Source organism: Chanos chanos, chromosome 6, assembly GCF_902362185.1.
Source record: "Chanos chanos chromosome 6, fChaCha1.1, whole genome shotgun sequence".
Classification (NCBI taxonomy): Eukaryota; Metazoa; Chordata; class Actinopteri; order Gonorynchiformes; family Chanidae; genus Chanos; species Chanos chanos.
This window is the reverse complement of record NC_044500.1, coordinates 28,731,575-28,854,557: the sequence shown is the minus strand read 5'-3', so window position 1 is coordinate 28,854,557 and position 122,983 is coordinate 28,731,575. Positions and strand designations below refer to the sequence as shown.

The 122,983-nt window shown below is 39.1% G+C and overlaps 7 protein-coding genes across 10 annotated transcripts; 3 read left to right on the top strand and 4 right to left on the bottom strand.

Moving 5' to 3' along the window:
• Positions 1-13,736: 13,736 nt before the first annotated feature.
• LOC115815638 (nck-associated protein 5-like) lies at positions 13,737-39,443 on the top strand. The gene is made up of 11 exons (XM_030778606.1): positions 13,737-13,886; positions 19,163-19,231; positions 19,344-19,382; positions 19,879-19,998; positions 23,946-24,038; positions 27,631-30,827; positions 30,995-31,130; positions 31,751-31,829; positions 32,843-33,124; positions 33,901-34,049; positions 39,186-39,443. Exons 1-11 carry the CDS (start codon positions 13,737-13,739, stop codon positions 39,441-39,443), a joined length of 4,572 nt encoding a protein of 1,523 aa, XP_030634466.1.
• Positions 39,444-43,921: 4,478 nt separating this feature from the next.
• On the top strand, positions 43,922-47,471 carry LOC115815705 (ly6/PLAUR domain-containing protein 1-like). The gene is made up of 3 exons (XM_030778696.1): positions 43,922-43,973; positions 46,535-46,672; positions 47,227-47,471. The coding sequence occupies exons 1-3, from the start codon at positions 43,922-43,924 to the stop codon at positions 47,469-47,471; spliced, it is 435 nt and encodes a 144-aa protein (XP_030634556.1).
• A 2,708-nt stretch (positions 47,472-50,179) lies between these two features.
• tmbim6 (transmembrane BAX inhibitor motif containing 6) lies at positions 50,180-58,799 on the bottom strand. Its single transcript, XM_030776123.1, has 10 exons — positions 58,679-58,799; positions 56,991-57,090; positions 56,478-56,586; positions 56,244-56,364; positions 55,240-55,288; positions 54,864-54,961; positions 54,530-54,609; positions 54,051-54,151; positions 53,524-53,599; positions 50,180-52,838 (listed from the first exon to the last, which is right to left on the bottom strand). Exons 2-10 carry the CDS (start codon positions 57,044-57,046, stop codon positions 52,815-52,817), a joined length of 714 nt encoding a protein of 237 aa, XP_030631983.1. The 5' UTR covers positions 57,047-57,090; positions 58,679-58,799; the 3' UTR covers positions 50,180-52,814.
• Positions 58,800-59,914: 1,115 nt separating this feature from the next.
• avil (advillin) lies at positions 59,915-69,179 on the bottom strand. Its single transcript, XM_030776658.1, has 19 exons — positions 69,120-69,179; positions 68,854-68,928; positions 68,185-68,381; positions 67,234-67,342; positions 66,816-66,926; positions 66,077-66,282; positions 65,660-65,738; positions 65,095-65,193; positions 64,712-64,865; positions 64,426-64,526; positions 63,950-64,087; positions 63,348-63,506; positions 62,918-63,097; positions 62,238-62,383; positions 61,870-62,014; positions 61,205-61,393; positions 60,681-60,749; positions 60,429-60,548; positions 59,915-60,028 (listed from the first exon to the last, which is right to left on the bottom strand). Exons 1-19 carry the CDS (start codon positions 69,177-69,179, stop codon positions 59,915-59,917), a joined length of 2,451 nt encoding a protein of 816 aa, XP_030632518.1.
• Positions 69,180-75,316: 6,137 nt separating this feature from the next.
• On the bottom strand, positions 75,317-86,853 carry ctdsp2 (CTD (carboxy-terminal domain, RNA polymerase II, polypeptide A) small phosphatase 2). Of its 2 annotated transcripts, XM_030777789.1 has the most exons (8): positions 86,594-86,853; positions 81,415-81,566; positions 80,021-80,056; positions 79,433-79,534; positions 78,863-78,919; positions 77,891-77,983; positions 77,507-77,692; positions 75,317-76,458 (listed from the first exon to the last, which is right to left on the bottom strand). In XM_030777789.1, the coding sequence occupies exons 1-8, from the start codon at positions 86,652-86,654 to the stop codon at positions 76,333-76,335; spliced, it is 813 nt and encodes a 270-aa protein (XP_030633649.1). In that variant the 5' UTR covers positions 86,655-86,853; the 3' UTR covers positions 75,317-76,332. The 2 variants fall into 2 exon arrangements, with proteins under 2 accessions (XP_030633649.1, XP_030633650.1); XM_030777790.1 differs by lacking the exon at positions 80,021-80,056.
• Positions 86,854-93,317: 6,464 nt separating this feature from the next.
• Positions 93,318-97,725, top strand: LOC115814234 (HIG1 domain family member 1A, mitochondrial-like). The gene is made up of 4 exons (XM_030776988.1): positions 93,318-93,433; positions 93,939-94,031; positions 94,282-94,416; positions 96,258-97,725. The coding sequence occupies exons 2-4, from the start codon at positions 93,944-93,946 to the stop codon at positions 96,320-96,322; spliced, it is 288 nt and encodes a 95-aa protein (XP_030632848.1). The 5' UTR covers positions 93,318-93,433; positions 93,939-93,943; the 3' UTR covers positions 96,323-97,725.
• Positions 97,726-100,101: 2,376 nt separating this feature from the next.
• slc11a2 (solute carrier family 11 member 2) lies at positions 100,102-118,098 on the bottom strand. Of its 3 annotated transcripts, XM_030778742.1 has the most exons (17): positions 117,984-118,098; positions 113,720-113,795; positions 111,139-111,284; positions 110,609-110,728; positions 110,369-110,488; positions 109,960-110,066; positions 109,645-109,715; positions 109,478-109,545; positions 108,912-109,067; positions 108,635-108,793; positions 108,404-108,490; positions 108,069-108,188; positions 107,764-107,913; positions 106,212-106,285; positions 105,758-105,911; positions 105,367-105,420; positions 100,102-100,747 (listed from the first exon to the last, which is right to left on the bottom strand). In XM_030778742.1, exons 2-17 carry the CDS (start codon positions 113,751-113,753, stop codon positions 100,670-100,672), a joined length of 1,698 nt encoding a protein of 565 aa, XP_030634602.1. In that variant the 5' UTR covers positions 113,754-113,795; positions 117,984-118,098; the 3' UTR covers positions 100,102-100,669. The 3 variants fall into 3 exon arrangements, with proteins under 3 accessions (XP_030634602.1, XP_030634601.1, XP_030634603.1); XM_030778741.1 differs by lacking the exons at positions 113,720-113,795; positions 117,984-118,098 and adding an exon at positions 113,036-113,089; XM_030778743.1 differs by lacking the exons at positions 100,102-100,747; positions 105,367-105,420; positions 105,758-105,911; positions 113,720-113,795; positions 117,984-118,098 and adding an exon at positions 113,036-113,089 and having other exon boundaries at positions 106,208-106,285.
• Positions 118,099-122,983: the final 4,885 nt, after the last annotated feature.

Sequence of the window (122,983 nt, the reverse complement as noted above, 5' to 3'; positions counted from 1 at the left end):
TGTTGTTTTTGGCTGAGAGGTATGGGGGGCTGTTGTTTGTATAAATCCAATAGAGGGCTCTATTTCCTCTCCTCTGTCCAAATGTGCATGCAGTCACATCACTGTAACATTCCAACACCAGCTGAAACTCTTAAACCTTTGTTTTATGACATACAAAAGGCTCTGGCGTTGACAGAAATGCTCTAATGGTTGTACTGAAATGTCACACCTCTGTGCTTCACCTTGTATTTATTTTAAGCAGAACCTTTTTTTTATGTGTAATGGTTTTTCTATTGCAGCGAGTCAAGTACTTGCGCGTCACTGATTTTAGGTCAGTTGTTTATGCGTTCTGTTTATCAGCTATTGTATTTGTTAAGGCATTTCTATGGTGTTTATTTTTTACCCTAGTTTTTGGTGGAATATTAATAGTGTGAAATGTCAACCCCGGACAAAACTAATAACGTAAGATGGATCTTTAATTTGTGTTACAGTATTTTAGCAAGTGGTTTAAAGACATGGCCATGTGATGGGGGGGGGGGGGGCGCAAAAACCCCCCAGAAAACCTGATTGTCGCCAAAATCACTGTAAAAGCGGAATCCTCCTGTCCCACATTTGAACCAAAAAACTGGGCTATTCGTTAAGGCCACATGTAGAAGTGGAGCATGGTGTCATTTTTGGCCATGAACTGTTTCATCTCCTGTTTGTGTAAAACGAAACAGAGCTGATTCAGTATAGCGGAGAGTTGTCTTGTTATTACAGGTTGACCCAAAACACTGCAGACGCTGTTATCAGTTCTCATACCCAGCAGCCACTGGGATTGGCAGTAGACTATACCATAAAAGGAAGCCAATGTTTTAACCCATGAAGATTAGATTCTACCAGGAGCTGTATTCAGGACAGGAATCTTTCTGTCTGGGAACGGCTGTTGCAGTGGAAATTCATTGCTCGCCAGTTTCAGTGTAGCGCATATTCCGCACTAGTCTGCACTCTCTTTGTTTTTTATTATCTTTTGTCCTTCCACATATGTTACAATTTATTCTTCTACTAGAGAAAGTATGGTGTGAAATATGATAAAGACTGAAAAAGGAAAACCCCAGACTTTCTCAAATGGCTTTGAAGATACAAAATGGCATTACAACACAGACCCTAAACCATAAGCGATGACAAGTGCCACATTTTTGGAACAATGGTCCAGGGAAAGTCTTTGTGTCAGAAAATAGAGTGTGGAATTTAGAAGTCAGGAAATTTTCAAGCCATATGTGAAGAATAGTTAGGGAGTGAGAAGATGTGTGTGTGTGTGTGTGTGTGTGTGTGTATGTGTTCATCCATGTGTCTGTGTGCTGGTGTTGAAAACATTATGCTGAAACTTATTTATGCACCTTGTTACCACTCTCTGATTGGCTTTTACTCAAATTTACTCAATTTACTCAAAACAGTGCTCTCAAGAATCAAAATTCTTCACTCACACACACACACACCACACACGTTCACTCACACACACACACCACACGTTCACACACACACACACACACACACTCTAAAAACGCAGACTATGCAAATGACAAACGGCTTTTATTTCGACTCCAGTCATGATCTTTTGCATTTCTCAAGTAATACATGTCACCCTCTTAAAATTCGACGTTAAATTTATAATCACACCCTCCATATGTCTAAACAGCATAAGTATTGTTGAATGAGACTGAGGAAAGTTTTATAATTTCATAATGCCTGAGGTTACAGAGGTCAGTCTTGTGGTGTTGTAAACAGTGTAGTGTAGTGTAGTAGTGTAGTCCTTTTGCAAAGACAGAATAATAAAGTGAATGAAGCTGACTAGAACATTAGGGGAACGTAACGTGTAAAATTCATTTTCATTCATTGCCAAGTCCCTTGAAAGTAGTGTATTAATTGTAAATTTATTGGTTCTTCCATCTGGGTTTGTTTGTAAGTTGATTTGTGCCAGTATCACCACTATGTTATCTTTCTGGTCAACCCATATTTTTTGAGATAAGAGTCAAAATAAGAATAAAAGATAAGAATAAATATGTTTTTTTTTTTATTCTTTAGTTCACCTCAGAAGAACTTGGCTTTGCAAAACGAGGTCACAAGGAGTGGAAATGTTTCCTTTTCGAAGTGTCTAAGCTAAACCAGCAACAGACCTAATCTCAAAATGTTTTGTAACAAATATAGCAGAACTGTCGAACAAAGATCAATCCATATCCAAAGTTATAGTTACTTTTGTAAGAGGTTGTTTGTGAGTGTTGTATTACTGTTTTCTGAAGGACAGCACTGTTTTCCGTAGAGGTAGCGTTTTCTTCTTATCATCTTGTTTTCATTTTCCCAGTCTTCATACTTTCTTGTTTCATGTTTAATTAAATTCAGAATGAAAATCTTGTTGAACATAAGACGTGTATGTTTGTGTTTACTATACTTACAATTTGCCCAAAAATGAGACTTTTTAAAAAAAAATTATTACATTCTCTCAACAGTTTCCTCTGTCTCATTATGAAGCCATCAAGAAGCAGATACTCCACTCACATGTTACCAGTGTTACTATAGCTCTGACTACTTCCATGCAGTCTGTGCATTTGAACATAATATGGGCTGAAGTATGAGATTTCACTTCATTTTAAATGTGACCTGATTTTCATTTCCACACATCGGCTGGAGTAATTCTATCGTTCCCCTTCCTGGAGCTGATGAAATTAGAGCAACGAAGACACATGACATTTCTTAATCTGCCGTTTACTGAAGACTCCCCTTTCCCACCTACACACCAATCTTTCTTGTTTCTTTTTCATTTTATTTTTTCCTTCCCACTATGAAAGAAAACACATTATCCATTATCAGTTCTGGCATTCTGATTGCTCCAGTTCCCTGTTTGCCAAAGGATCACTATTGTCTGTCAGTGTATTAAATACACAGCCTGCCTTTTAGAGGATAGAAATCCTCTTATCAGGGTGTACGCCCCCATTTCCCTGACTTTCAAAAAGAGAGGGGGAAAAAATCAAAGCCTGAATGGCTTGTGTTATGAAGAGGCTTTTTTTTTTTTGGATGTCCTTCCCCCACCCCTACAACCATTTTTAGGCTTTTCTTTCAGCCTGGTTAAAAACCATTAACCCTCTCTTTTTTGTTTGTTTACCCCCTCTTCTGTCGTATTCCTGATTCTGTTTGGTTTACTGGCAGTTTTGGGGTTAATGCTAAGCAACAACAGTAAAAAAAATAAAAATAAAAAAAGGAAAAAAAAGAGGAGGAGCTATCGGGGGCTCGTCCACACAGCTGTTGTACTAGCGCTGGCTCTGACAGCGACGACAGAGCCACCCCCCCATCTCCAACCCCCTTCGCTTACTGACTCTCACTACTGCCTCCGGAACAATGGCAGACACGGAAGCCGCTGCAGACGAATGGGATGCACAGACACACACGCGCGCATACACACACACACACACACACACACACACACACACACAATCCACAGCCATCCTCATTGCTGCTGTTGCAACTGCGCAGGCTGGTCTAGAGTGTGAGCAGTGACACACACACACTTACGCACATATACACACACACATTCTCAAACACGCACACTCTCAGCCTGAGCGTTCGAGAAGGATTAGGATCTTCAGCACTCATACACATTCATACACACACGCACACACACACAGACACACAAACACACACACAGTGTGTTTCTGGGTTATGGGCATTTCCTCCTGCTCTGCTTTGGCGTACAGTGTTCAGTGTTTATTTATCCTGGTCAGTGTCGGGGGGAGGAATTGGAGCTCCGGACCTCTGAGGATGCTGTGAGTGCAGGGGAAGACATGGAAGAGCTTAGAGGAGTGATCCGAATAGAAGAGGGGTAGTTTAGCATTTCACTGAGAATTTCACATTTCTGGCTGAAGGATCCTGCTGATGCAGAGAGAAACAGAGATAAGGTGGGCTAGTGCACAGTTCTTTGTGTGTGAGAGCGCATTTGTGTATATATACCCAAACTGTGAGTCTGAATGTGTGTGTATTTTCTATGCCTTTAGTTTTAACTTCAGTAACTTTTTGGTATGTGAAAGTACATGTGTTAATGAATGTGTGGAATTTCATCAATGAGTATCTTTTGAGTTCTTGTGTGTGTATGTGTGTATGTGTGTGTGTGTGTGTGTGTGTGTGAGTGTGCGTGTGTGCACCTCAGACTTTCTCTTTTTAATGACTATTTCTAGACAAGACAAGTAATAATCAATACCATAATTCTTAAAATATTGTAATTTACACACATGCGTGCACACACACACACACACACACACACACATATATATACAAGACATATGTAATGCGTATAATGTTATTCTATTATGTGTTTGATAATGTATTTATTACACATTGTATTTATACACAGTGTATTTATTACACATTGGAAGACATATAAAATGTTTAGTGGAACGGGTATAGAGCAATTTAACTTAACAGTGCTTTAAATGACTCTTTTATGACATAGTTTGCCTGTAAGGAGAACTTTGTGAAGTCCCACAAATACCTCCTCTTGGACCCTTCAGTTTTCCCTTTGATTATGACCTATATAATCGTTTTGCTTTGTTTGAATCAATACTCAGTACCCTAGCTATTGCTGTTTAAGAACTGTATATTATCTTAACTTTTCTAAGTGTTTCTTAAATGCACTGGGTTATGTGCTTTAAGCTGCATTATTTGTTCAACTGGGTGGGCCTTCCTCACTGTATTTTGCCACCAGCACAGAATGTTGATGTTAGGCTTTCACAGATAGAGGAGGGCTCTGTGTGTGTGTGTGTGTTTGGGTGGGGGTGTCTATGAGTTCCGTGGGTGTTCTAAGTCTTTTGACCCTGTGTGTGTGTGTGTAGGCCTGTACAGCTTTATTGATTTGGATATTGATTACACCCAAAGGAATAGGCTTACTTGAAAATGAACAGGGTCTGTCCCTCTTGGTTTCTATTAAATCTACTTAATAATAGGTTCAATTAAAACACAAATGACATCTTTTATTGGTTACACAAAAACACAGGCCGTGAAGCAATTACAATGCAACAACTTAGCTTGGTCTTTCCAAAAACTTCTGCGCAGAGCCTTTGTGAATGTAGCCATTCATTCTGACTAAGCGTTTTGGATAATCGTCGAGCTAATTTAGCTGACCGTTCACTTTGAAAATCCGTCGTAGATTTCCCTGTTCAAAAGCTCACTTTTATTGACATATTTGACCTACCAAGGGAACAATACTTTCTTGTTCAGCTACTTTTCATTAATCTAAATGATTGGTTTAAGTGAAAGCATATCTACACAGGGCTTCAGTGTCGGGCTCAGGAGCCAGGGGCTGGAAACCCAGCAAAAACCTTTAATCACTTTTTCCTGTTTGCTTATTATGATTAAGGCAAGTTCTTGTTTGAGGAACCTGATCTGAGATCAGTGCTTAATGGCAACTTCCTCTCAGAGTTTGAAACACTGGCTTGGTTGTTAGGAAGAGTGAAAGACGCTAAGCCAGACAGTGGGGCGTTGAAGCCCAGGTGCTGAGGGAGTTGTGGAATGTGCTCCTTGCTTTAGGTCAGAATGGGGAGAGTCAAACCACATATTATGACTCGGACTTTGATTCATGTCTGTGGCTTTGACTCGCGCACAAAGCTCCCTCAGCTGTTTTGACACTTGTGAAAATATGCTTTTCATATTTTTCATCGCTAGGTTTCACATACAGAAACACAGAGTTCATCTGCTCACCACATATGCTCCAATGCGTAAAATGAAGGTCAAATGTAATTTAAGAAAATGAAAGAAGTTTAAACATAGTTAAACTCAGTTAAAATGGTTAAAAATTTGTTTTTCTGTTTGATTAGCTGTGATGTATTTGGAACAGACTAACATAAATCATGAAAAAAAAAAAAATTACAAAAGAAGGTTACCGTATTAGCCGTTCATTATAGGAATAGGTTGTCATTAAACTCATCATTTGGTAATTTTCTCAGCTCTAACTGAACTCTCTGCCCCAACAGCCAAGTCATGTTCATAACAACATAATGACTGACAGTCATCAAACGTGTTCAGGATAATTCATGTGCACCCTGAATACCTGTGAAGCATTAAATGTCATCGAAACTTTGTTATCCTTTCAGTCATTAAAAAAAAAAAAAAAAAAAACTGTCTTAAGTCCTTAATGAGGGTGAACATGTTAATCAGAGTTGTGTGCTTCAGGGCTTCTCCCTGTTGGCTTTGCTGACTATCACAGTGTCACTGTGCATCCTCGCAGCAAAAGCAATGAGCTAGCAGCACGCTAAGAAAGCAAAGACATGACTCAAAGCAATGACCTCTGTCTCTAGTAGCTCGTGAGAAAACAAAAGGGTTAGTTTTGAGGTCAGAGGAAGGTTGTTTTGACCTCTTTTTCTCATTTATACTTATGTTTATAATCCTGAAGAGTTCTTAGTAGACATTTATGTATGAATGTTAATACGATGTGTGTAGAATTTTTTTTTTTTTTTCAGTACAGACAAAATACTCTGAACATGAAACATCTGTCACCCACTAGAGGTCCTGCTATGTTTCTTCTACTTCTTAACCTGACGAGAGGCTTTGAGTTGTTGAGAGGACTGTTGGCAGTGCATACAGTGATCATATTGACATATCGCTATCCACGATGTTTTGGATTTTGCTTACTCTCTTACCGTTGGCTGTTTCCATGGAAGATGTCAGCAAAATCAAATGGTAGTTGACAAAAACTTGGTAAAATATTGCAGGAAACAGAATATTTAACGAAATCATGAAACCTTATTGAAATAACAGGGTTTCTCTCTCTCTCTCTCTCTCTCTCTCTCTCTCTCTTTTGACCCTGCTATGGTGATATACCATAATGGACAATCAATATCACATTGGGGAGGGGCTTGAAAATTCCCTGCTACCTTTGTGTTTGATGGGGGGTAATTCCGGGAACCTTTGGAATTGATTTTTATCGACCTTGATAAGTGTTCTTCCTATAGACATGGCCCTTGCATTAGCCTTTTGAAGTTTGCTTTTAATTGTTTTATTAATGCAAATCATTCAACAGCTATTGTTTTTAAAAGGCCACAACATCAGAACAGCTTTCTTTGTGCGTTTGCGTGTGTTTTTTTGTTGTATTGATTTGATTCTGGTCTAATGTTTCATGTTGTCCAAAATCTAATCCCTGTCATTGAGGAGCATCTTATGCAGATACTCTCCCCCCACCCATCCCCTCCTTTGCTTTCAGTAATTAATGTGTGCATATATTTGAGTTTTGGATTAGCTAATTATGAGCATAGTGAAACATGCATGAGAGTAGTGGTTTGATATGCATGTATCTGTGACTGCAGCCAAACTCAGTCCTTTGGGGAAATGAGTGTTCGCTGTACAATGCCGGGGGGCTGGTAGAGGATTGGGGGGGGCAGAGAGGGGGGGTCTGTGGCAAGGATATGGATGGGTGTTCTTAGTGAGGGGCTTAGAAACATCCCCAGGGTAGAATACTATTTGATTAGATTCAGGCGAGTTACAAAGAAATCTACCCCCCCCCCAGCCGCCAAACACACATACACACACACACACATACAAAAAACCCTCATACACAGATACACAGACACACACATACACCAACATACATCCACAGCTCTCTTTCTCTGTCTCTGTCTGTCTCTTAATCAGTCTGTCTCTCTGAATCTGGGTATATACTGGCCCCTTGGTCTGTGTCTTTGTCAGTTGGTGTGTGTCTGCATGCACTGCCAACTGCCAGTCTCTGTCTGTCTCCGTATCTCTGGTCTAGATTCATTCACTGCTGACTCAGTGTCTCTGTGTCTGTGAGAGTGGCTATATTTGTAGGGCTACTTATTTCTGTCTCCCTCTCTGATCTTTTTCCATATTTCTCTAAGTAGTTATCTCTGTTCCCTGCTCTGTGGTCTTGGCATCCATCCGTGTCTGTCTATCTCCAATTATCTATTCATGCTTTTTCTTTCCCTCTCTACTCTCTACTCTCTCTCTCTGTTTCTCTCTCTCTCTCTTTGTTTCTGTCTCTGTCTGTCTGTCTGTCTGTTTGACTGTCTGTCTCTCTCTCTTGCACTCTCTCTCTCTCTTGCTCTCTCTTTCTCAGCATCCATTCACTGTTTATATACTGTTTTCCCACTAGACTTTCTATCTGTCTGTCTCTCCCTCTATCTCACACTTTCCCCTGCTTTGTTTCTGTCATCTTCCTGCATCTCACAGCTTTTTTTTTTCCTTTTTGTGATCGTGACTGCCCCCCCCCCCCCCCCCCCCCCCCCCATTCCTCTTATCTGTTTCACTCTCATTGTTTCCATCAGACAGACCCATTTGTTAGGTAACCAAACCACTATGATTTCATCAGACATGCTTAGTCACAAGCATGCAGAAACAATACCTGGCTATCTACATCCTTAATATATCTCCAGGTACTTTACTCGCTCCAAAAAGATGATCATAGGGCGTGGATTCAGTAGGGTAGGGCAATGCATTTGCATGTGTTTTCTCTGCTGTTTCTCCAGAGGGCAGTTTTGTCTGATTCACACATTACGCTCGAATGGAATCACACCTTTTTACATGCCTCAAGGTTTTGTTATGTTTGTGTGATGGTTTAAGCACAGCAAACTGTCGAAGAACAAAATTCACTTGTATATTAGAGATAACTAACCCTAACCCACGTGTTTTTTTTAAACAATGAAAAGACAGCATAGTGATAGTGAAAGAGAATGTAAATATGTAAATATATCACATTAGTTGACTGTTAAAGTGATTGCTTAGCTCGCACAGTCATGGCAGTCAATCAGTATAATCTCTTTAATGGTTCATCTGTGAATAATTATCATTCACAAATCCTGTATTTTAATTTATCCGGGTAAGTTTTTAAGCGTTGTGTCATGCTGTAATTTAAGTTTATATATACACACACATTCACATGAAGACACTGCTGTGTGAGGGAGGCGTAGGTCATGTCCCAAACGGTCTGTCTGCCACATGCAGTAATTGCAGAGCTAGTCATCAGCTCAGACCCAAACATGTCAGTGCCACTGCCCCTCTCTGTCTGGGTTTCTCCAAATGACGGCTGTCTAACAAGGCCACGGCAGCTGATTAAGAGAGAGAAACAGGTTGTTGGTCGTAGTCGCCAGCCCCACCCCTCCCCACCCAACCCACACCCGTCTTGGAGCACCTGTTTTTTCGGGGGGGGGGGGGTCAAAACTCCCACCTGGCAACTCCCCCTCTCTGGGGAGAAACCCTGGGTGGAGGGGCAGATGCTCCTTGATGCTGATGTAATTGGGGGGTATGACTCAAACTAACAGGATTAAGTGTTTCCCCTGAAGGAGTAGCCGGGGACACGGGAAAGCCAGGCAGTCTTGGGCTCCTCGTCAGCAGGGATCTAGGATGGGTGGAATGAGGGAGTGTAGAGAGAAAGAAAAATGAGTGAAGAGTGGAGAGAACATTAATTGTGTTCTTTTGAGGTTCCATCCTGTAACATTTGCAGTTTAGATTTTGACTGGTAATGAACAATTCTCACATACACATAAATTACTTTTTGCCTTCTCAGTGACATTCTGGATTTCAAGTGAAACCTAATAACAGTAATTACAAATGTCCTCTCAGAAATCTGAGCTAAAGAACACACATTTGACTGGTTCTTATTTCAAAGTAATCATTCGCTGTCAATCAACTAGCTCTCAAAACTGAAACTTTAATGCTGTTTATTGCTTGTTTTTGCAGATTTTAGAATTTAATTTTTTTTTTGTAAACAATACATTTAGTTTCCCAACACACAGACACACACACACACACACACACACACACACACATCTGTACAGATACCTATACACACCCAGCAGTGTCTCGGTTATAATAATTTTGAAGGTTGATTTTCATCATCTGTAGCTGGACTTGCCTTTTTTGGTCACAGGCTATGAGAGGACATTCCTGACACATTAATGATAAGCATTCCTCATAGCGAACGCACACATATCTCTCTGAGAAAAACTGTAACCACAACTGCATGTGTAAAAAGAGTCAGCGAAGAGTCAGCGTCACCATGGGAACATTTTTCTCCGTTCACTTAAAGTTAAATTCTCAGATGTTCTACTGTGGGATCACTGAATACATTTCAAATACTTTCTGAAGTCCTCACAGATTTGTTTGTGTGAAAACTGACTAAGGACTGGTGTACGCAGGACAATAAAATTACTCAGAGTTGGAAAGTGGGATTATACAGATTTAAGATTATATAGATTGTAGATTAGAATTTAACAGTCTCTTAATGATTCATTTGTTATCAGTGCTACAGGAACCAACACGTTTATTTTCCTGTAAAGTCTGTGTAATCTGTTTATAGAAAGAACTTTTAACCCTAATAAGGTGTTTTTGTGCTTTTGTTTGTGTTTAGGTAAATTGCAAAGCAAGAGGGAACTAAAAGGCGTCATCACTGACCTTTGACCTTTTGCGCATTGGAGAGCTGGCCTCGAAGGTAGGACACGTTTCCTTTTTAAACACAGTAACACAAAACAAGCACAACACAACTACTGTATCCTGTCCATCAATTAGTTGCTATACATATATATGCTGTCAATAAATCCATTGGTGGGCTCAGTGTCATGTGATTGGTCATGAAGACCAAATACCTTTTGCACATTTGCACACTACAGTATGTGCAAGTCATTTCAGAGACCTTACAAAAATTAAACAAAGCTGACAGAAAAAACCCGCAGATGAAAAGTGAATTAGTGAATGAATAATACAAGAGTAGTAGAGAGATATAACAATCAACAGCACCCAGAAAAACAACTCTAATCCTCTAACTCTAATCCTGCCCGCTCGTATATATGGTATACTTGTGCGTGTGTGTGTGTGTGTGTGTGTGTGTGTGTGTGTGTGTGTGTGCGCGTGTGTGTGGGGGTTGGCTTTTGTGGGTGGGTGGGTTATTCAAGACCCTCTAAATAGAAGAAGCCATAAAACTGCTTTAAGGTCTAATTGGCTTTACCATGTGTCTAGCTCTTGTATTGTGGTAGAGAATTAGAGACTGAAGAAAACCAGCAGAATGATGCTGGTCTTCTGTTTGCAGACCAATAAAGTGTTTAATGCAGAATTTAAACAAGTGATTGAATTGCTGTGTTCACTTCATTTTTATTCATATTAGTTTTGCCTTAGCTGCTTCAGAGAGATGGGATTCAGTGTGGAGAAAGACAGAGAGAGAGAGAGAGAGAGAAAGAGAGAGTGAGAGTGAGTAAGAGAAAGAGGAGATGGAGAGAGAAGGGATGGAGGGTAAGAGAGAGAGAGAGAGAGGGGGAAGAGAAGAGGAGGATATGAAGCAGTGGGGGTTTATTGATCACAGAGGGCATGTTGCAGTCTTCTTAAGGCCATGAATGCCTTTCTGTCTCAGCCAATCTGACCTCTCTGTCTGGCAGTGACATGAAGCCCCGCCCCTCTCAGCTCCTCATGGCCAGAGCTGGCTCTCAGACTGAATGTGTTATACACTCACAGCTCAGCCCTGAACTACACATGCCACTACACATGTCACTTTCTGTGACATTTATCTCAGTATTGGCTTATTAAACTGTGTGTGCCTGGCTCCTTGTACCTGTTCAGGATATGTATCAAATCACTGGCACTCTCCTGGATCCCTTTAGTTTTGTTTTGTTTTTTTTTCCTTTGAGAACATTATGACTAACTGAAAAATCTAGACAGTCTGGGTTTTTTTTTTGGTTTGTTTGTTTGTTTCTGTAAATAAAATCAAGGCTTTCTAGTTTTCGTCTTAAATGAAAGCGTATTTAGGATACTTCATTTTGGAGAATTACGTGGGGGGAAAAAAGGCTTGTGCATGTTGTGAAGAGACTCCCACAGATTCAGTGTTGGCCCATTTACGGAAATGTCTGAGTAGTTGTGTATGTTTTTGTTTATTTGTGTGTGTGTGTGTGTGTGTGTGTGTGTGTGTGTGTGTGTGTGTGTATCTGTGTGTTGGGGGAAAGTGGAGTGCTGTACTCATGTTTATGTGTGTGTCTATATATGAATGTGTGTGCATTCAAATAGATACAAGTAACTATGTCTGGAGGGGGACAGACACCCCCCCCTCCCTCTCTCCCTCTCTCCCTAAGAGGAGTTAACAGCTATATTATAATTGTACAGAGGAGAAAGAGAGGTGGAAAGAGAGAAAGAGAGATGGGAAGAAATCAGCAGCAAATGTGCTTAAGTTAACCGTCCTGTTCCAGAGGCTTTCATCTGGAGACAATATAGGGAATGCTTTATATCCTACGGCACAGGCTTCTGATCCAGGAGGAGTAGAGACTCAGGAAGGAAGGGAGAACAGAGAGGCAGCGAGAAGAAAAGACGGTGTGCTCCTATTTTTAACAGCAAAGTGCTGTTGAAGGTTAAAGATAGGCGAGTGGAAAAGTCTGGTACTCACTGAAGGCCACTCTGTATGCTCTATTAATGGACTTTAATGGATCTTTGGATGTCACTATGGTCTGTTTTAGAGGCAGCTTTATTAAATGACATTTAATACTGAAAATGTGTTTGTAATAGGATTTTTTCTCTGTCATTTACAGTATATGTATCAGTAAATAATCAGTGTCAAAGGTGATAGGATTCTACATGTGTTATATTTCTCACATCTGTCTATAATAACCTGTTCCTTTATTTTCTGTGATTTTACATTTATGTTCTGACTTAAAGCAGTAAATTGTTGTTCAGCATGCAGAAGAGAGAATTATTTTGTTTTTGAGTAACAGATCGTCCATTGTTTTCTATGTTATTGACGCTCAGGGTTTCTCAACATAGTCAGCAGCAGATGCTGCATATGGGAGCGAAAAGAAGCCAACTGGGTCATATCTGTGAAATTAAAAATGTGGTTCGATACCTTGGGTATGTTTATGCCTTCACATGCTGCGTATGACAGTAGAGATGATAGGTGGACAACAGCTAAGCCAGAGGCAGTTTTCTGTTATTTTCTCTCTACACCCTCTCCACTGCTGTGTTTTGTGATTAAATTGTTTTTTTTTTTTGTGAAAATAACTTTCCTGTGATGAATGCATTAAAAAAATTGTAATTTTATCAAATGTAAGAAAACACAAACACCAAGCTATCATATAAATCATTTTCAAATGCCTCGTCATATTCTCAATGAAGCGGCAAATCCTCTGAAAAGCACTTTTGTCTGACGAATGATAAATAGGTCATCAAACAATTGCTAATGTCAGTATCATAGCAAATGAGAACATCACATTGATAATCAGGTGATCTGACAACCCAGCTGAAGGGCGTGGGGCTTTTGAACCTGTTTATGTGGTAATTAAATGTCAGATGTGCCTTATGTCTTGACTCACAAACTTGTCACGTTTGTAATGAGAAAATTTGGAGCTTGGGAAACACACTTGAATATCAAAGGTCAAACCACTAGGCTGGAATTCTTTTGACTGTTCCCTTCATTCAGAGTGACACTGAGAGAATATAATTATCGTAGCACTGTCACGGTAAAGATTTGACGTGATTTTTTTTTTTTGGCTTGATGATTGTAGTCCTGTTAAATAAAGCCCATAATTTTTTTTTTCATATTTTAACTCTGTCTTCGTGTGTGTTTGTGTATGTGTGTCTGTGTCTTTGTGTGTGTGTTTGTATGTGTGTGTGTGTGTGTGTGTGTGTGTGTGTGCATGTGCGTGTGTGTGGTGTGTGTGTGTGCATGTGTGTGTGCATGTGTGTGCGTGTGTGTGCATGTGCATGTGTGTGGTGTGTGTGTATGTGCGTGTTTGTGTTCTGTTATTCAGGTGGTGATGTCTGAGGGGGCTGAGCTCAGAGAGTGCGATGAGGCCTTTGAGTCAGAAGAGGGCGATGTCGACCCATTTCTGGAGGAGGAAGAGGAGGAGGAGGAGGAGGAAACGGAGAGCAGTCGGGAGCTGCTGGAGCGGCTGAGGGAGCTGGAGGTGAGCTCCTACTTAAAAGACTTCTTCCTTCCCTACTCTTAAGTCTACCCTTATCTGGGGGATCAGCTTACGTCTCACAATTAAACGACACTTTGCAATATTATCGGATATTCTCGCTTTGTAAGAACATTAAAAGTGGCTTTAAAGCTTAGTTTACATCCACAGGTATGGCTGACTGACTGCGGTTTTCATTTCTGAACATTTTTTTTTCATGTCAGCAGACTACAAATAAAGTTTTCATTATTCTAAAGGGGGAACATCCACCCACATACGGCTCTACATCTTCAGGCTGTGTTTTGTGTACGCAAGGGGACAATTTAACAAGAGAGTCAGGGGGTTTAATTTGATGTGATGACTCACTGACGTAAGGGACCAGGCTTTATAATTTAACATTCTGCTCATTATCTGAAAACAATGTTTATGATAAGTCTTTGTCCAGGCTTAGAACTCCATTTCTTGAACATCCACATTGTCCTGAGCAGGTTATTGTTGTGTGGTTTAATCTGTAAACATAATTGTATAGTATCGTATGACTCTGGAGCTGGTTTGGTCACACTGGCGGTGCTCTGTTATCAGCCCTTTTACAGAAGAACAGGTTAATACTCTGTGTTCTCCAGTGTTTTGTTATGTATCATTTAAATGAGAGATTTTAGGTGGTTATTTAGGAGACAGAGAGCGCCATGGCCCATTTTCTACCACTCTAATACACTTACAAAAAAATTACCCCTCCATTCTTTCCTGTTTTTTTTTTTTTTTTTAAAGACAGTCATTACACACTGCGTACATAAGAGCAATTTAGCCTTCACACAGACTGAGTAATCACTCTCACAATAAGACTTTTTTTTTTTTAGTCTTAACATCAGCCTATCCAGGCATTAAGTCAAAATCATTTCTAGATCAGTAACAGGTCAACTTCTGCTTAAATTGCGCCCCATTGTCAAACTGAATCAGATTATCGTAGGCAGGCTGATTTAGCACAGCCTAATCGCTCTGCACCCTAGATAACACCCATTACAAGTTAAAAGGTACAACTCGCACGATAACCAAGCTAGTGGTCAATTTCCGGAGACAATAAATGGTATGGAGAGATCCTTAAAGGTTTGCAACCAAGCAATTCATTCCTTGTTTTCACTGCCTGGGTGGTTATACGTCCAGGCGCTGATGAGCCAAGCTTTCCAGTCAAGTGTAATCAGAATGAACAGAATAACAACAAAAGTGCGAGGACCATAAATTATGCATTAAAGAAGCATTCGAATGCATTCAGAGCTCATCAAGAAAACGTTTCAAAAAGCAAAGAACCATTACAGTGTCGAGTGGTACGATGCAAAGCACAAGAAGAGTGCTAAGTGATGCCGATACAATATGCATTGTTCAGTAAGAAACAATGTAATGGCCCACTGCATTATATAGAGGTACATTTGGTATTTTAACTGGTTTGCATCTTGAAAATATATACAGATACATATTAAAAGGGGGGATTTTTTTTTTTAAAGGAGTCACTTCATATATCTCCACAAGAGGTCTCCCTCCTCATTTGAATGTTCACACTAACAAAGATTTCACAGAACTCCGCAAGCTGCTTCTACTGGGAACTGTTCTGAACTCTGCAACATAATGAGGTCAATCGTTGTCTCTCCTCCTTGAATTGAAAGCAATTGATCCGCGGTTTCGCTCTTGTTTTTGCGTGGAGAAATAATGCATAGACATTGTGATTCTGGAGCTTGTAACTTTCCGTCCTCGCCGCTGCCCTTTGCTGATGAAGTTGTTCCCGCTGTGTTTGATGCTGACATCACATTTCAACGTTGTTTACTCGTGAAACGTTAGCTGTTTGAGATGTCTTTGTCACAGCAGTTCCCGCCAAACATTCACACAGTCAGTGGTCCTGTTTCAATGTCACTGAGGTGTCCCCTTAACAGGGGTCTCAGATGGTCCTATTTACTGGCTGTTCTGTCTGGTTTAGACTTTACTCGTTTAATATATGGCTGTAGCCTCCATCAAGCCTGATGTCCGTTTATCTGGACCTTTTTTTTTTTTGTGAAGAACATGATTACAAACACAATGTTTTTTCTTGGCTGTGACTTAAAAAAAAGGAGTATGTAGTCAGTGATATACTAGATCCAGTGTGTTTGGGTAAGGACCAAAAGCAGGTCTTTGAAACATTATTCCAGAGAGGGAGAGAGAGAGAGAGAGTGTGTTTGTGTGTGTGCGTGTGTGTGTGTTTGTGTTTCTGTACCCCTTTCTTCACTCATATACGTGATGCATGTACATTACGCATTAGTGTACACGCCGCCTCATTGAAACAGATATCAGCCTGCAGCCAATTCTAATCTGTCTTCCTTTACATCCCTCCTGCCTCCTGCCAAACAATTGTCGCAATCTGCCTTTAAGTGGCTCTGTTAAACCTTTAGCGTCCTCCATCAAACCCAGAGCCGCACTTGAGAAAGTTTTCAAATGCGCCTTCAGCTCTCTAAGCGACCGTCTCATGTGGTCCACCACAGGAAAAAACAGCAGCTTTCTGCCACTCAGCACCTCTTCAGTGTCTTTTATATTCAGGCTGGTGTAATTTGTTCAGCTACTCAATAAATCTCTGGTAACTGTGTGTGCAACATTATAGGAAAATGTAGGAGAATGAGGGGATGAGGTGAGTGGTGGTGGAGAGGGGGGGGCTCTCCTCACACACTTTTAAATATTATCGTGCCAGTTGTAAGAGCGCGATAAAAACACATTTCGCATCTCAGGCAGCTCCAGTTGGGCGTGAGAGGCGAGGGGGTTTTTTGTATTCTTTTACAGCGAGTGACTGCAGAGTGACTGAGAGTACACTCACCCACAGTCACACACACTGACTCAGAAACACTTCACCTCCACTCATTCACACCCATGCCAGAACAGTGCGCTGGCCTCACATGCACACACACACACACACACACACCAGACACACACACACACACACACACACACACCAGACACACACACACACACACACACACAAACACAGTCAGTGCTCTTCTCTTTTCATACAAACATATTCACAGTACTCAAATGTTCACATCATTTCTCTCTCTCTCTCTCTCTCTCTCTGCCACCTCCACTCTCACTGATGTTTCAACACCTACATCTTGAGTGTCTTGGATACACACAAATGCCAAAGAGACACACATACACACTTGGCACAGCACAATATCGATGTGTTAATCAGACACATCTGTGGGCAGTAACAAGATCGTTATGGTCACAGTGATCACTCATCAGTTGCCAAATTTTCATCTGCTGCACCAACACACTGTCGATTAGATCATAGAGGCAAGTGTTTATTGGCCCTTAATGATTAGCTATTAGAAATGTTCTCTCTGAGTATAGGCTGAAGTTGGTTTAAAAAGATGTTAATGTAATGGTACACATAAACACACACACACACACACACACACACACACACACACTTGCACACACACTTGCATTCGTCATGTTTACCATGATGAATTGTTTCATATTTAACTGTTTCTGTATTCAGATGTAGCGAGTGTGAATCCAACATTATCTTATGTGACTTCAGTACTAAAGCTCATGGTTTAAATTGTATGGTCCTTAAACTCTGTCTATTCACACATTATTCCATACACTCAACATTGATGAATCTATCCATCCAATGACATTCATTGATCCATGGCAGTCTGTGGAAAATGATTGTTCGTAAACATCATTCATGACATGAGACGTACATGTGTGTACTGATTCTAATGGATTGCAACACCCACACGGCTTAGTGACTTTTTACTTATTTATTTATTTATTTTTGTGTTCCTTTGCGAGGAACGATCCGTGAGCGACTGCAGCTGGTGACTGTTTGATTTTCCCCTCTTCTTTCTGTTCTACTTAAAACCCATTCAGACAAACCAATCCAGAGTTATGTGTGCTCCCTGCTCAATTAAGACTCAGATTGATCCAAAAGAGAAGACGCTTTCCTTTCCTTTTGCTTTGTGACAGCAGACAGTCATGGAAACTAAACAAGGAGCATGCTTGTTCGTTCAAATCAAATGTCATCACTGGATGTTAGAAGGAAATGTGCAAATATTAGATTAGTGATATGTCTACTGTAAGTGTAAGTGCAGTGATGCCGTGCTCCGCAGGGTCTGTGTTTGTCTTCTCAAAGTTTTCCTCATTGTTTAGACACCATTCCTCTCCTCCTCTCTCTCTCTCTCTCTCTCTCTGTCTCTCTCTCTCTCTCTCTGTCTCTCTCTCTCTCTCTGTCTCTCAGCAAGACTTGTTACTTTAAAGCCTACAAGGAAAAGCGTGGTCGTTTACAAGCTGAGTAAATGCAAGAGTAGCTGTGGAACACACTTTTTATGGGGGAAAACTTATTAAATGAAATAGAGTTTGAATGAGGTAATTTGTGTAGCAAATGACAAGAGATCTTTAGTGTACTTGGTAAAACCGCATCATTTACTTTGAGGCTGGATTTAATGTCTTTACATGGAATCTCCCATGATATTTGTCAAGTATGAGATATTTATCTATTTATTCATTTAAGATTAAGATTTTCGTTTGATTTTTTTCAGTGATTTAAATATATTCTCTGTCTCTCTCTCTCTCTCTCTCTCTCTCTCTCTCCCCCTCTCTCTCTCTCTCTCTCTCTCTCTCTCTCTCTCTCTCTCTCCCTCTCTCCCTCTCTCTATCTCTCCCTCTCTCTTTCTCTTTTCTTTCTCTATTCATTTGAGATTAAGATTTTCGTTTGATTTTTTTCAGTGATTTAAATATATTCTCTGTCTGTCTCCCTCTCTCTCTCTCTCTCTCTCTCTCTCTCTCTCTCCCTCTCTCTCTCTCTCTCTCTCTCTCTCTCTCTCTCTCTCTCTCTCTCTCTCTCTCTCTCTCTCTCTCTCTCTGGTTGTATTGTTATGGTGACAAACCTTTTTGATCATCTTGAACAGAGGCTATATTCTCTTTGAGGAATCACTCACTCATCAGAGGAGAAAAAAAAGAAGAATAACAGAAATTCCAAATCCTAGGAGTAAAAAACGGTTTACTCGTGTAAAACATCTATAGACAGCTGCCTCATGTCTTGGCTTTTGCTTCAATTCTCCATGAAATTGAGGCGAGTGTGCAGTTGGGAAGCGTTTTATAAAATAATTAATTTTTTTTATAGACCTACTCCAGTCCTCAAAAGGATCAACACCTAAGTGCGAACCCTGTGATGAGAAACAGAACAATGGCGTGTTCTCTGAAGTTTGCTTTCAATGTCTTTATTTTTACTTTTTTCATTACTTTCTACCTTTGCTTCACAGGCAGAGAATTCCGCTCTCGCTCTCGCCAATGAATCCCAGAGAGAAGCCTATGAGAGATGTTTGGACGAGGTACGTTTCTGTGTGAAATGTAAAGTAAATGTATGGGTTTAAACATGTTTGAAGTTACAAAAAATTGACAGTTTTCAGAACTGGGTAGACTGTATGTTGTTTTTGTTGTTAGGTGGCCAACCATGTGGTTCAGGCCCTACTCAACCAGAAGGTAAGGCCTATTACCATAATCATCGTGTCTGTTGATAAATGTTTTGATAAATATTACATTCAAAAGTCCTTTTGTGTGTTCTTGAATTATGTACAAAGTACAGCTAAAGATGCAGGCAAAATACACCAAATTAGATCTTCAACACAAAATGACTTACTTTTTCTTTAGATGTTGGGATCATGAAAGAGTTTTATAAAGTAATAGTTCGAATAGTTCGCAATACGAAGGAGTAAATTGACACTCAGTCTTTTTAGCGATGTCTGCTTATGAGGTATTAGGAATCCGACTGATGCACTGATTGTAAGTCGCTTTGGCTAAAAGCGTCTGCTAAATGCTAAATTGTAAATTGTACTTCTGTCAATATGTGGACTTCTTTCCATTTGTGTATATGTGTGTATGTGTGTATTTTTGTGTGTGCGTGTATGTGTGCGTGTACGTGTGCGTGTACGTGTGCATGTGCGTGCGTGCGTGCGTGCGCGCGCGTGTGTGTGTGTAGGACCTGCGGGAGGAGTGTATTAAGTTAAAGATGCGTGTGTTTGACTTGGAGAGACAAAACAGAACACTGACCGAGCTCTTCACCCAGAAGCTCCACACACAAGTCAACCCTTCACAGCAGGTATGATGGACACACACACATACACATACATACATACATACACACATACACACACAAAAAGCACACACACACCGGACCACACCACACCACACCGCACCACACACACACTCACAAACACACACACACACTAATCCATATAAACTGAGTCTAGCTGAACCTATTCTACCTGAAGCAGCAAGCTGAACATTTTTTCACCAAGTGTTTTAGATGGTACAAAAGATGTTTTGATCTAGAACTTCTCTATATAAAAGCTTTTACACAGCCTCTCTCTCTCTCTCTCTCTCTCTCTCTCTCTCTTTCTCTCTCTGTCTGTCTTCTTCTCTCTCTGACACACACACAGACACACAAGAGGGTAGATATACCATGTAAGAGTGTGAAGTCAAGTATATCCTTGATGAACTCACTCCAGTGTGTGTCAGCCTACTAATGAGAAAACGACTGGGCCGAGGCATTCATTTTTCTAGCATTATTTTGTATTTTCAAAGCACCCCAGACGCCTCGTCTGACTGGCAAATCAGTGCCGCCAAAACGCGACCCCTGGAGAAAAGTACTTCAATCTAGCCTCTGTTAGAACTCAGCAGTGACGTGTGGGTGTGTGTGTGCGTGTGTGCGTGTGTGTGTGTGTGTGTGTGCACATGTGTGGGTGTGTGATACGTATCGAACTGTTAGGGGGGTGGCAGTGGATGAGAGGACAGAATCTCCCTTTCTGTTTGCTTTTTTTATAGGCTATTTCATAAATATTTTACGGTCGTGTTGCAGGGGGAAAATTGGACATAAGCCTCTGTTACACACCATGTCAGAGTTTGTAGCTACCACATCTAGCTGCTTTACTCATCTCATTTAAAGAGTACAGCAAGCAAACAAAGAAACAAACAAGTTCTTAAAAGAAAAAAACAACAACAAAAAGACAAAGACAAAAACAACATAAGTAATGGTGGCTGTAAAAAAAAGTTGATGTGTATGTCAAAAATCATGACTGACCTATATAAAGTTGTTTGTCAATGCAGAGTAACAGAAACTGCTCTAGGCATGTCTGTCAAATAATACCAACATTACTGTGCTATAAACAGCCAACAAACTGGAAAAAAAAAAAAAACAAGACAAGCAAAAAAAGTGGTGTATCCATCAACAAAACTGATTAATCAATTCACTAACACTTTGATTGCAGACTAATTTAGCTACTAAATATTGCCCTTTCTCAAGGAACTTGTATACCTGTTTTGAATTCAAATTGAATTTAGGCAAGACTGTTTAGGTAGAATCAACGCCAGTACACTAATTTTAGAAGCGAGTGAGCAGGTCTAATTGTTAAATTAAATACACCAACTGTGAATGTGCAGAATTAACAATAATGAATAATGAACATGCACTGCTTACAAATCATGTTTGGCTTCTAACATAGAGGTGACCTTTATGTGTTCTATGGGTAGTGTGTCAAACATAGTAATGTATATATATAAATGTGTGTGTGTGTGTGTGTGTGTGCACGCGCGCTTTGTATCAATTCTGTAATATAACATTGTCCAGTCAAGCACAATATGTTTTTCTCTATCATCACAGTTTAATGGACTTAAGTGCTTTAATGGTCTGTCCCCAGAAATAAGTTTTTTTGTTGTTGTTTTTGTTGTTTTTTACAAAAATGTTGCATATTTAACTAAATGCATATTTAACTAAATTGTCCTGAAAAATTTCCCTTTAAATTTCACCCTGGCCTGTCTGCTCCTGATTTACAGTAACATATCAAAAACAACAGCAGCGGCAGTGTAATGGCACATATTTCTGTGAATATCAACTATTTATTAAAATAAGGAAAGAAAACTAAAGCATCCAGGCTTTCTGGGAGCAGCACGTGTTAGGATGTGCTTAGGGATATGGACATGGTACTGTAATGTTTACGATGAACTTCACTGTGAACGATTTGAGACAGTCTGTTGCAATCTGACATTGTGCTAGATTATGGCCATTCAGTTGCTTTGGTGATTGTTGTCATGGAGAAACTGAAAAACTGTTGCATAGTTATTCACTCTGGGTATATATATATATATATATATTACTCATGTCTGAGTGTATAGTATTGGAGAAGAAATTACATGGTTTGTTTGAGCTTTTGAAGGAGCCCTCAGCTAAGCTCTCATTGTAAACTGCCGTGTTCCACCATGTGATTATCAAATTTGACATCTGTATTCAGAGCGTTGACATGTTTGCCTTTTGTATCACTGTATCTGATGCTGGTTTTATATCTTGGCACCTGTAACACCATAAAAGATTTCTCATTTTTAAAAAAATGATGCCAGCCACATTATAATTAGCAGAGGTCTGAAGGCTTTCATTTGGACAGCTGGAACTATTGGATTTGTCACTTTGAAATGACCTCCATCAATTAATCAGACTTTTAGGGAGTCATTTCCCCCCCAATTCTATTCTTTTCTTCTCTTCCAATTTCCCCTATTGTGCTAGTAAGTGCTTTTAAAATAAAGCACTTATAGATGGTGACTGGGAATCTATTAAAAATATTGAATGCATACAAGATCTGGTCAATTGATCTGTCTTTTTAAACTCTGTGGTTGAAGGTTTCTTATTCTAAGACTGACATGGTTTCATAATGATGGAGTCTGAAAAACACAGACGGAGATTGTGGGTGAATGTCTCTTTTTTGATTTGCCACAGAGTGACCTGAGCCTTTGTGCTCAGTTCTTTGAAGTGTGTCACATAAGTCATTGTATTCTTGCTTGTTCCTCTGTCTCCCCTCTTTCACCAACCTCCCCCTCTCTCCTCCCTCACCCCCTTCTCTCCGCCTTTCGTACTCTTACCTCTCTCTCTCTCATTCTCTCTCTCTCTCTCTCTCTGCTCTTTCTCTCCATTAGATCTTTGCTCGCTGTTCTCCTTCTCACTTCCTATTCGTTTCAAGACTGCATTTCCTCTTCTCCACACCATTACTTTACTCTTTCAATTTTCCTTTTTCTCTTTCCTGTTTCTTTTTCCTTTGCATGCCTTTGTGATCAAAGTATAGCAGTTTTTTTTTTCTTACTCCCTTTCTCTGCTCCCCTTTTCTCTTATCTGTATATGTGGGTGTGGGTGTGGGTGTGTATTTATATCTGTTTAATTTGAGTCTCTATCTTGCTGTCATCTCTACTATTAGTATTCTGGTAACTCCATGAGAGAGAGAGAGAGAGAGAGAGAGAGAGAGAGGAAGAAAGAAAGAGAGGGAAAGGTGGAGTGAGGGTGGGGAAAAAAGGAGACAATCTTCCAATGAAATCTAAATCCTGTTTTTTAATCTAAACAAATTCTAGCGGTTATTGTTGGAAGGGTAAAATGGCACATTCTATCAGTGTGAATGAAGACTGAGACGGTCCCAGACGCCCCTGCACCACTCAGACTGTGTCATTCACTCAGAGTCTGGCCGCTTCTTTTACCTGTGATAAAAAGGCCCCTCTCCCCCTGCAGAGGCAAAGTCACTCTTCTGGGCTGCTGCCTGGCCGATTGTGGAGCCACGTAATAAGAATAAGGAAATCTGATGCTATCTTTTCTGCAAATGCAATCTAATTACTCAGAGCGGGTGCTGGACTGAAAGAGACTGCTGTGCCAAGCTAATGGCAGTTTCTATTAGCTATTGTATAGAAATGCAATTTTTTTTCTTTTTTTAAGGAAGTAGTATAAGGTTTATGAAGAAGCGATGGGAAGAATTGTAATGGCCCTTTTTTAGATTGTGTGAGTGCAGTTTTATTCTGAATGAGTGAGTGAGTGAGTGAGTAAGTGAGTGTGTGCACAGGTGTGTGTATATATGCATACATCCAGCTCTAATTACACTTATTCAACAGGTCATATGTTGAACAAGATTCATGTGGGTTTCATTCTGTTTGAAAACACCTCGCCTGTACATTTCTCAGATGACTGAACACACCAGAAATTCCATATTGCTGACAAAACACTCTTCTTTTCCTGCTCAGTTGCCAACAGCATCCTGTCCAGAGCACAACTCAGAGTCCTTGGTGACTAGCACAGAACAGTTTCAGGTGTCCCATTCACTGGGGGAAGCCAAGGTAAGGAACTTTTCTCAAAAGTCCAACTGTTATGAGTGTCAGATGTTAATAATATCTGTGTATGTCTCTCTCTCTCTCTCTCTCTCTCTCTCTATATATATATATATGTATGCGTGCGTGTGTGTGTGTGTGTCTTTATACCTCTTTATACCTCTGTTTCTCTCTCTCCCTCCTCTCTCTCGCTCTCTCTCTCATTCACTCACTCACACACACATATACATATATGTTTGTGTGTGTGTGTGTATTTTAATATGTGAATATTAATCTTGCACCTTAATCTATGACTCTGTTCTTAAATTACAATCTTGCATCACAAAGTCTAACAATATAACTTATAATCGTTGTTTTATGAGCTGAAACATAACCCAGTGGCTGACATTGCCTCTGTAAGTTAAGAAATAACCTGTGGCTTTCTCCCAGTAATCACCTGGAGACAAAAGAGAGTAAAACAGAGAGAGAGAGTGACTTGATTGCCCAAAAACCCTGAAGCATTTGAATCAGTACATGACACAGACATGATTAGATTCAGTATATTCCAGTTTTCACCATCAACTTGAATAAAATGAATTTATAATTTACAACATGAAAAACCCCAAAACAAAACAGAACAGAAGAAAACTCTCAATAACACTCCAGAATATCAACCTGGGGGGAACCCACTTGTACACTACACACATAGAGTGTCACATAGGAAAGGAAGTTTTATATATATATATAAGAGAAAGATCAACAAATCAACAAATGAAATTGTGATTTATGATGTTTGGTGTAACAGAGCCTTTGCCGTGAGGCAAAATGCTCCTGCTGATCCTGTTCCCCTTTGACTCTGTTCGAGCATAGCTACAGTTCATTTATTCTGATTATGGCAGATTATTGTTCCCGGAGGGCAACATCCAGGCGTCTTAATCGAAATTCTCGACCGATGCAGCCTTAGATCTCCTCAACTGAAGGACTGGTCTGATTGAACTGTTTTTTTTTTTGTTTTTTTTTCTTTTTTCTTTTTTCTAACCACGTCATTTTTGAGTTTAAAATTGCGCTGCTCTTCAGTAGCTCCCCTAAGTATCGCCTACAGCTCACCGTCAAGCCCTCTCTTTATTGTTTTTTTTTCCCGCCTTTAAATGGCCAAACTGCCGAGCAACCCCAAGGAGGAACTGCAGCCTCCTGCTGACAAATGTCCTTTAAAGGAGAGAGAGACACACACACCCAATCATTTCAACCCCAAAGTCCACTGATTGCTTTTCTCTGAGTGGCATGAGGGGACAGAGGTGTCCAATTGAATATAGATTTTTTTTTTTTTTGTTCTTTCCAACACACACACACACACACACGCACACACACCATCCCTTCTGTCTTCTCTCCTGCTCTTTTTATTCCTTTGCCCAGTGTCTTTACGGCCCATCTCTTTATCTGTCTCTCTGTTTATTTGTTTTACCTTCTCTCTTTCATTCTCTCTCAGTCTTTTAGCAACAGGGGCCTTTTTCATCTGTGTTACCATAAGGTCCTAAGTCAGTTAAACTGTATCCATGGCATTTGTGACAAACGCATCTGCTGTGCCTGTCTGAGTGACTCAGTAACGTGACAGAAGAAAACATAGTGATTTTTTGGCCTTTTATCTTGCAGTTATGTACAAATTGCATTCTGTCCTCACGATGTTTCTACACACTGAGTAAGGGTGTTTGTGACTCATAAAGGCCATCTGGAATATGACAATTACCAAACAGCCAGATTCACACTGCTAAAATATGATCTTTTTCATTTGTGCCTCTTGCACACTCGGTCGTTCCTCTGGCTATTTTCTAACTGTTCTGAAGAAATTGCTTTAGAAGGGTGTATTGTGGGCACAGTAATCATGAAGTGATGTTTCAAAAAATTGTGGGATTCCCAGCAGACAGTCCCAAGATGCAGAAAGACATCTACAGGCAGAACTGTCTACAGGCAGGATTTCCAATCGACCTATAAAGTCTCACTGTGTAATCATAGCAATAATCTTCATGAATGGAGTTACAAACAGAAGTATGGATTTACGTTTGGCTGTGTGAACCAGATCAAAATTCAAAATTGATCTGGTGTGGTTTCACAGCTGCATTCCTTGTATACAAGAGTTTCTGTTACTCTCCTCCCATTATCCAAAGCAGAGCTTGACTTTTGTTCTATTGATACCCAGTTCAGAAGAAATAAATGCAACGAATTGAGTTTCATTTCACATGGGTGCCTATGTGCTCTTTCTGCAGCTCTCTGATCCGTCTCTGCCTACACTTAAAGCAAGGCTGCTGCACAGTGGCTATGAGTTACACAAACACACTGAATATTTATGGGATCATCAGCAGTCTCAGGTGTGGAGCAGACTGACTGCTTCAGGAGGTCAAATTGGATCTTCAGTATGCACTAAAGCCGCCTAAACAAAATCCACAAACCTGCTTGAATAGGACTTGTCACAGTGGGCCTCAATTTTGTGAATAATGAAGTTAATACTGGGCCCACTTTCATACAAGTCTTGTATTAGAATGACTTCGGATTCCAAAATTTGACAAATTGACGTCTCATTGACTTTTGGGAACACTGCAGGTAGAGAGTAGACACCGAAACCAAACAAAAGAAGTGGCCTCAGTACCTCATATCTTTTCTCTCTCCCTCATTCTCTTTCTCCCCCTCACTCTTTGTTTCCCTCCTCCCTTTCTTCCCTCCCTTCACCCCCCAGTTTTTTTTTTGTCTTAATTTAATAATCCCCAGAGGGCCCCCTAATGCAGGTGACTGCTTGTATTTAACAGATTGTCTCTTTCATTCTGAAGGAGCAGAGACAAGGAAAAGGAGGGAGGGGTATTTGAGAGAAGAGGCACGTTTTTTTTTTTTAACTGATTACAAAATTAATTGCTTCTTTAATTAAAGATAAAGCCAGCTCCTCTGGGTAGACCAGCCATGTGTAACCAAAGTAGCTTCCCGCACTTTTCCCCTCTCCCTCTCCCCACTCAATCATTCATTTATTCCTCCCCTGGTAGAGACAAGACGCTGTCCTTATCTCTGTGTCAGTCATTTGTGACTCTGCTTGAGTGCAGTGCAGAGGATTAACTGTCCATAGGCCTCAGAGGACAGTCTTATCAATTTTGATACATATTCCAAGTGGCATTGCAGTCTTTGCTACTTCTGCTGTGTTGGTAAGAGTTTTTTTTTTTTTTTGGAACGCATTACAATCACACAAGTAACGTTGCTTATGTTTGTTATTTGTGATAGTCAGTCATATGAATAAATTAGATGTTCTTTTGGTAAAAACAGCAGGGAAGAGAGCAAAAGGCCAATCAGCACTGGTTATGTAACACTCCCCCTTGCAATGATCTGTATATGGAATAAAACGGACCTCAAACCCACAGGGAGAGATCTTTGGCTGCTTGATGTAAATATCTCAAGGAGGCAGAATCTCTACAGAGTTCTTATCTTTTTTTTTTAATCTCATGTTTGAGTAAAATGTTCTATATGTGCAGATGTGACTTACAAAGCAAAATTGAGAAAATAACCACTCCTGTTTGCTTTGTGTTTCATATTAGCTAAGAAATTATCATTTGAAAAGTTGCTAAGATCCATGCATTCGGTGTTTCAGAATAATGGTGATCGCACACAGATTGACTTGGCTGGCCCCACTCGAGCTCCTGCCTCGTCCATGGAGGCACTGTCCCCTTTCTTTAAAAAGAAAGCACACATCCTGGAGGTCCTTCGTAAGCTGGAGGAATCTGACCCACTTAAGTTTCATCCATCCTCATGCCTCTCCTACCACAGCCAGGCGTTGCTGTCAGGAGAGATGGGATCCATGGCAACATCATCCCAACGTCAGCCCCACTGCCGGCATTCCAGCTCTGACTCGGATATTCATGAGTATGCCAATGGGGAGGGCATGCTGCAGGACAATCGTGTCCCTTCTAGGCATGGGGGTTGTCCATCTTGTAGAATTCTATCTCAGAAAAACAGCCTGGACAGGCTGCTGAAGGGCAGCCATGGACCTGGTTTGACGCAGTCTGGTAGAGAGGAGAATATGAACAGCCAAAGGTGGTCAGAGGAGCAGGGAGCGTCAGCCCAGAGCACAGACCAGCAAGTGAAAGTCTCAATTGTGGGTGACACAAATCATACCTTCTTGCACAGCACAAAGTCAGACCACTTGGAGCACAGGGGAGCCAAAGCAGCTCATCTTTCAGACCCAAATGCCATAGCCTCTGGTTTGTATCACTCTGCACTGGCTGAAGGTTCTGAACCAAACACAGACCCTGGAAGTGCACCACGGAACATGCACCCCCTTAAAGAAAGGGCTCCTGACAAGAGTTCACATGTGAAACCTCTGTCAGAGGGATTAGACGATACTTCATTTGATGTAGACCACACAGAGACTGCCCTACCATCAAATCAGGATTCAGCCATCAGACCTGACGATGAGCGGTGTTACTTGGAGGTGGTTACAGATACAGTCACAGAAGTTAAACGTGTTAGTGAGTCTACTGAACAGGTTTGCAATGGGGTCTACTTTTCAACCAATGAGACCTCGGTCTCCAAAAAAGTAGCAGTGGAGTCATATTCCCCAACTCCTGTACCCGAGAGAACCAGTTCAGCATCTCATCAGCCGCAAGCTGCTGGAAAAAGTAAATTTGCACACAGTCCAACTTCTCCTTCCTCATGCCTTAGTGAAGCAAAGCCTTCCCCCATCTCCTCTCCATCCAAGCTGCTTAAGTTTCTTAAAATACCATCAATTGGGGACCGGGCACAAACAGCAAATGCCTTGCGACTCAGTCCTCAGTTAACCCGCAGCTCGAAAATCCCTTGCAGGAATAATAACTATGAAGTATACCACTCACCTATTCTGTCTCGCAAGGCTACAACCACAGAGAGAGATAGACAGTCGGTGCCCTCGTCCAAAACAGACACTTATCCTGGTACACATTCTGCTCCCACTTCCCCACCAAAGCCTGAGGACAATTGTCCATCAATTCCCATCAAGGAAACGGGTTACCATAGCCACTCAGCTCCAAAGCCAAGTCGTAGCTCCTTAGGAGCACCTCAATCCTCCTTACAGTCACAAAGAGGCTCCCAGAAGGTTCCACACTATGAGAACATCTCAGATACCCCTGACTCTTGTCCCGTAAATGGTTTGAGCCAGTTCCACCCATATTCTCAGAGAGAAGTAACACCTGCTGATAAGCAGCAGATAAACTTGAAAGAAGAGAAGCTCTGCAGTCCACCTTCTAAGAACTCAGATTCATCTGGAACCACGGGTGAATCTCCCTCGGACCCTTCGGATGAAGATACTGACACGGAGAGCCCTGTTTGGCAAAAGCCTCAGCAGCACTTCAGTCTGCCAACATCGTCCTCGGCGTCCAACAAAGCACAGAGGACCAGTTATTCCAGTATGAAGGAGAGGCACCATGAGAGAGTGCCTCAAGATCCAGTTTCTGTCCATACACGAGATCCGTCATTGTTAGCCCAGGCCAACACCAAAAAAAGTGATAGGCAGCCATCGCTGCCAAAAAGAACAGTCTCTAACAAACCACAAAGTGATTCAAGTCATCATCCATTCAAAGAACGTCTGGCAGCTCTTGGCAAACTGAAAAGCTCAGAGGATTTGCAACAGCCCTTGGAGAAGAAGGAAGGACAGAGCAACATAAGCAGAGCTGTTGTGTCCACAGGCAACAGCGAAAAAAGCAAAACTGCAGAGAGACAAGGTGAACGCAGCACAGTTGAGCCCAGGCACACAAAATACACTGACTCGCTTGATGGGAAACCATATCCCAAAACTAGCCTGGGCAGTTATGCCAAGGTCCCTGGCCCTCCTTTTCTTGAACAAAGCAACAAGTCAATGGCTACACCCTCTACGTCAGTCAACAAGGGAGAACTAGAAACATTGTCCCAGAGAGTATATGTAGCGAAAGTAGATGGCCCAAAGATCAAAATGGGGATGTCTTCCACCACATCCACTGAGACTCCTGTGGTGATGCGGAATTATGGGAAATTCCCTAATCCTCATACCCACCACAGCAAAACTGTTCCAAGTCCTCAAAGCAGCCCCACCAAGGTTCCTTCCAAATCCCCATCCAAGGCTGGCCAAGCCTCGTCATACCCACGAGGGGTGAAACCTGTTCAGGACGAGCGTTCACATCCTCAGAGGCAACTGTCCCGCACAGAGGACAAATCAAAACTCACAGCTGGTAAAAAGAAGACCTCCATTCATACTGAGAGCTTCCCTCCTCCACCTCCACCAAGACCCCCAATGGAATCTGCAGCTCATGCCAATGTGACGGAGGAGAAGAAGCCTTTAGTAGCTGCCCCTGGTCCCCAGTCATCCATTGAGCAGAAGGTCATGCGTGGCATTGAGGAAAATGTCCTTAAACTGCAGGAGCAGGACAGAGGGCAGGGTGCTGAGACCAAGCAGAAAGCATCCAATGGCATCGCAAGCTGGTTTGGGCTGAAGAAGAGCAAACTTCCCGCCCTTAGTCGAAAACCAGAGGTGTCAAAGCTAAAGATCAACATGTCGTCATCATCTTCATCCTCAGGGACCAAGGACCCCAAACCAGGCCCCAGGAAGGTTGTGGAAAGTTTAAACATCTCCAAGTTGATGGAGAAAGCGGAAGACTTGAGGAAAGCCTTGGAGGAAGAGAGAGCCTTTGTAAATGGAGTTGGTGTTGGAATGGGTGTTGCACTTGACCGTCCTGGAAGGGGACATTCATGTGAAGTGGTGATGGACCAGGCACAAGGACAGCTGTCCCTCATGTACAGAGGGGTGACAGCTGATAACTTCATGCAACAACTGCTGAACAGGTAATGTTTGTTGTTCATGGATGTTATCCTTCATGTGCGATTTTGTTTGAATTTTATCCTTGAATGCAATTGCTCAAAATCAGACACATTTTCTGATATTTGACCAGATATACCATCAAGGTAACAGATAGAGTTAAAGCTGAGATGTACTTGATGTGTTTCAACAGGGTTGATGAAAAAGGAGCTGCCAGTTTTGGAATGGCACACAGAAGACTTTCCTTTGACTCAAAGAGGTCACGTCCTGTCTTCGCCCACCAGAGGAATGGTATAAGCCACAACAAGAGCAGGGAGGAGATGGACAAAGTAAGCCAGAGTTATTTTAAGCATCCTATCTATTGGATGCAGTGGTCAAAGGTTTTACAACATACCCTCAAGCTTTTAGGAACCATGCTAATCCAGATCTCATGGTGCCAGTAAACTGTCTCAAGTTAAATATAAATACAGAAATAAGATGTTCCATTAACTTATGAATTGTGATATTTAAAAAATTAAAACATTTAAATATTTAAAAGTCAGTATCACTTACACACATTGTACAGTGTTCTGTACTAAATGTATAAATTTGAGATTGTGGCGCTATTTTAATGTGTTAGGTACGGGGGGCACAACTGGTGAAATAAATCAGTTGGGTTTGTTTGTAATTATCCCCTTCAGCAATTGCACATCTTACTATTTTTCAGAAATTCACCTGTCTAGTTTTGACGTATTCCACCTTCATCTAAAGAATGGGCAGAATAACTACCACCTCAGGGATCCTTAGATGTGCTTATGTACATATTCATCCATTTTGTTCCAGTGTGCAATTGTGCTGGTTTATGAGTTCCCTACACCTCTTTCTCCATGTTTGATGAACTATTCCTTGATTTTCAGCTCACTTTTTACATACAACTTTGTTATCCCTGTTTCTTGTCTCCTTGCCTCAGGGTTCAGACATGGTCAGCCGCGATGAGGTCACGTCAGATGAGAGTCTGGCGGAGTCAATCAGCTCACAACACTTCACTGGTAGGTAGCTAATTAAGCAAGTCCCATTCACCCACACTCAAACCTCTATGTCTCCAGCTTTCCTCTAGCTGTGGCGTAACTTGACTATAACCCTTGGCTGACAACCCATCACAGTCAGCATCCCTCCTTAGCTTCTGACACAAATTGTAATTGCGTCCTCATCTGATTGATCTGATCCCCGAGGGTTTAAACGCTTTCCCAAGAAGGATTGAACAAGAAGTGGTAGCACCTCTGTATGGATGTATTGTGTGGTCTGTCAGTTAATTCACACCTCAGGGGACAAGAAACTGATGAGTGCACAAACCACTGCAGCAGGAGATGTAATTTATTACTTTGAGATAAAAGAAAAAAGAGGCTGAATGTAAAATGATCTGCACTCTGCTGTTAAGTGTTATGATAAAGTCCAGGATTTCATTACTGAAGTGTTCTCTCTCTCTCTCTCTCTCTCTCTCTCTCTCTCTCTCTCTCTTTCTCCCTCTCTCTCTCTTTCTTTCTTTCTTTCATTCAGTTCTGACTTTCTTAATTTTTATTCCTTTGATGCAATACGAAAACACAATGATTTTATTCTTGTATCATCAATGGCTTGCAAAGCACAGCAAAGTAGGACACGTTTCCTTTTCAAAGCCTGTTTTGAAATCTTAACATTGCTGTCAGAATGCCTGTATAATACCCTCAGAAGTAGGAGTTAATAACAGTCATAACAGTTTGCAGTAACAGATTACTCGTACATAAATGTCACAGTGATAGGTCTGAAAGATATTACAGAACCATGCAAAAACACAACCCGAGGATTGCATAGTTATAATATAATAACTGAAATGTCTAGGGCCACAAATAATGTTTTGTTTTCATAAATTCTGTCATTTTTATATGTCAAGCATAGTGTTTTATAAGTTTAAAATTGCATAGCTAGTGTAATAGCCACAGTAAACGTTTGACCAGACAAGGACCCTCCTATCCATTTTTTTTTCTTATGGTAAAAAAATATATATATATTCTTTTGTTTTGCTCAGGTTCAGGTGCTTCCATGCGTACTCTTGACAGTGGGATTGGTACCTTCCCTCTGCCTGACTATGCCAGCAGTGCGGCCGGGAAGAGCATCCCCAAACCCCAGGGAGAGCAAGGCTTCACAGCCCCTCAGGGAAAACATGGGGGCCTGATGAAGATACCACGCAAGGCTCGTACCCTGGAGAGAGAGCTCTCATCTCTGGAGGAGGTAAACCCTGCCATCCTGTACGGCTCTCCCATGGAAGACAAAGGACCCAGCATGCACCTGTCTAGCACTATCCATGAGGGTATGAAAACATTGAGTTTATATGACTTACCTTTTTTTTTCTTAAACAAGAATGTGTTTGGAACAGCGATGGAGACGGAGCTGTTGGGAAAAAAAAACATTATTGTGAAAATTGGTTTGGATGAAGAGCGGGGTAATGCTTCCAGAAATGAGGGGACTGTATGTTTATGTATAAACACAGTGTTTTTTTAATGGGGCATTGCAAATGTTTGTCTTTGTGCGGCTTGACTGATCAGTTCTGTAAGCCACTTGTGTCTCGGCTGGACCCCTTTGCCTTCTCTCTCTTTGGCCATCTCAGTTAATAGCAGGGCCTGTGTCAGTTTGCCATGGCAACAGCAGTCTTTCTGTGGTACACCCTCAGGGGTATCTCAATACCATGCACAATACTGAGTAAATAAAAAAAAGGAAAAAAATAAGGTTAAAGGAGACAAGACACATGGAGGAAAAGCACAATTTAAAAGCATAAAACAGACAGATTATTCCTTTCTATAAGTAAATGAGATTACAGCAGTACAAAAGGCTTACTTTTCATGTTGATTTCGACATGAGCATAAACAGTCCGCCACTGAATAATGTGATACGTTTGTCATATGGACTAAGTAAAATAAACTGCTTATAGCTCAAGCATGCTATCACTTACATTCATACCACTAACTGTCAACCATTCATGTTGTTTTTAAATAATTTTCTCAATAACTACCACCCCCCTTTGAGCTGAACTCATTCATATTGTCTGCCTTCTTTGTGTCTGATGCTCATACTTTGGTTTCTCTGCAGACATTGATGCTTATGGAGCCCGTACACAGACACCGCCCGCCAAGAATTGGACATGTCCCAATCTGAAGGGTTCAGCAGGATCCACTGATGTGTACCTGGGGATGCCAGTGGAGGTGGAGCCGTCTGGCCAGGGAACTCCATCTAGACGGGTGAGTCAGGCAGCTTACGTCCATAAAAATAAAAAGTGCTCTCTTATGTGCCATTGAGAAGATATATATGGAAAATGTTCTGCAGAGGTTGCTCAGGCGTGTTGTCTGTGTCATATCCTGTTATGGTATCTAAAGGAAAAAAAAGAAGAAGAAAAGAAAGAAAGTATGAAATGATAAGAGTATTGTCATTGTATTATTATATTATATTATATTATATTATATTATATTATATTATATTAGTAGTATGTTATGGTTCTGACAGTATCATTTTACCTATAAAACTCTTCAACTTTAACTGGATAAATGTAATTAAGAATATTAAGTAACTCACTAACTGAAGCATATTTCACTTCTCAAAGTCATAAAAACATGCTACTTTTTAATGACATTTTGGAATCTATAAAATGCACCCCTCAGCTTATATGCTTGTCTTAAAAAGAAGTGTCACAATTTTATTTTACAATTATTACAAAGTTTAACTGCTCTTGCTCTCAGGACGTCCTCCTCTGTCATCTCTAATAAGACTATTTGTTGTATTCTGTGGTCTGTTGTGGAACACTATGGCGCAGTCTCTTAACCATTGTTGCCTTCCCAATCTTTTAAAGTCTTTTAAAATATTCAGTCTCAAATCCGTTTGATCTGTACCTCTGGACTGTTCTCTTCATTTTTTTAACATCACCTTACCTGAGCATCACCTTGTTTGATCTCTCTCATTTTATCATCAGTTATTAATTTTATTGTTGTTGTTTTTGTTCCCGATTCAGCCTCTGGGCAGAATGTCCCAGTTTATTTATCTATTTATTTATTTATTTATTTATTTTAAGTGAAATATTTTTGTAATGCTGGGGGGTGATGATTGTGTTGACCTTAACAGGGGTCACAGGAGCAGTACATCCCAAACAAACCCACTGCATGAAAGGTCCACTGTGTTTAACTTTATGAGCCTTTTCTCAACATCCATTTTTCATAGGTCAGTTCCTGAGCACTAAACCCAGGCTGGTATACTGCCAGCTGTAAAGCTTAATTTTCACCTCATCTGTCCATAACATCTGCTTCCAATCAAATGTCCAAAGACAATTAGCTAACTGCAGATGCTTATTCCTGCTAATTGACCTTAGTAAAGAGTTCTCTGTTACTATCTCCAGGTTTGTGAAGAACATTAAAGTTGTCGTCTTCTTTATTGAAAGGTTATGTTTTTCTATTTCTCCACTGAGATGAAAGACAAAGCTTTTTCCACAGGAAGCCATGTTACATTATAGAGGATTTTAATTTTATGAAGGTGAACTTTCACAAAAGAGAGATACTAATGTAGATGTTTTATTGCTAAATTTGATCAATTTCAGTTTTATATGTTAACTCTAAATCTGCACTCCTTGAGCAATTGTATTAATTTATGTAGTTTATTTAATTCATTGAGTTTATCCAGTAGAGCTCTATGTGTTTTTTTTGGGGGGTGGGGGGTATGCTAAATGAAGGACACTTCGGACTTCAGTCTGCGCAGTGTTCCTCTAATCTCCTCTATTCTCTCCCTCTCTCTCTCTCTCTCTCTCTCTCTCTCTCTCTCTCTCTCCCTCTCTCTCTCTCCCTCTCTGTCTCTCCCCGACACGCTGTCTTGCCTGTGTAGATATGCAGCTGCTTTAATGCGCTGTGAGTGTGATGAAAGTCCTGCTCAGCATATATTATTTAAAGGAGGCCTCCAGTGAAAGGACAGCAGGGTCCTTGATCATTCCCTGCAGTGTACTTAAGAGCCCGGTTCTGTGTTCCTCTACTGGGCTGTCACCACTACAGAGGCTTTATACATGCAGAGGGAGAATCAACATTAGGTCATGTGTTATGACACTGGATCTGAGAATGAGACACGTTGACATATGCCCTCATATCGAAGAGTATACAGTTATACCGTTTACAGCCACTTGCACTGGCACACACACTCACACACGCACACATTTCTATTCACTATTCATGCAGAGGGGAGATTATGCTGAATGAGCAAATATAGTCTTATGCACACGCACACACACACGCGCGCTTTGTCTTTTACTTTTTCACTCACTTAGTAAGGATTTAGTAGAGCTGCTGAATTTAGAAAAGTCTTTTATGTCTATATGACATAGAGCTTAGAGCTCAAGGCTCATGAGTTTTCTCAGTATAGTTGTTACACGACAGAGATTTAAAGAGATTGACAGATAAACAGATAAGGGAAGAGAGGGATGAGGGACTGAAAAATCAGGAAGGAGAGAGGTGAGAGAGCAGTGCTCTGGGCTGTCTATCGAAATACAGATGATTAACTTGTGCTACTTCCTGAGTTTGCCACCCGTGGTTGCTATGGAAACCATCAGAGCGAGGGTAGGTTGACCTGATGTGGAATCGTTAGTACCAGCTGGTGCTTCACTCTCCCTGAAAATGGACTCTATTAGTTCCATGAAGGGTGAAAAAATGTCCAGGTCGCTTTTAGTATGGCAGGGTTTTGCAATTCTTGACCTGTCATTATTTGCACCTTTTGAAATGAAAATCTCTGGTTCTTTATTCACTGGTCATTAGAGAATGAGAGACAAGGAGAGATTCTACTTGAGAGAGAAAGAGAGAGATGGAAGGTTTCTAGTTAAAAGAAATTTTAGTTCAGAGAATGCGAGTTGAAAGAAAGTTGAAAAAGAGAGAGAACAATGAAAGTACCTGAGTCTATAATAGGCATTTTGGGTTATCTGTTACAAAATCAAATATGAAGTTTTAAAGAGGTGACAGAATGATGCAGTCAAAGCTAATGAAAGGTAGTAGAAAGAGAGTAACCACCAAAACAAATAATAAAAAAAAAAACATAAAACATGTTAATAGGGCCTAGGGCAACCACAACCCATTAGAGGCGCTCCACTGAACCCTTGCATAGAATCAGCAAGCGTCTATGGGTTTATTCCTCCAAAAAAAAAAAACCCAAACAAAAAAAACCCCTCCATCATTTCGTGTTTATTTTTTGTTTGTTTGTTTTTGGTTCTTTTGATGGTGGTGGAAAGGGATATTTCAGGCGACCATCCAAAGCCTCACAGAAGTGTTTGATTTGACAGAGATGTGGTGATGGCAATGGCCTTGGCATATGGGTTATATTGCTTTCGTGCTCATCAAAGCGTTGAGCGACCACTTGTGCCCTGCAGATGGGGGCATTGTCATCACAGAAAACACAGAGCTCTCATCGGGATAGAAATACTGCACCGTAGCATTGATGTGATCATTTAGAATTGCTCATATTTATTGGCATGTAGCTTTGCCCTCTGCACAGTTGAGTGGAACTAAAACCATGTCAGAAAAACACCTCCCATGCGGTAATAGAGCTGTCAGAATAGGTTTTTTCCCCAGGTTAAACAAGCACTCAGGCCCTATGGGGTTTTTTTTGGTTTAAACCAGACAGGCACCCATCTGATTGTTGAGAACGGGGGTTGAGGGAGGCCATACAACCTTTTTTTTTTTTTCCCTACTGTATAGTAGATCCCCGCCTTAGTATTCTCTACCACTTTACTCACAAATCTGTAGGGTTTGTGCTGTGCACCCTGACAGAAGTAGATTTGGTTTGACTTTTTGTGATGAAACTGCCAGTTGGTATGACAGATTGGTATTTGCAGTTAACTGGTTCAGAGGTCTTTGTCTTTTTTCTGAGCTTCTCAAACCAGGACATGGCAGTCACAGTCAAGGAACTGGTGCTTCTGACCACAGCTGAACTTTAGCAGATCATTAATTTCTTTCAGACTACCAAAATCACCGTAGCAACCGTTGCTCATGAAACATAAGTATGTTTAGTGGTCTGCATCACTGAAGAACCCGCCGCACTTGCTCCAACAGTCACTCTCCTTTAAAAGTCACTGAAATCTCCTCCTCCATCCATGGTAGCCAAAATAATAGGCAAACTGTGCCCAGTAAAGTGTTTTCATACATGGCCTCAGAATAACTGGCTATTAATTGTATTTGTTTTGCTGAGGGCTGTTAACAGGCTATTAATATCATTTGTTTTGTTTTCCTACAAAACTAAAGTGGATATGAATGTCATCCTAAGACAATGACAATATGTAATGTTTTGTGTTTGGTTAATAAGACCTAGTGGATGCTTTATGCTTTCTGTTTTCTGTTTGAGGACAGTTTCCTTTGGGATGGTGGTGAATACATACATAGTGACTAAGAATTGATTGTAATTCTTAATGGTACACAAACTCATATTTGTAGTCTGAGCCTGGCTATTCCCTTAAGAAAAGCCATTCAAAAAAGATATTAATGAAACACGCATTGGTTTCAAACCTAATCAAATCACTTAGTCTTACACAGAGCTCTCAGGCAATATGAAAATTTCAGAAAATTACTTTAGGACTTGTAATATCAGTAAATTAAATTAAATGTCAGAGGTGTTTTTATTTGTTTTATTATTTTCAGAACATTTAGTCAAAAGCATAAATATATTTTGTGTTCTGGATATAAATTTTAACCATTAACCCACCTTCAGATCCTTAACCTCTGTCAGCTTTTACTTAAACAAATGATCCCATAAACAAACTGTAATTGTGTGAGGCCTGAGTTCAACTCATATCCCAACACATATGAAATTGCACTCGTATCTGATGTCGCTTGTACAGTAGCCCCTTTCTCGTTATCTCTGTTCTTTATGGAGCACACACTGATTTAACACAGAGCGGTGATAACAGGAATATTTTGCCAGCATCTGATTATATCCAGAGAACCGGAGCTATGTCCTGCAGCTGGGATTTATGGGTATGGATCCAGGCCATTCTACACATTTGCTCTCAGTGGTCATTCGCTCACTGTGTGTCTGGGTCCCAGGGAATGCAATGCGCCCTGTTCAGTCGAATGAGAGCTGGTTTATGCCAAGGTTCCTCCTCTGGGTTTCGTACAGTGCTTTGTCAGTTAAGACACTCATAGAGTTGCTGGCAGAACTAAGCAAATAGCCCTCTCTCCATTAAGTGTATCATATCTCGCCTTGGCTGACGTGCTTGTCGCCCTCAGAGAGAGAGAGAGAGAGAGAGAGACTTATGAGCATGGGTAACTGGGCATTTCAAATAGGCAGGGAAATGGGAAAATGGTGAAGAAACATAAAATTAGATTGGATTTTAATGCCTCTTATTTTCTCTCCTCCCTCTCTAGAGTCTGATGAAGTGTGCTCCTCAGGGTACTCGCGAGACTGACCCTGGCAGTCTACCCCTGCCCCCACAGATGGGCTTGAGTCGCCGTGCAAAAGGACGGACGCCGGGTCCAGATATGCCCAAAGAAGGCGGTCTGGAGTTGGTCAAGGAGCGGCCAGATGACATCCTGTCCCCTAGTCGTCCCCAGGCCTTGGAGACACCCGAGTCCCTGAGTGACTCTTTGTATGACAGCCTCTCCTCCTGTGGCAGCCAGGGCTGAGGGACCAAGACAGAGCAGGGTCACCCAGATACCAAGCTGATTTAGGATCAGTCTCACCCTTTTGTTTATCATGGGGATTATAATGAAAGATTTGGATGAGAACAGCTGATCCTAGGTCAGCGCTCTCTGAGTGAACTGCTGATGAACTGATCGAGGTTAGGCTTTTTTGGCCTGCAATGTATTATTAGGAAACCCTGGGGGTCTGACAAACCTGGTTCTACGTCAGCACACAGGAGGCAACATCTCCTCAGAGAACTGAAGGGACCAGATGCGGTGACGGGTGATGCTTTGACCTTGACCTTGACCTTGACTCTAGGCAGTTCCTTAGGCTGCATGACCCTCTGGTCTTTTTTGGAAAAGACCACCACTTACCTTTGATCCTGATCCTTCATCTCTGACTGTCATCCCTGCCTCCAGTAAATCCTGACTGTAGTGACGTATAGTGGCGTGTGTGAGTAAACTGTTGGAGGGAGGTGCTGGGTGACCTATTCTCATGTTTTCTCTCTTTCAGCTGTTTGACAAGGCCCTCTGTCTTACTAAAGAACTTATAATGAGACTCCCTGAAAGAGTCAGACTCTCTTTCACACATACCTCAGGATAACTGATGGACTAGGATGTACAAACACACACACACCAGAGTCACAAACTTATGGGTGGACTCTCTTACCATCTCAAACTTTCTTAGAAATACAGACTTTCATTTAAAAAAGTATCTTGCACCGTCAAAGACACATTCTCACTCATATACGCTCGCTACAAGATGAATGGATAAATGTCACATCTGCAGGAAAACTTCACATATTCTCAGAGATTTCAAGCACTTCTTAGTGGTATGGTCAACTTTTGTGAATTCCAGAAAAAAAAACAAGAGTCTTGTCCTGCTATCTTTAATCCTTAAACAACAGACTGAATAATGGGTTGATTGTGGTTATCTTGCGGTAAGGAGGATTTTTTGGGTTCATTTCTGTCTGTGGGCTGCTGATAGCTTTCGCTTTAGCCAGTTAATCTTGGTTTTCCATTTCCAACAACGTCAACATAATTTTGTTACAATGATAATGATTTAATTTGAGTTGAAACTTGTGTGTTCTTACATATACAGCTGTCTCCTCAGTGGATCAGTAATTACTGCAAAAGAGAGGTACAACTGAAAACTCATACATTTGCTTTAAAGAATGTGATAAATTAGATTTGTAAAAATAAAAAAAAAGGCCTGGTCTAAACAAGACATATTCAAAACCCACATATTCAGAATTTTCGAGAGAGTGCACAGTATGGGAGAGGATTCATATTACAGAACTAAAAATAATGTCACAGCATATCTTAACATACACCACAAACCTCCAAATACAAAAGCCTCCAAGGCTAGATTTACACAGTTTAACAGCATACAAACAGCATGTTTTTTGATAACATTTCTAACCTTATAATCATAACACGAACCATATCACAAAAGACTCATTACAAATTTCACATACCGGCCAACCTTTGTTTATAACGTGCATCAGGATGTTGCTATGTCAGACATAGCATGTACATCATTAATTATTACTGTTACACCAGGATCATTTTAGCTGGATGAAATATTACTGTGTCATACCACACTATTGTTGAGTGTCATGGGGTGACATGTAGCTGTTGTAACTGTTTGTGACCTCTTTAATTACAGCATCCTTACCTTGTCTAATTTTTAATATTGTTATTTTTATGGATGGTTCATGTTAAGTGTTTACTTAATCATCTGCTGAAGTACTGCTTACCACAGAGTCCATAGAGAATACATCAGTTGAGCCAAGAAAGATGCAAGATGTAATAAACATTAGCCTGGAAAATAATTGAAACTGTAAAAAGAAAACACATACACAAACACAAACAAACAACACACTGATGAGCAATACTGTTTGTACAAATACACCAGTATTTTGATGGGTAGGGAATATTGTATCAGCTGTATTACCTATACAGAGTGAAGATGACCGACGGTTAGTCCTCTAACTGTCAAAATCTGCCCAGAGTCATCACGTCTGGCTCTGCTCCTTTATAATTCTGAATAAAACCTGTGAATTGATGCTCCTGATAGATATGAGCAGCGATATCACATCCTTGTGCTTCCAATGTTTTCATTTCCTCTGAGCTGTCACAAAAAAAAAAAAACTTGATTCATGAAGGAGGGTCATAGATCTATTGATGTCGTAGCACATTCTCTGAACCGTTTGAACCCTCTCTCTCTCTAGCTCTTCTGATTTTATATTGAGATAACGATAGCTGTCTAATACAAAAGGAAATTGCAATTCGACTGTTAGTGGAGACTTGTGTGAGAAGTACGAGATTCTTGAGTGATAGTCTTCCAGTATTCCTCTACTTTTTTTTCAAAGTCCATCTAAGAGTGAGAGAGGAGGACCGGTTTTCATGGCAACGAATTTGTAATCCACCTGACCACTTCTCTGCGCCACTTCCTCACATTGTTAAGATATGATTCTTCTGTACTACACTGTTTAAATCATAGTCCAAACCAAAAAGAAAAAAATAGATACAAATGAAAAGAAAAGAAGAGGCCGTTAGTAGTTCCATTTTTGTGTTGTAGACATGCCAATCACCACTTAGTTATTGGACGATTATGCAGCTTCTTTCATAATCTTTCTCAGTAGCTTCAGTAGAACTTTGTGTTGTTCCTAGCACACGTCTGTTATCACTTTCCTATAGCCCTCGTAAACTGTATGAGCCTTCATAAACCTGTCTTTTACACATCATTTTTTCTGGCCAATCCTGTGATCCAAATCCAGTTAGAGACTGTGTCTCCACAAAGCCATGTTATCTTTAGAGAATTCACCAGGACTGCATGGTGTAGCTGCCATTTTGCTCAGACTCGTGTGTATTTTTTCATATTTTTGTGATTCCTTACACTTCCTTACGAAGAGATTGTTGCAACTCTCAACTATTTTTTTTTTTAAATATTTATTTGACTTATTTATTTTTGGCTGAATTATTAGGATAAAGCTGTTTCGTTGTTGATGTTGTTGCTGTTCTCGTTAACATTGTTACTGTTATTGCTATCTTAATTCTTATCTCTTACTTTTGTATTTTTCTGTTGCATTGGAATCTTCATTCTATTGAATGAATGTTTTCTCCCCCATGAGTTCTGTATTTTCGTGTCGCAGTTTGATCAGGTATACTCTCATGTTTTATTTGATTTTCTTCTTGTAAATAGTATTTCAAGGTGCTGTGTACATAGCATTTCCACCAGAACTCCAAACAAAGCCATAAACAATGACGTATTTTACCAAGGCCGTGATACAATTATAATAATGTTAATTTATGGCTCAGCTAAAAAGCAAGAACCCAAGAAATAAATCCTTTCTCTCAACATGATTCCTTTTGTAGTCCGTTTCTTTCTCAACAAAAATCATGGGCCCCACCCTGGCCCATCACATTGTGTGAACTATATAAACTTATGCTACTAAAATATCTATACAGCATATAAATAGCACAGAAATACACTTTTACTCACTCAGGACACCTACTACTCTAAAAACGATGTCCTTCTTGGAATTCTTGTCTATTCTTGTGCTATTTGTTGTCATTACCCCATACAGGTAGCATAGAGGATTCTTATAACCATAACACTTGTAATCGTCCAAAGTTCAGAAATCCTAAAGCTAAACACAGTTATCTAAGTTAAAAAAAGTTATGTGGTGATTTATCATTCACCATGGCAAAACGGCCCATCTGTCTGACCTCCTTTCTCTTATCCTATTTGTTTTGCCAACCATCTTTGCTTGTACTTCGCGCCATCACTGTTTACAAAAGTAGGTTCAAATCGATTCGAATAACATGTTACTCAAAGTCACAACTGATTATGCAAATTGCTTCCATTTGTTAGTTCAGAATGAAGTATGACCATCTCATGATAATCGATCTTTCCTAAGTTAGAAGGTATTTTACAGGCATTGGATCACTTCAGCATTTGTCGCTTTTAAGACGATGTCCTGACGCCGGTACCAGCTCCCGTTTACATCACATATAAGGGGTCTGAGCACCGGCAGTAAATGTACTTTATTAAATTCTGTCATCATAATTATTATTTTTCCATACAGAACGAAGCACAATGAAGCTCTGACATGTAAACGCCATGTTTATATTAGCAAAACCGGTAAGGAAAGGACCTAAAGCATACCGTCACTAAGGTACCTTTATAGCTACTTTGAGACAGCGAATTGGTCTCGTCTCGGATGTTAAGGTTGTGCACTACGTAACCGCAATTACAGACTCAGTACGTGGTGCACCTATATCATTGACTCAGTAGTGATACCAACTAGTGCGGCATGTTCACATCGTCTTTGCTTTCCCAGAAAGAGTATTACTTTTTTGACTTTCGACAGGCTACGTTATCGTTTTTTTAACGTGCATTCTACATGGATAAATACAAACCAATGTTTCTTTGAAAAGGTGGAATAAACAGCTGTTGATGGAGTTGAAGGAAAATGCGATCGTTTGTTCTCTTCGCTTCTCTTTGTGGAATCGTCTTAAGCTCAGGTAAAGCAGGATTCATTCCTGCATATTCTGGCTATAACAAAGCACACACATATGGACCATTCAACAAAGAAATAACAGGCATTTTTGGTTTTGGTTTTCACTCGAAACACGGGCGTCACAAACTTATCTGAATACGTCAAGATTACTCAAAGTGAACGTTAGTCATTTGTCGATGCATTTAAATTTTTCGATTATCCTTGCAGTGCTGTAGTTTTTGGAACGCGCTGTCACTTTGTTTTATTTGTGTGTATTTATTATGTTCCGTGCAATTATTTAATCGTGCGTAATTACGCGCACCGTCTTTGAATCTGCGACGAATACTCTAGATGTTTGACCATTTTCTCTTTGCATTGGCATTGTAGATATTTTTAATCTTGTCCTCTTCCTTCTCATTGTACTCTTACTTGCCTCAGTAATCTAGATTGTGTTCTTTGATAAGCATTTCTTTGTACCAAACTATCATGGTGGGACTTGCTTAAACGATGTCTCACGCCTACGTATCAAGAGGAACCCGATTTGCTAATCTTACAACTGTGAGAAATAAGATTAATCTCTGACCAGCGACACGTCTTGTGTGTACTTCATTTATTTATTTATTTGTTTGTTTGTTTGTTTATTCTTACAGTTCTGCTGAAAATTAAAATGAATTGGCTTCCACTTAGGTGAATATCATATAATTCCTTTGATGTCCCAAGTAACAGAATTTCATCTAAATTTTGCGAGGAAATGGCTTGAGAACTTTCTCAGATGAGTAGCTTGAAGTGGTGAACTATATCGTGAATAAACACATTAAAATATACAAAAAGACCTTTTATAGAGGGCCAAAGTTCCAGTGATAATAATTCTACAACTCTAAGTGTAAACTGAGCACTGCACTCTTGATAGGATGTCATTTATTCCCTGAAATCCTTAAGACTTCTTCAATGTAAATACTCACCATAGCACAACAGGTCAAACTGTGCATCAGTCCTGTATAAGTTGTTGTTGTAACTGTTTCTCTTCACAAAACCTTAATGAGCTTCAGGTCAACAAAAGTACCTAAGAAAATCATTGCAACAGAGTGCAGTGATAAATACCACTGCTGGCTATCGATCCATCAGCTTTGTAATCCAAAATATCCATTGTGCTTGCTTACTGTCACTCCGCTCCGGGGTCAGTGATTACCGATAGGACAGAGTGCTGGTGTAGGCTTTAGCTATCTCAAACAATCCCAGCACCAATGCTCAAGTGTCTCTGTTTTCTGTAGTCAGGCTTCTCTCTCTCTCTCTCTCTCTCTCTCTCTCTCTCTCTCTCTGGAAGAGTTGATGTGCGGGCAGTTTTTGAGTGTGAGCTGAACAAAGAACAGGAGGCCAGTTTTAAGACGAAAAAGAGAATTTTGTCCTTCACTGATAAGTTGATATATATTTTCCTGCCTTGTATTTGGGTAAGATATGACTTCACACAATAACATAAAGCTGTACAGACTGAATTGGCTAAATCAGTCTAGCAGCAATGGGCAGAACCAGCTAAGGACCGGTTCATAGGACAGCACCTCAGACTCAGAGAAGCACATCAGAAAGGAAGAGATGGACAGAGAGAAGAGGCATTTAAATAGCAGGTCTTTGAGTATCAACACAAGTTGAAACCAACTTTTCCGCAGAAGATCCATCTTATGTCATTACCATCTGGTACTAGATATTTAAACACTGGCAGCCTCTCTTAGTTGTGCTCCTAACAACTGTATGTATGTGTGTTTCCTGAACGCAAAGAGTAAGAGTTTTGTTTAAGGGATAGGTCTTGGGGGGGGGGGGGGATTAATTGAACAACATGAAGAAAGATGTTCTTTCTTCCATTCATGTTGAAGTCTGTCTGCAACTGCTGAGTAACAGTAGTAGTGAAGACCTGGGGTGTCTGTAATGTGTAAAAATGAAAATAGCTCCTCCTTGTGGAACACTGATATAAAGAGTCGATTTCTGCCTTAATTTGTGTCTCATCAGGACAGCAACCTTTATCGAACTCTGGGCATAATGATGTGTTTGTGTTTGTTCTTTCTGAGGGATATGGGCTTATAATCAAAGGTCCATGCTTTCACTGAACATCAAAAAGGTTGCTTTTTAATGTCAAGCTATTAATATTCACTAAAAGTGCTTTAATGACAAGCATTTCATTAAAGGTGCACTCCAAGACTTTTTTTTTTTTTAAATTTCGGATCAACGTTTTCTGCATGTAGTAATCTGCACACACAAAAAGAGCCTCCGCCTTTGTTGTGTAAGCATTTTACATCGACCCTCAGATGAATTGTGCATCATTGGTTCTGCTCTCACTTGTGTAGGAGTTTAGAAAGACAGCAGAGCCAATGACGAGGCAATATGCTTTTCCTTTGGGCTGATGACAAATAACACATTTGTTTACACCAAAAGGGACAACTTTCATCTTATCAGATGCACCGTTAATGTAACTGCGGACGTCAAGTGGAGAGACTCTTGTGAATGTGCTCCTGTACTGATAAGGAATGGCATTGCTTCTGCCTGTTTTCATTGTCTTCGTCACAGTTTGTATGTGTGTGCGTGCCTGCATTTCAGTGTGGCCTCTTCAGATGCAGTGTTACCACTGTGAGGAGACCCTGCTGAACAATGACTGCTCAGCCCCCAAGTTCATCGTCAACTGCACAGCCAATATCCAGGATGCCTGCCAGAAAGAGGTGATGGTAGGACCACATGGTAAGTCTACTCAATTACCTCCTTTACCGATGACAAGAGGAACTTATTGGAGATTCAGCTTGCCTTTTATGCCTGCCCGTGTAAGTAATCATGAGCGGAGTCTCTCAATGCCCTACAGCCGATTGAGGTCTGAATATATATCACTCATTAATAGCATTTCTGCATATGAATGTCTTCTGCAGTTTCCTGAGACGGGTGGCAATTTTGATTGCTAACCATCGTTTGGATAAACTGATTCTGTTAGCTGCTAGTTGTTGAGCAGCTGAAATGTATTCAGATTGTCTTTTATCTCTGACAATATTTATGGACAATGTCTAAAAATTTATGAAATTACAATTCATTAAAAAAACAGTCTTCAAGCAATGAATATATGAATTATGAATGCAGTGCTATTGCTTTTGAACTTGGGACAAATGGAAAGTTTTAGGTATATGAATGTATCGTTTCAGCATACTGGTCTTAAAATCACCGCAGTAATGATGATATCCAGCTGCAGAATCAGGTTTTTAGCGCTATGACATGTGAGAGAAACAGTGGTTCCCTTTCTCTGTCAGGTGTGTCCTACCGAAAAGCTTGTGCCTCTTACACCACATGCCTAATTGCTTCCGCGGGCTACCAGCCTTTCTGCTCCCCTGGCAGAGTGGGCTCCGTCTGCATCAGCTGCTGTAACACACCTCTGTGCAACGGGCCACGCCCACCCCGCACCTCCCGGGCACACGCTCCCAGCCCACTCAACCCCACACACCTGCTGGTCCTCGCCGTTACCGTGGGAACGCTGCCGCCTGCCATCTTGCTGTGATTGTGTGATCGATGACAGCGCCGAGAAATGAAGCCAAAAGATGACACACTCAGTTGGCTGTTTTTTTTAACCCCCTTTCAGACATTTTCAGTGCAAAATGCCTGCTTGTCAAAAGAGTGGTTGACACACGCACAGGTTTGGATGGTGGGATAGATGAATCCATGGTGTTTCTTTTGAAGATTGGAGAAATCCAAAATATTCTCACCGTCATCTTACCTAGAGATTTAGGTCTCTTTCAAGACACCTGCTGGTTTTGTTTGGCAGGAATTTCGCATTTTGGTTTTCATTCAAATGCTCTTTAAAATGGATGTGTGAGACATGCGAGTTTGTTAGTAGCTCATTATTCTAAAGAACAATGCAATGCAGCTGTCATTTCATCTGGTCTGAACTGCTGTTGTACAGAGATTTAGACATCAAAACAAAATGTTCTCTGCTTTGAGTCAAATAGACATTATACAAAGATTTGGAGCAAAGTTTTTCAGATGTTGCTTAATATTCAGATCATTTATATCGAATAATGTTTATGAAGATTTGAGAAGATACAGAATCTGCATAGCTTTTGTCGTTTTTTTTGTTGTTGTTGTTGTTTGTTTGTTTAATTGTATTTTTTTTTTATTGGAAACATAAAAATTAAGCTTAGATGTAGTTCATTATAAGACAGTAGATATCTCTTTAAGAGAAAGCAGACTCACATGATAAAAATGGAGGAAATATATTGCAGCTTAAAGCAATGAACAGTGCTAAACGTAAATTCTTAAACGATGTGGATATGATCGTTTGTTTCCTTTTTCTGCCAATAACAAAAAAAAACACGGAATGGTTGGACTGAATATTGAACTCTGAAGTGTATGTTGGAAGATATGACAACACGGATGCCAGGGGTTTATAACGGATATTAAATGTCAAATGAAATCTGATTTGACATTCACAATGCGAATGAAAATGCTTTCTAATTTTCACAAGGGAGGTAGCTCATTACCACTCTCAACATCAAATCATTGAGCAGTAAACAGTTGCTTTAGTAGCAGTTATTTGCACAGGAATGTGCTTGATTTTTCCATGAACTAGAGATGTGTTGAGATAAAAGAGTACAAGGACAGTGAAGCAACACAAATACAAGGACACAATGCCTAATTCACTGCAATGAAATTTATAAGGCAGCAGCTGAGTTAAACAGACAGCTTACTGAATACAGTCAGAGGGTTATGTAAGGCCCACTGACTAAATTAAAAGGGCACATTAAATTTGACAATAACTACATTAGAGTTTTTAAAACATATTTAAAAACACAAAGGTCACATTTGACCAGTCTTAAGAGCACAGATTTTACCCACAGTAAATGGTTTGTTTAATTAACATTCTGCTCAACTGTGTTGCCATTCAATAGCATGTAGACTACTGTAAAGAACTCTTTAATTACAAATGTTTTCAAAACGCTGAACCAGAGACACTTGGAACTTAGGACCTTAACAGCAAATCAATTTGGCTTGAACGATTTTGGTCAGAGATACTGAGACAGATCATTGACAACAAAAATATTTCAGTTATGTGCTTCAGAGCAAAATAATGCATTTGACTAAATAACTGTTGACTGATTACAAGGATGAGAATCCTGAGCGTTGATCCTGAGAAGTAAAATTTTTAAGACAGTGGTCAAAAATTTTATACAGAAGCATATGAATGTGAATTTCAATGTCCAACCTTGGAGTGCAGCAGAGTATAAAACAGAAATGAAATAGTAATGTGCAAAATCTTTGGAACAGCGATTGGAAAAATAATAATTGTCATGTTATTAACAGACCGCTATTTCATGATTGTGTTGATACGAATGGTGAATTTAAGAGACATAATAAAGAGTCGCACTGTGGTGTGAATTGTGGTAGTTTTAGAGTGTGAAGTGATGTTATGTTTTGAAGAGAATGAATGAGCATGTCTTTTATTATCATGTATTATGTGAGGTGGTGTGTGTGCATGTGCTTGTGCGTGCGTGTGGGGGGGAGAGAGAGAGAGAGAGAGAGGTCCAGCCATATTGAAATCTGCCAGTCCCTGCTAAAATTGCCTTTTTATACTCCAAGTGTGAATGTTGGCAATTATAACTACACTGGCATGGGCTTGTCCTTAAAAGCTAATGCAGTCAATTTTTGCAGGATGGAAAAATATTGAATGGTCTTTTGCTACTTTTTCTCTTCCATTCAAACTTTAGTTAACATATGTGTTTTAAAAGACATAAACCTCCCCACAATTAATATCCTCTGTAAATTCAACTTGCTTTTCTGCAGAGATCAGGAACATGTACTTTGCATCTTGTAAACTACCCAGCAGTTCCATGAAATGCCCTTTATTATATTCCTAAGATAAACCACTAACTTTTGTGGAGGGTGAGGATAGTTTTTTTGTAAATCATCATTATATATAACACTCAATACCAGTTAAAAAAAAAGATATCTGTATTCCTGTGTGAACTGTGTGTCAGCACTTCAATATTTAAAGGAAATTCAGTTGAATCCAGTCTTGCAGTTTAATTAGGGTTATGGGCAGATAAGAGATGGCTAAATTTAAATGTCAGCAGTATAGCAGTAGAGTCAGAAACAGATGCTGCATATTTTCACAGATATAACGTCAGAGCAGAGACTCCCAAGCATATCAGACTAAGATACATATCTGTCAAGCATGAAAATAAAAGTTATATACATGAACTGAGCAGGTTTTGGTTTCATCAAAGTTTATTTGAACAAATTTCTGATAATAATTATGTACAATGACAATAACAGTCCAGGAGAAAAGAGGATGGAGAAAAATCGGAAATAATCTCTTAAAATGATAGGAACTGCTCATAAAAAGGTCAGATGTAGACTTATTTGCTGATGGTTTGGTAAACTTCTGTCAAAAGGGGCCCTTCTACAAGATAATGCCTTCAAAATCAGAGACCACATTCTAATTCAAAGTAATCCACAGCAAGTGTATGCTCCCAGGTATTACAAGAGACAATCAAGAAAAAAAAGAAAAAAAAATAGTAGACTGAATTTGAAGGAATTACAGAGTTAAGCTTATCTAAAACCTCAAGTATTTCTCTCACTCCAGAAACCTAATCACGTTTGTAAAATTCTAAAAAGACTTCAGATATCAGGTTTGGTTATCTCTGGGAACAAATCTTGACCATGGCACTTAAATCCATGTATGATAAATATGGGAAATATCAACAGAGTAGTTTAGTACCAGTAATCTCTAAACCAAGCCAACACCGACTATAAATCAAATGCTTAGTCATGTTTAAGAACAAAAAAATATCCTTTACTTTGGGGTAATTGAGTGCCAAAGTAAAGAGTCTCTTTTTTATTATTCATTCAGTTCACAAAGATTCTAGAAATAATTGAAAATTCTTTGCTATAGTGTATCATGGCACAGTGTCGCAGCTTGTATATCTCTGTCTGGATGACTGTACCAGACCATTAAAACTTTGTATTACAGTGTTGATAATTAGTCAGTTTCTATTTGTGCTTTCATGTCTGTCAGATGAGGATAAGTTATCCTGGGTGATGTTTAATACTTACTTAATGAACTCCTTAATGTACTTCACCACTTTGATAATCAATATGACAATTTAAAATACCATAATAGTCCTTTTTGTTGTTTAATTTAAACTGAAATCTCAGTCAATCAGATGTTCAGTGAGTCTCTTAATTCCCATACTGTCACAGCAGAATGAACAAGTTCTGCATAAATAACTGACAAGAACATATGCTCCAGTCTCATTTGCTTCAAAATAAACCCACTACTGCCTCTGGATCAGTTACAGTCCAGGACTTTTCACTAAAAAGAAAAGGTTTCTGCTGTCTGAAATGCTTTGACTGAATTCAAGCCAGGGTCTTTTTTAAATTCAATCTTGCACTCAATCTGTGTCTGGCGACCTTGATAGTTATAGTGTATGAAAATCAAGAGGTTCTCAGCAAAACGCTTCAACTTTATTTATACAACTATGACAAATGAACATGTTCCTATCTGATGACAGTATAACAGGTTCTCTCCCTTCACTCTGAGCGCAGATTAATTCTTCACAAGGAGAGGGGAACATGAACTCAGCAAATGGCAAAATTAATTTAGGAAAAAAAAAAAAGGTACATTACAACTCTCAATAACGCATCAATCCAAACATTACACCTTCTCAACAGCATAGCTGACAACACAAGCAATGTACACAATAAGAACAAGAAAAAAAACAACAGGAATTAACAGTAGTCATGTTTTAGATCGCATTGTCTAGCTAAAATAGAACAGAATTGAGCCACTTCCCACAGAAGAAAAAGTGTTCAGTGAAAGTTAACTTTGAGAAAGTTAAGTTTCTTGGGCTGATCAAAACACTAGCATTATAATATTGTTAATGAGAGTATATAAAAATAGTCTTTTATGTGGCACACCGTATTGGCTTCATTGAAGTTTAGTTGTTAGTAAATAAAAAATATGGCCAACGGCGTGAGCCTAAAGCTCCGCTATAATGATGAAAAAGGCCTTCATTTGGGCCAAGCAGATGAGGAATTTCTGACAGAGGAAATGTATTATGTCAACTGAATTTTACAATCATAGTCACAGCCAAGTGTGACAGTTATTGTTTTGATAAGTGAACTCATAAGTTCGTATGATAATAACACAGGAAGGAAGTGCAGCAGCCTTAGCAAGTCTCACTAAAAATGGAACTCTATCTATGGCAACTAAAGTTTTACAGAGGAAGTTGTGTTTGGAGCTCTGATTTTTTTTTTCAATTTACTGTTACCCATTGCAGTCAAATATTTAAGGGAATTTACAGTGCCAAATCTCCTCATACTTGTATGTTCATATTTTTTCTCCATCTACAAAAAGAGGTTTTATATAGATTTGAGGCATAGCGTTCCTGTGAAAGAGACCTGGGTTAAGAGAGAGGCATGTAAAATTCTATGTCTCGGGGTTTTTTTTTCAGTGTAACTCCTTCAAACACAATTTCACAATGAAACTAATTAAACTATCCAAATAATCCCATTTTTGGGTCAAAAGACAACTACGCTGTCCCTTCAAAAAAAGAAAAAAAAAAAAAAAAAGGCTTCAAAAACCTACAATGCAGAGACCTTCACACTATTACACCTAAGATCATGTATGTCCACCATACTCCAAAACCAAAATCCAAATCTTTACAGTTTTCAAACAAAATTAAGACACCATATCAAAGTACAAAATCAAAATGATTTGACTCTTAATTAAGCGGTTAAGACTTATACACCAGATGAATTTCTGATGCAGTTCCAGGTCACGCATCTTTTTATTTCTTTTTTTCCTTTATCTTTTTTTGTTGTGTTTCAGCCATCACATCTTCTTTTACTTCTTCTCTTTCTTCTTGTCCTACAACAGACAGACAGGATATGTGTTCAAAAAATGAAATAATAAAAAGGAGGCAATGGAAACAGACATAATACAGAAAATAAATCATTACAAGACAAGTCAAAGGTTAGTGCAGCTCAAAAGCATACTGAAATCTGCAGTGTTTAAGGACAGAAATTGAAAATTCAGTGACCTTTTAAATATGTTAGCTTTTCCTACTTAAAGTTGCAAGTCTTAAACACTTACGCAGAACTATTATAAAACCTATTGCTCTTTGAAGGCCACAAGAATCCGTAAAGGATGTTTTCATATAAAAGGACAAGGCCGCCCCGGTCATTTTTCTTTTCAAGCGTTTAAATATCACTGGTGTGCCTGCAAGAATGCACATGTAATTCTCAGAGATACACTTGTTTAAAGGCATGACAACGTAAAAGAGCTGGTTTGGGTTTGGGGACACGGGATCTGCTAAAGCTACTAAAACAGAAGCAGTATGGACTTTAAAAACATCTCAGCACACATCTAAGCTCTTAAAATGGAAAACAGCAGGCTGAAACCACAAACAGGGGCACATATACCGCCACAAAACCTGTCATCTAAACTCCGGAAACACGACCTAAACATCACGGAACTTTTATATCACACCACAGTTCATTTTATGTTAGCCATAAATGACAGTGGTGAAGAGGTGAAATAAAAACTCCCCTACCTTTTCATTCATAGCCAGAATCACCATGAGCTTTCTGAAGATGGTCACAAAGTCCAGGAAGAGGTCCACGCAGTGCCTGACGGTGCAGACATGTTAGAATTTAATCAGCATTTTGAAGAGTAAATCTAAATAGTGCACTGAACAGTATATCCGCTGACACCTTCTTAGAGCCACTAAGAAGGGAACGATATAACAGAGACCCAATGTTCATTTTCACCTTATCCTATGTAGGCCATCAAAAAGGAGGAATATGCACACTGGCAAAATATGTATCATATCTATACACCTCCCAGGCCTCAGCAAAACAGTATTTGATAGCCATTTAATTTGTCATGTTATTAATGAAAGAAGGTAGTAATACCACATCATTTCCATTTCCATTAAGGACTGATTTGAAATTGAGGAAATTTCATTTTACAGAGGTGGTCTGACTGAACTGCAGCGCTAACCCCAGTTTTCAATCTGGCTGCAGTCATTTCAACTTGTTCTCACAGACTGAAAGCAAAAGCACATGATGAAATTCCTACCAAATATAGTCTTTATCTCCCATCTCTGCTTTCTCAATGATGAGCTGGGTATCAAAGAGAACAAATCCACACATGATGGCCAGACCCAGGTACATGTGAGCCTGAAATGAGAAAAAACTGGTGTCAGACCTTTGGTGGCAAACAGGGAGAACACAGCACATTGTCATATAGTGTTTCACGACAACTTTTTCATATACAAACTCTGGTCAAAATAGTGTTTTATTACATGCAAATTCTGGCCAACATCTACTCGTGTACCCTTCAACCATCATGTAACAGCGGTGAGGAGAAACAAGGGGAAAATGACAAATTGGTATTATTCTAGACAGGAAGAGCTTTGCTTTTAATGACAACATCTGACTAACCAAGAGATAAAAACAGCGGCCTCTGGTAAATGGGTGGAGCTACTGTTGACAGTGTTTACTGTGTGAATGCTTTCTGTTACATGTTTGTCACATGACAGATGACCTCATTATTACCTTAAAGAGTGTGATGGAGCCAAAGAACATGTTGAGGAAGGAAACCAGCAGAAGAATAGAAAGACCAGACATCAGGGTGCCTAACAGAATAAAGAAAGAGAGAGAGAAACGCAAAACATCATGCTACAGTCAATAACACTTTTCATTTTCACCAATGCGTAACACACTCAAAAACAATCACTAACAACTGTGTTTTAGGGAAAAGCGATGGAGGGTGTTGGTTCCTTTTGTGATAATGCCTCCCCTCTTTATCAGGACTCTCCTATGAAACATCTCTCAAGTGTATGAATCTATTCTGCTGTCTAAATGAAGATAATATGACAATTTGGTTTACCTCCCAAGAAGAGATAGCTCCTGCGCTGGGCATAAAGAGCACTCAAAGTGAAACAAACGAAGATGACCGAGGTGCCCAGGAAAGCAGTCAGGATGATGCTGGGGAGAGAGAGAGAGAGAGAGAGAGAGAGAGAGAGAGAGAGAGAGAGAGAGAAAGAAAATGTTAAGCTCTGTCAAATAGAGCACTTATGGTGCTGCTGGACAGATCACTTCCCTTAAGCCCTAATCCAAGCTTCCCTAAACTGAATTTTCACCAAAGTAATAAGAGAACTCAGCTCAAAAACTAAAATGGGCGCTCCAAAGGATCCAAAGCACTGGTGTCATAATTCAGTAATGCTATAATGTGACAGCAGAAATAGGAAGCATAGTGGCTTTACCTTGGGTTGATGGTGATGACATAATCCATGGCTGGGCCAAGTCCAACGCCTGAAAGCAAAAAAAGAATATTGAGCAGTGAAGTAAAAAACTTTTTTTTTTAAAAAACAAAAAACAAAAAAACATTAACTCAGTCAGCAAGGGTTGGGGTGGCTCCAATGTGAATTCATGTGGGAGATCCCTGAGCTACCAATTTCCAAGATCCTGACAGTCCACATAGTCCTTCCAGTAGCCCAGATCAGTGGTAACACAATTCTATTTCTATTCTGTTTACGTTTGTGTTTGTTGTCAAAACTGAATCCTGTCTGCCATGTCTGTCACTCATGGAGATTTCTTGACCTTTCTTTATTAATCCTTAAGACAGCAGCCAACTCATTCTCTCTAGCGCGTCAGTATCTTCACTTGGCATTCCACACTTGCCTAGTCTTTTGCATCTCAAACTAGAAAGAGAGATGAGTCTTGGGTAGCGAACCGTAATCAGCTAAACTTCACACTCTAGATGACTGAGCTAGTAATGCCTCTGCAACTATCGTTAAATCTTAAAAATTTTTGGTGACTTAGAAATTCATCCAAATACCATCACATGGTATTTCAGATTATGTTTACTTGAAAAGCAACAGTTGTTTTCACAAACTACCAAGAGCAGAATTTGGCAGAGGAAAACAAGCGGAAAAAAACACAGGATATTATATATTAGGTAGTCCACTGGACTTTGATTTGTAGGAGATATCCAGAGCCAAATCCGGAGATTTTAGGCATCTGTCCAGCCCCAATGGCACTGCTCATGGTTTAATGTTACATGCAATGAGTAAACAGATTCACACACAAACAAGTATATTTAGTTCCAGGCTATAAAAGCACCCTGAAGTATCACAACGAATGCTTGAATCTTATACAGTTTTCTAGAATTTACCTCACCGCACTAATACCTCCAATGCCACTAAACCATCACAAGCAACCGTTTACATCCAGACAATCTAAAGTAAAACACAGTTCAGCAGGTGACCTGTGAGGAAGGCAAAGCCAGCGAGGATGGCCAGTCTCTTCTTCTCTGTCTGAGGATTGTGAGGAGTCATAGCCAACCAGCCCATCATTGCCAGGGAGCCAAGCATGGACAACAGTCCTCCCTAAAACGCAAGATAAAGCCACAGAAAAAAATGAAATCAGTACTTTTATACTGGTGTGATTACCTCTACTTATTGTGGTTTTGAAGGTGCGTGTCACTCTAAAAACTTTTTACCTGAAAGAGACGGGTGACGACATGGACGTAGGCCCCGGCAGCTGCCACAAACATAGCCATAGCCAAGCTGGCATAGACATTCTTCAGATGCAGCTGAGTAGAACGGGAACTGGAGAGCGACAGAGTGAAAGAGAAAGTATAAATGTGACGTTAGGCAAAGAGTCACTATACTTTCATAAGGCATCTAGCCTGTGCACCATGGTTATTCCAAACATAGATACATCTAAGATATTTCAAATAGTGAAGAGATGACAGAATTTAGACACATCCTTGTTGTTGGTTTGATTTAGATCTAAGTCATGCTACGTAGATGAACAATGATGAGTGTAACAGGCATTTCTTAGATCGCATGACCAGTCACAAAACCCGTTTCTTAAGAATTCATGCATGGACCTGCAGCTCTCCACTATCCAATACAACAAATCCAGGAATAGGACACATAGTTCTGCCTTCTATTCAAATAAAATACTGGTGATGAAACTTTTGAAAGGTGAAAAAGGTGTGTTTACTCACATTTGAGAGAATTTAAAGAGGGCATCAAAGTTGATGTTGCGGTCAAAGACGTTCATCTTTGCAGTGCTGTTTAGGTTGAGCGGATCACAGATGAAACAACCTTGAGAGAAATAATATTATTAATATGACTGGCTGGCTGAAGGCCTGACTCACAGATCAGCAGGCGTTTCACATCTCTACAAATTCAGGAAGTGTCTGGACACACGCCGAAAATGTCATGAAAATGTGAACAAATACTTCTAGTCACATGTGAATCCAAGCAGCATGGCACCAAACACAAACATGTCTACCACAACTTGGCCATTGTCAAGTGACCAAACAGCCCTAGTTCGACATTATCAGATGAAACATTTAAGCAAATAAGAATGGATGAATGCAGACAAGCTTAATAATACAACCCTTTCTTTCTAGAACAAGGATTTCTGTAACTTAGTTATATAACTTGCTTACGAGGCTTACACTTTTGCACAGTTGCGAACGGGTCAAAGGCCCTGCGTCTAACCACTGCACATAATCACAAGCCAAACATTACTTGTCGCTTCATAGTACTAAAGTACTTGTCTACTTTAAGACGGATACCTTTTAATCAACTGTGAACATAAGCAAATGGGGTATCGCTTCTAACCCCACACACTTCAAACCTCGAACGAAACTTAACTTACTCAAACTACGGCCTTCAACGTGGAGGAAAGTGCGTCAATGAATATCTCCTGATGGTCTAAATATCTAATTGCTGTTAGTTATCTAGCTAAATTCAAAGAGCTATATGAGATATTCAATATACTATTTTGGTGTAACCGACATCGATTCACGTTAGCTAGGGTGAGAGTGGGAAGTTAACAATTCAGAAATCAACATGTAGTTGAGCCATCGGGTTAAGAAAGGATTTCACTAGTGCTTTTCGAAAAGCTCTGTTACGTAGCTAGCTAGCGATAACGAAATTAAAACTATACAAGAATACACAAATACAGCATTAGCTAGTAACTACCATGTTAGCAAGATGTATACAATCAGTGCTACACGACAAGCTTGATCGAGTGTAAATGGAATATATTACGTCGAATTTGTGGAAAAACAAAACCACAAAATCCGTTGACGTTCAGTTCTTTACCCGCAGACAAGGCGGATTTTGTAATACTGACAGTTAGCTGATGTTACGCAGGTTAGCCAGTTGACAGGCCATACAAAGCAAATAAGCGAGATATGTTAATTTAAAAAATATTTTAGCACATTATAGTGACTAGTACACTTTGATAAACGGGAATATCTGTGCAAGAAAACATGCCCAAATAACCAATTTTTACTAACATCAGTTAGTTCATTTCTTTATCTAGGTTAACTTCGCTAGCCAGGTAGCTACGTTTGTTTGTTAGCATTACGCTAACCAGTCAGTTGGGCGTGCTATGAACATCAAACATTTCATGAGGTCTTAAAGAATCTGTGAAATTAAATGACTGGACATACAATTTAATATTTTTCGATGCAAAGTCAACAAGATATTTTAGAAAACAACACGAATATTAAATCATCTACAAACATTCATGGCTGACCAGCTTCGATGGTATTCTCGTTGTTTCTATGACTTAAATAGTATTCCACAGCATGCAAATACTTCTACGATCATGTCCATCGAAGAAAAACATGCAAAATACATGCAACCACTTGAAATAACCCAGAATAGTTCTCACCTTTTTTTAGTTTTCCTTTATTTTCGTTATTTTTTTCTTTCGATTCCTTATCTGTTATTCTCTTTCACTGAATACAACGTAGCTAGGTGCTTGACACGTATATTTAGGCAGTTGTGCGCGTTGACATCACGCTTAGAGTGTGGCAGGGAGATATACGTATTGACATCACACTTACAGTAGAAAACCAGCGACCACACCCACATAGTGCAATCTAAGTGCAACAGTTGCACAAGAGACAATGTCATTATGAGGCAGGCAATGTAATTGCTTTGTAATATCATAGGTTACTAGCGGAGAGAGACACTATGTAGGCTTCACGGCTCCTTTAAACCTTTTATCCCAACAAATATTACATAAACAATAAATCTACGAGGCATTGCAGGAATATTGCATGTGTAAGGAGATGTCTTTTAGGCTTTGCTTTGTGATTTTCTTGCTCTGTATGTCGAGTTGTTTCCTCAGTATCTGTGTGTACTGACTCAGAGGTAATTACATTCACTGTCACATTCATTCAATAACATTCAATGCATTTATAAGACACAAAAAACAGAATAAAATAAACATTTCTGGAAACCACCTCTGGCTTGTAAATGTTGTATTTCTGTCAGCTAAATCTGTCAGCTGGTTCCACTAAACATCCATCTCTGGCATACATTATTGGACTCTCTGTTGAATCTCTGTTGGCAACTACATCTGAGTGCAATTTGGAAGGCTCTAGATCGTGTCTGTGTGCTTACCTCACTCTTCCCCTTTTATCTTTTAAGTGATCATGACTCACCTCATTTTCGTCTAGTGATTAAACACGTAACATATTTCAGATTGTGACCAAGTGCTACACACATACTTATCAAACCAAGAATGATGACAGGCCAGAACATGCAGTTTTCAGTTTTTATTATGATCTCATTTCAGCCACCTTAAATCTCTTTAGCTCAAAACAATGTTAATATTTTAACAGTAACTCATGGTACAGTCATAAATTTTATTTAAACATTTTACACTATCCCTAAGAGAGCCAGTGTAGCTATACCCTTTGTGTATTGCATTCAGTAGTCTGGTACTAAACATGTCCAATGTAACACATTCTCCCCACTCTGAGACGGCAATCACGGGGGGACAAAGACGTGTATTTTACTGTATTCTGCCTCAGAGAAAAATTAATAAAAGGATTTCCAATGTATTGTCCTAAAAGATTCAGTTTTACCATATACAAACAACTAAAAGGAATGTTGACACTCAAAACAAACCCTTTGCTTTCTTCAAGCTCCATTGTTTCCACTGGGGTAAGCTGGCAAACTGGTCTTTGGGCATTTCAAATATGGTTTGGAAATCAGAGTCTGAGAGATGTTTCTGTGAAACAGAGTAATGGTGTGAGGGTGACAGGTAAAAGTAAAAATTATGAAGGTATTTTGTGCAGAGTAGAACTACATATCTAATCAAGATCGGATGTTTAACAATTACAAATAGGTCTTAGATCTACACTAACACTTAAGGGAACAAAAAATATATGACTGCTTTTATGTTTATAGTTGTGGTAGTAGTAGTAGTTGTAGAAGTGGTAGTGGGTGTAATAATAATAATAATAATAATAATAATAATAATAATAATAATAATAATAATAATAATAATAATAATTTCAGCTCTTTGAGTAGGTTTGGATTAAGCAGCTCTAAGGCAGTGTCTTTTAGAGAGCCACATCTTAGATCCAAACACAGACCAGCTTTCTCATTAAAATCCTTGACTGACTGACCTCTCTGTGAGCGGGATCCACACCTTCCGGAAGCTCCTCTGCTTGTTTGTTAACCAACTGCTCAGGAGGAAAAGGCTGATATGTCCTGCTGATCTCTGATTGATCATCATTCTGAGGAGCCTATCAATTTTAAGATACAATAGCATTAATTGAATTATTTACAGGGAACTAACATGGTTACCTTTTTTTTGCATACAAACTCAGTGGTATAATGAATTCAACACAAAGATGTGAAGAAAAATGCGTAATTACTGGTTGAACTCTTGTGACTGACGCAACTTCTCCCAACTCTCTCTTCAGCTGTTCATAGGTCTTTCCCTCCTGTGTAGACAGACACGACGTGTAAGCAGAGAACAGTTTTATATTGTCAAACACATTTGACTCGGCTTCTAGGAAATGACGAACCTACTCACCACCTCCAGTCCAAATTCATGCCTATTTAACTTTAATTCATGCACTTTTGGAATCCTAAATGAATCCTAAAGATACCTGACAATGCTAATTTCTGACATAGTTATCTTAGTTAGACTATTTCTCATGCTCTTGTAGGCAAACAAAAAGGTGAAATTATTCTTAATACTTGAAAGATTAAAATAATCTCATTCCATATTTAATGGTATGTTTTCTTCATGTTGACCCAATCTACACCACTACACCACTTACATTTACATTACATCAGTCTACTGGTATTAAAGAACCATACAGGATGTACACTAATTTGAGTAGCTAAAAGCTACATGACCACAGTAAATAGATCAGATGATATTAGAGCTCACACTCCATTTGGTTGGGTCCCAGGCAGTAAACCACCCAGTGAATGTGGGAGGCTCAAAACCTTGCTTCACCATCAGAATGGGTGTTGCTGGGTCTCGGTTTCCTGGATGTGTCCGCAGATATTCCTGACAGGTGACCACAGATTCCTTTCGTTCAACCTCATTGGCCTGGTTTCCTACCCAAATGAAGACCTGAAGTATTACAGAATTGAGACAATGACTGAAAGCAAATGGTAGTTTGCATCTGTTACTCTAAGCAATCGTTTTCATCCAAATTCTTTCAGAGGAGTGAGGAGCAGGGATGTTACAGTATTTTTCCATAAATGGTTTTAGGATAGAAACACAGTTTGATGCAACAATCTAGTATCGGCATCTCTGTGCCTTTCCTTTCAAAGCCATCATGCTTACTTCTGCTTTACAGTCTATTTGTACCAGTCGTGAGTGCAACATTTAGTATTTTCTTTTGATGCATCAGTTTGTTAAAACAGGAGAACAGAACACATTGCACAGTTTCATTGTTACAGCGATTCATCTATTGGACAATTTCTCTGCTCACTTATGTTAAAGCAAATATCACTGATAATTGACAAAGAAGTCTGTAGCTGTTACAATATTTTTAAAAAGAGCTGTCATTTTAGATGACAGGTTGGATATATTAAACACTTTACTTGATCCCATGTGTCCAAAAGCATCACATCATCCTCGTTGAGGTCGTCCTGAGTGAACTGTGTCACTTCGGTAACAATAAATCGGCCAGTCTTATTGGAGCACTCGAAGAGGCGTGGTTCATGATCTATTACAACCTGTTGTAGTCTTTTAAAGAAGGCAGAAGTAAAAGGTCCAACTAACTTAAAGATATTTAACTCCCATGTACACTTGTTCTCGTAGTTTGTACTTATATGATCTTACATGTGTAAACTTGAGTGTTTATAATTAATATCATTGAAACGGTATTGCACCACACTATGACCCTGACTATAAACAGTGTTTGATAAAATGTCTCCAATGTTCATTTTTTCATGAGCACTGAATATACCTCTTGTCATTTGCATATGGGGTCTTCCCACCCATTAGATCCCAGAATTCAATAGGTTCCTGACCCTCTGCCACAATCTCCTCAGAGCCTTTACCAAAGATAGCACTCACTTCTTTAGCCATAGCTCTCTCATCCCCACTGGAACCCTGAGAAAGCACAGACACAAAACATCACTACATGCCATATCTGTGTGTGTGTGTGTGTGTGTGTGTGTGTGTTTGGGGGGGGGGGGGGGGGGGTTGCGCATGAGGTACACATACATGTGCCAGTGCACATTTATGTGAACCTTTTCAAAAGCACACATGTGACTCTCCATGTCACTGGTAGCCATACGCTAAACTTCAGTCTGCTAGGCAATTTCATGAGGTACAGCCAGCACAGTTCACCTTAAGGGAAAACCTTGTCTATGATTATTACACTCATCTCCCTCTTTTTCACCTGCAGGATTCTACCACCAGTTACTGTTCCACGTCTGAGCAGAGTCTGGACATGGGGATAGGGGAGACGGGTGGTTGGGAGGGTCTCTGATCCTTCAGTAGCCTTCCATTAAGGTAACTACATTTAGAGATTTTTGTTATTTATTTAATTTTTTGATGGCACACTTTTAGATGTTGATTCTGTTATTGCAATAGTAATTCTTCTATTGTGTGCTGACTCACTTGGAATTCGTAAAAACTTACTTTGCCGCACCACAGGTAAACGCCTGTTTGGCTCTTCAGGATGAAGACGTCATTGGAGTTGAGAGAAGCAGCTAAAGCAGGCACCTCAGTGGCTTTAGTGTTGGATGAGTCAGTGCCTCGGACCTGGAACAGGCGAACTGGGGGCTCCGGGTCTGAAGCCCCTTTCCGTGAGGTGCCCCCCTGGCGAGAGACAGGATGAGGAAGTTATCACCCTCAAACAAGGCTGAATAACAGTGAATTTTTTAAAAATATCTTCAGTCTTTAGGTGAGGTCTTTAAAATATCTCAGTGGTGGCAATCGTATTCTCTGTTTTTTGAAACATATACTTGAAATAAATTTGACAATCATGAAATGTGAACATTGACTTATGTCAGTGTATCTGTGGCCAGCCCTTCATTATGCATTTTCTTGTTTTAAATATATATTTTACCTCAAAGATGACCATCTTGCCCTTAAACATGGCCATAAAGTGGCGTGGTTCTTTTCCCATGGTCACTCGTACTTGGACAGGTTGACCATTATACTTCTGGTCTAGATTCACTGCCTGGAATGCAGAGGCTGCTAATTCATCCTGGGAAGCATGGCGACCCTACAGCATTACAGACAGAAATAGACAAACACAAAATCTGGCCTCAGGGTGCAGAAAGTTATTATTATTGATACAAATTCATTCAGTTTATATTACAGTATAAAATCAAGATTTTTTTTCTCTGAGTTAAAGTAATTAATACAGTATGGAGGTGAACTCTCCATCAATGCTATGCACAAAAACACAGTCACAAAAATCATTTTCCTCTTGATGTCAACTTGTTGATTTTATACTCATTTCAGTTTTTTTTGTTTTTGTTTTTTGTTTTTGTTTTTTTTTTCCCAGAATCCCATTTTGTCCGTAATGTTAAAAGCTTATGAATAACATGAGAATCAAATGCTCACAAGTAAATCAGTCACCAATATGTCCTGTTAATATTTTTATGCCATACTTTTCGGGTGATATCTGAATACAGGATTGGAGAAAATGTTCTGTTGTTCTACCTGCCACATGTACAGGAGATAGCTCTTCTTGCCATGCACTTCATAGGTGTAAAGGACTAGGTAGCAATCCCCTCCATAGAAGTAACCATGCCATTTGGGCTCCACAGCAACCAGCTCCAAATTCTCAATTCGCCACACCTGAAGACATGAAAAACAAGTGCCACAGGGGACTGTCTGTGAGCCAATCCCATTTATTTAACATTTCCACCTCCTCTCCTCTCCTCTCCTCTCCTCTCCTCTCCTCTCCTCTCCTCTCCTCTCCTCTCCTCTCCTCTCCTCTCCTTTCTTCTTCCCTCCTCTGACCCATACTTTGTCTTTGCTCTCCTTTTCTCCCCTCTCCCACTGTGTTATCCTTATGTTTTCCTCTTAAATCCTCTCCCACTAGTCTTTCACTTTCCCCAGTTTTTCCGTCCTCTTTCCACTTGTTCCTCTGTTCTCGTCAAACATTTTCTCTCTTTCCCTTCTCCCATTCCTACCTCCACTTGTCCAGAGCCATCATCCACCATTCGCTCCTGCGCTGCTACTGCAGGCATCACGTGCATCCTGGCAGCATCAAACTTCTCTTGTGAGACTTTTGCTGAGGTGTTTCAATAGAAATAAGAACATTACTGACACATGCTAACTTATTAGCTTGCAGGTACATAGAGGGAACACATATTGTCAGTCACTTCAGATTTTAGAAGCTCTGTGCTGTTCCGTGGTGTACGTAAAAACACACACACACACACACACACACACACACACACATACACACACACTTACCTACTCTCCCCACAGTGTGTGTTTTGCCCAGGCCTACTGTCTGGTCTTTGACAGTCCAACTCTGGAAGAGTTGTTTAAAGAGGGCAGATTCTGCTCCATCATTCACTGTCTCCACATTAGTGGTGTGAGGGTATCCCTTCAACTTAATAAACTCCTACATGACAGAATAACCTTATATCAGAGTAATGGCACACGCAAGCAATATTCAGTGACCTGGAAGAGGTCAGCCTTCAGTATGATTTGTTATACGCACTAATAAAATATTCCTTAATACAGAAATATACCATAAATAAGTGCTTGTGCTAATTTTAATCTGTGTTCTTTCACTGTCTTGCTATTTAAAGCCATAAAGAGGAAAATATGGATATGTAATACTTCCTCACCAATGCTCGAGCCATAGCTGCTTGTCTCTCTGCCTTGTTGGCTCTCTTTCCTTTCCACACAAACACTTTCACTCCTCCTTGGTCCAGGAAGTAACAGTCCTGGAAAACAATGCACTTCATTAGGGTTGAGATTTCTAAGAAAATCAGCCCCACAGAAGAATCCATATGAACACAGTGTATGGAAAATACATCTCCCTTTACATGAACTTATTTGTGTCTTAATGTGTGTGTGTGTGTGTGTGCGTGTGTGCGTGTGTGTGCGTGTGTGTGGTACATACAGAACATCTACTGTTATAAGTGAAATATAACCAGGCTGTCGTGTATCATCATCATTCATTAATTATATGAATACACCGGTTTAAGGAGCTGAATGTATGCCCTACATCGCAGGACCTTATACAGCTGTGGTTTGGTTAATGTTCTAGAGGAGATTTACCATAAAGATGTTTGTGGTTAATAAACATGCAGAGAAATGTGAATGGCTCTTACTATGCACAGTGCAACCCTGCAATAATACACTCATAAGAAAAAGAGAAGAAAAATATCAGGGATTAGATGGTCTCACATCATGGTTTAATAAATCCTGCACCAGTGGTCTTGTGGCAACCTCTGTGACCTTCATTGTTCCGTCGGCATCAGACACACTGCGGAACGAAGACATGACGTAAAGAAGAGAAACATGCCACAGGTGACAGTAGTAAACCAGGGGTCAAGAGAGCACAGAAACAAAGGACAAGGAAATGAGTATTGAATAGTAAGAAGTTCCAAGGCTCTGCGCTACATTAGTCAGACTGTCCTACGGCTGGTTGGGGTGCGAGACTCAGGTGGTGTGCTGAATGGAGAAACAGCAAACTCATGTAACAGTTTTACAGATAGGTTATCGCACAGCCAGAAGCTGAAAAGATGAAAACTGGAAAATAGTAAACACACACAACAAGGGACATGCAGTGAAACTAAAGCCCCTGGACCTAGAATGACTCACTGGTACAGAGTAAGCTGGCTCATCTGTTCCTGGTCTGCCACCTCGTCGGACATCCCACTGGGCAGTTTGGTGGGCCGGTTGCCAAGGATACCGGTCAGTGCTTCCATTAGGAGGGGCGAGTCCTTTTCTGCGTCTCCCTCTATCACTCCGATTTCTGTCCTCCCCCCTCTCTCTCTGTCACGGATATCTTTTGCCAGAAGCATGCCCTGAAGGACAATGATTAAAACTGAGGAGGTCAGTTTACTATCACACTGTTTTTGGACTTCTGGAATGCAAAGGACTAGTATGACATGACATACTTCCTTTAGTTCCAGAAAAAAATGTGCATTATTAATGACCAGATAAAAAGTATTTGTTATGCCATGATAAGATGCAATATTTTGTTTAAAACATCACTTTATCTGATTAACTTCATGTTTCATTGCTCATCACAGCTTTATTACAAAAATATTATTGACTGGAAATCTTGGTAAAAATGGCTGCTGGCAATATGTGAAGTAACTGATAACCTATTGACACTAACACTAGCACATAGGTGGCTCTTTTAATGGAACTTCGGCAAATCATATTTGTAAATATTTTTCATGTTCATCTTACCTGCTATTGAATGTAACACATGTCATTTCAGCCATATCTCTCAGGACATGGAATATCATGATAATCCTAATTAAACTGTAAAGTAGGCTAAGTTGATTAAATTAATAAGTTTTGGTAATGCTGTCAGATACGACTTTCAGACCTTCATGCGTTCTTTCCTGTTGCTTTCAGGCCCATTCCACTGGATGATGGTTTTACCAATGTCCAGCAGAAAGACGTCTCCAGTGTTGAAGCTTTTCCAGCTCATCTCCACCTGTCCAGTGGCAAAGGAATCTCTCATGTCCCAAAAGCATTTGTCAAAACTTGTGACCACATTTAACCAACCGTGTCCTCTGATGCTAGTTCTGAAAGATCAGTGTTGCCAACTAGTCTACCAATGTTATTTTTCTCTTCACTCAAAAGTATCATAGAAATGAAACAATTTCCAGTCACCCAGAGTACCAGGGAAGGGTAAGAGATCTGCTGATGCCCACTGAGACCAAGAGAAATACAGAGGAGAAGATAAAACTTTAATGTTTTGCCCTGCAGTTGCTGTCATCCTTAAAATGAACACCTCTTACCTCTTTGGCAGTCACTCTCCTGCTCCCTTTCACATGGAGGAGTCTCTGGACATCATAAGAATTTGTCTCCACATGCTTCATTCCCGTGGCCACTCCTCCTTTCTTATAGCTGAGGAGGAAAAGCAACAGTTTACACATTGGTCCACGCATGGATGACGTCCACAGTTGTACTGCTACCGGTAGTACATGTCTTCTATCTCTTGGTTGGTACTACTTCATAAAATGTTCAACATGAATTTTCACACTGCCCAGGTTCAAAGCCATTTATTTCCCTCAGTTAAAACACAAAGAAAGGAAAGTAGGATTTTAAGTCCTCTTTCACAGAATGCAGCTAGAGCTAGAGCAGTGGTGGCCAACATCTGACCTCTAATAAAATATTTAAATATTTTAAAAGACAAGGTTATAAATATGTATTTTAATGACATAATTGACATATCACTGACAGCGTGTACAGCGCTGCTTTAGTAGACAGATATAAGCTGAATACCAACAGGCTATTTTGAGAAAAAACTGTAAATTTGGAGGAGACTAAGTTGTAAGTGCATGAAAACAATCTTCTGCAGTTTGACCATGAGTTGGAGGAACGCATATTGGATGTGGGCCATAAAGAGCAGCAGAAGAATGGAAGACGTTTAGAACTCGAACATTTAGAGCTCAACCATAATTTCTGACCACTGGGTGCACAGGAAAAATAAGCAATGAGACACACTGATGTAAATGTAGCCCGTAGGTGGGCCAACACTGAACTACGGCGTCCATTGTGGAACACTCAAATACACTAATACCAATACACATTAACTCAACAAGAGTCGACCTGCACTAACCTTTACTAAGACTTGACCTGGACTAAGCTCACCTGCCTTATTTTCACTGGCCTCAACCATTGTGGTTTCAACATAGTAAACTCAGTGCAGTGCTAATGTAGACAGCAGAATCCCTGCGGATGCTTACACAATACCCTGTTTGAAGTAACCACAGAAGGCATCAGACTCGTGGTGCTGAACTTCCCGGCGCTGGACAGGGCTGGAGCCCAGGAACTCATCCAGCTGGACAGTGTAGACAGCTGCCGCCCCCTGCTCATCCTGAGAGGACTGTGAGCCAATCCAGTAATGGATGTCATAAGACGTGGACCCGCCCACTTTCTGAGTCTAACCATACAGAGGTGTCAGAGTGAAACCAGGAAGGAAGGACAGAGCAGGACAGGAAGGGAAGAGAGAGGAAATTTGGAGAGGTAGGTAATTAAAGCGGTTAAGAGTAAGGAAATTAGAACAATAGACAGAAGGGTTGTGGGAAAGGGAAGGATAGCACAGAGGATGAGAAGTTTAGACATGATGGGCAGATGGAGAAAATGGAAAGTAAGGAATTGAGTTTGTTTATAAAAATGGAGTGATAAGAAAGAGAAAGGGACACAAGGGACACAAATCGAACGTTGTCTCAGTCAAACGGGCCCACCTTCAACATGCAAATGGATGAAAATGTAAACAACATGCACAAAGCACATACTGAGAAATGAGCAAATAAACCACTATCCCGGTCATAAACTAGTGAATAAACAGATGGTAGCCTCTACAACTACCTTGTAAAGTTATTCTGAAAACTATCAAAACCATGAAGACTCACGTAGAGCACAAGGTAGCAGTCGCCTTCATAGAAGTTTCCATGAGATTTTTCGGGGACCAGGACTAGTTCCATTTTCTGTTGGACACAGCATATCATAAATTAAGTTTCTGAAAAGCTTTTCTGACAGCTATCTCTCAGACATTGCTGTGCATATCAAACAGAATCAAATTAAATGTTGATTAATTGTTTAATTTAACATAATCCATCATTAGAGCAATTGTAAATAGTTTCTGAGCCTTGTACAGTCAATCTAAGGAGAAAATCACCTCAATTCTCCAAATTAAAATGCCCGGAGAGCGTGTGACAGCTCTGAACGTGTACTCCATCTTAAATCACTCTACTGGACCAGGCTGAGAGAGAAGCTAAGTGCAGTTTCACTCTTGAACACTGAGGAAGAGAGAGACCAAATACATTACAAACTAGAGCATAATAACATTCAACCACTTACGGCAGTGGCACCATGTCGAGGTTTGACGTTTTCACTCAGCTGCCTATTTCTGAATGCAATTCTGAGAAGTTGGAAATGCTATGAAGCACAAAATGAAGCTGAATTCCAGGGGCAGTTTAAAATTGATTTAATCCTTTCTCAAAATGGAGATGCAATTTTTCACTGTCACACTTCATTAAAACCTTGGAACCGGGGTTGTTTTCTCTTAACAGCTGAACTGCTTCATCATAACAATATTTTATAATCATGATCAAGACACAAACAACATATCTCCTATTATGACGTCATCGACATAAGTATTAGAGCAAAGGTATATTTCAATGCACAACAATCAGTACAGTGTCAGTAAAAGTTCATATATTAGCTATGTGTTTCTGGGTGATGTCACTTCCAAAGGGTACTTATGCAAAGAACTACTTCTCTACCACAACTGTGGCCAAAAAGTCAGTGACTAATGACAGATGATTAACCTTACAATGTCAGTCTACAAACAGACATTCTTATGTTACTTTTCAAAAAGCTCTTAAATGCATATCTTCATCTTAGTAGTCATAAAACATTCAAACATATTCCAGTGTCTATCCAGTGTTTACAGATCACTCTTAAATCACAGGCAGCTGATAAAAAAAAAGTACAGGAACTTTTAGTGGATTGTGAGAAGAAGAGGAGAAATACCTTTAATGTGATGATCAGAATGTTGTGGATGGTCTTTTGGCCTGTGCTATACACACATCAATGTGATCTTCAGTGAAAGCGATGAGAAAGTCAACCTCAAAAAGGTCCTCTCCTCTTCCTCATCCTCTGTGTTCCACTCACTCACTCACACACACACACACAGCTGATTTGGAAGTATTTGCATATTTCAGAACCTCTCCTATCTTTCCATCCAATCAATGAGGAGACTAAAGGAAATAAACACAGTCTTGCAGGCAAATCAGGGAAGAGAGATACCACCAGAATATTCAAAAAGAGTGACAGGCACGTTGCCAAGAGTGCATTAGTTGTAAGAGGACAGTATAGTGGGGAGTGGGGGGAGATGAAACATTGCCTCTACTGCCAGGAAGTGCACTTCACTCTGGCAGTGTATTGACAATACATATTGATTTATCTTCTTTCTGCATTATTTAGCAACTGGGCAGTGGCTTACTATGGTTATTTGAGGGTATGCAGAGACAGAATATCATTACATGTTACTTAAATCCCCTTTGAAGGCTTGTCTTGCTAGTGCAGCAACAGTTTTGGTAAAATGGCCAAAAACTGTAGGGTTTGGAAATGTTACACACGGTCATCTTATTGATTAAAATTAGCAGTTATTCTCGGTTTGGCAGTGAACTCCATGTTCAATCAGTGAAGCACATATCAAAGCCAAAGTATCTAAGAATGGGGAACAGTGATTACAAAAATTCACAAGTCAAGAACAACAATTTTGTGGAGAGTAACTGATTTTAGATACACAGACCTTAGATACTGAAGTTCTTGTCAATCACCCTGATCTCTAAGAATCACAAGGACTGACAGTTCATGCCCTTGTCTCCTTTTGTTACGAATAGATCGAACAATGACTCATCTGACCATGTGGCCTCTTTCATTGCTCAGTAGACCATTGCCTATGTCCTTTACACAACTTTACCAAGTACATGTTATTTAAAGTTTGGTTAGAGTTTCATGCACTACAACCTGACCACAGTGCTCCTTTCTGTGAAGTTCCTCAAGAGCTGTTCTTGATAGAACTATCAGCTTGTTCCCTGTTTGTTATTTACAGTTTATTGATTCAGAGATGCTCATCTGCTTTGCATTGAATCATGGACCATGAATCATTATTGTCTAAGTGCTTTTCACCACAGTTCACCCTGTTTTTTTTTTATATATATATAATCCTTCCCTTGAGAATTCTGTCCCCAGGATCACTGCAGCCACTGTTCCTCAAGACACGCTAAGTTAAAACGGTCTTCAAATCTCACTGCCAATCATTCATTTTTCAATGTCAGTTAATCCCTGTCTCAGGACACAGTCGCCAAAATAATTGGTGCCTGGGCCTGCCGATTATTTCTGACATGACCCTAAGCATGATGGGATGTTAACAGTGACACACTTACTATTGCTTTCCTTTATATTGGTAGGTACCTCTACATTTTACTTGTTGATAACATGCCTCCGAGCACCTAAGCACGCCAAGATGTTTGACAGTCAAATTATGCCTCCATTACATCATCATTCTCTGTCAGTATGGAAGTACAATGGATGCACCCAAAAGCAGAGCAGATTTTCACAAGCTGTTTACACTTTTTGTTTAACAGTAAATAAAATCATACACGATATGAAAGTAGGAACATGACAATGTCCTTGGTGTCAGTGACCTGCAGTGATAAAGTAAAATTCCTCATAAGCAATTTTCTGGCTTATGTCAGAAAAACAAAACAAAACAGAAAACAAACAGAAAATAAACCAATGATTATAATGTCTACATCCAGTTTCTACATCCAGTCTTGTCAGATAAATGTCAGATAAAAGCCAGACTGAACAATCTGTAAAATGAGGTTGGCAAAGGTAAATCTAAATAGGCACATATCAAATGTATCTCATTACACAAAACTATGTACTTAGATGTACTATATGTTCACTCCTAAGTTATGGAGGATTGATCTGACTGTGGGAAAATGAATGTTGTATCAAAATATGCAAATCATCTAGCCTACAGAAACATTCAGATCTTAGAGGTTGAAAGAACCACCAGAAGAGAGGGATTGACCGAACATCATTTTGAAACAATGTGTGTATGAGATTCAGTGAAAAAATAAAACATTTGCAAGTGGACCACAAATGCAAGATGATGAGGGTACATGAGCTCATAGGCCTGGGTCAAAGAGATGACCAGGTCACATCAGGTGGGTGCTCCTGATTTTGAATTCAGCATTTGTTGACCATGTCTTTTCCATACAATAGCTGGTTTACAGATTAACTAATCCGGGTTTAAGTATGCACAATGCTTTGTTTGGAAGTCAAATGAGACAGTGTCCTGGAAAGTCATGGTCTCTATGACAACAGTCATACAGTAAGCACAAACAAACAACAACAGAGCAATGATCAATGTTTTTATTTGATATTTTCAAAGTTGCTAGTTGAAAAAAAAGGCGAGAAAGAAATATAGAAAGAAAAAGAAAACCCCCAAAATATAATGCAGATTTTTTTTTGTGCCCATATTATTTCAAGTTCTTAAAAAATAGGTTACATGTCAAAAATGAAACTGAACAATAGGTAAGAACAGAAGGCATAAAACAGTGATTACTTTTTGCATTGTACTGTATGTTTTCCATCTGCAGTCTGGAACTGGCAAAGTTGTCGCGGTACCTGACCTGGGGCCAAAATTCAGCAAAAGTATCTGACAAGGTTTGGTTTCCTGAGGTCCTTTTCCAACCAAGTCTTTAGAACGCTGTGTGCTTCTTGATCTTTCATTTTCTTATCTAATACATTCAAGTTGTTAACCACTGAGAGAGACATGATGCATTGCTAATGAGGACAAGAAACAGTACTGCCCGGGAGAACTTCAGAGTTAGAAAGGCTATCTGAATACAAGATTCCACAGGAACAGCACATGCTGGCCAAAATGCTCTTAACAGAACCTTATTCATCATCACTGTGAGTACGATTTCTGCTCAGTTCAGTTCACTAGCAATTCACTGAACAATCTAAAGAGATTACGCTCTCTTAATTCAACATCTCAGAGGGAAAACACTGGCAGCAAAGGGCACATGTGTGGTGTGTGACATGATTGTAATGTAAACAGATCTCAATTATTGTCTCAAATGGATCACTGTTCCACAATCCATTACAAAAAGTCGTAGAAAATTAAAAAAAAAAAAAAAAAAAAAAAGAAACACTGAAATCATAGAACAGAAAACACAGGTCTGCAAAAACACTGTTATGGGCGTGAAATAGCTTTGATCTGGTTCTTAATATAAGATTTGTGAACAAAAAATAATGTCGGTTGGTCTAACATTTAAAGATGGTACTAGCATTTTCATGAGAAATTACAAGTGAATGGCTTTGTAACTTGAGCTAATGAGAGATTTTTTTCTTTTTCTTTTTGGCCTGATTCTGCCACCTAACAAAATGAGTCGCCATTCACATCATCTCTATTCTTAGTGCTTTTATTTCAACTTTTAAGGTATTCTTTTATCCCAAGTACCACAAAGGATGAAACATTAAAGACTGGTTTATATGAAAATTCGTTCTCCATCCGTATTTTATTCTCAGAGACATCGGTGACTCGAGAATGCTGGAAGCAAACCTATTTAAGAAGACAAGCTCTTCTAAAGACAAACAGATATGAATTTTACAAATGGCTAAAATGTATATTTTCTTCCAAAGGTCATAAAAGAGCTACCTTTAGCAAATCATTCAGCTTTTCCAAACAAGACATGTGAGAACCATTTTGCTTTGTTTGAGACAGCGAGTTAGGCTGTGTCTCTTTTAACAAATTTGGCTTTTCCTCAGTATGCAAAGAGGAACAATTACACACACACAAAAAAAACTTTTTGGTACAGTGAACTTTTACAATTTTTAAAAGGGCTTTGTAATTGCAATCTACAAATATTGACCTACGAGGCCTCCTAATGCTGTCAGAGGCCAGAGGTCTTTGTTTGTTCAGAGAATTGAAATGAGTTTTAAAAGCAATACTTTGGTAGACAAAGTCACTGGGAGTGTATTCAGATGGTTAAAGTCTGTGCCGATAATTTGACATGATCACCATTTTAAAGCAGGTTTTTAATTAAAAAAAAAAAAAAAAGATTTTATGGAGTACACAACTTATCAAAACTTTGGTGCTAAATTAAAGTAAATTAAACATTAACATCAGAATTTTCTATTTTATAATATCAGTCAAAGTCAAAATTGAGAAATAATATGTGAAAGAAACAGAAAGGAGTATGGATGAAGTCCCCTGGTGCATAGTTGAACACTCTCATATGAGAGAGAAACCTCAGGCCCTTATTAAGAGAATAAGTGAGACCTGAGACACGGGACCTGACCTTGAACTGTGTAAAAGAGTCTGTAAGTGCCAACAAGACACGGAGGAGATGAACTGTATTATCAAGGTGACCTGCTGTAGGTCTGCACCAACAGTCTGAGTCCATCCAAACAAAACATTCTTGTGTCTAGTTCTTAAAATGATGCAGATTATCTTTACGTGACAGGTTCTTCTGCAGTTTGTACTTTGGGCCATTCCTCTCACATTCAGCATAACTTGAGTATGGCTTAGACAGATGTCATTTTGGTTTAGTGGGCATGAGACACATCTACTTGAAGTTTTGATGTACTGACAACTTCTCAGTCATGTTAGAGGAAGACAGCCCAATCCATTTTTTTTTTTCCCTCAGGGGGGAGGTGCTGCCAATGTTTGCAAAAGCAGGTCCCGATTTTAAAAGTCCAACTGTGAAAACCCTTTCATTATTCTCTGGGTACTTTTACACTTACCCACATACCCACTAATGAACACTTTTCTTCCCTATCAAGCAACATGAGTGACCTGTACCGCTGCCCAGTATGGGTATTATTCTCCAAAATACTGAACTGTCTGTTAAACATGTGAAGTCCATGCCGCTGAGAAAGATGTAATACAGACACTGTTTCAAGTTCAACTGCAATTAAAAAAAAAAAAAAGACTCTCCCTATGTATACAGTCTACTCAACACTGAAAATCAAAGGCTAAGGGAAGAAAATACTGTGGTAGTGAATGGCTGATTTTAAATGCATATTTGGCAATATTGGCTAGAAAAAAAAGAGGTGAGGTCACAGATGTGAGACTCATAACGGTATGGATGTGGCCCTTAAAATGTTTCTGTTGATGGTCCTTACTGGCTGAGGACTGGATCTATTGTATCACTGTCAGTGATTGACTGCAGAGGATTCCCATCACGTACATGTATGTAAATATATATATATATATATATATATATATATATATATATATATATATATATATACACACACACATATACATACACACACACACACACATACACAAGCATATAAAATGTCCAGAGAAAGTCTTTTTTTTTTAAATGTATGGCTGTTTTTCCTCAACAGCAGAAAAAAGAAACAATACAAAATCAAGACCTATATCTCAACAAAGCGAACGTTTAAAAAGACTTTTGGAAAAACGTGTAGAAAAAAAACCTATATGTTGAAAAAAAAACTGTGTTCTCTTCCTTGAAAAGGAGATTTGTTTTTTTTGTTTTTGTTTTTTTTTCCTTTTCTTGCAAAAAGGCACAATGACGGAGTTTGGACGCTCCCCTTTTAAGGTCAAACCAAAGGTTCTGCTATGACATATAAAGATACCCTAAAGTGATGAAAGGCCCATAGGGTTCATTACTGAGAGACCTGGAGATTAACTCTCCATTCAAATCCAAAAATTAGGCTTTAACACAAGTCTTTTTAAAGGCAATCTTGTAGAAAATGAAGTAAAATTGAGAATAAAAAAAACAAAAATCACATGGCATCACGGGCTTTCTGTTTAAAGACAAATGCTCTACATTTGGCTGCAAGGATAAATGGTATCTTGGCTTGTCAAAGAGGCGTGAGGGTGTGTGTGTTTGTATGTGTGAAGCAATGTAGTGTTGCCAATCACACTTCTGTTCTGAGAGGAAAAAAAAAAGGCTCATCTTCAACTTGGAGCAAGTTCAAGAGATATTTCAGGAGTCCAGTACAGGAAGAGGAAAAAAGAAAAAAGAAAAAAAAAAAAAGCTTGTCAATGATGAACTGAAGATCTCTTCTGTGCTGTTGCGGGGGAAGGCAGCTGCATCCAGACGCGCTGCCTGGATGAGACCCAAACCTCAACACTCACATTTTGTGTTTCAGGGAGAGCAGGCCTCTGTATGGGAGTGTGTGAAGGTATGATTGGTTGTGAGGGGAGTGTGAAACACAATTTTAGGAGCTGGGAGGTCAGGACTCTTGTAGGTCTGATGTTGTCGGCCTGGCGTCCGTAGGGGCACAGGCACGGTGTGGATGGTACAGGAACGACTGGCAGGCCTTGGTCATGGGGCACGGAGCTGTTTAAGTTTGGCATAGACATCTTCTGCTTCACTCAACTCCTCGAAAACAGGAAGTAAGTTCAGCAACTCCGTGTCCTCCACGTCATCGAACCAGGACGCTACAGGCACCTGAGGACGGAGGACAAACACTCATTAACTGTCACGATTTGACTTTTAACGCATTAACACTGACACAGAAAACATGAGCCAAAACCTGAAACTGTAATAAAGCTAAGAGATAAGACCCAGCAGTTCCGAAGCATGAATACATCGTGGAAAATTCGGATTGACCTTCTTGACCATTTGGATGGTTGGCAAAATCAGGAAAAAGATATCTCCAAACAGCCAAATTTTCTGTGCCTTCCCCGTTTCTCTTTCGTTTTGTTGTACCCTCTACTGACTGCTGGCTCTGTCAGTGAAGAGCACCATTTCACACCCTGTCACAGCTCTGCTTTTCCTGCCCCAAATCTCAGTATACCTCCTGCTTTAACAAAACTAACTGCCTGTCTGCAACTCAGTGTTAAACTTTTTTTTTCTTTTACAAAGTAAGGACAGCTTTAAAGAAAAAGGTCGTGAATTTCCAGGCTGTATTTTCCCATAGACTACCACGCCCACATACTCTCAAATTACCTGCAGAAAATTGCAAACCAAGCTACTGACTGGTTCAAAATATTATTACAGAAAGACCAAAAGGACATGTGCTATTGTAAAACTGCTTTATAAACATAAATAAGATGAATATGTAATAAAATAAGCATTTTGTCTTAAGGGATGACATTAAACAAAGCCTTAATCCAGGGCTTTACTAAATGTCAGTGCTTAAAATAAAGTCTAATGGTTGTTCTTGTATGTACCAGGGAAAAATCACATTGCACTGCATCCTACTAATAAATGCCATCTTGCTTCTGAAGACAACTGGACAAATTTTCATGAAACTTGGCAGACAACTGAACTAGTGCCAAAGCAGTCGCGACAGCAAAATTGAGCTTTTTAAAAAAACAAAACAAACAGAAACCCTTTCTGCAGATATTCCCCTCTTAAGAACTCCACAAACAGACTATTAGTGATGTCTAAATGCACCAGGCACGTCACTGTTCCTTCAGTCTGTCAGGACTCTGTTACTCTCAGCAGTGGTGTAAGACTGTGGATGTGTGTGGACCAGGTTTGGTAAACTCACAGCATTCTCAGGGTGGAAGATGTAGGAGGCAGGGGAGTTATCCAAGATGAGGGTTTTGTTGAGCTGACGGCCCAGCCGACTAAGGTCTTTGACATAGCAGCCCTGGTGAAAGACGCAGGACTCACGGAAAAGGCGCGCCCGGAATACCCCGCACTGGTCCAGCAGGTCCGTCACCGGATCTGCATACTGCAGCGGGTGGAGGAGAGGCCAGTAAACAAAAGGAAAAAACAAAACAAAAACAAAAAAACCCAAAGTGACTTATCCAACGATCACATCCTTTTATTATATATTCTGCATCAAATCCACAGACCAAATGACATGTGATGGACTACTTTTATTCTATTTTTATGCAGCTTCATACGAAACTTAATTTGCATACGTTACCTTGGCAAGACTGGCAGTAAAGAGTACACACTCGAAGAGCTCTCCCATTCTCCGAAGGAACTCGTCCACGTGTGGTCTTTTCAGGACATAAACCTGACAGACACACACATAAACACACGGATTGTTAGCATGAGAGAGAAATGGACTAGCTCTCTCTTTCCAAGCAAATTTCAAAAAGGAGTAATCAGACAGTCTGTAACCTCGCCCTGGTCATCAAATAATTACATGGAAACTGCCAACCTGAACACAGGCCCATCTTATTCTTTACAGTTCTAACTAAATAAAGAAAGACATAGGAAAGATGCATCTGAATGCCACAACTCTCTCAATTGAAAGCTTTTCTTAAAACACTGTGGGTGAAATGTCCACACCACGATGGATTAAAAAAATCCCGTCTAAATAAGGATGGACAACTTGGGGGGGGGGGGGGCAGTTCGTGTTTTAGCCAACCATGATCCTACGATCGTATAACTGGAGAGAAGCCTTTTCTATTGTTTTCTGTTGATATCCCATTATTTTTTATCAGCTCCTGTCATGCTGCTCCAAGCTACTGTGATGTCACCATTCCAGCTGATCCACATCCAGCGTAAGAGGCCACATCCAGAAACAAGTAATCAAGAATAGGCCGCGCTGGCAGGAAACAGCCTATCCTGGATTACTTGAATCAGGCTGAGGCCAGAGAGCAAAGCAAGGTCCTCCTCTGACGAGAGCAGCAAAACAAACAAACCAAAACAGAGGCTGAAGAGACTAAAGGTGACTTGGCTCTTCGAGAAATTCAAACCTTGATTCAAATTTATTCGAGTTTCTCGCTTACATCAAAACTTCTGGGGCATTTGCCAGTCTGTGTTTTTTGTCATTTCAAATCTCAAGGAAAAAAACAGAGAAGTTACCACATAGGGTGTAAATTACACTACTTGACCTAAACCTGCTTTTGTTTATGCATCTGTCTTTACAGGCTGTCATTCACTGTACCTGGTGCGTTGTTCCCTCAATCTCCACAGGAACAATGAAATCAGCGTTACTGATTGGCTGAAGAAGAGAAGAAAGCAAGGGAAAAATGTTATTATTTGAAATACCAGGCCTTCAGAAACTATTTGACTCAGTTGAACAAACTGCTGTGTCACCACCAGAATTTTTGATAAGCCGTGGAAAAAAACCATTGTAAATTGCTTAAGTTTTCTTTAAAGGCTGTGTTTAGCTGGAAATGGTGTGCGGGTGTCAAAAGCAGTCATTACGCTTTGCCTCAGGGTCTAGAGTGGATTTAAGTCTGGGCTTTAACTGGGGAAATCAGGCTGTTGTTTAACTGGTATTCTGAAGCCACTCAGGCACAGTGTTGGCTGCATGCTTGAGGAAGCAGGGTCTCCTCAAGGTTTTGCCTGTGTTTGGCTCCATCCATTGTTCCCTGTATCCTGGTCCAGTCCCTGCCGGCCTTTAACATGATACAGCCAGGAGCCATGACTTACAGGAGAAACACAGTCTCAGTGCTGGTGGGCTTTGATCGTGTCACTCAGTGCGTGTGTATGTGTGTGTGTGGTCTGTCACCTTAAAAGAGCTATGCACCAGCGTCTCGTCCAGGTCGATGACCACACAGATCTTTCCTTGGTCTTGTGGGGTCACCTCTGGCAGTAGACTGGTCCCTGGGATCTGAAAAAGGAAGAGGGACATTGGTCGCTCACCCACTCCACCAAAACCGGACACAGAAAAGACAAAACATGTCAGCTTCAGGCATGACTGGGGGCTGAAACTGCTGAGTGACAATCACTTCCTGCACTGATAACTATGGGAGGATGTGACTGAAATCTAATCGGATTGTTGTTATACTCTACAGCCAGCAGGAGGCGTCTTTTACCATAACCTAAAATATGTCACTTTATAATGGGATCAGGTTCCTAAACCACAAATCCTAGTTTTGACCATATTTAGAGCTTGCCTAAAGCATTAACGGAAAAAATGAAATAACAAATAAACAAGGAAAAGGGTTTAGAGTTGGAATTCTCTGGTTCAAATAAATATGCCGTGCAAGTTTGTCTGTGAAAAAATTAAGTGTCCTATTGGACAGACTGGATCAAGCATTCTGTTAGAATCCAATTACAGCAAAATCAGTGTAAAACATTTCACCCTTTTACGTACTTGAAAAAACTGGTAGCGAAGCGTTTGAAGATCATACTAAACAAAGACACAAAAAGACAGTTAATTGCATTCCCAATTCGTCCACCCTGTGCAGTAATCCAGTGTTTCCTTTACTACGAGCTTGGAAATACATATGGTCCTATTGTCACGTGGCAGCTTCCATGATATCATTTGACAACTGAACTACATACATGGTTGTTCTAGAGAAACATTTCAACTTATTCTCAGATTTGCTGAACAGTTGCTGGAGCAAGTAATTAAAGACAATATCCACTGCTGTTTTTCCAGAGGTGTTTTTAGTCTGTTGCTTCATAAATCATCACAGCTCATCTGTAGGAAAAATTTTCTTGTCAGTCTTGTTTAGGGAACAAGTCAGCTTTTTTTCCCCCTATGTAATGTACAGACGTTTTTGGTTTACGAAATATACGGATGATTTGGCAAATCTTAATGGAATTAAGAAACTGCATGAAGAAAATGGTTTTTAAATTCAAAAGTCACTTAAATTAATTTAAAACATTAAAAAGCAATGTTGGTTCCCCAGAGAGCCAAAAGGTACGATTGATACGATTCTCAAATGCTATAATCAATAAGCAAAATGCCACCGTGAAGAGAAAGACTGAAAGACCATCGTTTTCCCCCTCCATTTATGTGTGAGCAGTGATTTTACACATCAAACTCTACTCACAAAGCAAGTCAGGAATCAGAAGCAGAATTACTAAGTAAATGTTACTTATTCCAAAGTCAACATGTGCCTCTTTAAGCTACTTACAGATTCTGACGCAACATGACAACATGCCCAACAAACACTAAAACGCTGGTGCTTTTAATGGATAAAAGGCTATTGTCCTCACGACTGTTTTTCTTTCTTTTTTTTCTGATTATACACTGAACACCCCCCCCCCCCCCCCCTCCTCTTTCAGATCTATTATAAGCTTACTGATAGAGAATAATGGAGGCCATCTGTTTGTTGACCTAAAATTTAAACTAATCTATTTCTGCAAGATCAGACAACTCAAGGTCCTAATTTCATTATGAGATGGGGTGTTTTTGTTTGTTTTTGTTTTTTTTTTTGTTTTTAATCATAGAACAAGCTCTTTCTTAACCGCAGCCCAAAGCAACACTGCTCCAGAAGTTATATTCACAGAGTTTCTCACCCTAGGAAATCTGACACCTTTGGATAAACACCTTGGAGCAACGTGCATTGATAACTTAATTACATTCAGAGGAATTTGGGCACTAAAAAAAACCCAACAAACTTAGTAATAATATTCAACTGAATTAATATTAAAGTAATAAAATTCAATAAGCCTCAAGTGTATTTCATTACACTTACTGAAAGAGGAAGGAGACATTTCAAGTTTTACTCCTGTAATCTGAGAGATATCACAGCCTACCTTGGTAACTGTCCCATTTTCCTCAGGTGGCAGCAAGGTATCCTGGGAAGGCGGCGGTGTCTGGGGGACATCCTGTGCTCGGAGGCAACAGAAAAGCGCCTTAAAGATATTTCGGCTTCGAGGCTTCTTTGGGGAAGATTTTTTCACCTGGCCTGCATGGGGAGAAAAAACACAGAGCCTAAGACGAGAGAAACTGAGTACTGACAAGGACTGGCAAACCGCATGTGAAAAACAGATCCCTTACATGGAATATAACGCTAAAATCAAACAAAAAATAAAGTTTACTATTAACTACAGCAAAGTGAGCCCATTAAGGAGAACCTGCCATAAACTGCATTTGAATGTGCATAACCTTTGAGATGTTGAGTGTAATAGTGATAAAGATTCATTTCCACCCACTAACACCCTATTAATACACCGGTTAACGTAAATTTCCTGCTTTTATGGCTATTTAATGACTTAAGAGACTAGAAAAACTGAAATCATCTCAATAAATCAAAGTCTAACGCTGATTATTTACACACAAGCTTAAGGACTTTACCTCCACCACAAACAAACAAACAAACAACACAAATGAGACATCATTAAAAGAGCCTGCTGTCCTTCTAAAAAAAATATATGACAAATTACATTTCAAATTTACTGGGCTCTATCCTGAAAAAAAAACCCCACTGTTCTAAATCATGAGAGGAGACATTTAAAGGAGACATTATCTCTGCTCCTCATTTGATCCTGCCTGCTGAAAACGCTTCACTAATTTCATAAAACATTATACTGCACGTCAATAAACCTATATTAGCCTCTGGGCATGACGCTGAGCACTGAAATGGTCGCTCAGATAAACAGATATGTCTGTTATTTGAACTTTGATTCCTCAATTTTTCATTGTGTTATAATCTCTTGGCATCATTAATACGGTCATGAAGATTTTCTGTCTTCAATATCAGATGTTGTTTTGGCAACAGCAGAGGCACTCTGAGTAACTAAGTTACTAATGCCCTGAATCAGGACTTCAGAAACTCACCACAACTCTGTACACCCTACACGCATTACTCTTCAGTTACTGAAACCAGTGTGAAATTAGTGTTCAGCAGAGGTACTTGTCTTCTGACGTCAATGTTTTCGCTCAATCCACAAGGGAAAAACTTTGCCAAGAACACTACATTCTAAGGGCTTCTTCAAAAGCCCCTCTTAAGGTCCAGTCTGAGTATGTAAACATAACACAGCCGTCAATCTGACGTTTCTACACGCACATTAGTAAGATCAAGAGATGAAGCACACGTCATTCTATCACCAATCCACTTGTCAAAATACTGAAAGAGCTACCTTAGTTGTGTTGTATGATAAGACTGCAGTTAGAAGACTGATTGCGGTGAGAGGAGAGCAAATGAGGCGATTTCAGAGTAAAATGCAGTGATGGGAGATGAGGAACAGACGTAGGTAAAAGCAGTGGAATTAGGCTGTAATGTCTATGTACTCCAGCCTAACACACTGACTTCAGATGACCCAATCAGAAGACTGATTAGTGCATTCCGTGTGAGACCTTAACGGCGCTAAACAAAAACATTTGAAATGAAGGCACAGCACTCTCTTTTGATCCTACTTTCAAGTATTACATACTAATTTTTTTTCGTTTCTTTTTTTTTTTTTTTTTTGTTAATTGCAGAAAAACACATGGGTGACATTGCTTCTAATGATAATATCAGCCTCTTTGTGTCTTGCACCACTTGAGAAACTGTGCAAGTCTACATCCAAGGCTGAAACTGAAAAAGTATCTAACTTGCATTGAGGTGACATATGAACATTTGTGCAATTGTTTGGAACAGGAGGCCAAGCCTGTTCTTCAATGATGCAATCAGGTGACAACATGTAGGCCTGCGTTTTTGAGAAAACTCACAAATGATCCCTGACAATAAGCTACATGTAAATATATATCATAGTGTGTTTTCTTCAAAAGCTCTTTCTTTTTTTTTTTTCGCTTTACAACAGTTTAGCATAAATTTGCCTTATCACAGACATAACCAAACACTGCTGAGACATAAAAAAATTAAAAAAAAAAAAAAAAAAAGACATCTATATTTGATGCTTTATTACACAATTCTATACTGCAGAGGGTTTTGTTCTGCCCATCACCTCACTTAAAGGGATTGAACGGTAATGAGTAATGCCTTTTCAAGTCATTTTCACAGACCCGGCTCCCCCTCTCCAACACTCTGCATACCAAGCACTAATCATTTTAAAAAGTTATATATTGTATGGGCAATGAAATGACAAATTCATTTAAGAAGTTGATAAAGTCCAAGGCACTGAGGATTAAAAACTAAACTTTTTTTCCTTTTTAAAGAAAGTTCACACCTTGGTCCATTTCAAAAATTCTGTTAGACTTTATAGGCTACAGTTGCACTTCAGCGTTGCAACACAACTAGAGAAAACAGCGGCAAAAGCATTCAATCAATTACCCCTGATTTTATTAGATGTAAACACAAACAAACAGTACAGAGATCTGTTACCTCTGTTACTGTGTGACCTAAGGTTTTGGAACATAGCCCTGGCCAAAAAGGCTGAAGCGTCACACTGCTAGGCTATTTGGCATTAGTCATGATGAAACTTAACTCTTTTCCTTCCTCTAAGTGCTATCTGACAACATGGTTTTGCTTGTTAGAGTTATACTGGGTGACAAGCAGTTTCTACCAAGGCTCTCCAATCAAAAATCCACTAAAATGGAATGTTGTCCAAAAATGCAACTAAGTTTTTGACAGAACTGAAAGGACTTTATAGTGCATCCTTTTCAGGCCCATTCTCAAACCAACTCCTTCCCTTATGCGTACTCAAAAAGGCCTGGGTAAAGAGCTGAGCAGAGTGGCAGAAAAGTACATTTGAATTTAAATAAGCTTTTGAGTTAAGAGTATACCTCAAAATATATACAGTTTAACCCCTGCCACTGGTTCCGTATAATATAAAAGCTAAGAGTCTAAAGTCTGTAAATGTTTTTTTTTTCTTCTAGTGCTCTGTTAATCTGTAAATGTGTTTTAATAGTTTTAGTTAGAGAAAGCATAGTTTTAAATTCATTTTAGACTGTTGGCAGCAAAGGTAAAAAAAAAACATCAGAGCCCCCCGGCTCTCACTTGTTCTCCTAGTCATATTTCAAATCTGAAATAATACGTGAACAAGCAGTTCAACGGCACTTTAAAATAATAAAAAAATAGAACAAACTTGTGTGTTGCTGAAAAGTCTGCAACTTAAAATAAATAGTTAAAAGGTAAATTAAAAGGCTGTTGTAGAAACAGGTGGAAAGTTACCCATTGCAAAAATACTTTAAAAGGACCATGGTGGGCAGAATTTGATGTTTAATTGTGAGTATTTGTCTCCTAAAAACCAGGAACTACTACCATTAAATTAGGGTGCATTTGTTCACCACCTCATCTTAAATTCTGATTTCAAACGCTGCAGCTACACTGTACCATTCAATACACAAATACACCTAGCGGCATTACAGGAAAAAAAGACAAAACAGCTTATCAAAGAAAAAGTCTGGTCCAACTCAATAGGTGGATTCCACCACTGCAGACCCAGAAGCAAACTGAGTGCCTCAAACAATCAGCCGCTGTCAGACAGTATTTGCCCAATTAGAGGATCAGAACCTGACTGGTAGCTGTATTTTATGAATGTGTGTGAGTGTGAACACAAGCAAGTGACTACCCGTTGCACCCAATACATAGAAAATCAAACGCAGCTGACATCACACTTATACTCCAGGAGCTGTGTACACTCACTCTTACACACACTGCTATGGCACATCAGTTGGAAACATTTCAATCAAGATCATTAAATATATATTAATGAGGAAATATTCATTTGGTGCAGTCATCTCTTGAGTTCTAAACTGTTATATCTTCCCCTTTGTGTATCTCTTGCTGAAACATACTCATTACTGTGCAACATGTCTTAACTTTAAAGCACACAACTACATGTCATACCACACCTTGACAGTGTCAACACAACACAACTTTCAAATGATACCTTTTTGCACACAAACACTTAATCAGCAAATGTCTAAATGAGGTGTCACAGTTAAAACCAAACATGATCACACAAACCCTATCCAACCCCAACTATGACAGTCATGTAAAGAATGTGGATGCAAGGAGCTCTGTTCCGAGACTTACTATTCAGTTGCAACTTCAGTCTGGAAACAGACAATGAGATTGTCGCTCAAACTTTCTTTTATAATTGGCAATTCTTTTTTTCACCACCGTGACTTAAAAGCTCAATGTAAGACTCTGTCAAAACGTGAGGTTTATTCACAAATGCAGGTGTAGATGATGATCTGTTACCGCCACTGTTGCAGTTCTAAGCTGTAGATTTAAGCAGCTTGCGTGCTATTACACATACTAAGTTACAGAGATAATTCGTTTAAGAGCATCAGGAGTGAACAAACACCTACTGATGTAGCTGGGACAGGTAAGCTGCGTACCTGTGGGGGCACATTTATGAGGCAGGCAACAGGAAATTGAACACTTAATAACATACTCACTGAAGGGTTAATTCACATATCTGCATGTAAAATACCCTCAAGAAATCCTTTGACACAGACAGCGAAATATGAGTCCTTTCTTTGTACAACATCAATAAGTTTCTAAACTTCGGCTTGGTCTTATATGTCAAATAAGGTGTGTTAAATTACGTGTGTTAAATCATGACCGTTCACTCCAGACATTTACAGCCTGATATGGAAACATTACTAGACATTTGTGATAATAAGGCACTGTTTATTTACTATAAACTCCGTTTAAGAACAGCATCTCAACCTCATCAGTTTGACAACCCTCCAGATGCGCGGCTCCCTAGCTAACAGTAATTAGCTAACCGTACGTTGTGGCGCGCGTTCCTCATGTTTAATAAATATCATTTTCATAATGTATAATTTGAAATATAATATATACAAACTCGAAACGTACATAAAACGCAACAAAATCTGCATCGTTACGAAAGGCGTCAGAAAATATTAATAACACTCAAAAGTGTTATAACGCTATTGAAGTTAGCCACCCTGACACGGCGGGTTGACTCACCAATTAGCTAGCTTGCCAGTTAGCAGGTCCGCGTATCGGCTTGAACAAACAAGATTAAAATTCGCGGAAAGTGATCTTAGCTCGAGGAGATAATCACACGCACTCACCTGTTTTGGACGGCAGCTGAGTGTCTTCTTTTTGCACTTGTGTGATAATAGAACTTTCCATCTAATTAATGCACAGCCCTTCTAAAATCCAATCCGTTCCCCCGAGTCGCAGGCACTTTCAACATTCAGCTAAGTTAGCTAGCGCGGTTACCAGCCCGTTGTGTTCTCGTTTCTAATTTTCAAACAGTTGTGTTTTTCAAGTGGCAACAGAGGAAGCTTCCTAATTAAATATACTTATCCAACATTTGGCTAACTATTCTGCAAAAAAATTATTGCGATGTAAAAAAAACTAAGCGAAGGGAAACCCCCTTGCTAATGACACTGAAAGACCTCGCTATTGCTCCAACATGGAGAATCCAGGCGAAAAAAGCAAAACAACTGAGGAAATGGGGCAAGGTGCGGTTTCAAGTTCCCCGTACTATTGATAAACAACCCTAGAGTTCATAATCCTAGTACGTAAAACAGGTAAATGACCGAAAGCAGAAATGCTTTTGTTATCAAAAAAGTTAACTGCCGTCTACTTAAGCAAAAACATATACATTTGACGTGCACAGTGTTTTGTTTTCGATTCGAAGGGCGCCTTGAAACCGTTAGTTGTCGCGGATTGGATCTTTTGGAAGTGGGAGTACCAGAAACATTCTTTTCTACGCCATCCTATCAAACACATTCCAGCTTGCAGTTGCAGGTCAGGCGAGCGAAACGTACTATGGTCATTAAACCAATGCTGCTCTTTTGCAGTGAAAAAATTGCTAGATTAGTTGTAACGTGAAAAAGTTTGTGTAGCGTCAAAGCTGCGGCCAAAAATTACGGGCGTTGTAAGCCTTTGAGTGACACAGTAGGTTGTATCTTAAATTTATGGTATTTATCTAATGGCCAGAAGTTCTCCTTCCGACGCTCCAGCAAGTCATTTTGAGAAACAGACCACCTTACGAAAATACGCATCCTAATGTCATTCGTAACTTACAAAAGCATTATAGATAATGAAATCAGATGCTTTATTCAATACGTGTGTATGTGTGTGTGTGTGTGTGTGTGGGTGGGTGGGGGGGGGGGGGGGGGGGGGTTGTTACTTGAAGCCCAAACAAGGTGGTTAGACATAGTTATAACATGTAAAAATGTGGCCTGACAGCTCAAGAGTTTCTGCAGAACAATTCTACTATGTTTAACATAATTATAATGTTAATTATGTGCATTTTAAAAAAATTATTCTTAGCATTTTATTTTTTTAAAGTCTGTCTTAGATACCTACATACTGTTGTATCTTTACCCTCAAGTGTAATACTAATGAAGGGCTATTTCAGACTGTTGCAGTAACATCAATATCGCGATTCTGATAGGTCACCTACAGAATAAAAACTGATTTAATTCATTACGTTTCTCACGAATCTTTAGAGAGCCTTTCATTGAAAAATACAAACAACTTTTTTACATGTCACATTAGTGGAGGAAGTTTATTTATTCTACTGTATTATTTTTACATATACCATTTCAAGACAGAATTTAGAATGAAGTTGCTTCATTCTGCCCTATTTAAATGCACTTTATGCACTTCCCCATTCACAAATGCCCCCCCAGCCCCCCACCCCAGTATCTGTTAGCTTGTAGCTGGATGAGAGGTATTTTGTTGGAGTTTAGAAAAAAAAACTTCATGGGCAAATTGTTCAATGAAACATTGAATATTCAGTGCTAACTTGCTGCTTTCCAGATTTCCAGGTAACAACATATCATAACATAAATTTAATAAAATTCAATACTTGCCAAAATTAGAATCAGAATATGAAACATCATTTCATCGTGCATGTCCTTGTTGTGTATAATGACAAGAAGTGGCAATTGAAAAGCAGACCACTGTGGAGTGGCAGGTGAGAAGGGTTTTCCTATGTGAAAGAAGGAAGGGGCCAAAGGAGGGACCAGGGAGTCATAAGGGGAAAAACATGGAGGGACAACATTGACAGATAACTCCAACAAATATCAGAACAGTATGAAAGCAGACCGCTCTGACATCCACCAACTGGAGACAGTTTGGGAGCATGTTTTCAACAGAACTGTTAATACTAAAGTAAGTGTAAAAAAAAAGGTTTAAACACAGGGTAATATTGCATATGAAAAAGATAAGTATATTGCATTTTATGGTATGGGTAAAACTGCAGCTGGATGAGAAAAGCTTACACCTGTTGCTGCATTCATGTTGAGGAACATCTTCACGCAAGAGTTTATTCATGTTTTACATTCATAACCACAAGACTGTCAGTATAAAAACTTTAAATATAATAAGCTCTGACCGTTAGCTCCTTCACATAACATATACTTCTACAAGCAGTGATCTTTATGCAGTTAAACATCCATATACTGTAGGCTAGCTGAAAAATATTTTTCAACTTAAGTATTGCAAGAGCAGGTCTGCTTTGTACACCTCTGCCACCATCTGATTTTCAGGAAGTCCCCCCCCCTTCTCTTTCAGCCTCTGAGTTTCCAGGAAAGGGGCCTGGAGGGTACATTAATGCCCATATAGGAAGAAAGAGAGAAAGAAAGAGAAAGAGAGAGAGAGAGAGAGAGAGAGAGAGAACAAGAGAACATTACATAACTTACAAAAAATACAGGCCTGTCTCAGTGTCATATTTTGTAGTGTCATCCCTGCAGGCTTGGTTTTGTTTCAGCAGCCAGGAATGTGAGAAATGGACAGGAATCCCATTCCTGTGGCTAAAAAAGACAAATTAGTTGATGCAGATGGTTTTAACTTAAGAGAAGTTTAAGCTATTAGCAGAATATCTCTGAATTTGTATTCTGACTAAATTCATGAAAGGGGGAGTATATAATTAATATAATTTTGTATTTCACAATACTGTTATAAATGTTTTTTGAAGGTTTTGGAAGTATTATTCATTAAAATAAAAAACTAGGAGGATTTTGGAGTTACTGTGCACTCTTGCATAGCAAGGAATTTATCTAGTCAGTGCAATTCAAGGGCAAAAACACGAGCCATCAAAATGTTGCACTAAGAAAGTTTAGCCTCCACTGAGGAGGTTATAGATCCCTGATTTCCACGTTTAAATATTTTTGTAGACCTGCTTAAAAATAGTGTTGGTGTTTTTCTTTACTGTAAAGCTGTATACATGTATATCATGGTAAATTGCATTACTTATCATCAAATGATTCTTATTATTGTCAGCTGATTTTACTTTCTATGTTTTATACTTTTTGTGTAGCATTCTTAGCAATGTTTGAGAGCATTCATATTTTTGAACATTCTCTGTGTGTGTGTGTGTGTGTGTGTGTGTGTGTTTATATACATATACATATATATATATATTATATATACATGTGTGTGTGTGTGTGTATATATACACACACACACATACACACATATTTTTTGTTTATTTTTTAATGCTATCTCCCTCAAAGAAAAACTTCATTCAGTTAATAGTAGTCTAATAACAACAACAGTGATATTGTCCATCAGAAGGCAGACTTACCCTTTTCTGCTGATTGTCTTCTCTGCACTCTTTTGTGCCATACTGTCACATTTCTTATACATCCTAAAATTTTATCTAACAACTGTATTTCCAATAATTACATAAAAAACAACTATTAATAATGCATACTTATTTGCCATTATTATCTTGTTGTAGTTCTTAATTCTAATAACAAGGTTTTGACTGGTTTCAGTTGGAGAAATAATCTTTCATAGATAATTATTAATTTATACATTTGTTTGGCCTCTTTTCAAATGTCTTTTAATAATGTTTTGGACTTATTTGATGATACAAAGTAAGATGTTGCACTAGCTCATTCATTTTCTTGATCACATATTTCTCCAAATTCCTGGACAAGTTACTTGTATGTCATGATATTACCATTATTAATAACCATGATTAACCATACAATTAGTTATAACTGTGTGATAACAATCCATGTGATTCTTACTCTCAAAAGACAAATTTACTATTTTACACACATACTGGAATACAAATATTTTGAAATACAAATATTGTTAAATATTTTTAAAAGTTTTCTGTATATTCTAGACAATTTATAATCATGTAACTTCTGAGAGAAATCACATTTACCCAGTAGTGTTGTGTTGTTATCGAGAACTCCCAAAATCGAAACAAATAAAATAATAAACAAATAGACAGGAGCATAAAAATAGAAAATAATTAAAATAATTTGGTCAGCAAATAAACAGTACAATACAAATTAATCTGAAAATGTTCATACATATAAATGGATGGATAGATAGAAATATTTATCTGTGGCTGTCATTGGCGACTGGACATTGGACATTTCTCTAACTATCAAAATGTATATTTACCTTGTTGAAGAGATGGATCCATGACCCCAATACCAGGACATGTAGCACTGTCACAGACTGTTTGAGGCCCATTTCCAGAATTGGACTCTACTGCATTAAGTGCCATACTTTATTTTACAGTCAGGTCCCTGCACTGGTTTTTGCTTCCATGTTAAAGAAAAGGGAAAAAATGAAATAATGAAAGAATAAATCTACAGAAAAACAATTGAAAGACACATGAAAGACTGCAAGAATAAGTACATAACATTACAGTTATGACTTAAATTATTCTCATATTTGCTCATTTCTGTATTCATCCATCTGTTTTATTTTGTTATCATAAATTATTAATTGTTTCCTGTCTAATTTCCTTTCTTTCTTTCTTTCTTTCTTTCTTTCTTTCTTTCTTTCTTTCTTTCTTTCATTGCACTGGCCTGCCAAATTGATCGACTACAACCAAATGCTGAATAGCTGAAAACTGCCCATATCATCTCTAACCTACTGTATGGATGAGAAATATGGGTTGGCAGTTGTAATCATCAAATACACTGAAACCTTAAATCTTAGTCCTCTCATTTCAGTTTTTCAAGTTTTAGAATTTTTCTTTATAACCAATTTATAATATATAGATAATCCCCTGCCATTCTGCATGTTAGATTACGATACACACACATTTACAGTTAAAGTAAATGTGCAGTTATATCTCTCACATGTTATAAGGTAAATTGTGAGATCATTTTTGTCAAATTTCCACCAGAGTTGAAGAGCCTCAAACCTAAAACACTTGCATGTTTTAGTGAAGGTCTCCTTATTGAAAGCTTTTTTAAATTCAGTAGTGAAACTCAGTCAGGTTATTTATATCAACAGGGATACTTTTTCAAGCTCAAGGAGTTTCTATACATTTGTCAAAACGCATCATCCCTGCAGCAAACCAAACAACAAAGACAAACAAATAAAATGTTCATTATACCACTGGTAATAGATTTCACAAATATATTTCAGCTTTTTAGCCGATGCCCTTTCCAAATATAAGAGTTTGGACATTTACTTAGTACTCCAACAAAAAGGAATTTAGATCATTTGTTCAGTACAAGATTGACTGTCAGTATTTCCTGTTAAATCAAAGAAGTAAGAAGAGGATCTAAATGAATTCATAAAACTGGAAGTGAATTACATCATGAGTGATATTACCAGAACCTCTGCTTTCTTCACGCCTGAGAGAATTAACTGTGTTAAAAACCTCTTCCAAAAGTAAAACATTCTTCATGTGCTATTTATTGAAAGGCAAAAGAATTTCAAGTTTATTTTCTTACTGAAGCATATTCACATACTAATTTTTGGTAATGGCATGTGTGAATGTCAAAGGTTTTAACTCCCGTTTTGTATATAACTGAAAGTTCTCTTTCATAAGTCCATTCAATACCACAAATGGAAACAAGTGAAAATGCCTCAGATAATGCTGTTCTATGCTAACAGCAAACAAATTATGATGCACCTCTGTAAAAAAAAAAAAAAAATCCTTAAGATTCAGATTTTTCTACAACTTTGTGGTAAATCAGAGAATGAAAATTCTGGCTTACAAGTGATAGCTCGATTGTTTAATAACTTGTCTATTACCCAGTTTGTGTATATTAGTTAAAATGAATAATACACACTGATGAATCCATAGGAATACATTTCTAGGTCTGTCAGGGTACACATACCAACTGTGCTCAAAGACAGCTTGTATGCTATTTAAATTTAGGAACCTGCAGGAATATGTTTAATGGTTTGGCTATTTAATTCCCACACATTAATTTTTTCGCCTATTTTTAACAACTTTATCTGTCCAACTTATGTAACTCTGCAGCTGAGAGGGTTTTCACCCAGAATACCCTGTGCCTTCTTCTGAACATACAAATAAATAAACTGGAGTCAGTTTAAGAACCAGTTTGTGTGGTAGGGATCAATGTGTCTGTGCCGTGCCCAAAATATTCCACTGGGGGCACTATAGTTTCGTGCTCAAGGATTGTGAGACAACGTATTATAAAGGTTCCAGGATTGCTATTATCATCGTGGAGACGGTTGTGATGGTATTGGGTTGTGATTTTGCTGCACATGTAGTGTGACGTCCCCTAGTGGCTGAATAAAGACAGTATAATAAGCCATGCAAAGTGATTTCTGTTTGGCAACAAACTTGGGCTTTTCATTTCCAGGATCCATCGAAATGAAACGTTAAATAAATAGAATTTTCCAGAAATTTTGTCTAATTTATGACCAGAAAATGTGGACACAAAGAAAGCAGCGTCGCCAGTTTGTGATTGTGTATTACGTCTACTTGAGACGCAATACGTTCGTATAAATGCTTACTGCGCACGCGTGTGCAAAGTCAGTTCGATCGTGAGACAGCCCCTAGGTGGCAGACAAAGTTTAACAGAAATAGCTTTGCCTTTGCGGTGTGCTTCACGATCACGGAAATGACACAGAACATAATTGGCATCTACAACGTAAGTCTGTGATCTCTACTGAGCCTGAGACCAAGCTTCAGTTACCGGCTAAAGACTGAAAATGTAAGTAGCCAAAACGGTGATATACATCGCTCATTATTGGCAGGGTACATCTTATCAGCATCCTGCGACTCGTTCGCAAATTCTTAGGGCCGATCAATATATCCGTATGTGCTCTGCAATATTACTATGATTGACGTTCGTAGAGTATGAACTTTTGCGTAGTCGCAGCCGTTCATCTTTTATGGCCGCTGAAATGACTTTGTCCTCTCTGTGCTGTGCTAAAATGTCCGTCGTTTTGTCGTTGGATGCCTCCTAATAAACAGATGCCTCTTTTCAGTGTTTAGGCAGAATGATTTCAAGGTGAAACACGATGACATTATTCAAATAAGTGTGAGCTACTACTGTGTAGATCCCAGGGCTATGTTCCTCAGAGGTCTTTTGAGGACATGGAGGGGATACAAACCTTATGGGAGGAGTCTTGTCATTACAGAAAAATTCTCATACGGCATTTAATTGCTGTAGACGTTTCCTCACGCTCATTTTCACTCTCATCTTTACTTCTCAGACACCATGTCCACCAGCAAAAGTTGGTCGTATGAGGAGGAGCAGTCCTCCAAATTTATGAGGAAAGCGAAAGAATCACCGTTTGTGCCGATTGGTAACTTGCTATATCATCTTTTTTTGCGTTCCGTCATTTGTACAGTTTTGTTAGAAATTGTTGATTTCTATTAGACGCTTCTAATCGAGTTTTTCTTAATACATAACACCTGTGGCAGAAGAGAGACTAAGAGTTCATTCACCTAATGATGTCAAATACCGGCCATCTTAGAATTTTTTTTGAAGTACAGAAGTGATGTAATACTCAAGAATGATTGATTATGGCACATGTATTGTGCCACCTCTTGCAGGCATGGCGGGGTTCTTTGCAGTGGTCGCCTATGGATTGTACAAGCTGAAATCACGGGGTGATACAAAGATGTCGGTACACCTTATTCATATGCGTGTGGGGGCTCAAGGCTTTGTGGTGGGAGCCATGACAGTGGGTAAGTATATAACAGAATTTAGTTTTACTGTATTCAAAGACCCATAATATTTTGACTACTGAATATTTTGTCAGCTACTATGATAGCTAATGAGTACCACTGTTTTTGTTTGTTTGTTTGTTTGTTTGTTTGTTTGTTTTTTAATCATCTGTAAAGTGCTGTTTATGGGCCTGTGGTTCACTTTGGTATATGGTGGTCAGATTGTTGCTGTCTAGAAAGTAAATGTCAAATGAATCAGAGGAGATTTATGAGATTTAGTCATAAGAGATTACAACAGGGTAATTGAAAATGCCTTTTTAGTTTTCAAACACCTTGTGTAAACACGCCACTTTTGTAGCTGGAACGGACAAGAGTTTTAATGGTGAAAAAGTAAGACAAAAGGTACCATTTTGTCCGTTCATCTTGGCAGAATTGGTCAAGCACTTTCACTTTGGCAAGGACATATTTAAAGAGTTCAGTCCTGATGTCTTGGTACAGATTTTTTGTCTTGGTTCCGACCTGCACTTTGACTGGGTCACTTCCTTGTGTTGAGCAGCTCAGTGTTCACTTTTGTTCTGTGCTTAGGATTGTTTTAATGGTGAAATTGTGAATGTTCTCTCCAGTCTCAGGTGTCTGGCTGACACGAATAGATATTTCAAGAGGGTCCACCTCCATTTAACCCCATTCGTCTTTTCCTCAATCTTCTTAAGATCTCCTGTCTCCTGTTTACACCACACATATTGTTTTTCATTTAGGCCATACTTTCCCCACCTTACACCAGATTACACTATGAACCCTGCTGAACTTGTAGAATACTCCGAGTGCAGTGCCTGCACTCTGCTGTTTCCAAAACAGTCTTTGCTGTCGAAGACTTATGTGACCGTACCCCACGGGGTGTGGTTGTTTTCTCGTTTCACCACCCCCCGCCCCCAGCCCCTAGCCCCTGGCTGTGACTTGCAATAACATGTGGTAACAGTTCTGCGTCTGCGCAGACATCATTGAATGTACTGTAAGCGGAGAGGAGGGGAATGTCATGTTATATGCTACGTGCCTAACGTGATGTACCTGAGGTTATCTGGGTTTTCTACAACTAAGGATGACTTGCAAAATCAGGTCTTTTTTCATGTTTAAGTATTCCTTAATAATTTCTGTTATTGTCCCATTGTATTGAAATGTGTAATATGAAGATCTTTAGAAGAGTTGCATTTGACTGCATTTAAATTTTATTTATTTATTTATGTATTTATTTTAAAGAGGAAAAATGCACATGTATGTAAAGACCCTCACAGAGGCACTATATGAAAATGCCCCTTGTTCCCAGTATAACATACTGTACAAATAGGCTAAGTGTGTGTATGACAGTGGTAAATTTGTTAAGTTTCATTTTTAAGAGTTGAAAGGAAATAAATCCATACTCTCTCATTTGAGTTCTAACATGTACTACTTATCAGTGTCCTCTAGGGGCTTGTATCAGATCCTTACCTAATTAAACACATAACTGTATAAACATAGTTGTACATAATTATGGTTATCAGCAAGACCATCTGAAGTACTAGGGTATAGTTTACAAATTCAGGATAACCATAAGCTTCTGTTTCACTGCTTATTCTTTGAGATTTTGTTAGTTTTGAGGAGGATCTCACTAGGCAGGCTTTTAAAAGTTAGTTTTTCTATAGTGTGTGCTCAACACTAGTTGTGACTGGTGTACTGTACACAGAACAACTAATTGTATTTTTCTTTAATATTTACAACTTGTGTAAGTACAGTTAATGAATAATGAGAATTGCTGCTGTTAGGAGCAAAATGTTAACCAAACATTCTTGTATTTGCTAAAGGGAAGCCTTAATTGCTTTGTGTTTCAGGTGTGATGTACTCGATGTATAAAGAGTATCTGGCACCAAGGGACCCGGGTGATGATAGCAAGTGAACCGGTTACAGTGTGGTTCTTCAGATCACATGACCAAATACCTCACCATTGACACTGTTCCTGTATCATCCACATAATATTTCCTTGCCAAGCACAGTCATTTACTGACACTAATTAAGGTTTTTATTTAATATACATTATGATGTGTGTACCATCCATTAGGTATTCAAAATCTATGAATTTTTTTTAAAAATAATTGTCCCCATGAGAAAGGGGTTAGATTAAATTGCCTCAAGATCCTTTTAATTTAGATAACTACATGTTTATTTTGAAATGGTGCTTTGGCAAAAATTCCCTGCTACCTGAAATCTTCATCGAGAACATATAGAAATATCATATGTAATCAGTAATAACCTGTTCTGTATTTTGGTCATTTCGATGACAAGTCAGTCATACCACTGATATCCTACATTTAGTAAAATGCTTTTCTTCTGTTGGTGAGATCTTTTTTTTAACCTACAATTCGAAACAACAGTTCAAGTAAAAATGATTATAATTCATAGGTTTGGAAAATTGAGCTATGAGGCTACAGTCATATTCTCACATAATAAAGTGTAAACAAAACATCCATTGTTTTCCATAATGAGAAAAGATGTGTTTAAAACACTATTTCCACATATGGAGTTGGTGAATGTGGAAATATTAATGTGGACTATTTTAGTGTATAAACAAGTAAATAATTTGCAGTGAAAAGTGTAGTGAATTCATTTTCATTACAGTTCATAAGAGAAAGTTGAAAATTTGAGATTGTGTGACTGAAGGGAACAGCCAATGATGAATCGTTATAGTGAGCACTTTGATGATGTCATGTGTGTAAAAGGGCATTTTTATAGTGAGTGGGTAGAAGAATGGGGTGGCTTGTCATGCTTTTTTATCAGTTTCTGTTTGTTTCAGTTTGTGTAACTGTAGCTACCACATGGCTTGGTCACATGACTAAGCAGGCATAAACTGAAAGCTACCTGTTTGCTTATTTAAAAAAAAAATGTGTGTTCATTGGAGCCACTCAACATTTATTACAAAAACACAAGACTTGAAGAGCTTTACTACTTTAGTGGATAAGGTAATGTGTGATCTCTGATAGAGCAGACACTAGTCTGGCTGTAATAAATACTGTAAGCAACCCCATTCTCCTCTTCATGTGTCACATAACTGCCTAATTTATTCATGTGAACTCCTAAAACAAGCACTTAAGCTCTTGTAAAACTGACGCCTTCTTTCTTTCTTTTTTTGTTTTATCTATGACATCAGAGCAATTTACTAAAATTGTATGAAAATATTATTTTTTATATGGCATGATTTTTCATACACTTATTGTTTGCTCTTGCAACAGCGTAAAGGTGTAAGTGCAGCTAAACATTCTTAAACAAACAAACAGACAATAACAACAGATGAATTTGAAAATATCCCAATTTTATTACAATAGAGCATTGTCTGAACTGTAATTAAAAAAAACATAAGTAAATATCTTGTGACCTTCCTGTTTTGTATGACTTCATATGAAAAATAAATATACCCAATATACACAGTCAAACTTGTTTACATAAGTAACTTCTGTACTCACAGATGTTCAATCACTGTATAAATAACTGGGTTTTATGAGGGTTGCCCTCAATCACATATAACAGCATGGCTTACAAACTACTTTGATACAACTGATCTCTTTTACTATGTACAAATCAAACACATAGGCATAACCTGCCTCATGGTTCCAGGATATTGGTCTACAGAGGCTTTGTAACAGAGTTTAACTTTTCAAAGACAACACAACACACACACATACACTCATCAGCCACTTTGCTATAAACACTGACCTTGTATATACACCTTGTACGAGTACAGTTGGAGATTATGGCCCATCGGCTGCCAAGCACAGTTTGTGTTAGCCCTTCATCCTCTAGCTCTTCATCACTGTTGGCTGGATATTTTTGGATGGCGGACCATTCTCAACCCGGCAGTGATGCTGATGTACCTGATGCACTCATACAAGCACAACACCCACTACAATGCCATTACCGTGTGAGTGTCACTGTCGTGTAGAACGTGGTAGACGGTGGCTGACAAATTGTTCGTGGCAACAGATGGCCTATAGTCTGTAATTGTACACCTATCTAGTCTACCTATAAGTGGCCAGTGAGTGTTTCTATCGGAGTGGACAGCAAGTGTATTACAGACCTTTCTTTGGGGTGGTATGTCCAGTTAGTAAACGTGTTACAGAAACTGGGTAAGTGCTATTACAGATAGAGTTTGTATAAACTTTACACCATAAACTTTCAGTAACACTGAATGATCAGGAGTCTGGTTGTGTGACTGAGCTTACTTTTGTTATGCATAATTTGGTTAGTGAATTTTCATCTATTGAAATATTGACATATGTCACATACAGCAGACAAACAAAGCAGGGAATGCATTATCAGCGGGTTTACTGCAGTTTAATGATGTTTTAGCAGGGTGAGAGAACCAGTGTCGAGATCGGGTTGGCTGTGTGGCTAGTTTGTATGTCTGGCTACAGACTGGCAGTGTTCACAGTAGCAGCAGTAAACACAATTGCTAAATGTTTGCAGCATCTTTGGTGTTTTTAGTGCTTTCAGGCATCCATATATAACATATATATATATAATATTTAAATTGAAAATAAAACTATTTAAACAGTTCCAGTACTAAAAAGAAAATTGAAGCACATTTCATGAATATAATCTGGATTTCTCTACTTACACTACTGCTACAATAATAATCACTTCTCAGTCAGAGATAGTTATGGTTGTTTTCTAAGTCATTAAGTTCCTTTTTTAAAAAATTCCTTTTGTGAGGGTTAGAACATTTTGATGAAAGTTTTGTGTTAAACCTATGCCAAGGAGTACATCAGTCAAATATTTTTCAACAGTTTTAAGGTGACACATTTCTTACAATAGTAAGGAAAAAAAACAGATGAGGATCTCGTTGCCAGTAAGCCAGTAGAAGTTAGATTTCTAGGAATAAATTATAATAGTTTGGGGCGGGGATATGTTAGAATATGCCAATCTGCCACTTATTCTTTTTTAATATTTCTAGCAAAAGCACCCTGCCACCTGAGAGACACTACACCAAAACCTTGAGAGATCAAAACTCTCTCAAACTCTGGAAAATCAGAAGCTTTAGGGACCACAAAAAAAAAAAAAAAAAAAAAAAAAAAATATATATATATATATATATATATATATATATATATATATATATATATATATATGTGTGTGTGTGTGTGTGTGTGTGTGTGTGTGTGTGCGTGCGCGCTATGTAGCACCTTTTGCCTGGTCATTCGTACAAAAACTTTGCACTTAAGGCTGCTAGTGTCCCAATTAAGCACATGTTTACAGCCAGCCAAACACACTAAGACAGCTTAATGAAGGCTAAAGTTAAGCCCATTCTCTGTTGTCATAGCAAAGGCCAATTTTTCTGTCTTGGGATGTGAAATCAGTCTAACAAGTACACAGGCACACTTAAGATTTCTGAAGCTAATAAGACCCTTTGGGTATTAAGGTGTGAGTTGAAGAGAGTACAAATACTTGTTTTTTTTTTCCAGTACTCATACTGTCATGTAGGCTTACACTTTGCAGTTTCTGCAACTTTGACCAGACTGCTTTGTAGCCTACGACTGTACTTTTGGTTTGGCTGTAACTGAAAATCTTAAGAAAGCTAGAAAAAACGAAAAAGAAAAAAAAACAGTATAAAACCTATTGATCCTACTAACATTGGGAAGGATTTGTTTTGTAAAGAATTTTGCAACATGGTTGGTAAGAACACTGTCCTGGAATCTCATCTGTCATTTGGATTGTTCCCTAAACGTATTGCAGCACAACAATCAGGCTCTCAATTTGACTTTCTCAAGAGAAAACTTTTAACTGCAATATGCAAGAGGAATGCATATCATATACACACCGTAACAGACATTACAACATATTAAACATCAACAAGCCAGTTTTGTTTTTTGAAACACTCTCAGTCATGATTTGATCAACAAACCAATAATTTCAAATGACAATCTACTTATTGACATTTTGATAATTATCTGCTATATGGTGTGGACAATGACAGTATGAGGTTCAAGTTCAGCTTAACTGGCATTACTTGATCAGAAACAATTATATCAAACCCATTATGGCCATCATAACAGATGAGTTATACATATATTCTCTCTGCAAATTGGACATAAAGCATGTGCTATCTTGTACCTCAAGTAATGTAGAGGAAAGGTCACTTATATAGTACTGGCACATAGGTACAGGAGCGCCTGTGGCACCATACTGGCCTGAATTCAAGTCGGTTCAACGGCAAATTGTCTGGGGCTGATCCCGAAAAACTCCAAATATCTTTTTATCTCTCCACCAGCTCTTCACCGTTCATGTCATTCAGCAGGTAAATATCGGTATGTGCAGTCAACCCCAAAGGACCCTGAAAGAATTAAACAAAAAGAGAAATTAGGGAGGAAAAAAGGCACTTCAAACAGGCAAAAGTTTTTACTTTTGTTCAATAGGTGATACGAAATGGCACAAAATTATTTTTTGAGTGAACTGATTTTCTGAATCAAATTAAATTAGATATTCCAAAATTCTGTTGAAATGGCTCAGCTGGTTCATTTAATTCCAAAAGCTGCACAACAAAGCAAAGCACAGTTTTCACTTTCTATTGGTCTACAAAGAAAAATGAAAAAATGAGGTTTGGCATTAATAAGAGAGGTTATGCGTAAGCCGTGAAAAGTTTTGGCTTGCAATTAGCCCTTTTTCATTTAGCCAAGTCTGAAATCTTACATTGTCATGCATTTAAGACTTAGTCTAAAACCTTACTTGTGTCATGTGAAACGTCAAGATGCGTGAGTAAATATTGAAATATCATATGCGAGACACAAACAAACAAGTATGCACTAGCCAAGCAGCAATGCTACGATTGTCTTCAACATTTTCTTTTTGCTTCATTTAACTTAAACCTTAATTATAAATAAAAGGACCTCTCAGCATAACTTTTTAATTTTCCCCATGCGAGAAGACCAAGCAGGCATTTTGCAAGATGATCAAACTATTATGTGAACACAGTAAACATAGCAAACAGTACTGACACGTTAGCTGTGAGAATGGATCTAGGATAACCAGAGATGAGTCATTAGATTTTACTTACAGTATAGGAATCCTGTACTACAGGAACAGAAAGCTTGCAACACAGATAAAAAATATTGAATTATAGTATTATATTTTTATAACTTATATGTTCTACTGTGCCTTGCAGCAACACCTTGTCTTACGAATCTGGTTTGAGCCAAAGTAATACAAGAGTGCCTCATACTATCTTAAAATGTGTTTTGGAACAGTGTAAAGACTGTCTTTGGTAGCATATATCTAATGTACAATTTAATTTAAAGAGAAATGTTGTCCAGTTACTGTGCAAATACTGTAAATATTCACTCTTTATTACTATCGTTAACATCATTATTACTATTACATTAACATCATTATTACTATAACTGAGTCGAGTTGTTTGCTAAAATTTTGTCAGTGCTGTATAATATTTTGTTGTTCAGCAATATCAGGTCAATTGCAAAGCTCATGCTGTTTTTTTGCTGATGAAGCTGCTTTTAGATAAAGTACACAATCATTCCAGTGGAGATATACATGCAGTGTTACAAGGAAAGAACATGACCAAACCAAATACTTAATTGAGAGAGACTGACTGCTAGCTAGAAGGAACAAAAAAAACTTATCTTGGCATCAAAAGCTACTGGTAACTATTATGTGGATATTGACAACATTAAAAAAAACCCAGTTCCTTCCAGCTTTGCATGCAGTGTGAGTCACATGCCATTTAGTATGCTGTAATGTACATGTAAGTATAGTATAAAACACTGATTTCTCTCTGTTTATTTCTTATTTATTTATTTTTGAATATTTCATGTACATTTGTTTTCACGCAATAATAAAGCAAACAAAATTGTCTCTTTTCGTGGAGTCACTGGATCATTATCAATAATCTCATGGCAATCTGACAACTTAATCTTCTCCATATAAGAAATAAGAGGAATATAATTGAACAAACTGATATGACACATGAAAGTTCAAAGTTAAAATATTTCAGTATCACAGAAAGGCAAAACTCAAATGTATTAAAGCCAAAGTTATACAAGGCCCCTCCATTCACGATCAAAGATTGTCATCAAATAATAAATTAAAGTGTGCTCTCACATATATGAATGCTTTTAGCTTTGTTTAATCAAGTTAAACATTTCAGTGAAGAAATGATTAAAAATATATATGTAAATAGACTGCAACAATATTGTACGTTACTTGGAAACCTCCAAAAACATTACAGTACAAGTATAGTCTAAGAAAAGAAAATTAAATTCAACAAAAAAAGAGGTCAGTGCAATGGATGTTTTGTGCTATTAAAATATCACAGATCACACAAACCCTTCATCAAAGTCACAGTGTGTCAGTTCTCTTCCAGACAAATACAATGAAAACTCTGTTTAAGGGACCGTGTAATCAGGAGAAGAATTATGATACTCCTAAATTTGCCAGATCTGACCATATATAGCATGTAATATAAAAATACATTACAATATATTTTGCATGTGAAAAGAACCTGAATGTGTGGCTCAGACGCAGGGGTAAAAACAACGAATGCTATACCATTCATTCTGTTGTCATTAGTAAGGGTCAAATTACTTGTCCTCTTCCAACATTTTTATTATGCACAGAAGCTCAGAGCAACGTCGAGAAACCTTTTCAGTGTCAGTGTCCTAATTTTTAGATGTATTTGCAAAGTTCTTGTGGGCTCCTACTTCCTGCAGGCAATGATTTAAAATGTGTATAATTCTCATGAAATTTGTTGCACAGTTTCCAGTTCAGAAAGCTGCCAATCCTAAAGTGGATCACTTTACTCATAGCTATTGACACAAACATTAAATGAATGGAATTTTGCAGTTAACTGAAATATTACACATGTATAGACTAAGGGCTGCTATGAGTGTAGTAAGAGTATGGGTATAGTATGAGAGAGTATGGCATGCAGGGCAGTCCTAAAGGAGGTGCCAAATTGCGATATGGGCATGATTTTATCTAGCCAGCTCACTCACAAATTTTCTTGAACATTTGCAGACTAAGCAACACTACTCTGTTAAGATCAGATCAATACGCTGAAAAATATAACGGAACATTTTTGTTTTGAAGGTGTCTGACACTTAGCAATTACCTTTTATACAAAAACCACATGAAATTGGTGTGGAAACAGCATAACCAATTTGAGAAGTAATGTTCTATTTTAAAAATGACAATTACACACAATATGTATGGCTCTTTGTCTGCAGGATTCATGTGTGCATTAATATTTAGAAAGAAAGACAGTGTTGATTCTCTTGTCACTTCTGTTGGTGAAATTCCAATAAAACACATGTCTTACATGTACATTTCTAACTAGAATACACTGTAATTTCAATTAAACAGACTGAAATTTGTCAAGTCCACCAGAAAATAAAATTCAATCAATGGGGGAAAAAAAACAGAATTGGCCCTGCACACATTCACATATATGACCATGATGTGTCAAGAACGATTTCGTTTTATATGCCGCTTACTTTGGTGAAACTGTATCTAAGGGTGATAACCAAGGAAGAAAACTGTAATAGTAACACTAGTGGGCACTATTTTCAACTAAACAAAACCAATCCAATAAGAATACAACAGATGAAGGCCTGGATGAGGTAGGGCAATTGCTCAATGGAAAACCCAGTTTGAACAGGCTAACAAGAGTACTTCCAAGTATCCAAGCATTATTTAAAATCTATGGAAAGTTAAGACCCTGATTAAAAAAACAGGACTTATCTAAACACAAGGGACCACTTATATTTATTCTTATGTCCACAAAATCTGTCAAACGTCAATGGCAAATTCAACAGAAGAGCACACACTTCAGCCGTCACAGTAAACTGCAGAATTCAAACACCTCTCAATGTGGGGAAAAAAAACCCTACAACAGCCCTACTTTCACTGTAGCTTATGTGTGTCACACCATGTAAAACAGGGAACTGAAGAGGACAATGTGTATCCAAGGGGAAAAACACACAATACTGTTTTAAGGGGCTGGAAAATTACTTTTTGTTCAGCTTCATAGTACAGAAGAAAAGAATTCACTTGTACCATTATGTAAATCAACAACATGCTACTAGAGCTGCTTTGTACGCTGTGTATATTTGTGGAGTTCTGCATGCATCCAAAGGCACTTCAGTTAATACAACAGGAAAAGAAAAAAGAAATCCAGTGTGCGTGAGAACGTCGCTTCGGGAAGATGCATCTTACAAGCTCTACCACAACTTCTCTGAAATGCAAAATGCTAGAACATTCCATAGCATATGAAACTAGGTCAGGTCTGATTGTATGAGTAATCTATTGAAATTTATAATGTCAAAGTAATGAGAGAACGACCTAAATGAAATTCTTTTATTCTGTGAAACAGGTGGTTATGTTTCTGAAGACAAAATGATGGAACCTCCTGGGAGCTTCGGGGAAATGTGTGGTTACAATGTCCAAATGACATCCATAGTCCAATAGCTGTTGTTAAATGGTCCACATTAACATATCTTTCACTCTTGATCACAAATCTGAAATTTCATCGGTGAAAACTCCTCGGAAAATCAAAAAAAAAAAAAAAAACTTGACAAGGAATGCATGTGGGTTTGCCAGATTTGCTCTGATTAATCCAGTCCTTCCTGATCATTATTGACTAAAGGATTAGGATAAAAAAGAGGCTTCGTTGTAGCATTTGGACAGTGCATGCCTCCAGTTTATTTGGCTGTCTGAAGATGGGACAGCCTTTCCAAACAGTCAGGGCTTGAGAAATTCTCACAATAAATTGCGTGAGAGTTCATTCCTTAAACTAATGTGTTTCTAATTAACTTGATAACAAACTCTACCACAAAAGTGTTTTTTTGATGTCTGAAGCTGTAGTGGAATAGTCAAACCATTTGCTTGGATTTAAGTTTCAGAGTCAGTCTGTTCCTCTATTAGCACCATGCCTGGGTTCCTTACCCTGCTGCAGATCTCTGGACATGGGACACCCAGGGCAAGCAGACACAGCCAAGACTGTGGGAAAACAACAGCACAGAGTAAGCATTACGTTTATCCACATGAGCATATATTACACACTTCTAACCACACAGATGTGTAACTAGGTTTTTAATCAGAACATCTGAAGATGGAGGGATCATCTCAGCAGGTGATGCTTTATACAGTTTCACAGAGAAAACACAGCCAAAAAATGGCATTTTAAGTGGTTGTAAACTTTATATTGTTCAAGTTGTTTATTTGCCATATTAATAGACATTGTGATTTACTACATACGGTTGTTATGTTAATAATATCTTAATAACTATGTATTTTAACATACAAGTTAAATATGTCAAATTTCTTGTTTACGTACCAGATAGCCTACGAAGACAAGGTAGGCAATGGAGAGGAAAGCAGCAAAGACGTAGAATACCACACTGTTCAAGGCTGTTACATACACCACCACAAAGTACATGTTTATGGCACAAACCAAAAGAATGACCACCCCTCCTCCAATTTTCCACGCCCTGCGAACACACAGACAGTTAAGATGATGTGAAAATGTCGTACATCATGATTAAGAACATAAACAAAATCTTTACATGTACATAAAAAGTGCATAATTTTAATATGTTAAAAATGCATTCATTTTAATTCAAGTCGCACTTTTTCATTGACGTTTATGATTTATCTGCATTGCCCTGGGATTTTTTTGTGCTCAGAAAACAAACTGTTTGTTTCTGGACCATATCTACTCAGAAGTTGTATTTACTAATAATAGACCAATTCTACATAGATATTACTGCACTGTTGATCATAGTACTCACAAGCCATTGGCAAAGTCGTTCATTAAAGACGTCAGACTAGTGAAGGTGAGGATTGGAATCAGGGCAAACGGTAGCTGTCAATCAAACAAGACAAAGAGACATTTAGGGAAAAACAAACACACCCCATTACAATAAATTTGAAATCATGTTTGGAACACTGTGTTTTTCATACTAAACATCTTTACAGAATTGACATTTAAAAGTTACTATTATGATGCACTGAAATTTCGGCAGGTAGTTGGTATTGGCTGACACCAACCAAAAATTATAACTATTGGCCAATAATGTGTAAATTAGCTACTGAAATTCATTCAATTCAATATTGTTGATTCAAAATGACAATGATGTGATTTAGAAATGGTGGCTAAGACCATGGCAATAAGAACATCATTCATAAAACTAAACACCCTTTTTTCTTGCTTTCTTTTTTGTGTCGCCTGATTATGCAATAAATCTGTGTCCAGCATCCAAGCTGTTTTTTCCCCTAACTCTCACGCAACACATGACAGCAATGATGTCTGCAAAACCACAGCCGTATAGGCCTATTTCAACATTTCGGAAAAGGACAGCAAAGATTTGTAAGCACTTTTAACCATTTTGTAACTATTTGTAAACTGTTCTGGAGAAATATCCAGAATGGGTAAATCACCAAGAATATTTAGCACATTTAATTTTCCACGTGGAACAATGACACCCCCATCAGCATGGCTATTTCATAACCAAAAAGGTAAACTGGACAAATAAAGTACGTCTTTTTTCCTGACACCCTGACTCAACATCCATTAGCTTTCACAAACTCAGTTTAAAGAGCCCTGCCATACTCTATGCACAAGATGTTATTTCTCAGATTTCGTAATTTGCCTAGTAATGTACAACACTGTGGCAATTCACAGGCTCCTAACTACATCCACATCAGCACTCAGTTAATCAACGACCATACAGAGATAAGACCTCTGCCCTATCAGTGTACTTAGTATTACCGTGTTGTGGAATTGCAAAAGGATTTGGGGAAGTCATAAATCATATTTAGATATTAACTAACATGTTAAAAAGATGGCACACTGATATGTCAAAAGTATTTCACACAAGGGTACACACATTTAAATAGATAAAAACTCGCAATTTCAACTTATTGATTTTAAACACTGTTGGTACTGACTATTAACTTTTATAGTACCGCATCTGCCATGGTTTAAAGGTTGTGTGTGGATCTGTAATAGTTACACAATAACTGATTAAAACTCACGTGCATCAAAACACATGTACAAAATGCATATGGCAACCTAGTTAAAAAATGGCTAATTTTAAGGTCTAGTTTGACAATGCTTGCCAGTGGGTCATCAGGTGAAAATATTTTGTCATAACAGTTATGAGACAAGATATATTGATAAGAAGATTTTTATTATCAGTTGACCCCGCTGACCCTAATCTGTACCTTTGCTTTTAAGTCTTGAAATAAGCCAGTCTGTGAAAGTCCCAGTATCTTTTACACACAATGTGATCCATGTGAATTATAGTCCCAAATAACTCCTTTTCGCGAGTCCTAACCAACCTGCATGCTCTGTAGCACGTTAAGGAAGTCGTTCATCCCTGTCAGATGCCGTACATCCTGGAAGATGGCCACCAGGAGAGTGGGGGTGATGGCGATGGAGCGAGTGAGGAGCACCCGGGCGAAACGAGACCAGCGCAGGTTAAGGAAACCCTGTCAGGCAGCAGGAGGGAAGAGAAAACAAGAGAAATATGTGAATATATAGATAAATATGACAGAAAATGATAGCAATATAATATAATAATATAATTTTTCTCAGATAATATTTACTGAGAAAGCGCAGAATGAAGAGATGAAGCAAGTCTTACTTCCATGACAAACTGGCCAGAGTAGGTTCCCGTCATGGTAGAGCTCTGTCCAGCCGCAAGAATCCCGATGGCCCAGATATACAGGGCCGCCGGACCAAAGAAACAACCCAGGACTACTCCCTGTACACAACAGACGTTTTAGCATTTCAGAGAAAATCAACAACAAAAAAAAAAAACAGAGATTTAAAAAAAATCAGACAGAGCAAATAGTCTAAAACTACCACCTTAACACTGGTCATGATAGTGTTAACAACTTTCAAGGAAAAGTGAAAACAATTTTATCAATATTGAAAAGACAGAAACAACAGTCTAGGCAAAAAAAACAAAAAACACACCCCTTTGTAGATGTCAACTTCAAGTGTGCTGTTGTTGAGTGGGAAGAGGTCTGTGTGTGGGCTTCCAGTCTTATTACACATCTGGTTCTAGAGGGCAAAAGAACGATTGTTTTTTTTAATTTTATGTTTTAAAAAGACTTGCCATGATTAATTTCATTACGTTATATCCTGAGGAGAGCTTGACCTGACTCTTTAACTTAAAAACATTTGCGTCAGCTGTGCTATACCCACCACTTCTACATTGGTCTTGTCATAAAAAGCCTCCGCAAAGACAGCCACCACAAAGACATTGATAAGGAAGGACACAAACAGTGCAATGGCTGACTCAATGAAGAAGTATTTGTTGGCCTCTTTCACCTCCTTCCTGTTACCACGATCTATCTGACGAGACTGCACGAGAAAAGAGAAGAGGTTCACTGAGAAATGCATTATTCGCATTTGTTATTGATATTATACTTCACGACACCTTTAACAGGCAGCAACTACAAACCTAGCGTTTGTCTTTTACCTTAACGAGAGCAGAGTGTAAATAGATGTTGTGAGGCATGATGACGGCCCCCACAATTCCCACAGCCTGTTCCAGCTGCACGGGACCGCAGCCCTGACAATACGGCAAAAACATGCCCTTCAACACCTCGCCCTGGTCCGGAGCCACCAAAACATACTGTCGAAGAGAAAAGGAGAAAAATAAAGTTATACTTACATAAACATTTATAAACTACTTCCCTTCTACCTGTTCACAGTTTAAAAACCTCAGATTGCTGTACAAAAAAAGGCAGTCCGGACTTGTTTGTATCGTTCTGATGTCAATTAAACACACAGTTGCTGTTAGTCTTATGTCAGGCATGTGAGAAATGGACACACACACATACAAATAGGAAAGCCACATACACCTATACAATAATAAAAAAAAAAAAAAAAAGCAAAACTGAAGGTTATAGAAGTTCTATAAAAGTTATACTTAATTTGATCTGACAGGAAGAGAGGAAACAGTTAGAGAGGTTGAGATAACGTGTGTAATAAAGTGAGGAGATGATCATGTTCTGTTTAACAAGGGCCAGAGGTCACACTCACCTCATATCCGAAACTGATAGCCATAATAGTTATGAGGAACCCAAAGAAAGCCTCAAGTTTCCTCAAACCTTAAAGAGAAATGATGACATGGTTCAGTCAAAAGAGCAAGACATCTATGACACTAAGGCTTGTTTTCTTATGTTAAGTCTTATTCAGTCTAAACCTACCATATTTGTCGAGAAAGAGGAACACAAATGTGTCAATGATGGTAATTAGAACACCTCCCCACAAAGGAATCCTGCAGAACAATAACAAATTTAGCTATGGTACATTACTCCATCCTCATTAACCTACAGCCATTCAAAAAAACTAGCAAAGTGTCACCTGCCAAGTTCAGGATATGTCAATATGTCGACACCTCAGTAAATGGTATGACTTATGTAAATTATACTCATGTCTTTGGACGATGTATGAGTGTGTAAATAACATGCAAACTGATCCTGGGCTGTGTGACTCTTTTGGGCCCAGACCGGAAGGATTACCTGCCGACAGACAGAAGATTGAAGGCGATGGCACAGCCAATGACCTCCTGCATGTCTGAGCCAATGATGGCCAGCTCTACCATCAGCCACAGGATGATACGAGGCACCTGCCGAGTCAAAGCAAGAGGCACGGCAGGAGTCAAAGCAGCAAGAGAGGAGGAAAAGGTGTGTGTTTGTCGATAGGTGACAAATACGTATCTTTTCTGTTTAATCTCCATATAGTTACTGTTGAAGCTGATAAACAAGTTTTACTCTTCATGATTTACAGTCACCAAAAAAACCCTGCATTATTTGTTTTGAGGTGAGAACTCTACAGTCAATAATGAATGTTAAGGCTCTAAAATAACAGCTAGCCTCTGTCTAGGCAGACGTTGGGAAGTGTCTTGGGTAGAGGTTGTGTTGGACTCACAGTAGGGTACTGTCTGTGGCAGACCTCTGCTAAGTGCATGCCTGTGACCACGCCCAGGCGAGCAGCCAATCGTTGCAGGAGAAGGCCAATGATGGTGGCCCCTAAGAGGACCCACAGGAGCTGGCAGAAGGGCAAACCAAATCACATATAAACTCTAATAAGTAATTGACCAATGAGCAGCGGGAGACAGTCACTTCTTTGTCAAAGTCTAATGGGAACGTTTCTGGTGTCTGGCTGTACCTTAAATCCAGCTTTGGCTCCAGATTGAAGATCTGATTCAATGTTTCCAGGGTCCAAATAGGCAATACTCATCAAGAAGCCAGGTCCGGTAAAGGCCCACAGCTTCCGAAAACTGAATATCTAGGTGGGGGGGTGGCAAACAAACAAACAGTGAGGCATGTTTAGATAACATATGGATAAAGTTTTGTATTTTTAACTGGTAACACTTGAGAAATGTTCAACAAACTAAGATAACACCAGCCAAACAGGAACAGCACACAGAGCTAACACCCAAACAGACCAACGCGCATATCATGGTTGGAAAATTAAACAACTGCTTAATGCTGCAACAAGCTAACAGGTGAGACAAACACAGCTGCCTATTGCTGAGTGAGCGGCATAATTCTTCTTCAGTGGAGCAGAGACCAGCCAACACTAAAAACAACCACAGTGGGTCACTGTTGATTTCGCATTCAGGGTATTGCATGTTAGAAATGAATAGAATGGTCACGCAAAGACAGCGAGTTAAAAAGCCCTCTGCAGCCGTTTACCTGGTTGACGTCATCCGGGACAGGAACCTTCTCCTCAAAGTAGGTGGAGAAGGCGTCCTCCTGGGCGACGGGTGACGTGGGTGGGGAGATGGAGCTGTAGTGAGTGGGGCTGGACTGGGTGACTCCATTCTGCACAGGAGAATCCTCTGTGGACGCAAGAGGAGAGAAAGCTAAAGGGTGCTGGTCATTACTACACCAGTCCATGGTTTAGACAGTACATACTTACAGGCTAGAGTTACTACTGAAGGCCTATGGTTTAGTTATACTCACTTTCATGAAGGCTAAAATAGTGTTTACATAACTGCGTCACACGAACAAACTGGTAATGTTAAGAGAAAAAACCTGGTAGGTTGTAGGTTTGACACCGAAACATCATAGTTCACTATTGACTATTATCTGTTCATATACAAAACCAATGACATAGAAACTGATGAGTGTAAGTCACTTTGGATAAGAGCGTCATTCAAACAAATGTAATGTCTTTTTGATATGAATCTTAAAGAAAAAAAAGAAATTGAGAGATTAATGGAGGTAAACACAAAGCGTCAGAGAGTGCAAAAACAAAACCATGCAGGGGGAATGAAGTCCACACATCTGGTACAGGCAGTGAGGAGGAACTTTACACAGTGTTGAGACATCTCTCTTTAGTCACAGCCTCGTGATCAGATGCCAAGCTCAGAGAGAGTCCGGCCACCACGCCGAAGTCACACTAGTCACAAAACTGATGTGTAACCACAGTTATGGGGCAACCTCACACCAATACTGTGACAGTAACCATAAAAATACATACTACGTAACTTAACTTAATCTTAAATTGTCACTGTCCAGTGTTTTGTTTTTCCCAGAAACGGTAAACATGCATATGTAAGCATGGAAGTGAGTTTCATGACACCATTCAGGAACAGGCTGGGTAGTAAATGATAGGGTAGGGTGACCATATGTCCTTTTTCCCAGACATGTCCTCTTTTTCGGACATAAAAAAATGCATCTGGCTAGGATTTCTAAATCGCCAAAAATGTCCGGGATTTGGCTTTTGCTTTCCACAGTCTTTGATTGTGTGTAAATTTGCATTGCTTTGACCTTTTTCTTTAGGTCCCACCCTCTCGCACGCCACCAATGTACGGTCATGTACACTATCATGCCAGAAACATTGGTTAAACTGCATCTCATTCATTACTGTTAACACTGCAGCCACAGCCGAGAGACCTTAAGAAACTCGTAACGCCACCAAACCTTGTATGGAAAGAAAAATGGTCATCTTGTCACTGTTATTATGCTAGCAGTTTTTGTCTTATTAAAGACCAACCGGCTATGAATTCTGGCAGTTAAGTACAGATACAGCAGTTTCACATTGCTTTGTCAACCATCAGCCTTACATTTGCGATGGCAGGAACCAAAGTGACACACACTTAAATTTCTCCATAAGTTAGGAGGGGAATACATCATCCCCTTCCCCCACCCTCGTGCCATCCTCTTTTTTGAAAACCAAAATATGGTCACCCTATGATAGGGCATAGTTATGGGAGATAAGGTAATCTATTAAATCCCATTCAGAAAGAGCTGACGGTGAAGATACATCCTGTCAGTCAGCTTTAGAGCAATTCAGTGAGGTTTCAGCGGAAACCAGCCATAAAAACATCAGAACTTCAATGTGACATATCAGCCTGTCATGTGTATTTCTGTCATATGGTTCAAGCTCAGTTCCGTTTAAATTAAAACACAACCTAAAAGTCATTAACTAAAGTCTGACAATACAGATTACCCAGCAAATCAGAAGTGTGATTAAATGCATTTGAAAACATGAGATCCTGAGATCCAGGACTGGCTACACACTTATTTCATTGTTAAATTCCCAGAAAAAAAATAATGTAACAGTAAAATGACAGGCACTACTTACTGAGTCTGGAGTGTTGGTCCACTGAATCATGCTGCTTTGCCATCTAACACTCAGACTGTTATCTCAAGTAAGATACAAAGTCCTGGTGGCTGAATCTTTTGACTGTTTACCTACTTTGATCAAGTTTTTTTGGCAAATCATACATCTGCACTCTCACTGACTTCCCCTTTAAATATACGAGTCAGGAAAACACAGCCAAACTGTTCCCTTCACTCACTGCACCAAGGCAGGGGGGAAAAAAAAAAAGAAAAAAAGTTTAGTCATGATCACCTGACTTCTATTTTTGTACCATTACACAAGCACACGAATGAATATGCATACGCCTCAATTCTTTATATTAAAAAACCTAAATAAAATAACATTTAGGCTAATCAGGGTAACAGTTGTAAAGTTAAGCACTGATGTAACTCCAGATACTCATGTATTTGCACAGGGTCTTTCTTCAAAAGAGCACAAGATAAAAACAACATACGACCAACTTTGAGCAGTGAAGTTTCGCCGCGACCTGTGTTTTCATTGTTGGTAATGAGGTTAGGAGGAAATGCTGTTCTCTGACACAGGCAGCCTGCTCAGGGTCCCTCTGCCTCCCCCCACCCCAACCCCAAGAAAAACATACCACAGAGAAGAGCATGAGAAAGAGCAGATCGTGAGAGGCTAATGTTTCTCATATCATTAATGCCTTACCTTCCAGGAGGTCTGGCTCCTGATCCATCTTCATGGGACTGGACTTTCACTGCTCTGATCTGCTGCAGGTCTCTGACTGACAGACAAAAGTCAAATGTTCAGTAAAAAGCTTTTTCAGTCGTTAAAATGTCTTGACATTTACTTAAACAGCAGGTGCCTGTATCCAGAGTAACAGGACAGCTAATCCTTCCCGACAAGAGAATTTTTCTCTTCTCGGTGCACAGTGTTGCAATGTGACGCCATGTCAATTATTTGAAAAAGCCAGGTATGTCCCAAACCACAAAATATTGCAACATAGAGTGCACACCTTAGCAAAAAAGAAAGAAAGGCCTGTCTAAGGACATAGTGGGAAGACATCTGTGACCTCTGTATTCAGAAGGGTGGAAACTGGAGAATCCAGAAAAGTTCATCCAAAAGTTTCTCTTTTGAATTCCTCTGTGGTCATGATATTAAGACGTGTGGGGGAAAGTATTAGGTTTTGTTAAGGAAACATTTACTCATGGTCAGAGAAAGATTCACAATAATGACCAAAACAAGGCCACACTGTGTCTGACATGCAGCCTACCAATGACTGCTGGACTAATCTGGCATTCACTCCTGATCCTCAAAAATCACTTCATCTCATTAAACGATGATTTGAGATCGACAAGGAAAAAGACTTCAGAGACAGTTATGGATTGCCCATTTTTAAGCCAGTTACACAAAACAGCAAACAACAACTAAATACAAACTGTACGAATGTAAGAATCCACAGGATAAAATAAAGAAGCATGCAATACGCTTCCCATAAACTATATTTCAGCATTTTTCTGAGGACAGAAACGACGAGTTTTAGCCAGGTGGGCTTCCCTAGAGTCCACAGACCTAAAATCTGGCCTTGTGCCTTCTTACATGGATGTTTATAAAAACGTTGCCTGGCAAAAAGTATTTAACCATAGTGGGTACCATCTTTTACCATTTCTATTTTCAAACATAACAGAAATGTACTTAGCAGAAACAACCCTTGTAAACGAGTCGCCAGGTTTAGTAACATGTCGCTTGGCACAACACAACAGGACAAAGCCCTCAACATCAGACCCTTCATTAAATAACTGACCCTGACAAAATAAAAACCTAAAAAAAGTCATCTCATTCAAGTCTGTATTTAAAAAAACATCAGTAATACCCTGTGCCAAATGTGCATTTCCCTCTACCACAATAGCTCCTTTGAAATGAATTAATTCATCACACTTTTTCAATGTCTGGGCAAATTGCTGTAAACACACTGAAAAGGTCAAGCATGATCTGATGTGGCCTGTTTTCAAGGGCAGTCCAACACCACCCACAATGTTACCAACTTGTTCTAGAACTTCACACTTAAAAGCAAGGCGTCACCACAGGGAGCGAGAACTTTTCAGTCAATGGCATGCTAATCAAACAGGTGACTTGGACAAAAGTAAAGGAAACATAAATAAACAAACAAATAAATATTGGTGGTATATAGTGTTGCGGTCTGAGTTAATTGTAGTTTAGTGTGATGCTCTTTTTTCTCTCCAACCAAGAACTGAATTCGCCCATTGCCACGTGGCTAAAATGGAAACTTCAGAGCAGCAACACAATAAAGGAAACAAATATAGTGTGTAAATCATGTAACCTACTTACAGCCTGGGTGAGAGAATAGAGTCTGTGGACCAAAGAAAATTTGAGACTGAAAGTGGGAATGCGATTCCCTCTCATGTGACACCAACCAGACCAAAAAAAAAAAAAACAGAAGAAAAAAAGTGCAACAATTTTTCCCATCTAGGGTCACTGACCCCTCCTTTTATTCCCTCCCACTGCTAATCTGTGAATACCAGTGAACTTGATGTCTGATAACCCCAACCGAACAAGGACCAGGGGTAAACGCCCTGTTTTTTTTCTTCAGAAAAATATGAATTCAAATTTTGTACATAAAGTCTTCATTATATTACAAGAATCCTCCCACTGTTGTAACCAAATGTAAATACCTCGTTGTGGTATAACACTGTCTAACACATCAGAAGATCAACGCGTTGACAGCTCCAAACTATGACTGAACACCAAGCTGGTTTATTCACATAAACTTCAAGACAAATCTTCATCAAGGAATCAAGTCATGGTTCTTCCATCAGACACACATCTACTGTCACTTCCCCTTAAATCTGTCAACTGCTCCCTCACCCATAAGCTTATGTTCACTTATTGTAAAACTCCATTCAAGTAAGTTAAAAACAGAATCGGCTAGCTAAGAGCAGCACAATTTGGTGTTAATTAGTTTATTAGTGTTTATTAGCTAGGCTGTAACTTTAAGAAAAAATGTTCTAGTCGCTATTAAGAATTAATTAAATGTGATGGCCTCTGTGTCAGTAGAACAGAAGTTATTAGGCAAAGCAGCTCCAGCCTTGTACGCTTTATTCTGTGTTTTTCCGATGGACAGTATCAGACCCATGTTTGCTATGAGCGATTACACACAGGTCTAGGACTATATTTATGGAAACACAAAAGAGACTTCGTAGATAAGAAAAATAGATACTGAATAAATATCACTTGCCTTATTTTAATATTCAGCGTAATCTTTAGTTTCTGGCTTTCCTTTTCATGTACTCACATTAAAAAATGAAATGTCAGATGGTTTAATACCTCTCTTTTTCATTTAGCTGTATAATTTAGCAGGTCGGGTTTGAGCTAAGGGAGATGATTCATTTCATTTGAAATAGTAAAAGTTCTGGCATTACCTATTTACTTTTGATTAATCTTTTCATAATGTTAGCGAACAAAACGCATGACCTTACACATTATGTTCAGATATAAATATGCTAACGAATATTAACCGATCATCAAGAAGTAGCTTGGCATATTAGCTGCCTGACAGACTGCCTTTATTTTGGTTCTTGATTACCCTATGAGGATTACGGTAATGGTGTATCAAAGCAAATAAACAACGCTGTAAAATGGGCAAAGAATCTCCATTGCACAATTTTAAACATACCTTTGGCGTTATTTTAAGCTTAACTGTTTCCTGACTTCCCTTATGTTTTGCTGGTTATTCATTTGACTACTGTACGTCTATCAGGTCGATGTGTAGGTGAAGGCGCAACATATAAACCTTGCACATCGTCATCGTTATAGCTTCCCCATACTGCCGGGTTCAGAGAGGACAGATTTTACATGCTTTGACCCAGGATGAAGCGTTTTAATTTGGCTTCATAAAACACAGCACTATCATACATCAAATAGTCTGAAAAGAGGTTGACTCAGGTGATACTGATCTCAGTTGACGGAAGACAGTCATCATGGCTATACGCTTCACGTGGCGGTAATAGAGGCTTAAAAGTGACGTTTACAATAAATTAACCTAGTTACCCTAGCTACCTAGCATGCCATTATTAACTGTACAAAACAGATTAGTAACAGGTTGAAGATTATGATCAGTGATCAGTTACATGACGAAACAAGTCGTGTCATCTTCCCAGGAAGAAGTATGAAGATGACAACGAGTTCTCAGTACGTGTGTTTAATGACCTGAACACGTTGCTGGTGTTAGTTCCACGACAATCGGTCAAAAACTTTATCCGACCCGTGCTAGCTAACAGCCAAACTCCCTGGTGACCTAGTCATAACAGCCAAGTGTAATGTAGGGTAGAAGGCAATTAGCGAATTTCCTTACAATTTATTATCATTGTCAAGAAACACAAGATAAATATAAAGTTAATTGAGGTTTATGTATTCGCAGTCAATCACATCAAGCGCCCGGTTAATTGCGTCCCATCACTGACAGAACTAGACCGACCGGCTGAACATTCTTGGACATCTCGTTCCATGTTCTTAAAAAAACATTACGGCACCTTACTGTTCAAGGAGCAGAGATGCATCACGGATCTGCGACGAACCTCGTCTTTCAATCACCGCACATTAAGCTCTAAGTTGGTACATATGACTTATAAATCCGCAGGCATGAGCTGTCCGAGTTCGCCGAACGCCACGGTATTGATTTTATTCACCAAAGCGAGAGTGAGCACAAAGAGCCCCCAGTTCGTGTTCAGAAAGATTGTGATATTAGTGTGCCTTCAGACATTCATAAACACGACATACCTTTACGTACGCTAAGATTCCTTCAGAAACGCCTTGTATCTGGGATATGTTGCAACAACTTTGTTAGCAATCTTGCTACGTTGTGTTCCTTGTCCTGCCCTGGTTTCCTTACATTGACCAATGGAGTAAATAACATAGCCCATACGTAATTTTCTTCAACAAAGATAGTTCTTACCTGGGTGTAGCTTATCTTGTTAAGCGTATAGTAATTTAACATAAGCGTACTATATTATAATTTACGGAAACTGTTAGACAGCCCCTAAACATTTTTCAATGCCCAGAAAGGTGACTCGTAGCCCGTGCATCGGCTTGGACGATTTGCGATATCATTGGCTGATGTTCCTCATGACTCTCAAAGGAGGCGGCACTAAAGAATACGTATAAAACTGGCGCTGAGGAAACACGGAAAATGTGTGCTACATCAGTGCATGACCCTACCTGTACGTACTGCACCGACCCAACACAGTTGAGCAGTTATCATGCATTCTTTATATATAAACAAGTTATATGTATAACCAGAATGTTATATATACATAAACATCATTTAATTTCTATTCTGAAGCTAAAAAAAATATTCAAAACAACTCTTCATTGGCCTGGGCATGTATTAAATGATAGCAATAATGTAGCAAGTATATTAATACTCGTCGAAAAGTCGATATTACAAAGCCGCGTGACGCAGATATGGTAACGGGGTTTGCTATAAGTTAGTGCACGAAATTATTTTATAAAGACGCGCGGTTTCATTAAACTCCGTCAGTGGAGAAATGTGGACTTAAATGATGACCTCATCTGACTTGGGTTCACCACAAGGTGCTACCCTCTGAGGCAATCTAGCCCCAAGGCTAGGTTCACCCTGTCAGTCCAAATCCAATTTTTTGAATATCCGATCAGAGTCCGATCTTCCTGATTGACTGTTCGCATTATATATTGCAACTGATCAGACCCGATCTGTGTGTCCGGGTGGCTATCCTCATTTTCGGTCTTATCCACATTGGTTGCTATGACATTGCGCCCGAAATTAGAAGTAACTGATATAAACAAACTAAAGTGGAGGGTAATGGTCCTTGCTTATTTACGACATGGCAATGTGGAGCCGTGGCGCAAGTTTTATAAAAATAATGAGACCGCGTCAGAGATGTAGGAGGCTTGCAGCTTTATTTCGCGCAGCCGTACCCCCGATATCACTCTCGAGCGAACGACAACAGCATATCAGTGGCTCCCTCCGCTACCAAACTAGCATGTTTCCTCTACGTATGATGTACACGTGAACTTTACCTGGCGAGTCACAAACGTAAAAAGAAAACACCTGAAATCCGATCAGAGCAGTCAGACCTTTAACGGATTTGCAAAAATGCGATTTGAATCGGTCTTCAAATGACATACGAATGTGGTTTCAGACGGATTTGTAAAAATCGGATCTCATGTGATTTTTGGTTGTCAGACTTGCTACATATGATCGGATTCCAATCGGATATGTACATAAATCGGATCTGGATTGACAGTGTGAACATGGCCTAATTTACTTTTATCAGCCTATGCCCAAATGGTGCGTCTACTTCTGAAGACACTCGAAACCTCTCTCACTTGCGACACCTGCTGACCATTAAAGGGCAAATCTAACTACGTATTTATGACAGGCAAAGCAATCAGTGTTGAAAGGTGGCTCAGTGAAACGCGAAAAGATGATAGGCTACACGTTATGTCATTAAATGCCTTAAAATTTAAAGAGACCAAGTTGCTCGATGAAAATGCAGTACCGCTATTTACCCTATCACTAAAATAAAAGCGGAATCCGTGAACAAACAAGGGGACAGTTTTGTCTGATTCGCCGCATCTTATACCTTGTTTTAATCAGGGATGAACAGTAACGAAGTACATTTACTTGAGTACTGTACTTAAGTACATTTGTCGAGTATCTCTACTTTACCTGAGTATCGCTTTTTTCTGGAAACTTATGATTTTTACTCCACTACATTTGAAAGACAAATATTGTACTTTTGACTCCACTACATTTCTATGAAGGTTCTCATTACTCATTACGTTGAAGCATAGCTTTGAAGTCATCGGACGAATTTTCTTTCCTAAAATGCGATAGGCCATATTGTGTTCATCACAGGAGAAAAAACAATCACAGTAAACTACTCTTATGCTGTCATTTTTTAACAGCTGCATTTTTTGAACAGTTGAACTTGGCTTGTAATGATGGCTACTAGACAGATAAAGATGATAAAGATAAGTATAACTATAAAGATAAAGGTTTCTCACCAGAGCACCCATGGCCATATCTGAAGTCCATGTTTGAGAATTTTGAAATGAAAAAAGATGTGTCGTTTTAAATGTTTGCTATGTTTATCGCACACAAACTTCATCAATGCCTTCAGAAATTCGCCATAACACGCACACACACACAGACACACTCACTGCCATGCTGTTTTGTGGGGGTGGGGTGGGGGTGTTTAAAAAAAAATGAAAACGACAGTGGCTGTCCTTTTGTTGATTCAGTTGCGTCTCTATAGGCTTTGCAGTATATTCCACAAGCTTTTTATACTACAGGTTCTCCAAGCAAGTGTGTGCATACAGTAGGTTGTTTCAGAGTCATTAGATTCTGTCAATGCATTGTGGCAACAATACAACAATATGTTGACATTAAAAAGAAAATGTACTTTTGAATACTTAAGTATTTTTAAAAGCAAGTACTCCAGTACTTTAACTCAAGTAAAAATTTGACTGAAGAACTTTCAGTTGTATTGGAGTAACATTTGAGCAGGGATATCTATACTTTGACTCAAGTAATGGAGTTGTGTACCTTGTCCACCTCTGCATTTAACCAAATTAATTTTGATTTCAAGATTGCCAACAGCTTTGTAATTCTGTAATGGGAATGCATGTGTGCCTAAGACAACTACATTTTCTGGTGGAAATCTTTGTCAGCTTTACGAGGCGGTTGAGCCCTAGGCCATATCAGGACTCAAACCCATGTTTCCGGAAAAACAGTTGAGAGTTGTGCATGCACATAATGGTATAATTAACTGGAAGAAGGTCGGTAGCTCATAATTTTCTGTCACTTCTTGTTTTTCTTGTATCACAAGAAAATGAAGACATACTCATGGAACATCTCATGGATTAACATACAAAAGCACGCACACACACATACATTATAAGTCATTATAGTCTATGGTTTTCCCATGGATTCACTGTGGATTGACTGTCATAATACTTACAATACTTACCTTCGGTTTGCTTTTATTGGCTTCAGTGATGTAAAATGATACTGCTCACAAAGTCTTCTAGAATTTTACAGCTAAAATGTACAGATTAAAACTACAAATAAGATCAAAAGAGTTTGACCGGCATCATAGACACTGTAGACACTGCTGCAGTGGACATGTACAATTTATTGGCTGTTTAAGTTTTAAAATCAGACAATTTCATTTTCGTGCTAAACCCATTGAATTGTGCAAACATTACACTTCACATATCGCCTCAGCCACCCCTGCAGTCCCGAAAAATGCACACCTGAGTAAAATGTGGGCCATAGAACCTCGAACGATTAGCCAACGGTGCTCAACTAAAGGTGCTCAGTGCAGTCCCGACGCTATGGGCGGGCATTAGGGTGCCTGGCCCGCCCTGGACGAGCCTGTCTGCGTCAAGCCCAGTTTATACTTCTGCGTCGAATCTACGCCGTAGGTACGGCGTACTGCGCAGCCGCGTACCCAACGCCGTAGCCTATGCCGTGGCCTCCCTATAAATGTAACGACGCGTCGCTGCGAGGCGCGTTGAAGCAGACCACAACTGTGACTAGTCCGCTTGGTAGCATCACCTTCCTTCTGCTCAACCGGTTCAATAGTCGTACACACTATCTCATTCGATGTCTTCTCTCTTGTCTGTGTTGCAGTAATTTCAGTAAAAGTAGCTGTTGTTCAACATTTATTTGCTCCAACTCCAACACTCAGTTTCAGTCGCGATTGAAAATTTTCGGCAAATGGCGAACTGAGCGCTCGTTACTTTGAGAGCTCCGTTTGTTCTTCCCCCAAAGTTTAGAAACTAGTCCTTCTTTTGAACGCAAAACTTGTTTTACAGATATTGTTATGCAAGGACTGAATTCCGACTTTTTATTTAACATTACTCCACCGTTTGTGATGCACGAGGAAATCAACATACCAACCCCATTTCCCACCAGTCATCAGTCCTTGCTTCTTTGCACAATATTTTTTTTATAGGCCACTGTTGTCAAAACTTATCATTTTGTCATTTTTATCAATTTGCAGACACATAAGTCCCGAATAAAAATAAAAACGTGTTTGGTCTGATAAAAAGAAGATAATTTAAACGATTTGATTGGTTTGTCGAGATGATCTGGTTGTGCGTTTCAGTCCGTTAAGCGTTTTTACATACAGTACGCGCAGAGAAAACGCTTAATTAATAAGCAATATTTCCCCTCTGACTACATTCTCAAGCTTTTGGATATAATTAGTGCTGAAGGAAAGCTATAATCATGGTAGATTCTGAGTCTCTGTCATTTTAGGCAGGTTCTAGCTGGTTAAGCGTTTTTACATATGCACATAGAGAACGCTAATTAAAATATCTCCCTTCTGACTACGTTTTCAAGCTTTTAGATATATTTAGTACTATGGAAAAGCTATAAATATGAGCAGTTTAGAGTGTATACCTGCCTTTTTTGGTACTTTAAACCGCGTTAAGGATTTTTCCCATTAAACGTTATAGACTGTCCCCCACGTTTACGATTAGCGGATTTTGCAACTGGAAGCATGCAGTGGACACTGTGAAAGGACCCGGCGTCAAAAGAACACCAGATTCATGAAACCATGTGGAGGGAGAAGGAGAGACGGATTCAGACCGGTATAGATGTCACAACTCCAGTCGATGCAGAACAGTTGAACTATAATAGACACTACTTGTCATAACCAAGGTCGTCCAGGGCTGGCAAAAATCACAGTAGAAACACTTTTGCCAAACAAGAAGTAACCTACTGTAAAATATTCACTCATTTATACTTTACAAAAACGGTTGTCAGTTTAACTCCACTTAGAATACTTTTTTTTAGCAGGACTACTTCTACTTTTACTTTTGCCACCTGATATCATCGAGTTCCTTGCGTGAAACAGCTACCTTTAAAGTTGAATTTAGAGGTGACCGTGATGATTTTGATTG

What these genes read in the sequence shown, in the direction of transcription:
- LOC115815638 (XM_030778606.1), top strand. Translation starts at nt 13,737, where the DNA reads ATGTCTGAGGGGGCTGAGCTCAGAGAGTGCGATGAGGCCTTTGAGTCA. An exon ending in AGCGGCTGAGGGAGCTGGAG is followed by an intron (nt 13,887 to 19,162) that starts GTGAGCTCCTAC and finishes TTTGCTTCACAG; the next exon opens with GCAGAGAATTCCGCTCTCGC. An exon ending in GCAGGGAGGAGATGGACAAA is followed by an intron (nt 31,131 to 31,750) that starts GTAAGCCAGAGT and finishes TCCTTGCCTCAG; the next exon opens with GGTTCAGACATGGTCAGCCG.
- LOC115815705 (XM_030778696.1), top strand. Translation starts at nt 43,922, where the DNA reads ATGCGATCGTTTGTTCTCTTCGCTTCTCTTTGTGGAATCGTCTTAAGC. An exon ending in TGGAATCGTCTTAAGCTCAG is followed by an intron (nt 43,974 to 46,534) that starts GTAAAGCAGGAT and finishes CCTGCATTTCAG; the next exon opens with TGTGGCCTCTTCAGATGCAG. An exon ending in GGTGATGGTAGGACCACATG is followed by an intron (nt 46,673 to 47,226) that starts GTAAGTCTACTC and finishes TTTCTCTGTCAG; the next exon opens with GTGTGTCCTACCGAAAAGCT.
- tmbim6 (XM_030776123.1), bottom strand. Translation starts at nt 57,046, where the DNA reads ATGAACGTCTTTGACCGCAACATCAACTTTGATGCCCTCTTTAAATTC. An exon ending in GAGCTATCTCTTCTTGGGAG is followed by an intron (nt 54,610 to 54,863) that starts GTAAACCAAATT and finishes TTATTCTGTTAG; the next exon opens with GCACCCTGATGTCTGGTCTT. An exon ending in GCTCCATCACACTCTTTAAG is followed by an intron (nt 54,152 to 54,529) that starts GTAATAATGAGG and finishes TTCTCATTTCAG; the next exon opens with GCTCACATGTACCTGGGTCT.
- avil (XM_030776658.1), bottom strand. Translation starts at nt 69,179, where the DNA reads ATGGAGTACACGTTCAGAGCTGTCACACGCTCTCCGGGCATTTTAATT. An exon ending in GGAGAGTGACTGCCAAAGAG is followed by an intron (nt 66,927 to 67,233) that starts GTAAGAGGTGTT and finishes GCCACTGGACAG; the next exon opens with GTGGAGATGAGCTGGAAAAG. An exon ending in TGGATCCCGCTCACAGAGAG is followed by an intron (nt 60,029 to 60,428) that starts GTCAGTCAGTCA and finishes TCTGTTTCACAG; the next exon opens with AAACATCTCTCAGACTCTGA.
- ctdsp2 (XM_030777789.1), bottom strand. Translation starts at nt 86,654, where the DNA reads ATGGAAAGTTCTATTATCACACAAGTGCAAAAAGAAGACACTCAGCTG. An exon ending in TTACTGCCAGTCTTGCCAAG is followed by an intron (nt 77,693 to 77,890) that starts GTAACGTATGCA and finishes CACCCGCTGCAG; the next exon opens with TATGCAGATCCGGTGACGGA. An exon ending in TCTTCCACCCTGAGAATGCT is followed by an intron (nt 76,459 to 77,506) that starts GTGAGTTTACCA and finishes CTCCGTCCTCAG; the next exon opens with GTGCCTGTAGCGTCCTGGTT.
- LOC115814234 (XM_030776988.1), top strand. Translation starts at nt 93,944, where the DNA reads ATGTCCACCAGCAAAAGTTGGTCGTATGAGGAGGAGCAGTCCTCCAAA. An exon ending in ATCACCGTTTGTGCCGATTG is followed by an intron (nt 94,032 to 94,281) that starts GTAACTTGCTAT and finishes CACCTCTTGCAG; the next exon opens with GCATGGCGGGGTTCTTTGCA. An exon ending in GGTGGGAGCCATGACAGTGG is followed by an intron (nt 94,417 to 96,257) that starts GTAAGTATATAA and finishes TTTGTGTTTCAG; the next exon opens with GTGTGATGTACTCGATGTAT.
- slc11a2 (XM_030778741.1), bottom strand. Translation starts at nt 113,078, where the DNA reads ATGGCAAAGCAGCATGATTCAGTGGACCAACACTCCAGACTCA. An exon ending in ACGTGCTACAGAGCATGCAG is followed by an intron (nt 106,286 to 107,763) that starts GTTGGTTAGGAC and finishes TTTGATTGACAG; the next exon opens with CTACCGTTTGCCCTGATTCC. An exon ending in AACGACTTTGCCAATGGCTT is followed by an intron (nt 105,912 to 106,211) that starts GTGAGTACTATG and finishes GTGTGTTCGCAG; the next exon opens with GGCGTGGAAAATTGGAGGAG.